Here is a 144,179-nt window from a genome sequence, read left to right as displayed (position 1 = left end):
ACACGTAATGGACTGAGCCACCCAGATGCCCTGGAAGGCACACATTTTTCATTTGCCGAAAGAGGAAAAAACAAACTGTCAGACTAGTATTCTATATTCAGTGAAAATATCTTTCAAGAATGAAGGTGAAATAAAGATATTCTCATATGAAGTAAAACTGGGAGAATTCACAGCCAGCAGACCTGCTGTAACAGAATTGCTAAAGGGAAGGGAAATGATACCAAAAGGAAGCTTGGAACATCAGAATGAAGGAAGAACAACACAAACAGTCAATATAATAGGGTGTTATTCTCCTTTAAGTTCTTGAAAATATTTTTCTTTTGTTGAAGATTCCATTTTTTAAAGATTTTTTATTTTTAAGGAATCTCTATACCCAGTGTGGGGCTTGAACTCACAACCCCAAGATCAAGAGTCGCATGCTCCACCAACTGAGCCAGCCAGGCGCCCCAGTTCTTTAAAATATTTCTGATGGTTAAAAGCAAAAATTACATTTTCTCAGGGGATTTATATGTATGTCTATAAAGGGAACTATAGCATAAAGAAGTTTTCATCAAAGTGGTAAATCTTGGTTCTAGACAGACTGCAAAAAGTTAACTGTGTATTTTGCAATCCCTTCAGAAACCCTTAAAAAACTACATAGAGAGATACAGCGAAAGATCACCATGAGTAAATTAAAATCGAATTCTAGAAGAAGGTTCACTCAACCCAAAAGGAGGCAGGAAAGGGGAAGCAGGAGGAACAAAAAATACAGGGAGAAAGAAGAGAAAACAAATAACAAAATGGTAGATCTAAGTCAAAGCATATTAATAATTACACTAAATACGCTAAATGTAAAGAACCTAAATACATTAATTAAGTTATTGTTAAGACAAATTTTTTAAAAGCCCAGCTATCTGCTGGTTATAAGAAACTCATTTCAGATATAGGGATACAGATCGTGTAAAAGTGAAAGGATGGGAAAAGCTATACCATGCAAATATTGATTAAAATATTAGCTGGAGAGGCTATGTTAACATCAGACAAAATATACTTAGAGCAAAGACAATTATCAGGGATACATAGAGGTCCTACATATCGCGAAAATGGTCAATTCACCAAGGAGACATAGCAATCCTAAATTCGTACGTGCTTACCAACAGAGCTTCAAAATACACAAAGCCAAAATCAGAACTGAAAAGAGAAATAGACAAGTCCATAATTACAGTTGGAGATGTCAGTATCCTTCTCTCAGTAACAGATACAAGTATACAGAAAAATCAGTAAAGAAACAAAACTGAACAGCATCAACCAATCTAAGTGACATTTACCAAACACTCCACTCAACAGTGGCAGAGTACACGTTCTTCTCAAGTGCACCATAGGATAGTCCCTTAGACTTGAGTGTGATCTTGGGGGACAGAGCAGAGTTTGACTGTAATGAAGAAATTGGGAAGCTCATCTAGTATACCAAGTTCCATTTGAAATAAGAATGAGTTAAAGGAAAATGGACAAAAGTTGGGAAGCTTGAATAGCAAGCAGGACAGGGTAAATCCTCCCTCCCAGGGGAGAAGGATTTCACATAGCAGTTTCCGGCTATAGGGCAATTGGGTTTGTTTTACTAATATTCCATGCCCCCCCCCACCCTGTCTGCCTCACAGAAAGATGCCTGGAACATGCATGTGAATTCCGCACTGCTTGGAAAGGGTTCTACCTCAGTGGGAAAGAACATGCCGGAGCCCTGGCTCATATGTCAGTATCTAGTAGTGGACACAGTAGTGGATGTGGTGACACCTTCAGGATTCTTCTTCTTCTTCTTTTTTTAAAAGATTTGTCGGTTAAGTCTTTGACTCTTGCTTTCACCTCAGGTCGTGATCTCAGGGTCATAAGATCAAGTCCTGCCAGGGGCTCGCGCTCAGGGCGGAGCTCCTCTGCCCCTCTGCTCCCCCCTCTCTCTATCTAAAATAAATAAATAAAATCTTTGAAAAAAATAGTAACGATGCAGTAGAGAAAGCTGTGAAGACCTTAACTAGGTGATCCAAACTAACATCACCCATGAGGGACATGGTGTCCAGGCGAGACACCTGGAGAAAGACAGCATGTCACCTCCGCAGTATTCTAGCGACAAATGTACGGCATCAATCTAATCACAAGGAAACATCAGACAAACACAAAAAGAAGAGGAACATGAGGGATGTTCTATTAAAAAGGGGGGGGGGAGTTGTGTGGGACTGTATTCTTCAAACACAGCGGTGTCATAAAAAAACAAGAAAGGTTATGCTTTGTCCCAGACGAAAGAGGTTTAAAGAGACATGTCAACTAAATGGCAATATGTAATCCTAGAATGGGTCCCACACTGGAGGGGGGAAAATGCTGTAAAGGACAGTATTTGGTTCATGGACAAAACTGGAGTACAGATAGGACATCAGTTAAAACCGTAATAATGCTGAACTTCTTTAAGTTGGTAACTGTACTGTGGTCATTTTTCTTGGGAAGAACAGGTCTTTTTTCTTGGAAAATTCCCATAGAAGTATCTTTCAGGGTTAAGACGTGCGATATATGCAACTTGCTTCCAAATGATTCTAGAGAAAAGCATGTTTATATATATAGAGAGCACACAAATAGGACAAAGCGTTGACGATAGGTGGATCTAGGTAAAGGGCAGATGGGTGTTGTTCATACTATTTTTACTTTTCTTTCCCTGTAAATTTGAAATTATTTCCAATTTAAAAATCGCCAGCAACCATGAAACCTCTATTTGAAAGCTCATTTAGGGGCTCCTGGGAAGCTTAGTGGGTTAAGCATCTGCCTTTAGCTCAGGTCATGATCCCAGGGTCCTGGGATCGAGCCCTGCATCGGGCTCTCTGCTCAATGGGGAGCCTGCTTCTCCCTCTCCCTCTGCCTGCTGCTCCCCCTACCTGTGCTCTCTCTCTGTGTCAAGTAAATAAATAAAATCTTTTAAAAAAAGAAAATTTAAAAAGTCTTTAAAATAACAAAAATTTAAAAATTTAAAATAAAGCTCATTTAAACTATAGAAGTACCATGCACATTTTGGTCTCTGCCAGAGACGGAAACTTTTGAAAGGGATATTCTGAAATTTTTCTCATGGGATTTAAAACATTTTTACATTATTTTAAATTTGATTTATTACCTTTAGCAATGAAGTTTTAATAGACTTTATTTATTTTTTTAGTTTTTACATTTCCGTTAAGGAAACGCTACCCCCAGTGTGGGACTTGAACTCACGACCCCAAGATCGAGAGTCACATGCTCTGCCGACTGAGCCAGCCAGGTGCCCCTTGGGATTTTTGTTTTGTTTTGTGAAAAGCTAATCAAGTAATAATAAAGGAAGAACCCAAGACGTATTATGAGTAACATTTTCCCAGGACAGCTGCAAGACTTAGCCCAAGTCCCGCTTTTCTCCCAAGCTCGGTCCACAGGGGCTGGAGCTCAACCACACCTGCGAAGTATCTCCCAGCGGGATCCACCTTCCCATCGTTGAACCTATTGTTCCTCTTGTCTTCATCTACTGAGGCCAGGGCAACTGCTGAGTGATCTTCCCAGTTCAAAGCACAGAACTTTGTCCCAACAGTGGCCACATAGCCTCCTCCCTGGCGAAGGGCCACGGAGCTGACGGGGGCATCTGCAGAAGCAAAAGCAGCAGTCAGAGGGTGGGAAGGGGGCCAGTGGCCGAGCGGCACCCCGCGGGCACCCCGCCACCTGGCATCTCGCTCGGAGCAGATTCTAGCTCTTTTGACAATGCGAGTGCCCTCTCCCTTCTGTAGAAAGCCAAAGGCTCCAGAACCGAGTATATTTGTTGATTAGTATCCTTGGGCAGCAGAGATAGAAACGTGAATGAAACCCAACTCTTCTGGAAGCTTCCAGCATCGCTGCAGCCACCGTACACTGGGGTAGGCGCCACATCAAATTCAAAGGTTGGGGTGGGGGGCGGTCCTTGACTGGGGTGGGGGGGACACGGGCTCCCAGGGTAGCTATCATGGACCAAGGGATGCTTGATTCACCTGTTCTCCAGGAAATTCAGAGACACAAACCAGGCTTAGTTCCACCAACTAAGTTTTGTGACATCTCTCCCTCCCTCTCATTCAGGACTTGTCTTTTTTAAGGGGCCCTATCTTATGTATTAAATTGAAAGTTGTGGGATGCCTGGGAGGCTCAGTTGGTTAAGTGTTTGCCTTCAGCTCAGGTCATGATCCCAGGATTCTGGCACCGAGTCCTACATCAGGCTCCCTGCTCAGCTTCTCCCCCAACCCTGACAAATAAATAAATAAATAAAATCTTTCAAAAAAATAATTTATTTTGAAAACGTTTTTTAAAAAGATTTTATTTATTTATTTAAGAGAGAGTGAGTGGAGGAGGATGAGCAGAGGGAGACTCCCAGGTGAGCGCCAAGTCCAGCTTGGGGCTCGATCCCGGGGCTCTGAGATCCTGACCTGAGCAGGTAGCTTAACGGACTGAGCCACCTAGGCGCCCCTTGGAAACATTTTCTAAGCACCTATTCAGTAAGTTCAAGGTGCTGGGTACTCTGGGAGTGGCTCTTAGCTCTAAGTCCCGTTCAGAAGTTGATTCCCACCAATGAGGGGCCCAGGGAATATGCAAGACAGTGTTGAGAGGATCCCGACCTGCGTCCAGAGACTTCTGCCAGCGCACTTCTGTAAGTTCCTAAGTTAACAGATACCAGAAGCCCCTTCCATGCTTTGGGGGTGGTTCTGGATTGGGGTGGGAATATCCACCTAATGTGTGCACACAGGCAAAGAGAGACTAGGGAAGGCATTGGTCCCCCTCCCTCCACTTCCCCCTCCCGCACCGCCCCTCCTGCCCCTGGGGCTCTGAATCCCCTGGTCCTAGTCACTTTGCCTCTAGTCACACTCACATCCCTGGGTGAATTAAAAAGTTGTTCCCTCTTATTTAAAACAAAAAAAAAGTTTGAGGTCACCAGCTCTGGAATGAGACTGTCCCAAGGTCACAGGATTTCCTGGTATCTCTTCCCATTAACACAAAACCAGAAGCTTCCTTATCTCTAATCAAGCTCCTATGCTTGGGCCATAGAATGAGAAACCCCTCCTCTGGGAATCACGTGGCCCTAACCAGAATCGTGGTCAAATGCCCTTGGAATTTGTCCTGAATCTTATTTTGTACAGTGAACAGATAGTCCTGCTTGATGCTTTCCAAGTCTGAAAGCTTTTCTTTTTACATTCAAAGAAGAGCTCTGCCTGCTCTTTTCTTTTCTTTTTTTCTTTCTTTTGCCCATTAAGGTCTTGGCCCAACCCAAGGCGGACAGCCTTTGCTGGGGTCCCCAAAGTTTAAAGCCTGGATCTGAAGATGTTAAGGAAAGAGCCTACCGTGTCTGTGCCTCGTCAGAAGCACCAAATGGGGACTCTTGCCCCCCACCCACAGCCGAAGAGGAAAGTACTGGCCACCCAAAATTCATTCCTGGGTCCAAGTGGGAGGACACAGCGTGGCTAGAGAGAGCATGGCATTCCAGAAGTTTTAAAGCACATCCAGTAGCTTCAATAAGAAGTTCCCTGGGGAATAACACATCAGGTGACCGCGTGTCCCCAGGGAAATGATGGCTGTCTGGGCAGAGCAGGGTGGGGGCTTGGGGGGGGCCCTTCATCCTTACCCAGGGTCACTTGCTGCACACGCTTGCTGAGCGAATCCCACCGGCAAACCTTTTTTGCAGGAATATCTACAAAGAGCAGGGAACTGGACGCCTCCTCCCACACCGGAGACTCCCCACACCGGCAATTCTCCCGCAAAACACACTCGATCTTAATGGAAGACATTGTCAACGGGGAGCTGTCTGGAAGGCAGCAAGGGAGGACAGAAGATGTAATCGCGTGGAGCAAATTCAGCAAAACACATCTGGCTTAAGGCCCTGGGAAGATCCCAATACAGACCGAGTTTTTCTCAAAACTGGAAAAACACGTTCTCTCAATCAGGACAGAATAGGCACGGTGGCAGAAAGAGACTTACAGGACAGTGAAGAGCGAGCTGATAGTCCATAATGTGAGTTACCTTCTGATCGACTTACCCGGGCGTGTTTTCAAGCTATCTTTTAAAAAGAGGAAAAATCCCACAACACCCCAGCATCCATACCTTGATTGCCGGTGACCCTCAGAGAGCTGGCTGCTCGCTGAAGGGAAGGCCGCCCTTTATGCCTGTGCCCTAGCCCCCGAAGGTGCAGGTGCCTGTGGGGGGGTGGGGGTGGGCAGCTCCCTCATTGGTGGCCCCTCCCCGCCTGCAGGTCACCAGCTCCCGCTGCCCTCCCCCATCCCCTGATGGTGCCGATTCCCTCCCCCTCAGCCCGCTCAAAGGCCAGAACTTTCCTACTCTGCATTTTTCTAAAGTGCCTTTCTAGAAATATGGTCATCAAGGATATACACTAAATTAGACCTAACACCCATTTGTCAGCTTGGCACAATGGAAGGGCTGGAGAAGAGGACCCGGTCTGGGCGCCACTGGAGGTACCGACGGCCCCTTGGCTAGTTCTTGCCGCCCAGGGTAGGCACCGTGCCAGTTTGGCAAGGAGACTTGAACTCCACAGGCAGGAACATTCTATGCTGGGAGTTTAGGCCAGAGTGTGACCAGAGAGCAGGGAGAAGAAAAAGAAAAATGATCGGAGAAGGAAAAAACAAAACAAACAAAACATTACCTAAGAAACCCCGTGGGAGAGGAAAACGAGGCAACTTTTCAGGGTCTCCTCTCTTTCCCAAACTCTGCCCAGATGCTGCCCCAAATCGTCTGCCTCATCACCCTTCTCCCTTTCTGCTTGGGAGTGGGTGGGCTCACCCACGGATGGGCGAATTCATGACGGGGGGGGCGGGGGGCAGGAAAATAATCCCTGGTTTCATATTCCTTTCGAGAAATTAAATTTTTTTTTTTTTTTAAAGAAACGCAACTCAAATCTTAAATCCCGATGCCAGGATTTGGAAGCCCCGCTGGCTGTTAACAATTTGGCACAGGCTCCAAAGGCCTTCATGTTATCGATCTGAGATAAGGCACAGGATCAGATGAGAAGCCGGACTTTTCCCAATAGCGACTTTTAACCCGAGCCAGGGGCCCTGCAGCTGTCCCTCCCTGCTGCTGCTTCGGAGCCCGGCGGCCCGGCAGCGGGGAGCCGGCACGCGGCGGCAGGTGCCCGCGCAGCAGCCGCGGTACCTGTGCGGCGGAGTGGCCTCGGCACAGTTGGGAGGCGCCGCTGCAGCCTCAGGCGACCGCGAGGCCCCGGGAAGCTGAAGGTTGAGCCCGCCTCGTTTCTGGCCGGGCCGAGTGGAGCGCGCGCGGGACCCGGGTTCTCGGGTGGGCAAGGGGGGTAGGGGGCGAGCGGTGTCCTTCCAGCCCGCCCCAGCGACTTTTAATCGTCTGTGGCAAGACCTTTCCTCTCCGGAGAGCGGGCGGAGAGGCCGGTCAGTCCCCGGCACTCACCGGGCGGGTGACTTCCAGGAGGCGCAAAGGTCAGACAGCGGAGCGGAAGGGCTGGGCAGGGGACGAGGCCGCTGGGCAGGTGGGTGGCAGCGGCCTGGAGCGGCGGGCTGGGGACTGCAACCCCCAACGCTGTCCCCCTCCTCCGTGGCTCCCGGAAGAATCCTACAAAGCCTCCAGGGACAGGGGGGCGGGGAAGAGGCTTGGAGCCCGGTGAATCTAAGCCTCGGAGTTTGGACGGAGCGCTAAAGTTTATCTCTTACTTAAACAAGAAAAAATTGTTGAAATGCCTAACAGAGATTGGGGTCGAGGGTCCGGTTAAACACAAGCAGGTCAAAAAGTAAAGAACAAAGCGGTTAAACAAATCCACCCTTTTCCTAGCGGGAGAAAGAAAGACTGCTGGCTGGAGGCCAGCTTTTGTAAAGCGTTTTTTGTTTGTTTGTTTCTTTTTTTGGTTGTGTGTGTGTGTGTTTGGTTTTTTTTTGTTTGTTTGTTTTTGGTGGGGGAAGAGGAAAGGTTTTATTTGATTGGTTTTAAAAAATCAAATGGAATAAATGATCCTAAGCAGCGCTCAGTTTCACATTCTTCTTTGAAAGTGGACCTCGCCATCCAAATTTAAAACATTTCAAAAAATGAAGGGAGGGAGGTAAACAGGAGGGCGTTTGCCGCTGAGGGTTGGGAGCCCTGGGGTAACCATGAAGGGGTTCAGGCAATTTTCTGGGGGTGATGGAGGCTATCTGGATGGACACCTGAGTTGCACAGAAGTATGCACTGTCCAAAGTCATCTGGTGGGACACTTGAGATTTGTGCATTTTTTTGTATGCGTTGAATCCAAGGTCAGTGCTACCTCATCATCATTACCATTTTAATTTTTTACATAGGCTCCATGCCCAGCGTGGGTCTCAGACTCATGACCCTGAGATCAAAAGTTGCCCGCGTTATCGACTGAGTCAGCCAGGGCCCTCGTGCTATCTCATTATTGATCTCTCTCTATGGAGCATGCATTCCTGGCCTTCTGCACAATCCTGAAACCTACACTCAAATCACAATCACTGGCATTCCAGCTCCCTGAAATTCACTAAGGAGGAGTGGCTGCAGATTAAATGCTTCAAAGGCAGGAGGCTCTAAAGCAGGCAGGAGATGTTTGGAGCAATCTCAGCTCAAAGTTTCAGCTTAGTTAACTTAGAGTAATGGGCACTTATGGCCTCAATCATTTTGCTTTCACCCTGGGAGATGTTTAAGACAACTGCTCTCCCATGGCCCCATCCATTTATAGATGGGAAAACATGAGCCTGCAAAGTGAGGAGACTCCCAAAGTCGCGGTCAAGCTGGGAGAAATCTGGCAAATAGACCAAACCTTCAGTAGAGAAGTAAGAGCTTGGGGGGCTCCTGGGTGGTGCACTTGGCTGAGTTTTGACTCTTGGTTTCAGCTCAGGTCACAATATCTGCGTCCTGGGATCGAGCCCCTTGGCAGGTTCCCCACTCAGTGTGGAGTCTGCTTCTCCCTCTTCCTCTGCCTTTCCCTGACCCCACTTGTGCTTTCTTTCTCCCTCTCTCTAAAATAAAATAAAATAAATAAATCAGAACTTGAAGGACACTTTCTTGGGTGGGGCAAAGAGCAGGACTGCGATCTCCGGAGGCTTCTCTGGGGTTCTGTTGGGTCCTCTTCCCATCGCGTGGCTTCTTCTGCCTCCTTAATGCTGACAACCTGCCAGATTGTATCTTGTCCCAGACCTCTCCCCCAAACTGTAGTTCCCCCTGTAGTTCAGATGCTCTAGTCAACCACACCACCGAGCTGTCCCAGAGAGATCACTTTATTCTCCATGAACCTGGAGAGTGAGACCATGGTCCCACCAATATTCTGCCTAAGAAGTCCCCATTTCTTGCCCAGATTGTTGTCAGCTCCCTGGAGGGCTCGTCTCCCCGCTTTGGATCTGCTGCCAAAATGCCCCCCTACATGGTGAGTCCCACAGGACAGGGATGCCTCTCATTCCCTCACTCATGGTGCTGACACATAGAGGCTATTCAACGACATGCTCTTTTTCTTTTCTTTTCTTTTTTTTGGGTGACTCAGTCGTTGGGCGTCTGCCTTTGTCTCAGGTCATGATCCCAGGGTCCTGGGATCGAGCCCCTCATCAGGCGCCCTCTTCAGCGGAAAGCCTGCTTCTACCTCTCACACTCCCCTTGCTTGTGTTCCCTCCCTCGATATCTCTCTGTGTGTGTCAAATGGGTAAATAAAATCTTTTTTAAAAATCCTATAAAGGATTCCTGATTACCCTTTACCTAGATTCCTCCAATGTTAACAGTCTAGTGTTGCTTTGTCTCTCTCACTTACATATAAATGGAAATACATTTTTCCCTTTTTATTTGCTTATTTATTTATTTATTTTTAAAGTAATCGCTACACCCGACATGGGGCTCGAACTCACAGCCCTGAGATCAAGCCTCACACGCCCTACCAGCTGAGCCAGCCAGGCTCTCCAATATATTTATTTTTCTTGAATGGTTTGAGAGTAAGGTGCAGATGTGATGCTCTGTTACATCTGAAGACTTTGGTATGCGTGTCCTAGAAAAAAAAAAAAGGATATTCTCTTCTATAACCACAGCACAATTATCAAGATCAGCGGATTAACACTGATACAATATTACCTAGCTGAATTTCATTGATTGTCCCACAGATGTCCCTTCTAGCAAAAGGAAAAAAAGGATTCCGTTCCTGAATCCAGTCCAGGGTAAAGCTTTGTGGTTAGCTGTGCTTATTCTCCTTTTAATCTGGAACAGCTCCTCAGCCTTTGTGCCATGACATTGACATTTTGGGAGTTCAAAATGTACAATGCTCCTTCATTTGGGATTACTTGGTTTTTCCTCGTGGTTAATTCGGGTTATGCCTTTTTGGCAATACTGCAAAAGTGAAGCTGTATCCTCCGTAGCATCTGGAGGCAAATGATGTCAATTTCTTCAATGTGGTCACAGTATGTGCTTATTGAATCTTGATAAAATATAACTTAATCATACCTGAGAGCCTGTAAATCCCCTCAGACTTGCTAGTAGTACCTTCTTGACTTCAGTGATGGTCTAGCCATGTCCTCTTTCTGCTTCTTGTGTCTGAACTTGCTACTCCTTCTGCCTGGAACACTTTACCCCTCCCACTAACCCAACCCTTACCTCTGCACTGGGCTCACTCCTACTGAAGCCCAGTATCCTGTCCACCGGAAAGCCTTCACTGATCCCTCTGGCTCTCACCTGTCACCCTTACAGCGTCCTGTCTTTATGTTTTATTACGATATTCACCACATTGGCGGAGAACTGTTGGTCTTTCTGTCTCTCCTGCTACATCGTGAACTCTCAGGTTAAGTCTTGGATCTTTTCTTATGATATAAACCCCTTCGTCCAAAGATCACCTTCAGTCCAACAAATCTGGGTTTGTGGATTCCTCGCAAGAAGGGAGAACTCCCACCATGGGGGAATCGTGGGATGTCTTGGTTAGAAGGTGTTAGAAAGAAACTCTTACAGGACTTGGCTTTGTAGTAGGTGACTCTGGGGTGAGTGCAAGCATTGGAGGCTGTCAGGAAGTGGGGGTAGTTCTATGACTGGAGATCTTCATTCTTACGAAGGTGAGGAGAGTGGAGTGACTGCTAAAGAAGCAGCACCCATTCGTATGAGCTACAAGAGGGTGATGTTGAGTCATCTGGGGGACTTGGATGACGTTTCTGTCTTGCTCTGTTATGGACACGGAGTGCTTTTGTCTGTTGTTGGCGATCTGTGAAATTGTTCAACAGGAGAACGCCAAGGTCTTGCTGTGAGTTCCAGGCCAGCTCGTGGATATCGGGGGCTGCATTTCTTTCTCACTCCCGTCTTTCGTCCAAGATCAGTTGAAGTCAGGCCCCAGGGCATGAATCTATATATTCTGATCATCACCGCTGCCGAGATTTTGCTGATCTGGAGGTGGCTTGGAGAAAGCCGGCCATAGTAGGGCTTGGGCTGGTCTGTCCTGTTCCTTTGGCCGCAGGGTGAGTTCTTGAATCCCCTGACATGACAGGGGCTTCACAGTGGCATCTAAGACACAGTATGCATCGGCCAAAGGCTCCACGGGCAGTTACCAGAAACAAGATGATGATTAGTCCTTGTAGTAGACCCTGGAGACAGACCAAACTCAGGCCATGGACACATGTCTCAAAGCCCAGCTGGTCTCTTGAACCAGATGGCTTTTTCTTTAGGCTGATCAGAAAAATTGTTCTACTTGGGGGCGCCTGGCCAGCTCAGTCAGAGGAGCGTGCGACTCTTGATCTTGGGGTGGTGAGTTCAAGCCCCACAGTGGATGTAGAGATTACTTAAATAAAGGAAAGCTTAAAAAACTGGTCTTCTTGACCACCATATTTATATAAGTGTAGCAAGAAGTGTTGGCTGAAACGTAAACTCTCTCTTGGGTAGCCAAAAGGAAATCGAAGGTCATGAGTTTGTTCATGGCAACTCTGGCATAATGAACGTAAACTGGCTTTGGGTGGGGGCAGGTCTTCTGGAGTAGAAACCGTGTCATTTCTGGCATCCAATAAGGTCAGAGTCAGGTTCTGGACCCCCTTTTTGCGACCGTGGGAACTCTGGCTCATAGAGCGTGCACGAAGACTCAGCTCACCCTCCGGGGAGTTATCCACATTCACCCAGGCCTGCCTCTTCTGTTTGGGAAAACAGGGTCCACAGGAGGGGTGGTAGTTTCAAAAGCATGAAAGTTTCTAAGAATTATCCCAAATATACCAGATAAGTTCACGTGTGGCAGGTGCGTATAAGTCTGGTGCTCACATGGGTAATGGAATCGTAATGGGGCATAGACCCTAGGGGGAGTCTAAGTATCATTTGGCATGAGCTGTTTATATGTCCCTTGAAATGTTCCCTCAGATAATCTTAGTTCCTGAGAACAGTGTCTCTGACGAGAACAGACTACCGTAGGCAAGCCACAAGGCCCCATTTTAGTCCCCATTCCCGGGGTGGGGGGGCTAGCTTTTGCTGATCATCACCTCGGCAGAAGCATCCTGCTGATGTCAGGTCACTTGGTAGGTGACCAGAGTTTCGGATGGAAGCCGTGAGGGAAGCTTCAGAACCAGAAGTGACGTCTAAAAGGAAATGAACCTTCTTTAGAGTCCATTTAAAGGAAGAATGATTAAATTTTTGTCAACAGTTAAAATCAGAGTGGTAGCTCTGGTCTTGAGAAAAACCTCTCACAGAGGGTCAAAAGTCACAGGATGAAGAGAAGGGAGAACCTACTGAGAAGCCTGTTAGTTACCGGGAAGTGTTGTTAGAGACACTTTGGGGCTGAAGCTGTCCCCTTCTGTAGCCAGCGGCTTCTGGAAGGTTCCTAGGAATCCCTTTTAGCGTCCCAGTGGAATGGCCATCCGGTAGTCAGGATAAAGTGATGTGTATCTTCTAGGTTGGGAAACATGAACTTGAGAGTCAGGGCCTCAGAGTTTTATTGCTGTGTCAGGTGCTAACAGGGCCTGATAAGGTCTTTTCCACTGAGGCTCAAGGGCAGTTTTGAGACAAAACCAGACCTTCTGCTTGGAGTCACGCAGAGGCTGCTCAGGTGGGTGTTTTGGAAATGCAGCTGGGACCTGTTGGCGATAAAGCTGGAGATGTGTGAGTCCCTTGCGGTAATTAGTCATATCAGCTTGTAATAGGCCAGAGCCTGGGATTGGAAATTCTTTTTTTTTAAGATTTTATTTGTTTATTTGACAGAGAGAGATCACAAGTAGGCAGAGAGGCAGGTGGGGGAGGTGGGAAACAGGCTCCCTTGCTGAGCAGGGAGCCCGATGCAAGGCTCGATCCCAGGACCATGAGACCATGACCTGAGCTGAAGGCAGAGGCTTAAGCCACTGAGCCACCCAGGCACCCCTGAAATACTTTCTAAATGCAGGGAGCAACCCATTATTTACTTGCTAGGAAACAACCTGTGGCTCTCAGAGGGGACAGATCTCGTTGCCATCAAGGGAAACGGCAATACCGCCATACCTCAGAAGTAGTGCGGGTTCGGGTCCGGACCATTGCAACAAAGTGAATTTTGCAACACAGTGAGTCAAATGAATTTTTTCGTGTCCCAATGCACATAAAAGTGATGCTTATTCTATACCGTAGTCTATGAAGTATATGATAGCCTTGTCTCTGAACAAATGTACATGCCTTAATTTAAAAATGCTTTGTGGCTAACACATGCTAATTATCATCTCAGCTTTCAGTGAGTTGTAGTCACTGAGCACAGATCCCTACAGGAAATATAATAGCAATGAAAGAATTTGGAATATTATGAGAATGACCAAAACATGGCTCAGAGATGTGAAGCGAGCGTAATGCTGTTGGAAAAACATACAATGTGGGGTTGCCACAAACCTTCAGTTTGTTTTAAAAAAATGCAAATAAAACAAGGTATGCTTGGGCCCCTGGGTGGCTCAGTCGGTTAAGCGTCTGCCTTTGGATCAGGTCATGATCTCAGGATTCCGGGATCGAGGCCATGCTTTGGGCTACCTGCTTAGCAGGAAATCTGCTTTTCCCTCTCCCTTTACTCCTCTTGTCCCCCAATTGTGGTCTCTCTCTCAAATAAAGAAAGTCTTTAAAAAAAACAAAAACCCAAAACCAAGGTATGCTTGTATGTTGGGCCATGGATGTTTAAGCGGTTTCTGAGAGCTGATAATTTGGGCTTTAGAATTCCATTTGTTGTCTACACTTTTCCTGAATTTATGCATAAGGACAGTGCCGTTCTAGAAAATAAGAGTAAAAAATTATGTTCCATGGCTAGAGTTTTGCATCTGTTTATTACTTAGAAACTGTCCAGGCACCCAAACATAACTAATCATTTAACTTAATTGTTTATCAAACCGATGGTTACCAGAGGGGAGGTGGGTGGGTGGGGGATGGGTGAAGCAGGGGATGGGGATTAAGGAGGGCACATGTTCTGATGAGCACCAGGTGTTGTAGGAAGTGCTCAATCAGTAAATTCTAAACCTGAGACTAATATTATACTGTATGCTAATTGGTATTTACTTATTTTATTTTTTTGAAGATTTATTTATTTATTCGAGAGAGAAAGAGAGACAGAGAGCACAAGTGGGAGGGGCAGAGGGAGAGGGACAGGGAGAGACAATCTTAAGCAGACCCCATGCTGAGCAGGGAGCCTGACTCCAGGCTTGATCTTACCACTCTGAGATCATGACCTGAGCCAAAATCAAGAAGCCAACACTTAGGGTCGCCTGGGTGGCTCAGATGGTTAAGTTCTTTCAATACTTTAAAGACGTTTTTCAAGGGACACACATGTGGTTCAGTCTGTTAAGCGGCTGCCTTTGGCTTGTGGCATGGTCTCTGGGGTCCGGGGATCAAGCCCCCCCTCATCGGCCTCCTGGCTCAGCGGGGAGCCTGCTTCTCCCTCTCCCTCTGCTGCTCGCTCTCTCACTCTCTCTGTCAAATAAATAAATAAAATCTTTTTTAAAAAATCCAACGCTTAACCACCTGCACCGCCCAGGTGCTCCAACAAACCAGAATTTAAATAAAAACTAAAAACTTGGGAAAGAAACCTTTAATCATTTACTCAAGGTCTTAAAAGTTAGGATCCAGAAATTTCAATTTCAGCTAACACGTTAAATCTTTGTGCTTCATAGCAATTTAAAAAGTTAATAAAATTAAACTCTAAAAAATCATTTCATTTTGTTGTTAATATATACATTTCACCCTTGAACAATACAGATTTGAACCGTGCGGGTTCACTTATATGTGACTTTCTTTTTTGGATAAATACAGTACTGTAAATGTATTTTCTCTTCTGATTTTTCTTAATAACATTGTCTTTTCTCCAGCTTTAAGAATTCAGTATGTAATACATAGAACATACAAAATATGTGTTAATCAGTAAGGCTTCTGGTCAATAGTAAGTTCTTAGTAGTTATGGTGTTGGGGAGTCAAAAGTTATATGTGGGTTTTTGTGGGGGGGAGTGGGGGGATGGCCTAACCCCTGCATTGTTCAAGGGTCAACTGTACACACACACACACACTAATGTTAACAATGGTAACTCACTTAACTCATAAAACCAGTGTAGGAATTTTAGAAGGTTAAAATTTTTCACCCTGGCTTTGTCCAAACCAAAGTATTGTGCTGACATTATTTTTAAATGGTAAACTAATTCTTAAAGACTCTCAGTCCCATCAAAAGCCCTTCTTTATCTTGGGATTACGTTCATTTCTTCTTTCCTCACAACTAGGATAACAGAGGCTGTTATGTTAAGATACTTTTCGGGGTCCACAAAAAGACACATCATTCAACAACATTTTTTTATTATTTTATTTTTAAAGATTTTATTTATCTACTTGAGAGAGAGCATGAGAGCACGTGCACACACGCAAGCAGGGGGTGGGGCAGAGGGAGAGGGAGAGAAGCAGACTCCCCAGTGAGCACGGAGCCCATTTCATAACCCCGAGATCATGACCTAAGCCAAAATAAAGAGTCAGATGCTTAACCAACTAAGCCACCCAGGTGCCCCACATTTTCTTTTCTTTTCTTTTTATTTTTTTAAAGATTTTATTTGTTCATTTGTCAGAGAGAGAGAGAGAGAGCACAAGCAGGGGGAGCATCAGAGAGAGAAGCAGGTTCCCCGCTGAGCAGAGAGCCTGATGTGGGATTCAATCCCAGGACCCTGAAATCACGACCTGAGCTGAAGGCTGATGTTTAACCAACTGAGCCACCCAAGAGTCCCATTTTCTTTTTTTAGACTTTTTTGACAGTTTGTCTGGGCTAGGTATTCCTAGAGCGTGCACATAACAACTGAATGTTTTTTTGATCAGTTAATCTCTCACGTTACCCTGGTGTAAAAGAGAGGGAGAGAAACCAAAAAATTAACAGGGAGCCAGCTTCAGACAAATATGAAATTATTGTTGTAAGAGACTAATTATGTTTCTTCTTGAAGGACAGGGAAGACTGAATAGATATAGAAAACCCATTTTGACAAACATGAGAGAGAGATAGAGATAGATATTGGGATTACAGCTGATTTAGACAATAACCAGCCATTGACAATTTTACCAATCTAAATAATTTTTTTAATGTTTTCTTTATTTATTTGAGAGAGAGAGAGTGAGAGAGAGCACAAGAGGGGAGAAGGTCAGAGGGAGAAGCAGACTCCCCATGGAGCTGGGAGCCCGATCAGGACTTGACCCCAGGACTCCGGGATCATGACCTGAGCCAAAGGCAGAGGCTTAACCAACTGAACCACCCAGGCGCCCCCCAATCTAAATAATTTTATAAAGATTATTTTATTTTATTTTTAGGTGATCACTACACCCAATGTGGGGCTCAAACTCATGACCCAGCGATTAAGTTGCATGATCCACTGACTGAGCCAGCCAGGCAGCCCACCAATCTAAATAATTTTAAAGCTATCATCCATTAGTCTTGAAATATGGAAATGAAGCCAACACAATCTCCTGTGTTAAACATAAAAAGAATTTCTGTTTTAGGGGCACTTGGGTGGCTCAGTCAGTTAAGTGTCCAACTCTTGATTTTAGCTCAGGTCATGAACTCAGAGTCATGTGATTGAGCCCCGTGTCGGGCTCCACACTGGACATGGAGCCTGCTTCAGATTCTCTCTCTCCCTCTCCCGTTGCTCTTCTCCCTGCCCTCTCTCTTAAAAAAAAAAAAAAAAAGAATTACTCTTTTATACAGGAAAAATTTCCTTAAGAGGGTTTCTTCCCTTCTTGTTCTAAGGTACCCCTTAAATCAACAGTCTTGTTCATGTCAAAAATTCCCCAATGTGGCCATGGTAATTTGAAATTGACCCTAGAGAAATTATGCCAGGTAGAGAACACAATACTAGGAAAATAATAAAGGAAGCAGGGGGTTCTGAGTTGCAGTTTTGGATCCGGAAGACCCCATGAGAACTTCTGAGGGCCATAAAACTGGTGCTTGTGCAATTTTGTGTCCCTACAGCTGGGCTGAAGGCCAACCATTCACCACTGGAAGCTGCGTAAAATAAAACCTCCTGATTCCAGGCCTATGTAAGTAACAAAGTTCTTAGGGACACAAAGACATCACTGAAGGAGTCCTTTTAACGTCCCCCCACCCAAAGATTTACTTATTTATTTGAGAGAGAGAGAGAGTGGGAGGAGGGCCAGAGGGAGGGAGAGACTCTCAAGCAGACTCAACGCTGAGCCCAGAGCCCAATGTGGGGCTCGATCCCATGACCCTGAGATCATGAGAGCAAAATGGCTGGATCTTATGTAGGTGTATACTTCGCTTCGTAGAAAGCTTCCAAGCTGTTTTCCCAAGTGGTTGTGTCATTAATGCCCACCACCCTTGTATCAGAGTTCCAGTTCCTAGACGTCCTCACATCACTTAGTATGGTGAGTCTTTTAAATTTTAGCCATTCTAATAGGTATATAGCGGTTTCTCATTGTGGTTTTAATTTGTATTTCCCTAATGACTAATGGTGTTGAGCCTCTTCTCATGTAAGTATTTGCCTTTCGTGCATCTTCTCCAAAGAGGTTGTTGTGATTGCTCATTAAAAAAAAAAATATGGGAGGGAGGAGTCAAGGTGGCGGAGAAGTAGCAGGCTGAGACGACATCAGGTAGCAGGAGATCAGCTAGACAGCTTATCAAACCTTTGCAAACACCTACAAATCCAACGGGAGATCGAAGAGAAGAAGAAGAGCAATTCTAGAAACAGAAAATCGACCACTTTCTGAAAGGTAGGGCCGGAGGAGAAGTGAATCCAAAACAACGGAAAGGTAGACCGCAGGGGGAGGGGCCGGCTCCCGGCAAGCGGCGGAGCAACAGAGCACAAAATCAGGACTTTTAAAAGTCTGCTCCACGGAGGGACATCGCTCCAGAGGCTAAACTGGGGGGAAGCCCAGGCGGGGTCAGCATTGCCCCAGGTCCCGCAGGGTCACAGAAGGATCAGGGTGTCTGAGTGTCGCAGAGCTCGCAGTTATTAGAGCGGGGAAGCCGGCTACAGCGACAGAGCCGAGGAGTGAGCTCTCAGCTCGGGGTTACCTTGAACCGGTCACAGCCTGGGTGAGCCCAGAGCACGGCCAGAGGCCAGGGAGATGGGAGTGATTGGGCTCTTTTCTCTGAGGGCGCACTGAGGAGTGGGACCCCGAGCTCTGGGCTCCTCCGGGCTGGAGACTGGGAGACTGCCATTTTCATTCCCGTCCTCCGGAACTCTACGGAAAACGTTCAGGGAACAAAAGCTCCTGAAAGCAAACCCGAGCGGATTACTTAGCCCGGCCCCTGGTAAGGGCGGTGCAATTCCACCTCAGGCAAAGACACTTGAGAATCACTACAGCAGGCCCCTCCCCCAGAAGATCAACAAGAAATCCAGCCAAGACCAAGTTCACCTACCAAGGACAGTAGCAGAATTCCAGAGGGAAGAGAAAGCAAAGCGTGGAACTCATGGCTTTCTCCCCATGATTCTTTAGTCTTGCAGTTAATTTAAATTTTTTTTATTTTAATTTTTTTCTTCTGCTATTTTTTTTTAACTTTTACCCTTTTCTTTTTTAACGTTTTTTAACTAGTTTATCTAATATATATATATATTTTTTCTTTTTTATATTTTTTCTTTTTTATATTTTTTCTTTGTTTTCTTTTTTTAATTTTTTTTTCTGAATTTCTTTTTATCCCCTTTCTCCACCCCCACAATTTGGGGTCTCTTCTGATTTGGTTAAAGTGCGTTTTCCTGGGGTCTTTGCCACCCTTTTAGTATTTTATTTGCTCCTTCATATACTCTTATCTGGACAAAATGACAAGGCAGAAAAACTCACCACAAAAAAAGAACAAGAGGCAGTACCGAAGGCTAGGGACCTAATCAATACAGACATTGGTAATATGTCAGATCTAGAGTTCAGAATGACGATTCTCAAGGTTCTAGCTGGGCTCGAAAAAGGCATGGAAGATATTAGAGAAACCTCTCTGGAGAGATAAAAGTCCTTTCTGGAGAAATAAAAGAACTAAAATCTAACCAAGTTGACATCAAAAAAGCTATTGATGAGGTGCAATAAAAAATGGAGGCTCTTACTGCTAGGATAAATGAGGCAGAAGAAAGAATTAGTGATATAGAAGACCAAATGACAGAGAATAAAGAAGCTGAGCAAAAGAGGGACAAACAGCTACTGGACCACGAGGGGAGAATTCGAGAGATAAGTGACACCATAAGACGAAACAACATTAGAATAATTGGGATTCCAGAAGAAGAAGAAAGAGAGAAGGGAGCAGAAGGTATATTGGAGAGAATTATTGGAGAGAATTTCCCTAATATGGCAAAGTGAACAAGCATCAAAATCCAGGAGGTGCAGAGAACCCCCCTCAAAATCAACAAGAATAGGTCCACACCCTGTCACTTAATAGTAAAATTTACAAGTCTTAGTGACAAAGAGAAAATCCTGAAAGCAGCCTGGGAAAAGAAGTCTGTAACATACAATGGCAAAAATATTAGATTGGCAGCAGACTTATCCACAGAGACCTGGCAGGCCAGAAAGAACTGGCATGAGATATTCAGAGCACTAAACGAGAAAAACATGCAGCCAAGAATACTATATCGGGCTAGGCTATCATTGAAAATAGGAGAGATAAAAAGCTTCCAGGACAAACAAAAGCTGAAAGAATTTGCAAACACCAAACCAGCTCTACAGGAAATATTGAAAGGGGTCCTCTAAGCAAAGAGAGAGCCTAAAAGTAGTAGATCAGAAAGAAACAGAGACAATATACAATAACAGTCACCTTACAGGCAATACAATGGCACTAAATTCATATCTCTCAATAGTTACCCTGAATGTTAATGGGCTAAATGCCCCAATCAAAAGACACAGGGTATCAGAATGGATAAAAAAAAAACCCCATCAATATGTTGCCTATAAGAAACTCATTTTTGACCTGAAGACAACTCCAGATTTAAAGTGAGGGGGTGGAAAACAATTTACCATGCTAATGGACACCAGAAGAAAGCTGGGGTGGCAATCCTTATATCAGATCAATTAGATTTTAAGCCAAAGACTATAATAAGAGATGAGGAAGGACACTATATCATACTCAAAGAGTCTATCCAACAAGAAGATCTAACAATTTTAAATATCTATGCCCCTAACGTGGGAGCAGCCAACTATATAAACCAATTAATAACAAAATCAAAGAAACACATCAAAAATAATACAATAATAGTAGGGGACTTTAACACTCCCCTCACTGAAATGGACAGATCATCCAAGCAAAAGATCAACAAAGAAATAAAGGCCTTAAATGACACACTGGACCAGAAGGACATCATAGATATATTCAGAACATTTCATCCCAAAGCAACAGAATACACATTCGTCTCTAGTGCACATGGAACATTCTCCAGAATAGATCACATCCTGGGTCATAAATCAGGTCTCAACCCATATCAAAAGATTGGGATCATTCCCTGCATATTTTCAGACCACAATGCTCTGAAGCTAGAACTCAATCACAAGAGGAAATTTGGAAAGAACACAAATACATGGAGACTAAACAGCATCCTTCTAAAGAATGAATGGGTCAACCAGGAAATTAAAGAAGAATTGAAAAAAATTCATGGAAACAAATGATAATGAAAACACAACGATTCAAAATCTGTGGGACACAGCAAAGGCAGTCCTGAGAGGAAAATATATAGCCATACAAGCCTTTCTCAAGAAACAAGAAAGGTCTCAAATACACAACCTAACCCTACACCTAAAGGAGCTGGATAAAGAACAACAAAGAAAGCCTAAACCCAGCAGGAGAAGAGAAATAATAAAGATCAGGGCAGAAATCAATGAAATAGAAACCAAAAAAACAATAGAACAAATCAACAAAACTAGGAGCTGGTTCTCTGAAAGAATTAGTAAGATTGATAAACCCCTGGCCAGAATTATCAAAAAGAAAAGAGAAAGGACCCAAATAAATAAAATCATGAATGAAAGAGGAGAGATCACAACACCAAAGAAATACAAACAATTATAAGAACATACTACGAGCAACTCTACGCCAACAAATTTGACAATCTGGAAGAAATGGATGCATTCCTAGAGACATATAAACCACCACAACTGAACCAGGAAGAAATAGAAAACCTGAACAGACCCATAACCAGTAAGGAGATTGAAACAGTCATCAAAAATCTCCAAACAAACAAAAGCCCAGGGCCAGACGGCTTCCCAGGGGAATTCTACCAAACATTTAAAGAAGAACTAATTCCTATTCTCCTGAAACTGTTCCAAAAAATAGAAATGGAAGGAAAACTTCCAAACTCATTTTATGAGGCCAGCATCACCTTGATCCCAAAACCAGACAAGGATCCCATCAAAAAAGGAGAATTACAGACCAATATCCTTGATGAACACAGATGCGAAAATTCTCACCAAAATACTAGCCAATAGGATTCAACAGTACATTAAAAGGATTATTCACCACGACCAAGTGGGGTTTATTCCAGGGCTGCAAGGTTGGTCCAACATCTGCAAATCAATCAATGTGATACAACACATTAATAAGAGAAAGAACAAGAACCATATGATACTCTCAATAGATGCTGAAAAAGCATTTGACAAAGTACAGCATCCCTTCCTGATCAAAACTCTTCAAAGTGTAGGGATAGAGGGCACATACCTCAATATTATCAAAGCCATCTATGAAAAACCCACCGCAAATATCATTCTCAATGGAGAAAAACTGAGAGCTTTTCCGCTAAGGTCAGGAACACGGCAGGGATGTCCATTATCACCACTGCTATTTAACATAGTACTAGAAGTCCTAGCCTCGGCAATCAGACAACAAAAAGAAATTAAAGGCATCCAAATTGGCAAAGAAGAAGTCAAACTATCACTCTTTGCAGATAATATGATACTATATGTGGAAACCCCAAAAGACTCCACTCCAAAACTGCCAGAACTTGTACAGGAATTTAATAAAGTGTCAGGATATAAAATCAATGCACAGAAATCAGTTGCATTTCTCTACACCAACAAGAAGACAGAAGAAAGAGAAATTAAGGAGTCAATCCCATTTACAATTGCACCCAAAACTATAAGATACCTAGGAATAAACCTAACCAAAGAGGCTAAGTATCTATACTCAGAAAACTATAAAGTACTCATGAAAGAAATTGAGGAAGACACAAAGAAATGGAAAAATGTTCCATGCTCCTGGATTGGAAGAACAAATATTGTGAAAATGTCTATGCTACCCAAAGCAATCTACACATTTAATGCAATCCTTATCAAAATCCCATCCATTTTTTTCAAAGAAATGGAACAAATAATCCTAAAATTTATATGGAACCAGAAAAGACCTCGAATAGCCAAAGGAATATTGAAAAAGAAAGCCAAAGTTGGTGGCATCACAATTCCAGACTTCAAGCTCTATTACAAAGCTGTCATCATCAAGACAGCATGGTACTGGCACAAAAACAGACACGTAGATCAATGGAACAGAACAGAGAGCCCAGAAATAGACCTTCAACTCTATGGTCAACTAATTTTCAACAAAGCAGGAAAGAATGTCCAATGGAAAAAAGACAGCCTCTTCAATAAATGGTGTTGGGAGAATTGGACGGCCACATGCAGAAAAATGAAAGTGGACCATTTCCTTACACCACACACAAAAATAGACTCAAAATGGATGAAGGACCTCAATGTGAGAAAGGAATCCATCAAAATCCTTGAGGAGAACACAGGCAGCAACCTCTTCGACCTCAGCCACAGCAACTTTTTCCTAGGAACATCGCCAAAGGCAACGGAAGCAAGGGCAAAAATGAACTATTGGGATTTCATCAAGATCAAAAACTTTTGCACAGCAAAGGAAACAGTTAACAAAACCAAAAGACAACTGACAGAATGGGAGAATATATTTGCAAACGACATATCAGATAAAGGACTAGTGTCCAAAATCTATAAAGAACTTAGCAAACTCAACACCCAAAGAACAAATAATCCAATCAAGAAATGGGCAGAAGACATGAACAGACATTTCTGCAAAGAAGACATCCAGATGGCCAACAGACACATGAAAAAGTGCTCTGCATCACTCGGCATCAGGGAAATACAAATCAAAACCACAATGAGATATCACCTTACACCAGTCAGAATGGCTAAAATTAACAAGTTAGGAAATGACAGATGCTGGCGAGGATGTGGAGAAAGGGGAACCCTCCTACACTGTTGGTGGGAATGCAAGCTGGTGCAACCACTCTGGAAAAAGGCATGGAGGTTCCTCAAAAAGTTGAAAATAGAGCTACCCTATGACCTAGCAATTGCACTACTGGGTATTTACCCTAAAGATACAAACATAGTGATCCGAAGAGGCACGTGCACCCGAATGTTTATAGCAGCAATGTCTACAATAGCCAAACTATGGAAAGAACCTAGATGTCCATCAACAGATGAATGGATAAAGAAGAAGTGGTATATATACACAATGAAATACTATGCAGCCATCAAAAGACATGACATCTTGCCATTTGCGACGACGTGGATGGAACTAGAGGGTATCATGCTTAGTGAAATACGTCAATCGGAGAAAGACTACTATCATATGATCTCCCTGATATGAGGAAGTGGAGATGCAGCATGGGGGGTTAGGGGGGTAGGAGAAGAATAAATGAAACAAGATGGGATCAGGAGGGAGACAAACCGTAAGTGCCTCTTAATCTCACAAAACAAACTGAGTTGCTGGGGGGAGGGGGGTTGGGAAAGGGGGGTGGGGTTATGGACATTGGGGAGGGTATGTGCTATGGTGAGTGCTGTGAAGTGCGTAAACCTGGCGATTCACAGACCTGTACCCCTGGGGATAAAAATACATCATATGTTTATAAAAAAATAATAATAAATTAAAAAATTAATAAAATAAAATAAAATAAAAATATGGGGGCACCTGGGTGGCTCAGTCGTTAAGGGTCTGCCTTCGGCTTGGGTCATGATCCCAGGGTGCTGGGATCGAGCTCCGCATTGGGCTCCCTGCTCAGCAGGAAGCCTGCTTCTCCCTCTCCTAAACCCCCTGCTTATGTTCCCTCTTACTGTCCCTCTCTGTCAAATAAATAAATAAAATCTTAAAAAATATATATGTTAGGGGCACCTGGGTGGCTCAGTTGTTAAGTGTCTGCCTTCAGCTCAGGTCATGGTCCCAGAGTCCTGGGTTTGAGCCCCACATCAGGCTCCCTGCCTCACAGGGAGCCTGCTTCACCCTCTCCCCACTCCCCCTGCTTGTGTTCCCTCTCTCACTGTGTCTTTCCCTGTCAAATAAATAAATAAAAATCTTTTAAAAATTTAGCTTATTTTCTTGTTATTATGTTGTGAAGATTCTTAATGTATTTTGGATACTAATCCTTTAATAGATAAATGATTTGCAAGTCTTTTCTCCCAGTCTGTGACTTGGGTTTTCATCCTATTATCAGTGTCATTCAAAAAGTAGCAGTTCTGGGCGCCTGGGTGGCTCAGTAGGTTGACTCAGGTCTGCCTTTGGCTCAGGTCATGATCCCAGAGTCCTGGAATTGAGCCCCGTATCGGGCTCTCTGTTCAGCAGGGATCTGCTTCTCCCTCTGCCCTTCACCTTGCTTGTGCTCTCTCTTTCTCAAATAAATGAATAAAATCTTTGAAAAAAATTAGTTTTAATTTTAATGAAGTCCAATTTACCAATGTTCTCTTATGGAAAGTGTTCTTGGTGGCATATAGAAGAAATCTTTGCTTAACCAAGATCCTAAAGGTTTTCTGTGTTTTGTCCAGAAGTTTTATGGTTTTAAATTTTAAATTTAGGTCTTTGGCACATTTTTTTAAGAGAAGGAGGGGGAAGGGGTATAGGGAAAGGGAGAGAGAGAATCTACACAGGCTCCATGCCCAGCTCTGCACCAGGGCTTGATCTCACAACCCTGAGATCATGACCTGAGCTGAAATCAAGAGTCAGATGCCTAATTGACTGAGCCAGCCAGGTGCCCTGGTCTTTGACCCATTTTAAAATTAATTTTATATATGTGGGAGGTATGGATTGAAAGTCTTCTCATTTTTACTATATGGATATTCAATTGTTCCAGTACACTTTTTGGGAAGAGGATTGTTGAAGACAATCTTCTTTTTATTGAATTGCTGTGTACTTTTGTTAAAAATCATTTGCACATGTATGGATGGGTCTACTTCTGAATTCATTCCATTCCATTGATCTATATGTCTATCTCTACACAAATACCCCACTTTTTAAATTACCATTTCAAGAATGAAATCAGGTAGTGTCAGTCTTTTAGCTTCATTCATTTTTTTTTAAGATTTCATTTATTTATTTGACAGAGATCACAAGTAGGCAGAGAGGCAGGCAGAGAGAGGAAGGGAAGCAGGCTCCCTGCTGAGCAGAGAGCCCGATGCGGGGCTCGATCCCAGGACCCTGGGATCATGACCTGAGCCGAAGGCAGAGGCTTTAACCCACTGAGCCACCCAGGCGCCCCTAGCTTCATTCTTTTTGTTCTAAGTGTTTTTGTGAACCCTAGGTCCTTTGCACTTTTATATGAATTTTAAATTCAGTTTGTCAATTCCCACCCCAAGAGGTTGGTGTGATTTTGATTAGAATTGCCTTGACCAACTTGGGGATAACTGACATCTTAATACTGAGCCCTCTTACCCATGCACATGGTATATCTCTGCATTTATTTAGGTCTTCCATTTCTCTCAGAAATGTTCTATTGATGCCATTGTACTGGTCTTTCATATCTTCTGACAGATGTATACATACAAATTTCACATTTTTTGGTACTATCATAAATGGTATTACTTTTAAAATTTCAATTTCAGATTGTTCCTTGCTAGTATATAAAATACAGTAGATTTTTGTAAATCAACCTTTTATCCTGTAGCCTTGCTAGACTCACTTACTAGTTCTGATGGCTTTTTTGGTAGATTCCATATCATTTTCTACATAGATATTCATGTCATCTGAAAACAAAGAGAGTTAATATTTCTACCTTTCTAATCAGGATGGCTTTCATGTCTTTTTCTTGCTTTGTTGTACTGGCTAGAAATTCTAGTATAATGTTGAAGAGAAGTAGTAACATTCTTGTTTTATTCCTGATCTTAGGGGGAAAGCATTAAGTCTTTCACCATTAAATACTATGTTAGATTTAGGTTTTTCATGGGTATCATTTATCAGGTTCAGGAAGTTCCCTTCTATTTTTAGCTGGCTAAGCATTATTATCAGGAATAGATACTGGATTTTGTCAAATGCTTTTTGTGTATCTTTGAGATATGACAATTATATTGATTGTTTTTTGAATATTAATTCAACCTTTTCACTTCTGGGATAAATCTCACTTGGTCATTGCTATGGACTGAATGTTTATGTTCCCCCCAATTTCATATGTTGAAGTCTGAGCCCCCAGTGTTGTGGTATTTGGAGGTGGGGACTTTTGGGAGATAATTAGCTTTAGATTAGGCCATGAGGGTACAGACCTCATGATAGGGTTCATGCCCTTAAAAGAGGAAAAGACCTCTCTCTCTCTCTCTCTCTCTGAGTATGCACCAATGAAAGGCCATGTGAGAACACAGTGAGAAGGCAGCTGTCTACAAACCAGGAAGTGGACCTTCACCAGACAGGAGTCTAATGGCACCTTGATCTTGGACTTTCCAGCTTCCAGATTGTAAGAAATAAATTTCCGTTGTTCTAGCCAGCCAGCCTATAGTGTTTTGTTAAAGCAGCCCAAGATAAGATGGTCTTGATGTGTTATCGTTTTGATACATTATTGGATTCAATTTGTTGAAGTTCTAAGAATTTTTGCATCTACTTTTTTTTTTAAAAGATTTTATTTATTAGAGAGAGAGAGATCACAAGTAGGCAGAGAGGCAGGCAGAGAGAGAGGGGGAAGCAGGCTCCCTGCTCTGCAGAGAGCCTGATGCGGGGCTCGATCCCAGGACCCTGAGGCCATGACCTGAGTGGAAGGCAGAGGCTTAACCCACTGAGCCACCCAGGCGCCCCCATGCATCTACTTTTATAAAGGATATTGGTCTATAGTTTTCTTAATATGTCTGTGTGGTTTCAGTATCAGGGTAATGCTGGCCTTCTGGAATGAGTTGAGAACTATTCTCCCCTGTTCAATTTTTGGGAAGTTTGTGTAGATTTGGTATTATTTGTTCCTTAAATGTCTGTCAGAATTTGCCAGTGAAGTCATTTGCGCCTGGAGTTTTCTTCATAAGAAAGCTTTTTTTTTTTTAAGATTTTATTTATTTATTTGACAGAGATCACAAGTAGGCAGAGAGGCAGGCAGAAGTGGGGGAAGGGAAGCAGGCTCCCCGCTGAGCAGAGAGCCTGATGCGGGGCTCAATCCCAGGACCCTGGGACCATGACCTGAGCCGAAGGCAGAGGCTTAACCCACTGAGCCACCCAGAAGCCCCCATAAGAAAGCTTTTAACTCTAATGTATTTAAGAATAAAAAAGGTTGTCAGGTTATCTATCTTTTTCTAGAATGTGCACTATTAGTTTGTGTCTTTGAGAGACTGTGTCCATTTCATCTTGTTGTTGAATTTACTGGCATAAGTTTGTTAATAATATTCCCTTATTATCCTTTTAGTATCTATAGAATCTGTAGCAATGTTATTTTTCTCATTCCTAAAATTGGTCATTGGCTTTTTCTTTTTTCCTGGTCAGTTTGACTAGAGGTTTATCAATTTTGTTTTACTTATGTTCTCAAAGATCCAGTTTTTGGTTTCAATGATTTTCTCTTTCCTGTTTCACTGATTGCAGCTCTAACCTTTATTATTTCCTTTCTCCTCCTTTGGATTTCATTACCTCTTCTTGTTAGTTTTCTTAAGATGAAAGGTACAGTCACTGACCTGCGACCCTTCCTTTTTAAGTAGGCATTTTTGTGCTATACAATGTCCTCAGGGTACTGCTTTAGTGCCATCCCACGAATGACACCTTGTGTTTTCTTTTTAGTTCAGAAAATACTTTTTAATTTCCTATTTCAGCCTTCGCTTTGTGTGTCATTTAGAAGTTTGTTTAGTGTCCAATGATTGCATTTCCCAGAGATGTTTCTGTTACTGATTGCTAATTTCACTCCATTGTGGTCAGAGAACCATACTTTGACTTGAATCTTCTTAAATTTACTAAGACTTGTTTAATGGCCTATCTTGGTAAATGTTTCATTTGCATTTGAAAAGGATGTGTTTTCTGCTCTTGTGGGATGGAGTGGTAAATGTCAATTAAATCCAGATGGTTGATAGTTTTGTTCAAATCTTCTAAGTTCTTTTTAAAAAAAAATTATTTATTTGAGAGAGAGAGCGAGTGAGAGAGTGAGCACAAGGAGGGAGGGGCAGTGGGAGAGGGACAAGTAGGCACCCCGCTGAGCAGGGAGCCCAACCTGGGACTCTATCCCAGGACCCTGAGATCATGACCTGAGCCAAAGGCAGATACTTAACCTACTGAGCCTCTCAAATCTTTAATGTTCTTACTGATTTTCTGTGTACTTGTTCTATTAGTTAGAGACTGTAACTGTTGGTTTATATCGTTTTTTCCTTAACGTATTTTGAAGCTGGTTATTAGGTGTGTAAACACCTAGGATTTTTATGTTCTCTTGATGAATTTGCCCTTGTATGGTATTGATAGAGCCCCTCCAGCTTTCTATTGGTTAGTGTTATAGCATGGTATCTTTTACCATCCTCTTAGTTTCAATCTATTTGTGTCTTTATATTTAGAAGTGGGTTTCTTGGGGCACCTGGGTGGCTTAGTGGGTTAAAGCCTCTGCCTTTGGCTCTGGTCATGGTCCCAGGGTCCTGGGATCGAGCCCCACATCGGGCTCTCTGCTCAGCAGGGAGCCTTCTTCCCTCTCTCTCTGCCTGCCTCTCTGCCTGCTTGTGATCTCTGTCTGTCAAATAAATAAATAAAATCTTTAAAAAATAAAAAAAAAGTGGGTTTCTTATAGGCAGCACAGAGTTGCATTCTTTAATCCCCAAGTTCGAGGACTCTCTAACTCTCCAAGCTGCCCATTTCCTCGTAGGAGGTTCTGATAATTACAGCATCATTCCTCATGATGAGCCCCACCTGCCTTCTTACACCGCCCCACCGGGGTAACACTCAGAGAGTTATTTCCACTTCCTCCCAACAATTTTCAGGCAACAGGGACATCTAAACCTATGGCAACTACTCAGGCAGTGCCAGATCCAGCCATGGTGGGTCCACAAGGCCCATGGAAGATGATCTCAAGGCAACCTGAGAAGTACCAAAGGCTCCCTTGGAAAAAGTATGGGGATGCAGAAAATAGAAAATTAATTTCTACAGGGGAGGATCTTACTGATAGAAAAACAACAACAACAACAACAACAACAACAACAACAACAACACTTCTTTTCCTTTTCCAGAAAGCGTGTTAACCAGGAGAGAAAGCCTGGGTGCAACCCAGAGGGGTCCGCCACAGCCCAGGCGGGCCCTTTGGGCAGGAGGAATTCTCCTCTGAGAGAGTGAGGAGTCCTGCTCTATGCCTAGGGTATTCCCTTCCTATCTCTGCTGCTGCAAATTCCCACACATTTGGTGGCTTAAAGCAACACAGATTTCTTCTCTTATCGTTCTGTTTGTCAGAAGTCTAAAATCATGGTGTAGGCAGGGGTAGGTTCCTTCTGGAGACCTTAGGAGAGAGCTCCTTTCCTTTCCTCTCCCAGTTGCTAGAGGCCATCTGCATCCTTTGGCTCATGGCCTTTCTCAGCATCGCTCCAACCACTTGCTTCCACTGTCACGTCCCCTACTCCTGATCCCACTGCCCATTCCGCTGCTTCCTCTCATAATTAGCCTCGTGTTATGCTGGTCGGTCCTGCCTGGATCATCAAGGATAATCTCCCCACCTCGGGTCCTTCACCTTAATTTTGTCTGCAAAGTCCCTTTCAGCATGCAAGGTAAGAGTGGCAGGTGCTGGGGCTGAGGCAGTGGGTGCCTTCGGGATGGCATTGTTGAGGCCACCACACTGAGTTACAGGGTAGACCAGCTCTGCAGAAGGCAAGTCCACCAGGTCCTCCCTCCACCGTGAGACCTGTCCTGTCCAGATTGGTGTGAGTTATCTTGCTCTTTGGACGTGAGCCTCTGAACTGTGTGCCCTGTGTCAGATGACGAATTCTGGTCCAGTCATCTCTGTCCAGGATGGCAAGGATCAATGAATGGTACAGAGCTCATGGGATTCAACCCTAACTTGGGCGAAGCGGAGCAGGGACAGTTACAGAAGGGGCTTGGGACGTGGAGTCAAGCCAAGTGGCCAAGAATAAGTGTTGTATGTTGTAGAGGTGACCTCACGGGTTCCTGTCCCTGTCCTGCTGCGTTCTAGGAACCTTGAGCAACTGTCTTAACCATCTGGCCTGTTTTTACACGCGTCAGAGCTCGTAGCATCACCTTCATATTGTTGTCACGAGAACTAAATAGATGGCGGTGCATGTGAGAGGCTTAATTAGCAAACGGCCTGACACAGAGCAAGGGCTCAATGAATATTGCTGTTCTTACTATTTGAAGTCTTGACCGGTCCCAGACAAGTTTTGGGGACTGTCCTACCAAGGGTTTTGGTCTCGGTTGGCTTCCCTAAGGGACCTAAGTAGTTGTCTTGAAACTGTCCTTTAGCCTGGTCTTTGCCAGGGTACCTCCCAGCCCATCTTTGCGGGGGGGGGCAAGGACGCTGGCATGAATTCTGCCCCTAAGAGGCAGGCAGCCCCATTTGATCTTGTCCATTGTCATCCCTGTGGAAAGACGGGACTTTCCACAAAGTGGAAGTGGCCACGCTACTGCAGAGCCCACGATGCTGTGACCACCACTATTGGTTTGGGCCCTCTGGCTGCCTGTCAGGGCTGGCGGAGGGAGGGGGCAGAGTTACCCCGAGATCCTATCTTAGAAAGCCAAGAAGGCAGAGTTAGGAGGGACAGAAGCCTGTCACCGGAAGCCTGGTACGTGTGCGGGGCTGATCTGAGGCAGGAGGAAGCATGGAACGCATTTCTCTGCGAAGCAGCTGAAAGATCCGAATCGCTAACTGCCTGATCGGGAGAGTCTTTCTCTCTTGAAGCGGAGGTGATTTAAGTCAACGAGGTTCTAATTTGCAAAACGCCAGCAACTCTTAGCTTCAAGTTTCTTCGTCCTGTGAGAAATGACTATGAAATAAGAAGACCCATGTCCATGTGTGATTTACAGAAGTTGTATTTTGGAAGGTCAAGAGGACTGGAAGAGGCTCCTGCATATGGTGTCCACGTGGGGGGGGGGGACCTGCTGTGAGTGGCACAGCTTCACCCGCCCAGCTCCCCATGGTGGGGGAGGGGAAGGAAACTGAGAGCTTGGGGTGCCCAGGCCTGGATGCTGAAAGCTCACGCGCAAACCCATCTTAACCAGATGAGAAATGCTCGCTGCTCTGACAGTTTCTCTCGACGAGGAACAGATTTAGGGACTGAACCAGACCGGGCCACCAGCCTGGGTCTTCAGCCTCCCCCCAACCGCCTCCACTCACTTCAAGGACAACTAGCCTCGAAGCTTCAGGCCCTATAGTTTTTTCCACAGAAGCCTCCTTGAAACAGTGCTGCGAGTCACAGAGCTCCCTGTGTAGGGGACACAGCCTCAGGGCAGGCCTTTACCAACTGAGAGTTGCTTTGTAACAACAACGACAACGAATCAACATACAGTTGCTGCTTTCCATAAAACTTGAAAAGAGCCGAATTAGTGCTGTGAAAATCTAATGCATGTTTATTATAAATAAGATACATTTTTGGAAACTAGCGCATGAAAGTTACCCAGCGGCAAGGTTTTCCTCCTATCAAGTGTTTTTTCTCAATTCTCAAGGGTCAGCAAACATGTTGAGTATTGTAAAGCCAAGGCCGGGGGTGGGGGTGTGGGCACAAGCACCACCACCACCACCCAGGGCTATGCATCATCTGTTTTAGTCTCTGAATTTAAAAGCTTCTCCAACACAAAGACAAAGCTTTCATCTCCCACTGGCAATACAGACATTGGTATAAACCCAAAGCTTGGGGTGCCTGGGTGGCTCAGTCAGTTAAGCGTCACTGGGCTCCCTGATCATCTGGGAGTCTGCTTCTCCCTCTGCAACACCCCCCACCCCCACTGCTCCTGCTTTCTCTCTCGCAGATAAATAAATAAAATCTTTTATAAAAACCTCCAAAGCTTTTGCTGGGTACAATAGGGTATATTTATAATTTCAGTTCTCCAACATCTTAGCTAACAATGTAGAGTTAGCCATTAATGAGAGAGGGAGGAGGAGAGGGAGAGAGGGAAAAAGGGGGAGAGGGAGGATGGGGAAGGGGGAGGGAGAAAACGGGAGAGAAACAACCTAAGCTATTAACTATCTTCGCTACTGATTTACCCAATGACCTTTGGTAAGTACACTTCTCAAACATAATGAAAATGTTTATAATGCCCTCAGAGTCCCCCCATGACACTACAAAATCTGTACTGCATTAATATACTCACATGACTCCAAACAGAATGAATAATGTAAAAGAGTGTATGTTTAAGTGATGCCTGATCTAAGCCCTTTGGACTTTGCGACTTGAGATAGGATCCATTTCCTTAGTGATTTTAAATGATCCTAAGATTTTGTCTTATTAGCCTGATGAAATCACGATTTTGGCGTAGAGTCCAAGGCCCCGGAGTTCACTTTGGTCCCTGGTATTGACATGAATCATGAATCTGTGCTTCTAAACATTCAGTTCCTCCCCCTCCCCCTCCCGCTCCCGCTCTGTCCTTTCCCCCCACCACCTTGTTGCTTAATGAATAAGATTTTTTAAATATGAAAGGAACATATGTAAGATTTTCTAAAACCCATATGTCAAATTAAGAAATTATCACACTGACAGCAGTTAGCAGTTTTCATAATTTAATGAAAAAGTATTGGTAAAAAGGTGACATTTGAAAAAAGACTGAGTTTATCTTGGAAAACTGGACTATATAAGACAAAATGAAATAAAGATTAACAAAAGAAGGTTAAGAGGTAATACTTCAAACAACAGCAATATGTAGCAAATACATTTTGGGGCAGTTGAAATGTACACAGCTGAAGGCTCCTTCATTTACTTAGGAACATCCTGTAAAAATATCACAACTATATTTCCCTGACTGCAATGATTTTAGTCAATCTTCTCCCCATGGCATTACATACGGAATTTGGCTGAAGCACTTTTTCAAATGTTTGCTTTTCCTCACACTCACTCAGAACCAAAAGGCATGAAAGGACACAGGCTGTGGTACTGGCCTTGAACAGAAGGAGTTTAGAACACAGCTCCGTTATAATGTCATTCCCAGGAAGGCGTCAAATTCATAGCCACCCCAGCAGAACTCAGAGAAAAAGCACAGGAACCCAGTGCATACATACGGGAGACTGTCTTCCTCATTTGGATAACTCACTGCTGTTTCCATCTGAACAGAACACAGGATGCCTATGACACATGCTACGGCGTGTTCACACGCATACACAGGCATAAAGGGAACATTTGCAAGGTGTGGCCAAACAGGAGGCAAAAACGCAGAAGTTTTCCAAAAAGGAGGAACAGAGCAAAAGCCACGGAACCCACGAACAAGGCTGCAGGAACGAAAGCAGGGAGAGGAAAAGGGCTGCGTTTCCCATGTCGGTGGAGAGCGGAGGAGCCCCGGGCTGCCGGGCACCTACTGCAGCGGGGCTGCCTGTTCACCAGCAAGCAACATGAAAATCTAAAAATGGCCTCTTTTGTCTGAAAACTCCCACTATGCTTTCCCAAACTAGAAGAAAGAGAATATTAATTTAAGGCTAAGAAGAAAAGAGAGCAGAGAACTATAGTCAGCTTCACATTTTAAAAACTGTAACATTTCCCCCTTCTTTAAATGGGAAGCGGACATGTTTTATCCCCCCCACAAGTAATTATTCTCTTCCTCCCAGAAATAAATCAAGGCTGATCGTTTGGGAACAGGGTATAAGCAACTTCTGAAAAATGGCTCCAGCCTTTTTGTTTGGGAAACTGCCTCGGATTCAAAGTTGGTAGAAAGCTAAATTATATCCATGTGTTAAACACATGCTTTCAAATTCTGTTTGACAATAAAAATCTGTTTCAAAATTAAAGCAGGTAAGAATACTTAACCTCTGTGCATTTTACTATATTTTAATTATACCTCAATAAAAATTTTATAAACATTAAAGCAGGTATACAAAAACTGTCAGCCAAACTTATTTAAGTCAAACTGATTTGAAAACAGTAACACAAAAACCCTGACCTGGTACAAATCCCCCAGAATTGGTCTCACTTTGGGAAAGGCTCTGGGATCCTTCACAAATGCCTAAGCTGAGAATCAGAGCATTTTCCTTGGAAGTAGTACTTTTTTGTACCTTTGTAAACACTATCCACAAGTTAGCCTTTTATGCTTGTTAGACGGGTGAAGGAGTTACAAGTGCGTCCCCAACAAGCAGGTCTAGGAACAGGCACTGGACACTTAGAAGCATTAGGAGTATTGACTTGGTAAGGTAAGATACTGTGAAAGGAACTCAACCTTGTGCAGAGCAAAGGAAGAGGGTAGTGAGTCTGACAGTATCTGAGATGTTGGTCCCTGGTCTCTGCCCAAAGTGGGTTTCCAGATACCAGTGGAGTTAGAAACTGCCTACAGACAGGAGCTCTGAGAGTCACATGCTGTAGGTTCAAAAGAGAAGTAGTCTTAGTGTCTGATAATCACGGTCTCTTGCAAATCTGTAAAGGACGCAAGGACTCTTAATACGTATGTGCGTCAATGTGTTAATGTGACTGGAGAGCTGTCCCCAAGTATTTACTGAGCAAGTACTCTAGGCCCAGCTGTTCTCAACAGCCTCTGGCAGGAAAATTTCTGGATAATCTGTAAATCTTATAATGTGCTTGTGAAAATTAGACTTGAAACTGTTTCAAAAACTGCAACCCACTTCACTGTGGAGCGTTTTATTCTCACTACAATCCCTCCTAACATATGCGAGAGTCCTTTTGGTGTGGGGGTTCTCCCCAGTGTACGGGGTAAAGGCAAAGATTAAGCTATTCTTGGAGGGTGCTGATCACCTCTGCATTGAACTGTGGGAAAGGGGATGCTTCTTGCTTTTGCCGTGGCAATCCCGTCGAGAGTCGTGGGAAGGATTTTCCCTGTCTGAGCTAACTCTCCTGACCCTGACTTTCTCTTTATTCCCATCACTTTCTGCCTCTGAATCACTCAGCTCCAAATCTGGGCAATACCCATCGTTTTCCTGATAGGGAGCTCTCCCTGCAGACCGCCTGACAAGCTGCTTGCCCCAGAGCTGCTCCTTGGGGTTAATATTCTTGGTTGGCTTTGCACAGCATTGGAGGTCCTCTGTGGTCCTCACCCACCTGTTGGTGGCCTCTTTAAAGGACCTGCTAAAGTGTTCCACGGTGGATTTTCTAAAGGTGCCCTGACTGGCCAAGTGGGAGCCAAGCATGGACTCCTGGTTACAGAACATCTCACTTGAGCTGTCTTTTTGGGTGACATCTCCAGACCAGCTGCCCTCTAGGCCGTTGGATTTGGCAAGCTTGGAGGTAGGCTGACTTTTCCCGTTCCCAATGGAAGACTGCCCATGCAGGGCAGCCTGAAGGACCAGAGGCTTTCCCAGCGACTGCCCGTGATAGAACTCTGGAGATGGAGCTCTCCAAGCAGGACTGGGATCCTTCGCTTCGCTCCTCGGATGGCTGAGACTGGCCAGCAGACGGTTACTCTTGCTCTCTAGCGGATGTCTCGAGTATGACTTCGTTCTCATGTCTAGTGACTCCTGAGGTGCCTGCATGCTCCTTACGCTATGAACAGGGGAGCTGCTGGCAGGAGACAGGGCTCCATGATCAGGCTCTGTGGAGCTGTTTCGGCAGTCTTCTGGAGCTGATTTGGGCATTTTTAACTTTAAGGTAATTCTCGGTGGTGGGTAAAACAACGAGTTTTCTGGTGCATTTGTCAAAGGAAGTCCTGAGAGTGAAAAGAAAGATTCGTTTTAACAACTGACTGAAAGAATGGCGCGCTTGCTCACTGTGGCCCAGAGGCCCCCGTAGCCACCATTCCAGACGTCCGACGAGCCCCGGCTGCCCACAGATTCGCGCCACTGCATAGAAGCTGGAAAACTCAACGATGCCATTGTTCACAGTGAGACTCTCAGCCTCTTCCCCTCTGCTCTCCCTGTCCATAAAGGGATCCCAAAGATGAGTGTGCAGCCTCCTGTAGCCCCAGCCCTGCCCCCTCCATTTCTGAAAAGAATATCACTAGCCATGGTTTAGAACAGGGTCTGCCAATGTGTGTGTGTGTGTGTGCACGTGTGAGTACCGCACAGCACTTAGGATGTGTCTTAGAAAGACATTTCAGACCCTACCCCCAATCTCTCCTGCCCTTCCCAAAGCAAGTCAAATATAAACCCTCAAAGACATAGCAAAGGCTTTGGCGGATGAAGAGTAGGTGAATATGTGTTTTAATCCAGCAATAGCAGAAATGGTAGTGGGTGGTTCCCGTGTATTTTAGGTCTTGAACCTAAAGTAATTTCCTGACTGTGAATGGCCATCATGCAGGTGTGGGGCAGGTTCTGCAGTGGCAAGGCCAGCAGAAAAGAATCACAGCATTCCCGCCCACGGCCTGCTCTGGGCTTGGCTTGGGGAGTACTGGCTGTCAGTTACCTGGTTACGTCATCCTACGGACATATTTAGAACAGATCTTCCTTTCTCTATTACTTTGAATGCTCTAAAATCAAGAAAAGCACTACGGAACAACTCCTCCTTGCACAGGGACTTGACCTTTGCCCACGAGAGGACAACCAGTAGGTGCCCAGGTAACACATGTTCCTTCAGGGTGCATGGTGAATACTGACAGCTCCCATCTCCGCTGGGGGTGGGGGGGCTGCCACCTGCTGGTAGCACAAGCAGTGATGGGACTGGTTCCCACCGATCAGAAGCCACATGGTCTTGCAGCCAATCTCCTTGGCACATAGGGCCCCCACCCCTGCTTTCGTTTTTCTTGTCTGTCCTGGTGACTTTGTGGCCGAGCAGTCCTGCTCCCTCCTGCTATACCATTCTGCTGTGACCCACGGTCCTTACAAATAGCCCAGAGCTGTTGAGGCCTACCTGACATCTCATTTCTGGGTGTCACTCTTACTCTATGGCTGGCCCTTAGCTGGAGCTAGATTCTGTGCACCCTGCGTAGTGACTCCTGGTTGGCCAGGCTCTGCTGCCAACCTCTGTATTAAATGAGGTACCAGGAGGTTACAAATGTCACCGAACATGACTGTCATTGTAGCCAAGCTCCCCATGCTTAAGGCACTGTCCCTCTCAGCAAGTGGGCAGCAAATCCTACAGGCAGGGACTTGGTCTTGCTGACCGCTCTACTCTCTAGCTCAGTTCTTACTTCACAGGGGTAATCCACAAATAATCGTAAATAAGAGACAGAACCCAGATCTCCTAACTACTGGCTAAGGGTTTAACAGACTATCGTTAAGACAAGTAACCTCGGAATTAAATGTTCTCTGGAAACTAGGATTAGATCCTCTCCTAGTGATTTCTAAATGAGTCTGATGGTTATAGAATACTTTCATGGCTTTGACCAGTGGCCCTTGATATCTCCCTCACACCTAGATTATCTGCCCTAGACCTGCAAGTCCCCCAACCCCACCCTGGGATCTCTTGCCTCATAAGTTGACAGTGAAATGGGCCATGTTGTACCAGGGTTGGACTAGAGCAAATGAGGTATTTGACAAGAATTTTAAAACATTTTTAAGTAAAACAGTTGACATAAAATTTTAAATTGTTAAAATAGGATGTAACCAGAGTCTATATTAGGACATCTTTACTATAAGGTTACCTGCAGCAATTTCCTGATTAATAAGCTGGACTTGCAAACCGAAGATCTGTTCCTGTATTTTGTTCTGTGATAGTTTCAGCTTCTCTCGCCTGCTTATCATGTAGCACAGATTTCGGACCTGAAAGCCCAACCCGGAGCAGACAGAGATTTTTGTCATGTTACGTAAAACTGACAATTATAAATTGTTTAGCTAAAATGCAGACAACTAAAATCAAGCGGGGTACGGATGGGGGTGGGTGAGGAGAGAAGACAGAACACAGAAATCTACAGGAATTCACGGAGCACGTCAGTCAGGGGATCACGGGCCCCATATCAATCAGCGGCACAAAGGAGATGCTCCAGAGCGGCCTTCTGAAACCTACTCTCCCTGCGGTGTGATGGGCTCAGTGTTTACTGGCACAGCCAAGCTGGGAAGACCGGGTGAGGATTTAACATTTCAGTCTTCCCTTTGGATCCCCGAATAAAACAATGGCGATGCTGGATCCAGAATTTTCTAGTAAGCGCTGTACTAGCACAGCAGGATAAAGGTCTGCTGGCAAGACTGAAGGTGGCTTTTTTGCTCACACCTCCAGCTTAGCCAAATCTCCACAGTCACGACGGTACAATCCTCACACCCCCCTACTCCCCACCCCACTTAGACAAATCATCCTACCTCCCTTCCTGTGCCCCAGTTTATTCATCTGTAAATAGGGCTAACAATAGTACTTTCTTCACAGGCATCATGTTAGGGTTAAATGAGTTAATATTTATGAAATGCTTAGAACAGTGTTGTCACACAGTAAGTGCTATAGATGTGTGAGTTAAATTTCCCAAAGTGAGCCAGATCTAGTCCCTTCCAAATTCTGGTAGCAGTGAGAAAAACAAGACATCTCTATAATTATACTTGATTATAAAATTCTCTAGGGTAAACACAGGGCCAAACTTATCTTTGAATAAGAGAGTTAAGCTGAATTATCTGGTGTGGAGTATCAACCAGAGGCGATTTTGACCCCCCAAGAGGCATTTGGCAATCTGGAACCATTTTTGGTTGTCACAGCTGGGTATGTTGGGGGCGGGTATCTGCTACTGGGAGGAGGCCAGGGATCCTGCTGAGGACCTTACAGCATCCCCCACGACAAAGGATGGTCTCCCACAACGAGAACCATCCAGCCAGAATGTCAGCAATGCCAAGCTTGAGAAACTGATCTAGTTCTTTCCTTCACAAAATTCATTCTTTCAGCAGCCCATAGTCTCATGTGTCAGTAAAATATAGCTGAGCCAATTTAGGCTCGACAGTGAATAAAAACTAAACCAAATGAGAATTTATTTGATATAAGGTCCATATGTAAATGAGGGCTTTCCAATTCTCCTGAAATTGCCTGTCAAAAATTGAAACAGTCTCATATTTGGGGCCACAGTGCCATCAGAAGATAAGCAAGGACACAGAAGCCTACACTATAAATGAGCTGACCTTTAGAAAACAAGAGACAAACTGGAAGCAGGGCCTCCATTTCTACGCAGACCGAAACCTAAACAGTAACCACAGCTGATCACCTTACCCTCTCTAGGTCTTGCCGTAGGTGCATAAACATTCTCATGCGAGTGTGAATGCTCTCCTCTTTTGGCTGTACCAGGCCATTTTCTTCATCCTGCTTCGGAGGAAATAATGGCTTATTGAAGTTACTTTTCCGCTTCAGTTTCCAGTAGTTGTAGATGAAGTCCACGGCTAGTGTGGGCAGCCCCAGCTCTGAGGCCACATCTTCCACGCTGACCAGGGAATAGAACTCCTCCTCCAGCTCCCGAAGCTTCTGTGCTCGCAGGCTGGTTTTCTCGCTTTTGGTCTGGCTCTGTTCTGCAGACCTGTGTAGCGGGTACTCGGTCTCCCCGAGTTTCTGCCTATTTTGGCTGTGCTTGAGGCAATACGACTTGAACTTCACTTCATCCCCCTCATCTAGGATGGTCTTCATCTCTAGGCTGTGCTCAAAGGCACAGGTGACATGGAAGGCAGTGATGCAGCTTTTCACAGAGCACTGTGGGAAGAAAAGATGTGTTAAGGCAGCAGGGCTGGGTGTAGGGGGAGGGCGACACAATATCCCTGGGCTTCAATTGAGATCTCACAGGAAGCGAAGCAAAGCAAAGGCAGGGAGAAAACTGGTCCTAAATTGACCATGACAGTTGCTTTAAAAGTAACCCAGGAAATCTGCTTGTATAGAAAACAGAAAGAACAGAGGCAAAAAAAAAAAATTCTAACTGCCCTTTAAGATTTCATTCAAGCACTAAGTTTTTCTGAAAGGTCTTCCTTGACCCCTCTCTGAAGAGTCATGCTGTACCTTCTCTGTGCCCCCCACATCCCCTTATTATGTGTTTCTCTAATGGTACTTTTCACACTGTACCTACAGTAGAGTAAAGGTCAAAAATCCCTGACTAGAGCTCTTAAAGACAGAAGCTGTGACATTCATCTTTGCATTGCCATCAACTTTTCAAGAGGCAGGTTCATTTTTAGAAACATTTAGAAATGTTTCTTAAAAAAAGAAAAGAAAAGCTTCTAAATAAACAAAAGAAAAAACAAAAGTCAGTACTATTGCCAGAGCATCTACTGGTTCTAAAAAGGCCAGAGGATCTCCAATACCTACGTAGCCTAACATCTTGAAATTGTTCTTATGGAGGGGTGCTGTCCAACATGGTGGCCAGAGAGCCACAAGTAGCTATTCAAACTTAACTTAAAATGATATACAATTAAAAATTCAATTCTTTAGTCACATGAGCCACATTTCAACCATACTGGACAGCACAGGTTTCCATCACTGCAGAAAGTTCTATGGGAAATTAGGCCTACAGACAATCTGAGATTAAGTTTATAACATTCTGCTGTTCATTGACATAACACCTCTGTTAAGCAGCATGCACTGAGGATTCGTTTGCAGGGCGGCAGAGGAGGAAGAAGCTGGCCTGGGACATACCCCTGAGTTTCAGTTTGTCTTAATTACCATGTGTTCTGATTACAATGCTACAGCTTTCCTTCTAAAGACTTTTAAATGCATGGGTGCATGTATATGCTTACACAGAGGAAGGAGGGAAAGCAGTAGAGGATTTGTTTCTAAAAACAGTGGGAATTCCCATGGTGAAAGCCAATCTCAACTCTTTTGGAAGCCTGTATCTGGGCAGCAGACTGCTCAATTGCCTATATGTTGGTTTTTTGATGACTAAAAATAGGAAATAACCTTGGATACGAATAAAGACTAAAAAAATGCAAACCCTGACAGGTCTCCTTATAATAGATGGAGAAATTCAATACTTAAGATAACACTGGCAACCATCAAAGCTTTAATGGGGACAGATTCCATTTTGGCTAATTTTACAGGACACAGAACTCCAGAGATGAAATATAATTCTAAGATTATCTTATCCAGCCTCACATTTATTACTGCTTGTCCTTCCTTCTAGAGTACCTGCACAGTTCTACCTCTGCTGCCCCGCCCCCCCAACTCCTTCCACTTTTCAAGCAAGTGATAATCTAGCCACTTAAACTGCATTCCTGAGACAGCCCACCCCAGCTTTGGACAGCTCTACTGGAGAAGTCTGTTACCTTATACTGAAATCTGTATCCTTAAAAAGTCTATGTATTTGAAAAACCTCATGAAAATGAGGATAATGAAAGCCAAAACTGCACTTTTATTTGGGCCCCTTTTGTTATCACTTGGCTAAGAAACTAGCCAATCATTTAGAGAACACATAGCAAAAGGCATTCTTTAGCAAAAGATTAAAAGTGTTGGGCATAATGCTCTTTTGCTGTTTAGTAACTGATAAAATATGGGAGGAAAAAGAAAAAGGACTGTTTCCTATTCAAGGGGATGAATGTGTGACATAAAAAACTACTATTGATAGGAAGCTAGGGGCGCCTGGGTGGCTCAGGTGTTAAGCATCTGCCTTCAGCTCAGATCATGATCTCAGGGTCCTGGGATTGAGCCTCACATCCGGCTCCATCGCTCAGTGGTGAGTCTGCTTTTCCCTCTCCCTCTGCCTTCTCCCTCTGCTCATGCTCTCTCTCTCTCTCAAATAAATAAAATCTTTAAAAAACGGAAGCCAAAACCAAACCATCTCAGGTCAAATTTATAGACATATGTAGAGACATAACTATAAGTTACTAAAAATAAAAGTTGTGTACTTAGACGAAAAATGGAATGACCTTAGGAAACTCTGCCATAAAATCCATTCAATTGCAAAAAAAGGTCATTCTATGATATTTATAGCTGAAGGTCTACATATTTTGATGGTAAAGGAGAAATGCCAAGCAAGTTTTGGTGCCAAAAATACCTCTTTACTCTTCTCCAAAAACATATACTTGGAACATTCTAGTAAACAAAATGCCTTTATATACATCTCATTTATTTCTACTGTAACCACTTAAGGTGACAGAGGAGGTATGATGTTGCCCATTAAAATAAGAGGTTTATCGGGGTCCTGGGTGGCTCAGTGGGTTAAGCCTCTTGCCTTCAGCTCAGGTCATGATCTCAGGGTCCTGGGATCGAGCCCCCGCATCAGGCTCTCTGCTCAGCGGGGATCCTGCTTCCCCCCACCTTCTCTGCTTGCCTCTCTGCCTACTTGTGATCTCTGTCTGTCAAATAAATAAATAAAATCTTTAAAAACAATAAGAGGTTTATTGAGATATAGTTCATGTGCCATAAAAGTCACCAATTTTAAGTATACATTTCAACAGTTTTAGTATGTTTACAGAGTTTTGCAACCATCACCAGTACATAATTCCAGTACATTTCATCACCCCAAAAGAGAAATCTCCTGCCTACCTGTAGTCACTTGCTGTTTCCAATCCCAGTGTCAAGCAACCACCAATTTAACTTCTGTGTTTCTGTAGATGTGTCTATTCTGGACATTTCATATAGGAGAAATCATACAACATGTGGCATGTTTGTCTGTTTTTTTTCACTTAGCATGTTCTCAAGGTCCAACCGTGTTGTAGCACGTGTCAGAATTTCATTCTTCTAAAAATGTGCCAAATAACGTTCCATTGTATGGATATACCACATTTGTTTATCCATTCATCACTTGATGGACATTTGAGTTGTTTCCACTTTTTGGCTATTATGAAATAATGCTGCTGTGAGCACTGTGTACAAGTTTTTGTGTGGACATATGTTTTCATTTCTCTTGGGTAAGGGGCATTAAGGGATTAACCTTGCCCAAAGAAAGGTTGGCCCTGTGCCCCCAAGCTCCTAAGAGGTAACCTTTAAGCCTCTGGAATGTCCTGACTGATAAGAGGGTCTTTGTTTATCTGGGGTCCTTGGCCATGTCAGATAGTCTATGCTAAACAATGTGATTTATGGCGGTGGCTTTGGGTCACATGGGATCAGCCTGACCTCTGGAGGGACTGGAAACTACAGTTAGCCATGAGGGTGGTCAACTGTGTCTAAGCCACCAACTCCTGATAAAACTGCTGAATGCTAAGACCCCAGCTGAGCTTCCCTGTTTGGCAATACTCTGTGTATTACCACACATCGTTGGTGGGAGAAATAAACAGTGTCCACAAGACTCTGCTTGGGGAGGACAACTGGAAGCTCCATGCCTGGTGCCTCCTGGACCCTGCCCTATGTGCCTCTCCCCTTTGCTGTTTTTAATCTGCATCCTTTGACTGTAATAAACCGTAACCAGGAGTATAATGGCTTTTCTGAGTTCTGTGAGTCCTAGTGAATTATTGAACCCGAGCGTGGTCCTGGACACCTCGCAAACTGCAGGTGTATACTTTGAAGTGTAGTTGCTGGGCCATATGGTGATTCTACATCTAACCGGTTGATGAACTGTCTACCTGGTTTCTACAGTGCCTGCATGTTTTACATTTCCACCAGCAAAGCACAAGTGTTCTGATTCCTCCACATTCTTGCCAATAATTGTTATTGCCAGCCTTTTTGATAATTATCACCCTAGTGAGTATGAAGTGGTATTTCACTGTGGTTTATTTATTTATTTATTTATTTGGGGGGGGGGGGATAATATTCTATATATTCTTCAGAAATTAGAGAAAAGAAAGGAATTAAGAGATATTCTGTCACCATCCCCCCAAATAGTGTGTCCTCCTCAAAAGGGAATGGCACATGCCTGGAGCAGCGAGGGCCTGGTGCACATGTCCTCAGCAGTTCCTGTCCCACTGCAGGACAGTGTCCATTTGGTTGTCTTTAATCCCAAATAATCTGTAAACAGACAACTGGGTGGTATCATAGCAATTTTCTCAAAACTCTGTCACTGACAGGGGCACCTGGGTGGCTCAGTGGGTTAAAGCCTCTGCCTCCGGCTCAGGTCATGATCCCAGGGTCCTGGGATCGAGCCCCACATCGGGCTCTCTGCTCAGCGGGGAGCCTGCTTCCTCCTCTCTCTCTGCCTGCCTCTCTGCCTACTTGCGATCTCTATCTGTCAAATGAATGGATAAAATCTTAAAAAAAAAAAAAAACTCTGTCACTGACACAATGTCACACATGGTTCAAGCAGCCTACCAAAACCTACTCCAGCCATTGTATACTTAAACTCCTGCACCCACAGTGGCCACCAGCCTTTCTGACCTCTCATCCCTAAGGGTCTGCAAGGTTGGAGGGCAGATGTCACTTCAGTGTTATTTAACTTTTCCCATGTTTATATCCAGCCTCCCTTAATAGACTACAGACTCCTGAAGGCAGGGACCAGAGATGCCTTAGAACCAGAACAATCTGTACTGACAAAATTTGGAATATATGAAAAAATATTAAGCACAGTCACTGGTAGGCATACTTGCATTTTGCCACTTGTTGAAGATTTTCATTTGTTTTTAAAGAAGTTCAATTTCCTCGTCATCAAACTCCTATTAGTCTAACAGTAAACTCATAGCAGCTCACTGATTTACCCTGACATCAATCCACTTGCATGTGACTTCAAATATGCCCACATCCCTCTACTTTCAAAAGGGACACTTATCTACTTCCAAATATTTGATGATTCTACTCAGTTTGGCTGGATGAGTGCTACAGCTTTCCATCAGCAAAGTCCAACAGACTCCAAGGAATAGTAATATGAATGATTTAAAACAAGTACAACTACTATTACCGCTAACATTTACTGAGTATTTACTCAGTGTTAGGCACTGTGCCAAGCCCTTTACCACATTTATTTTTTTTAAGATTTTATTTATTTATTTGACAGATAGAGATCACAAGCAGGCAGAGAGAGGGGGAAGCATGCTCCCCACTGAGTAGAGAGCCCGATGAGGGACTCGATCCCAGGACCCTGGGATCATGACCTGAGCCGAAGGCAGAGGCTTTAACCCACTGAGCCACCCAGGCGCCCCCTTTATCACATTTATTAAGTAGGTACTATTATCATCTCCATTTATAGATATGGAAACAGACACAGATATGGTAAGTAACTTCCTTAAGATGGTATAAAAAGCAAGGAGGTGGAATATTCTTTTTTTTAAAAGACTTTATTTATTTGACAGGCAGAGATCACAAGTAGGCAGAGAGGCAGGCAGAGAGAGAGGGGGGATGCAGGCTCCCTGCGGAGCCTGATGTGGGGCTCGATCCCAGGACCCTGAGATCATGACCTGAGCCAAAGGCAGAGGCTTTAACCCACTGAGCCACCCTTTTTTTTTTTTTAAAAGTAAGTGTATGTGTGTATTTAAGTAAGTGTATGTGTGTATTTATTCAATTAGTCAATCAGTCAATCTCTACATCCGGCGTAGGCTTGAACTCATGACCCTGATAGGAAGAGTCACATGCTTCTCCAACCTAAAGATTTTATTTATTTATTTGACACACAGAGAGAGATCACAAGTAGGCAGAGAGGCAGGCAGAGAGAGAGGGGGAAGCAGGCTCCCTGCTGAACAGAGAGCCCGATGTGGGGCTCAATCCCAGGACTCCGAGATCATGACCTGAGCCGAAGGCAGAGGCCCAACCCACTGAGACACCCAGGTGCCCCCAAAGCTCATATTCTTAACCAGTGTTCTTTCTTTCTTCTCAAGGAAAACCTCTGGACCTAGGTTGAGTGCAGCCTGAACATAAGACATATAAGGACCCTACAGGAATTCTGGAAAGCTGACAGTTAGAGGGACTGTGGCCAAAGTCTAGGCAAAATCCAGAACTGTCTGGGGCATCTCATTTGAACCTTGTCTTTATGATCTAGTTCAGGATTATCGGAAGACTTCATGCTCAGGAGAAAGGTTCTAGCTCCCAGATATGGAAGATGTAGACACTGGCTGTGTTTAGACCCCAAGCCCACCAGCGCTGGATTCTATCTTTCCCCAGCAAATGTTCTCAAATCAAAAGAAGACAGATACAAGTATTCCCACTGCTGGGAAACAGGAAGAATAAACACAATTCACAAATAGTTAAGAGATCCATAAAGACTTAATAAAACAAAATACCCCAAATATGTTACTAACCACAAAGACTTAAAATAAACCCCCAAGAACAATGATGCTAATAAAACTTGACCCCTACTGAATTACTATATTTGTTTACTATGTTTTTGATTCACATAGAGGGAACGAGATGTCAAATTACTAATAAGTTTGGAATTAACTTCCCTTTGTGGTAGTTTAAAAGGAAAAAAAACGTTTGGGTCTGTTTTCCCACAGGAAAACTAGGTATCAACCATGGAAAACAAATGCCACTCTACTAGTATAAGTAGAAGGTAGGTGAGAAAAGAATCACACTTCAGAAGGTCACCTGACGTTCACTCCCCCTTCACCCGAGGCGGAGGGTCTTCAATACAGCCTGGCACTCGCACTGCACCTCCTCAAACCATGAAATGGTCTCACGCCTCTCCTCAGACCTCTGGGCCTCCCTCTCAGCTGATGGTCCTGCTTCCTACCTCACCGAGGAACTGAAAACAATCGAAAGAGCACCTCTGCAGGTCCACACCAGCACGTGTGCCTAACGCTGCACCTGCGCTCTGCCTTCGGGGCTCCTGTCCTGGCCACCGCCTGACCGTGCGCTTCATCCACCCTCTCCCACCTCCTGAAAACCTCACTCCGGCAGTGTTTCCTTTCCACCAGGTCACTCCCTTTCATGCATACTGCGACGTTCTACGTGCTAACAAGTGTACATGCATATTTGGTATTTCCACCATCTTGAAGACAAGACCTCTTTACCTCGCTTTTCTGAACTGTTCTCACTCCCTTCTTCGTCCTGACCACTGGCCATGCAGCTTTTGCCATCACTAGTGCACCTAAACGGTTCCTCCCAATGACCAATAATCACACTGCTCAATTCAGGGCTCAGTCTCTCCTCCTCATCTTCAGCGGCATCTTTACACTACTGATCTTTTCCTTCTCCTTGAAATGCTCTCTTCTCTTGAGTTGTAAGCTGCTACACACTCAGTTTTCCTCCTGGCTTCTTCACGGTCTCCTCTTGCTGCTTCTTCCTATTCTGCTGGACTTCGTTACGCTGCAGTGCTTCCAGGCCTATTGCTCGGTACTGTTCTATCTACGCTCACTCACTCGGTGATCCTACCCAGTCCAGGCTAAAGCCATCTCTAGGCCAGTGGCTCCCAAATGCGTGTCTGCAGTCCAGGGCTTCTCCCAGACTCCAAACTCATACAGATAGCTGCCAGCTTGACATTTCCACTAGGATGTCAAATAGACATCTCAAACTTAAATGTCTAAAACTGAACTCATCAGCTCTTCCCCCAAATCTGTTCTTCTGCAGATTTCTCTATTTGGTTTATGGCACCTTCATCCTTCCCACTATTTTGGGCCCCAAACCTGGAGGCATCCCCAATGCCTATCTTTCTCTCACACCTCATATCTGATTCATAGTCAATCCTGTTGGCTCTACCTTCAAGATTCATCCAGAATCTAATCACTGTTCACTATCTTCAGAGCTACTACTCCAGTCAAAGCCACCACCCTCTCTCAAGGATTACTAGAATAGCCTCCTAGCTGCTTTTCCTATTTCTAAACTCCCCAATCTATTCTAAATACAGCAGCCAAGGCTTATTTTTTATTTTAACCATTTACCATGGAAATTTAAAAACCTATATAACAGGGGCACCTGGGTGGCTCAGTTGATTAAACAGCTACCTTTGGTTAGGGTCATGGTCCCAGGTTCCCGGGATCAGGCCCCATGTTGGGCTCCCTGCTCAGCAGAGAGCCTGATTCTCCCTCTCCCTCTGCCTGCCTCTCTGCCTACTTGTGCTCTCTCTCTCTGTGTCAAATAAATAAATAAAAATCTTTTAAAAAGCAAACCAAAAAACCTATATAACAGCACAGAGAATACTAATCATGACCCCCATATAGCCATCAGCCAGCTTCAATAGTAATTAATGTATGACCAATCTTGTTTCATCTTTAACCCCTATAGTAGCTTGCCCCCAGATGATTTTGAAGCGATTAGACATCATATCATTCTATAGAGTGATTCTCTTACAAACACAAGTCAAATCATGTCACTTCCCTGCTCAAAGCCCGTCAGTGGCTCCCCCTTAAACTGAGAGTAAAAACAAAAGCTCTCATAAGGACGCTGGAAGCCCCACACCAGGGGCTGGCAGACTATGGCCCGCTGAGCAAATGCAGTAGCTGTCTTTGTGTGGCCCAAGAGCTCAGAATGGGGACTAAGGCTCTTTTTACATTTTTAAATGATGTAAAAAATAAAAAGAATACTTCATGACACGTGTACTAACATGAAATCGACATTTTAGAGTCCGTAACGTTTAACTGGAATACAGCCGCATCCATTTGCTTAAGTACTGCCTGTGGCTGTCTCTGTGCTCAAGGCAGAGGTGAGTGGTTGTATCACAGAATGTATGACCTGCAAAGCCTAAAATATTTATTTGCTGGCCGTTTACAGAAAAAAACCTGCCAACCCCTGCCTTAACCAGTCAAGTTCCCATATGATCTCTCTTGATAGTCTCTTCTCACACACTCCATTCTAGCCTCACTTATTGGCCTCTTTCTGTCACTCAAACAGGCCAGACACACTCCTATCTCTGATCATTGGCTGATCCCTCTGCCGGGAATATTTTTTACCCAAAATATATGCATTGTTTTCTCTTACTTTCAAGTCCTTCCTCAAATATCTCCTCTACCGCGGGTCCTACTCTGACCACTCTATTTAAACCTGTAAAGCACACCACCTGACCCACACTCCCCATCTACTGACCTTACTCCACGTTTTTCCTTCCTATAGCACTTCCCATTTTCTCATGCACCATTTAGTATCTATTCCTTATTCTCTATTTCTCCCAACTCAAACTCAAGTTACGTGGCACAAGGTTCTTTGTTGGCTTCCTGATAAATCCCAAGTGTCTAGAACAGTGCCTGGCACACAACCAGGCACTCAAATATTTGTTGAATAAATTTAATTCTTTATAATAAAGCATTTAAGAGTCTTAGTTTGGTAAGATTTTTAAAAATGCAGACTCTATACTCTAAGTAATAAAAGTAAGAACCATTGCCCTGCAGATGAAAAACCTACTCCAGAATGCTTCCTCCAACCATATGTCCGTCCATCCATCAACCTACTATTTACTGTCTGTCCACCATGTCAGGGGTGTGGGGGATCTAAGGATGAAACAATCTGAGCTTACAGTCTACTAAGGAAGATAAATCTCAGATAAATAACTCAGACAGTGTGGCAGAATGTGGTAACATGGGGCTGTAATGCAAACTTGAGTCTGCTAAGGTCAAGGCTAGTGTTTTCTTTCACCACAGTCATGCTGCCATTTATTAACTAATCTAAAAAAATCATCCTTTAAAACAGAAAAGATAGGGAGAAAAATGAAGGTACTAAGATAATGAAAGTAAGTAAATCAAAGGATGTAAGTTCAATGTGCTGTTATAAAATGGCTAATAATGGGGCACCTGGCTGACTCAGCTGGTGGAACATAAGACCCTTGATCTTGGGGTCATGAGTTTGGGCCCTACACTGGGTACAGAGATAACTTAAAACATTTTTTTAAATGGCTAATACTTATAAAAACATGGAAAATATTTCATTTTCTTAGTGGAGAGAATAAATATTATAAACAAATCTATGATACCATTAAATATGGATGTACTTATTTAATAAACACTAATTGAGCACTGAAAATGGGCAGGCATTCCCCTTTGTGGTAGGGGAAATCCAAGGAAAAATGACACAACCTTGGTCCCCAAAAGGCTCACATATGAGGAGCAACCAGGATAGAACTTAGGGAAACCTGTACAGGCAATGTGTTAAGGTAGTAGATCCTGTGGGATTAGTGTTCCCTTAAATTGTTTTCCTTTGTAACTGCTGTGCTTAAATATTATCAGTAGGAAAAAAAAAGTAAAAAAAAAAAAAAGGCAGGACAAAGTATCCAGTTCTGTCAGATGTAAAAAATGAATTTAAAAAATTAAAAGGGTCTTTGGGGTCCAGATTGTGTTCTTTAAGTACCACTTCTCAGCGAAAGAACCATGTTTACTTGGAGGAGTGGCTGATCCCAGGTCTGTAGCAAGAAATCTACAAGAGGAGGCAGACAGCAAGAAACCTCAGGAAACATCCAGAGGTGTCCCTAAGGGATGACATCACATGGCTCCTTTTCTGTGACGAACCTTAGCAGGCAAACCTAACTCTAACCAACCTGTAGGTCCTCCTATGCAGGAGGCCTGGAGAATAGAAGGGTCAACCCTTCTGCCTTTGCCAGAGGTAACTGGCCTCTCCCAGTCTCATCCACCATTCCCCAACTGCTGCCATTGGGTACGCGAGCTACTACTTCCACTTCACGCAGCTGAATTCCTGTACCCAAGATGTCTCAGAAAACTTTACTTGCACTACCATATACAACAAGTGTGTCTGTGAGAATGACTTTCAAATCTACCAGGATTTATACATTTAGCTACATCTTTCCCTACCAAAATGAGCTGTACTTAGTCCAGCAACAGAGTCATTGCTTAAATCATCCTGAAACCTGAGTCCATCCATAGTTGGTGAGCTGCACAGGAACGTGGGCCTGGTTGTTTTAGAGTTATGGCTTGTTTCTACCCAGGATGGTATCATCTAGCTTCAGAACTCACCCAATTCATCAGCAAAGGACAGAGATTAACTACCACTGTGGACGAAAGGCGTATGCTGAAGCATCCAGAGGCAATGTCTAAAAAAATGGCTTCAGGAATGGTCTGTACAATGGCAGAGACCTAGGAATGAGTGGGAGGCCTCCCGAGTAAACTTCCGGTTAAGAGGCAACTAGCACTGGGAGGTCTGCCAATTCAGTGGGAGCCCACTCCACCACTTCTCTTGGTGACTTACCTGAATACAAGCCCCTGTCTTCAACTTGCACAGGTTGCAGACTAAGGCCCATCGACTGGGCGGGATGTGGGAGACCTTTGTGATTGGTTCCATCCTCTCAGGACAAGCAATGCTGACCTACAAATGAAACACCACCATAAGGCAGAGTCACCAAGACATTCCAGAAGTACCATTTGCAAACCAAAAATGATATTACATGAAGCTCAGAACATCAAAACAATGAGGTAAGCCACATTTCTGAAGGTTACTATGGAACCAAAAATAAATAAAACCTGTCTCTAGCCACTGCTCAGACCTTTGATCATTTCCAGTAATATAAATGATTCATATACAGAATGAGAGGGCAGGAGTGGAGATGGAGAATGGATACATTAATGAATCCAAGATATCTACACTTTACTTGGGAACCAAAGAAAGCCACCAAGGCAAGGAATTAACATTCACAAAATCTAGTGCCTATTATATGTTAGAGATGGTGCAACATGCCTTGTTTTGTCCTTTAATCGACTAAGGATAAAAAACAGGCAGTGACAAGCCTTTCAGTTTACAAAGAAGCATGATATTGTTGGAAAGTAACAGCAATCTGGACAATGAAGAGGTTGGAGCACATAAGCAGGAAGGATGAGGATGATAACATTTTCAAACCACAGCCTTTTAAATCATGTATCTGTTATCAGTTTGCTCTACTCTTTCAGCCAAAGTAGCTTCAAAGTGAAATCAAACTTTGGGAGAGAACTGAAAGGAAAGGCAGGCTTTAAAAAAACATGGAAAATGTTTTTGGTTTTTTTTTTTTTCATAGGAAAATAAGGGGTTAGGCAACTTCTGGTAAAAAGTGTCCCCCCACTTACAAATGTGTACAGGAGTTTCTAAGAGAGCCACAACTTAAAGAAAGAAAGACGGCTGAATAAAGCTAGTTAAACTAGTACAAGTTCTACCCACATCAAGAAACCAACAGTAAAAAGATCACAGCAATCTTGAGCAACCCCAAAGGTATTAAAAACCCTAAGACAAAGTCAATAGATAAGAAAGCTTCTTTTATTTCTAAGGAGTCATGTTCTAAACTCATTATGCTGACAGAGACTGCTCTATTAGCTGGGGCATTTGCTGCAGGAAATCACTCTCAGGCCAGAAACCCAAGAGTTCACGTCAGTCTATAAGCTGGACAGTCTTGTACAAAAAAGAAACCATTGCTCAAATTATTTTTATTTTTATTTATTTATTTATAAAGATTTTTATTTATCTATTTGACAGACAGACAGCACAAGTAGGCAGAGAGGCAGGCAGAGAGAGAGGAAGGGAAGCAGGCTCCCTGCTGAGCAGAGAGCCCAACGCAGGGCTCGATCCCAGGACCCTGGGATCATGACCTGAGCTGAAGGCAGAGGCTTTAACCCACTGAGCCACCCAGGCGCCCCTCAAATTATTTTTAAAAACACTTCTCTACCCATAAGAATACAACAGTATTTATTGTGGACAGTTTAACTCTGTGTGCTTGAGCTTGACTCTTAGTAGTTAACTCCCCTGGAACTGCCATTAACAAGAATAAAGCCAGGGAAGTTTTAAAAGGGGGATGAATTACCAATACGGTATCATCAGCTCTCCCATGAACTGAATTCTGAAGTCTCTCTTGCTCTGCAGTTAAACTGCCTAACAAATTTGCTGGCTTAGATAGGGGTTGGGAAAAGAGGATGTGAATGGGATGTTCAAGCCGGTTTAAAGAAAAAAGACAGCCATAAGAAGTAAGGACACGTAATGTTTGGAAGCCCTCTTTAATCAACTGAGTGTGCACAGAGCCCCTTATAAGATAACAGCAACTGAAGGACCAGATTAAATAATGAGCGATGGAATTTTGAATAAAGAGGCTCTTAGACAAACATTGAGTCCAAGCTCTGAAAAGAGCTTCAAAAATCAAAGGGCATATGGTTTTGCTTATTTGTGGAGCATAAGGAATAACACGGAGGATGTGGGGAGATGGATAGGAGAAGTGAGTTGGGGGAAATTGGAGGGGGAGACAAACCATGAGACACTGTGGAATCTGAGAAACAATCTGAGGGTTTTGAAGGGGCGGGGGGTAGGAGGTTAGGTGAGCCTGGTGGTGGGTATTAAGGAGGGCACGTATTGCATGGAGCACTGGGTGTGCTGCATAAACAATGAATACCGGAACACTGAAAAGAAATTAAAAAAATAAAAAAAAATTTAAAAAAAATCAAAGGGCAACCATCACAGTGGGTGAAAGAGCTATTGCTAGCCTAATTTGGAATAGCCTGAAACTGGAAACAACTGAAATGCCCATCAAAGGAGAATGGATAAATAAATCATGGTATATCCATACAACAGCATACTACTCAAAAACAGAAACGAGTGAGTGTTGATACACACTACAACATGGAGTGCTAGGCAGACAGAAAACAGTGCATACTGTATGACTTCATTTATATGAAATTAAAAAGCAGACTAATCTACAGTGATAGCAACTGCAGATAGGGACTGAAAAGTGGGTATGAGGGAACATTTTGGGTTGTTCTGTGTCTACTTTTGGGGTGTTCCAAGTCTTGGTCTGGGTTGTGGTTACAGATAGGTGTAAAAATTCATGAAACCAGACACTCTGTATTTGGTATTTTAAGGTAAGTTTCGCCTTGGGCGCCTGGGTGGCTCAGTCAGTTAAGCATCTGCCTTTAGCTCAGGTCATGATCCCAGGCTCCTAGAAGCGAGTCCTGCGTCGGGCTCCCAGCACAGTGCGGAGCCTGCTTCTCCCTCTGCCTCTCTGCTCCTCCCTCTCTCAAATGAATAAATAAAATCTTAAAAAAAAGAAGGTAAGTTTCACCTTGAAAAAAATCTGCTCACATCCTGGTCTTTTGTGTCTCTCTTCTCATACGAATTTATCCAGTAGCACTGGTCTCCGCACCTATATGTTAATCGGCACGGGCTTACCTGCTCACTTGCATCTGAGAAGGATGTGAGGGAGCTCAAGTGAAAGCACTATCACCTCAGAAACATGGGCAGGCACAAAGCATCTCCATGGAGCCCCAGCAGGTCTGAATGCTGGGGAGAAACAGGGGCCCCTTGGAGCAAATGGGCTCACAGGCCTGGATGAGTTCTTACCTCTGGAATCCACAGGGCACAGCTGACATGAGCCCATTTAGTCCCTGTCCTGGTAGTTTTCATGGCCCCACCTCTCTTTGGACATAACAGACATTGCGGATGAATGCCCAGGACGCAGGAACGACACAGCCAGCTGCCTTCTGGGACCTTGAGGATGCCATAGCAGGCCTGGAGGCACGAGGAGGAGGGGGAAGAATGGTTAGCATCTTCTCACCAAGACTGAAGTCTGCTCTGGTACACAGTGACAGAGTACCCTCCGCTTTTAGGAGAAAGAGGCAAATAAGGCCCAATAAGCTCATATCTAGGATTTAGTAATTTTAAAACACTCAAAAAAAGGTGGCATCTGTTCTAAGATCAGCATGTCTGTTTATGAAAACTGACTTTTTAAGGACAAAAGAATAAGACTAGAAGGAAATATATACAAAGGCTGGCCCAACTGTTATCTGAGTTTGGGGATTACATTCTTTCTTTTTTGACTCTGTTTTCTAAAGTTTCTTCAATGATTATATATTATATTTAGTCAGTCATATACTTTCTGAATAACTTCTACAAGTCATGCACTGTTGTAATCAAGAAAAAAGTGTTAAGAAGAAAACAGAAGGAAACTTCTGAGCAGCAAATGAGCTAACGTTTAAAGAGCCTAACAGAGCCTGGCGCATAAAAAGCACTCAGCAAATCACAGCAATTACTTGCTTGGGTTGAAGAAAAAGGGACTTGTGAATGAATCCTGAATTGAATAGAATACTAGACTAATCACAATACTCCATAATGAGTTCTGGAAGCTGCTTCAAATCCTTTATGGAATGAAGTTGGACAACTAAATGAATTACTGGGGGAAGGGAGATTAGTTTGGGAAACATTCTAGATTTCCTTTTCACTACTTCCAATCTTGCCCAACTTTCTCCTCCTTACTGCTCTACTCTCATCATTAAGGACTAAACCTGGGGACTACCTGGCTCCCCATGTCGCCTGGTATACTTTCCACCACTGACTAATTCATCAAGGCAGCTTCAAAATCTGTGCCTACACCAGGAGGTTCACCCACAGCTTGGATTCATGTTCTAACAGTTACTATCATGTTACCCCTGAACTGGCGTCTTTTCCAAACTATCCAAATCACCATGCTTCCCAGCTTCCAGATCCAAAATTCCCAGCTTCCAGATCCAAAATTCCTGTACTCACATTATCTACTTCCCTTTGTCTATCACCCCTGAAGCATGCTAGTCCTCCCTACAGAGTGGCCCTTGGGCTCTGACCTTCCTCTCCATCCCCACCACCCCTGAGGCATGCTAGTCCTCCCTACAGAGTGGCCCTTGGGCTCTGACCTTCCTCTCCATCCCCACCACACCTGTTCCATCCATCCAAGTCCTTATCGTGTTATGTCTGGATTGATTTATTCCTAAATTCTCTTCCGCCCCTTTCACACCTTCAATCCTCCTTCTATTTGGCTGCCATGTTCTTCTTACTAAAACAAAGATTTTATTCCATTGCACAGCAACAAACCCTCTAGAAATTCCTTCTGTTCTCACCCTCACCCTTGTCTAAACCACAGGCTGGCAAACTACTGCTTGAGGCCTGTTTTGGAAGGCTAACAAGCTAAGAATGGCTTTCATATTTTTAGAGTGATGTTTAAAAAAAAGAATATGTAACAGAGACTGTATGTGGCTCTCAAAGTCTAAAATATTTACTATCTGGCCCTTCAAAGAAAAAGTCTGCTGGCTTCTGATCTAAAGCCTGACACTCCTCACTGCACTTCTCAGCTCACAGAGCCCTGTGTGTCTGCTCCACTTCTTGACCCCTGCCCTCTACTCAGCACGGCTTCCCCCTCACCAGGTACGTGGTTGGCAACATGTACTCTTCTCGACTTTAGCTGTTATGTTTCATCTCCTCAGTGAGACTGTAAGGTCACTGGGGGCAGGTCATTTACTATCAGTTTATCCGGAATGCTTTCTATGCTGAGATCAAATAGGCGGTTTGGTAGAACAGATTAATTTAGGTCAAGAACTGAAGCTGAACTCCAACCAGGCTGCTCTTACAACAGTAGGGCATCATTCTGTAAGGTTCCTGACCTCCAAAGTTTTCTTTCTCTGAGGTCCAGAAAGTTTGCTAGGAAATGAAAGCAAGCCTCCTCCTAAAACAGAACCTCTTTCAGACCAGCAGAAGAAAAAAAAGTGGTTCTAGGAATACCCTTTATCTCCTGGCCCTTCCATGGGGCAGAAAATAATCTGCTGAGCCCTTGTGTAGACTTATTCACGGTCATAGGCTCATAGAAGCTAGTAATTCATAGCAGTGGTTCTCAATTTCTTCTCGACCACAACATGATGAAGGCTGTGGACTCTTGAGAAAATTCCACAAATGCACAGACATATGTTTTATATACAATTCCAGGGGGTTAATAAACTCAGTGCCAAACATATATGACAGATATAAAAAACTATGAGCATGTACCTTCAGACAAATTAATTTAGGCCTCAGTTTGAGTGTTCAATACCTGGGCTAAGAACCAAAAATGGAACCTACAAAGGGATTTGGAATGCTCCCAATTTTCAAATTTTTAATGTTAAAATCTCAAGTATAACGATGTAAACCTCTCTTCTAAAGTACTGAAACAAATGTGTTATAGTCACAGAGGAACAAACATTTGACATAATGTGGCGGCAGTAAGGAAGAAAAGTTATGTTTAATAAATACAGATGTCAGTATGTCCCTGATTCTGTTAAGGGGTAAACCAAATCCTCCAAATCATTTTAAGTCACTTTTCAGTCAACAGAGGGAGCTCTAACCTAAGTATCGCGTTAGAAGTCAAGTGAATGTACTCACTTTGGAAGAATCTCTTTTATATGAAACTTAATGTGGCACCAACATTCAGCCATAATACATACCAGCTTATAGTCTGCAAGGCCTGGTCAGGTGTTATTGTCATCACTTTCTATGTGAGGAAAGCACGTCATTTATAGTCATTACTGGATATGTTTTCAAAACAAATACTCTTTGAGGAGAATTATTAAGCTACATTTCATTTTTTTAGTCAAGGAATCTGAAAAATAATTCCTTAATATTTGATCCCAACTGTGAAGAACAGCTACTGAAAATATATACAGACGACCTTTGTACTATTTTCCCTTCAAGACTACAATCATTTATCTGAAAACCCTAGGATGAGAAACATAAGGAAATTCAGAATTGCTCAGATCTTAGGAAAGTAGTAAATACATATGTGGTATATTACCTAAACCTCAATGGGACCAAGGACAGTACCATATTATCAAATACATTACTATTTCTCTAGCAAACTACATAAGCATTTATACAAAATGGCATAAAGACTATAAAGAGCCTCACATTGGGTGAGTTCTAGTATTGCCCCTAATCAGTTCTGGTGCCAGACTTAAGCAAAACCTCACAGTTTTCAGAGCTTCTGAAATTTTTGGAATTGTAGAGGAAGGACTGTGGACCCATATTATCAAATATTTAAGTTCATACTAACACAAAATTTCCTGTCTTGCTAAAGATGTGACATAAACACCAATAACTGAGAGAATGAAGATAAAATTTTGAAGTTCACTCTTTTAAAGGAAACAAGCAAAACGAAGAAGATCCAATTGGTTACAGAATAATTTTGAGTACCTTTTAATACAGAGGTTTAGGTTAGGTGGCCCAGGTAATTTAAATAAAGTCATAAGCCCTGGTTTTTTTCAATCTCCTGTGTTACCTAATCATTTTATTTATTAAAAAAAATTTTATTTTAAGTAATCTCTAGGCCCAACATGGGGCTCAAATTCATGACCCCAAGATCAAGAGTCACGTGCACCACTGACTGAGCCAGCCCGGTGCTCCACTGCGTTACCTAATCATTTTAGTCATTTTGTGGCCAGAATGATCTTTCTAAAATACAATTCACAGCCTTCAGGGTTGACAGAACAAAGCCGAAGTTCCTTAGTCTGTCAGCGAAGGCCCGTCATCTGCGGCTCCTGTGTCCCTCTCTACCTTCACTGTCCACCCTCCTCTACTCTACCCCACTCCCTTCTGTGGCTCTGAACAGCTCCAGAGTTCCCTCCGATACACTGCACCCGCTCTCACTACCTGCCTGAATGTGTCCTCTTCTCTGCCTGAACACACCCTGCTGCTCTTTGTGGCATTTAGATTCAGCGTGGATGCCACTGAGAAGTTGTCCCTGATTCCCATCCGTCCCATGCACTTTCACAGCAGCATGGACTTCTAGCTACGAAAACACCCAGCATACTGTGCTAACTGGGCAGTATTCTTGTAGCCCCTATACCAGACTCTGATGACCCTGAGGGCAAAGAGCATGTCTGCCTCTTCGTCACTGACTGTGTCTTCAGCATGTGGCACAGTCCTGGCACATGGGATGGTAGATGGTGTTGCATACCTATTTGCTAGATAAATTAATAAGATAAATGAAACACAAAACAGGTTCAGGAGAGTGAAAAATTACTTAGGGGAGTTCAAGAAAAGATTTAAATCAAATCCTGGAAGACCTGTAGATTTTTTTATAGCTGAAGGTGGAAGAAAACATTTTAAATTGGAGTGTGGCCAAAACACGGAGACAGGACAGTGTCAGGAATAGTCATCACTGCCCCCTTAAGTAAACTTATTTTGCTGGAGCATAGGGCTTATGAGGGGAAGAAAAGGAAAGAGCTGAAAAGAACGTTGATATCATCATCATTATCATCATCAATTAAAAAGGCACTATGGTGGAAAGAATGACAAATAACTAGCTGTAAGCGCTTGGGTAAAGACATTTCATCTTTTCTGGTTTTATCTGTAGAACTGGGGAGTGGGATGGTCTTTTACAGCCCTAAAATTATATGCTCTTTAAAAGCATAGTGGACTCTGCTTCCTCGGAGTTATATACGGGTAGGACTGGACAGGGCTGGGATAGAGAGTCTGGACTTCTACCTGGAGGAAGTATGATCTCACCAAGGTTAGGAACCAGGAGTGTAACCTGATGATGTAACAGGGATTCCAAGGCGAAGGAGAGACTCCCAGGCAGGCAACAAGGAGACTCCCCAGGGAATGATAAAAGTCTTGAACAAGGCAAACTCAATGGCATAGGTATGAAGGGATATAATAAAGATCTGGGTTTAGCTTCTGAGTTAAAGTTAGTAAAGTAAGTCACCTTGGGGATCATCAGTATTGTTTCTAAAGGAATTACTGAAGAATAGCCAGGCCAAATCTTTATTTTCACCCTTATTAAATGCAAATTGCTACCCAGATATGGGTGCTGGAGACCATCACTGAACTTCAGAAAGGCTGACCGTGGGGAGGTGGTGATCTCCACTCTCACTAACCTGATGCACACAGATGTTACACTTATCACAGAACACCATATCATTCCCTTCTTCACTGTCTGGAGACCGGCACACATCACAGATCACATCTTCATCATATTCTATGCCTAGCCCTTCCTCTGTCTCAATAGCATGGTTCATATTTTCATGGCAATGGCGTTCCAGGACTTCTACTGTCTTTTCCATAAGATTCTCATCAACTGGCCCACAACCTGCATGGAAATACAAACAATCAATCAACCCGTCAGTCAGCTGTCAATCCCAAATCACCTACTATGAGCCCGGTGCAGGGATGGAGGGATTCTAAAAGATAAAACCATCTCTTCTCTGATCTAAAACAACTGGATTTCAAAGAATCTTTTACTAGAGCTATTCTAATATTTACTTATCATCACATATTAGTGTCTGACACATGAAAGGAGAAGTACATTTTACCACATTTCATGTAAGATGTATTACTGACCCTTTCAATTTTCTGTCTACATCCCAATCAGTCCCCCTCCTACATCTCTGTTTTCTCTTATTCCCACTGAGGGTGAACTTTCACAGCTTTATAATTTTGAACACTTTAATTTATAGAATAAGATAATAAGGATCACATAACTATCTGTACATAAATGGTAATTCATTCTTAGCATAATAGTTCCAATGAGCACATCTAATGAATATATGAAGAAATTTTTATACAAAAAGGTATTAAGTCATAAAAGAAAATTCTAGGTACTGTGTATGTCATTGTACATATGAAATAATTTGTTTTTTAAACATGACTTCTAAAAATATCCAATAATATTTTCCAATGGCAACTGTATATAAGAGAAATCTATTAGCATCCACAAAAGTCTAACTGCAAATTCTGAAATTACTTTTGCCTCTTGATTCCCTTTCCTTCTATACTTTTAATTTTTCTTAGTCTTACAAACTTAATAAACCCAACTAAAAGATTTATATGGTGGATACAGGCAACAACTAAACATTTTTTTTAATGATTCTGTGAGAATAAATATATGTATATATATTTAATAGCTTGTAAACTCAGGAATAATTCTCAAAATGATCCAAAACAAATTCACCCAAATATTCAACTTCATTTGTTATATAAGATACATGAAGAAATTCTGGAATTCCATATAAACCACCGTTTTAGTGTCATATATAGTTATGAAAGCAAAAACTACCCAGGTAGTATGTTTCATTTTTCCAGCCAAGACAAATTATACACTTTTTTTTCTGGAGTGGAGGACAGTGTTTGGTTAGAGCACTTAGATTCAAATTCCAACTTGACCCCATATTGGTTATATAAACCTTGACAAGTTATTTATCCTCTTTAGGGCTTAGTTTCATTATCTATAAAATATGGACCGTAATACAAACTCCCTGATTTCTTGTGAGGATGAGATGAGGTAATATTTGTGCACTGCTTAGTTTAGTGACCAGTATGTAGTAAGCACTCAATTTTTTAAATTCCTTAATCTGAACCAAAAAAATGCTTAATTTAATGTTGTTTTTAGAAGTTTATTTTAAGCTCTTAGAAGCCTTACTATAATATCATTTACTCTAAAGAGTAAAACTTGAAGTAAAGCAATCCTCTTTTTAAACTCTTCTAAGCCTAAATGCAGTGTGGTGTCCTGGATGGCATCCTGGAATAGGAAAAGGTCAAGTACTATGGTCAAGTGAGATGTTATTAACATTAGGGGAAACTGAAACTGTGAGGGGCATATGGCAACTGTATTAAATGTACACTTTTCTGTAAATCTATAACTATTCTAAAATTAAAAAGCTGATTACAAAAAAATCCTTCAAAGGGGATTAACTGCAAAATACCAAAGGGACCTCACCATTAAGGTGGTGTCGCATTGAAGGCAGCCCTGTGATGATCATAATGTACACAGACACCATACGGTTCACAAACACAATGGCACACTGAGCCATCAATCCACTGGATTCTGCTCTCATACTCTGATTTCCCCCCTCTGTCAGTCTTTTATTCTCTTCCCTTTGTGGTTTGTACCCTAAGCTGACATCTCTTCTCTCCTCTTACAAGGCAGAGTAAGAGAAGACATAAAACAGTAAGTTTTAAAAAATAACAAGTACTGGTTATACTAGTACCACTAGTATAAATACCACAATTGCACTAAACTGGATTTAATACAATTTCATGTTTTTATCCACAGGCATTCAGATGCCAACCTCAAAAGAAAGAAAGGGAAAAAAAGGGAGGGAGGGAAGAAAAGTAAAACCACCAATCCTTGTACTAACAATGTACAAATGTGATTCAAACAAAAAGGAAATCAATTGTGTGCTTCTGCAAATCTCATATGGAGACTTAAAAACCACCCACAGTTCCATAGGTCCAACCACTGCTCAGATCGAAGTCTTGTCAAAGAGTGATGTGTAAGAATAAAATGTGTTTCCTTTCAGCCTAGCATCTCCCAGCATCACCGGTATGGTGCTGTAGGGCATATACTTACTTAACAACTGTTACTATGTTTACTTTCAGGATTTTTTTGTTTGCTTGCCTCTGCTTAATTTAAGTCTTTGAGAACTGCATGACAACTTCAGAACGTACTAAAGGTAATGAGGCAGCTAAGAACTGCTCTGGGGATGTTTTGCCCTAAGCCTGCCATTCTTCCGGCAGGAAAATTATAAGTCTCGCATGAAGGCGTGCTGGTCACATCGACCTGTCAGGTGCATGCTGCTGCCTCCTGCTGAAGTTAGAGCTTCTCTCCAGCTGGCAGAGATGGCAGAGGTGCTGCTGTCCCTGGCCCTGCCCACTAATCAGAATGTTTTTTGGAGGCTGAGCCAGGAACCAGCTTCAGAATCCTCATTAACCAGCAGTCCAATCAGCCATAACCACTCTCACAATTGAAACTGGAAAACAATCTTACGAAACCTACATACCACCCCGATCTGTGCTATTCACCATAGACAAGGAAAGAAAAGGTCAGATTTAAATGTTACTGCTCTATTTCAGTATATTTATGCATTTCAAGAAATGCCTCATTAAGGTAAGATCAAAGAGAAAAATAAACAAAAAGGCCAGAAAAGAAGAGGCCACAGGATGAAAGCAAGTTAAATGGTCCTGACACCTTAAAAAATCACGAGGCAAGTCAAGGAACAACTTACTTGTGGGAAAACAACTCACCCATTTCTGCAAGATCTTCATTGAGTTCCTGAAGCCAGAAGATGTCCATGTCGTCTAGGTCATAGCGACACACAGATGCCGCCAGTTCCATGATGTTGATGTAGCCAGGTTCTGTGGTTTCCGAGCTGGAGCAGTGGATGTACTTCCGGGGCCGCATATACAGAACGTCCTTTACCTTCTCGGCTACAACCCTAGAAAAGTGAAAGAAAGATACTGATAAGTCAACAAATGACAGATTGTAGGCACTGACTGGGTGGGACACAGTGGAGCTGAATGCTCTCCTTTTCCTCCACGGGGGGTGGGGGGGAGGTCACTGCTCTGCCAACTGAGAGGTATGGCAGATTCCTTTCTGGAAAGTAAATGGTTCTACAAATTCAGTTTTTTCCTCTGCTGTGAACAGTCCACTGCTAATGTAATGTTTCATTCACCCTCATTGCTGCTGGGTCCTTACTACCATTTATCCTAATAAAATGTTGCACTGTGTGTTCTTGGTGCAATAGTCACCACATTTGGTTAGAATGGGAAACTGAGGAAGAGATGATACCAGTACAAAGCCATGGCCAGATTCCATACCAAAGATATACTTCAGCTAAACCCGTGAGTTTCTGCCACGGAGGCAATACTGGACGGTGGTAAAGAGTACAGGCTATAGACTCACACAAGCCTGTTTTTTCTGCCACTTACTCACATAGTGATCTTGGGGAACTACTTCATTTCTATAAGGTTCAGTTTTCCTAGCTAAAAAGTAAGGACAATAGTCATATATTATTATAAAATAATATCAAACCTATAGGGTTATTACAATTGCACAAAATATATGAAGTGCTTAGCATATAGTAAAAAACAGATGTTCAATGTTATTGTTGTTATGTTTCTTGTTATTGTCACTATTTATGTAGATGAGGTAAAGCCAAGAGGCCGTGGACTTATACAAACTCCAGGCATTTTCCAGCCATACATGATAGCGACCAGAAGTCCGAGCCAGGGTAACATGATGAGATGAAAGATTCCTGTTCTTCCATCAACTTCTCCAGCAGGCCTGAGAAAATTCCTATTTTCCTCCTTCCTCCTGACACTTAGGAGCCCAAGGCAAAGAAACCAAGCAAGGGAAGAACTAGAAGTTTCTCATACCAATAACTGATTTTATAGTCAATGTTTTAGATACTCCACAAAGCATCAGAAAATATAAACAAGAGGAAATATGGATTCTTATTCCTTGGCAATTTAAAAGAATAGAGTGGGCCCTCTAAAAAAAGAGAAATAAATAAAATAATGAAAATTGTTTCTCTGAAAGGCTTCTGGAACTAGTTTCTTTACTCAAGTCACTATAATATGTAGAAGGATTCATAAACATAAATGTATTTATATGAATACATATAAGTATATAGCATAGTCCACCTTGTAAATATATAATAAGTATTTCTTCCTAAGCATTCTTCCAAAAGGTTATGATTCAACATAATATATGTTGAAAAAAGTTAATAACTACATGCATTTGCACATTTTAATTTTTCTACCATATGGAGTTTTTAAAGCCAAAGGCAACAAATATTTGAGTAAAAAAAACAGAACCCTAAAATATTAATCGAAGCTAGAAATTTGGGAACTGCTGACAGAGGCCTGCTTCCAACTGAAATGAACCCAACTGAAAAGGACAAGACATGCATATGAATTCTCCAAAGACAATGAGATTAAATATGCTACGCCTATTTGGTGCATGGCCTATGAGGTAATTATAGAGTATCTAATTTTTTTTCAAGATTCATCTTGTTCTAAAAGGAAGAATATTTTGCTAACTATTCATATCAATTGTCTCAAATCCTCTGTGGAACAAGGTAGACTATAAATGTTCTTGAACTAAACTAATATGTCTATTAAGCTTCTGGAAGAGACCTCAGGATACGCATATATATAATATATATATATATACACACACATATATGTGTATATATATGATATGTGTGTATACACACACAGATATATATATTTATTTAAAGTTTTTTTTTAATTTTAAAGTTTAAGTAATCTCTATACCCAATGTGGGGTTCAAACTCATGACCCCAAGGATCAAAAATCAGGCTCCTCTGAGCCTGCCAGGTGCCTTGAAGGCAAATATATTTTAAAAAAGACAGAAAGGCCGGGACACCTGGGTGGCTCAGTTGGTTAAGCAGCTGCCTTCGGCTCAGGTCATGATCCCAGGGTCCTGGGATCAAGTCCCGCATCGGGCTCCTTGCTCGGCGGGGAGCCTGCTTCTCCCTCTGCCTCTGCCTGCCTCTCTGTCTGCCTGTGCTCACTCTCTCTGACAAATAAATAAATAAAATCTTTAAAAAAAAAAAAGAAGAGAGAAAGGCCAACAGTCATAAAGGAAGAGATTTAAAAACTTCTGTTTGTCACCAATATATAATAAACTCTTACAAATCAATTAGAAAAAGACAGACAATTCAATTAAGTAGTAGGCAAGAAACCTGAATAGACATTTCCTGAATAAGGTTATCCAGATGGCAAGAAAACTTTTTAAAGGTTTTCAACCTCATTAGTTACCACAGAAATGCAAATCGAAATTGTAATTACTATTACCTATCAGAATGGCTAAACTTGGAAAGACTGACCAAAAACTGACATTATCTTCGGTGTTTATAAGGAAGTGGAGCAAACAAACCTCTCCTACGCTGCTGGTGGAAGTGTGAATTGGTCCAACCCCTTTGGCAAACTACTTGGCAGCAGATATCACAGCTGAATATACATATAACCTAGGACCTAGTAAACCCAATCTGGGAAAATATACTTAACAAAAGAGTATACATGTGTAGACTAAAAAATTAAAAATGTCAGGACACCTGGGTGGCTCAGTCAGCTAAGCATCTGCCTTTGGCTCAGGTCATGATCCTAGGGTCCTGAGATCGAGTACTGCATCGGGTTCCCTGCTCAGCTGGGAGCCTGCTTCTCCCTCTGCTTGTGCTGGGTCTGTCTCTCTCTCTCTGACAAATAAATAAAATCTTAAAAAAATTAAAAATGTCTGTGTTAGCTGAAAACGGGAAGCAATCCAAATACCTATCAAGATCAGAATTGATAAATAAAATGTGGTATATTCATACAACGGAATATGACACAGAGATGAAACTCAATGAACTACTAGATGCAACAGTATGGATAAACCTCACCAGCATAATGTTGAACACAACAATCTAATCTCAGTACGAAGTTAAAAGCCGGCAAAACTGCCATCTACGGAGAGGGAGGTCAGTTACTGTATGTGAGCAGAAGGGCTCCTGGGGTGTTGGGTAATGTTCTATTTCTTGATCTGGGTGGCAGTTAAACAAGTGTATTTAATTCATGAAAATTCACAGAGTTATACAGTTAGGCTTTGGTTACTTATCTTTCTTTTAAGATTTTATTTATTTATTTGACAACAAGAGATCACAAGTAGGCAGTGAGGCAGTCAGAGACAGAGAGAGGAGGAAGCAGGCTCCCCACTGAGCAGAGAGCCCGACATGGGGCTTGATCCCAGGACCCTGAGACCATGACCCAAGCCGAAGGCAGAGACCTTAACCCACTGAGCCACCCAGGTGCCCCACTTTTCTGTGTGTATATTATACTCCAACCCAAATTTATAATGATAATGATGACAATGATGTTATGTCACTCATCTTTTCATATTGAATTGAATCTAAGGACTGAATCTAGGACAGTAAAAATATTATAGACTGAAATGGTAATACTAAAGGCAAGGAAATGGATGGGTAAAAGGTGAAGTTAATTCAAATCTCACAAGGAGAAAGTTATAATGTTTATAAAGTTATAATGTTTATAAAGTTTATAGTGATAGAAGGGAGGGTCTATGAGAATTAGTGAAAAATATTACTTTGGCATTTAAAAAAATGCAGCTTTAACATCTTCAAGTACCCATAACACTGCTACAGCTGGGAGAAATTCCGGGATCATCCCTGGCCATTTTCTTCTCTGGCCCCTATATCGTAGGTATACAGACATTCTTTGAATTGTCACCAGACCAAGTGATCAAATCAACAAAAGCTCACAAGCCCAGAGGTATGAGCAACTTTACTAGGATGAAGTTAAGTAAGCACAGTTTTTAATTTGGATGCCTGAATGTAAATGAATATTGCCATAACTTTCTGAGTGACCTACCTTTGATACAAGGACCCACCACTGCACCTGCTTAGCTCCACAGAACAAAAGTCCTATCCACCTGCTCCTTGAGTAGGCCAGCTACTTGTGGCCCACGTAAACATTGCTGTGACCCTGAGGAGGCAGCAAGAGGACGCTGTAACCACTCTAACCTGACATATGGCCTCCTCCTGTATCTTACGCATACCTGAGTCAGCAGTGTGTCTTTGGTTGATCTAAATATCTGGCAGGTAGAGACTATGTTGCATTTCCTAATGAGTGGATTAGGATCCTTTGTGAACAGCACAGAAATTGCCCAAATATCATATCATTACAGATTTTTTAAAGGCTTGAAATAAATATCTTAAAAGCAACCTAAATAGGAAGCCCTTGTAATAGTAGTAGCTTCCCAAGTTTCTCCTTGTTAATCTTGCCACTCGGGCTGACTGCTTCTCTACAAAACTCCGTGCCTCATTTATGAAACACAGGACAATTATAACCTTGGTGACGGCTGCTATTTTCAAAATCTCACATGCTCTTCTACAATGTCATCCTGCTATTCTCCCATCCAGTGGTAAAGTCTATTTCTCCTCTTGAATCAGGGAAGGCTTGTGACTGTTTCCACCAACAGTATAGGGCAGCAGTGATGCTATGAGAAGTGTGAGGCTGGGTCATAAAAGGCAATACAGCTTTCGCTTGTTGGCTAGAACACGTGCATGTGCCCGAGGCCTGCTAAAAGTCTGCTGTGCTGAGACTTTTATGCTGTGAGGAAATCCAAACACATGGTGAAATCACGTACAGTCTACACCAGCCCAGCCCAGATGACAGACATGTTAGTGCATAAGCCTTGGAAGGATTCTAGCCCCCAGCCACTGAGTCACCCCCAAATTCAAAGTCTTGCTGGATGAGGTCCTAGATATCACAGAGCAAAGACAAGCCATCCCCACTCTGCCCCTCAGAATCCATGAGTATGATAACATAAAGGCTTGAAGCTGCTAAGTCTGGGGGCAGTTGTAAATGGGAAAACCACCGAAGGGCTGTTTTAAACTTTCAGTAAGATGTGTGTATGCAAGTGCTCTGTACATTTTGCTTCTTACTGCCTCTCATAATTGAAAGCAAGAATGGAAGGCTGCTGTCACACAGAACAGAACAAGAAAGGAGCTATGGGGACAGTGGGGCAAGGACAGCCGGGAGATGAGGGAGGCATGAGGATGAAATGGAGCAGCGGAGTGGGAGGCAGGCTTGGGCTCCCATTTACCATCAAGGCCCTTCTTCGACTTGCTATGTGGAATCTGAATATCGTTTGAAATTAGGGCCAAGAGGATCTCCTTTAAGACTAATGATGTACTGTATGTTGGCTAATTGAATTTAAATTAAAAAAAGAGAGTGAAGGGGCGCCTGGGTGGCTGAGTGGGTTGAGTCTCTGCCTTCGGCTCGGGTCATGATCTCGGGGTCCTGGGATCGAGCCCCACGTCGGCTCTCTGCTCGGCGGGGGGTCTGCTTCCCCCACTCTCTCTCTGCCTACTTGTGGTCTCTCTCTCTCTCTGTCAAATAAATAAATAAAATCTTTTAAAAAAATTAAAAAAAAAGAGTGAATATGGGGTATGAGGCAATGAAGAATCAAAGATGACTCTAAGAAAGTTGGCCTGAAAGTCTGAAAAGACAGTTACAGCAGGAAGAATGGATCTGCCATCAGTTAAACATGGGACTACAGGTGGGACTAGTTTGGGAAGATAAATAGTTCAGTTTGGGATATCTGAAGTCTAATAAATGTCTACTGGACATCCAAATGGAGATGCTGAATTGGTGGTTATATATTTGAGTCTGGAGTTTAGTGAACAAAGTGTGGCTCTCCATAGTCCAGTTAGTTCAATGTTTACATTCCAAGGAGAAATAGGGGCCTGTCTGAATACCTAATTATTCCCGCTTTCAGTATCATTTGTGATTGATAATATATTAAGTGAAACAAGAAAGTTATAGGACATTCCCACTTATTTCTATATACATAGATATGTGTGTGTATAAGCATATATACTATGCGGTTAATGTTTTATATTCTAATTCATTTTTAGTTTTACAGTAAATCAGTACTTCACCTATAATGTTAAAAACATACACAGACACACAGTAAATATATCAACCACTTGCCTGTCATACAAATTATGAATGGTCCCTTTCAACCAAACATGAACCACTGTTTTCCTTCCACTAGAAACTTTAGCAACAGAAACTAACTTAAAAACACAAATAAAAACCTAAAACAACAACAAAAAACCATCTGAAGCTCGTTTATTATTGACTAGTGTAAAAAAAATTATCCATAGTCTACCTACAAACACATAATGAAGTTAATACCATCTTTATTTGTTGAACTTGTTTTCAAAAAGTTCTTTGTGGTGGTCAACAGACTTACGTAAACAGCTGGAACTTACAGTGCAAGCTGGCTCTGTGATTGTCTGTATCCTCCCCTCAATCACCGCCACCACCCCCCCACCCACGTCGCCGCACACACACCCTACACTATACTACACTGAAGAGACAAGACAACTGCACAAAGGACAATGCAACAAAGGGAAAAATCAAGCTTGAAAGCCGGAACAAAGATTCTGAAAGAATCTGCTTCCCTTACTCCGCTGTATCACTTTCCCTTCTTTTCAGTTGTTACAGCATCCAGGGATCAAGTCAGTTAATTTATATACATCCAAAATTACTTCCGTAATTCCATTAGGAAATAAAATTCTGAAGCATTTTGACAATCTTGTAGATTAGGTAAAAAATAAAAAGCAAGTGTTTGGTTTATTAGTATTTAAGTTTCTCTAGCTGACTGATTAATCTGTAGGTTTTAGGCAAGTAACTGAAATACAATCATTAAAAATATTACCATTGTGATAGATTGAAGATGGTTACACATCTTCTGATCATCCTTCTGTCTACTTCCCTCTCCTTCAGTCTGGGAACTCTGTGACTGCTCTAGTGAGATGTGGTAGAAATAATGCTGTGCTAGTTTCTGAGCCCCGGCCTTAAGACTAGCAGCTTCTACTTGTTATCTTTCGGAATACTCACTCTTGGAGCCCAGAGCTGCTATGTAAGAAGTCAGATTATCCTGTTGAGAGATCGTGTGGAAAGGTCCCAAGACCATAGGCGAATCTGGGCAGTACAGATCATAGATAGCATCGACTACATGGTTACAGTGGTGAATAATATCAGTAAGGTTCCTAAGGCTCCTGTGCTCATGTAGCTTTGCGTTTGTAATGCCTCTATCAAAGAGTAGCAGAGAAATGCTATGTGTTCACCAAACTGTTTCCATCTAGGCACACAGCAAGACTGCATTCCCCAGCCTTACTTTGCAGTTAGGTGGGCCAACTGAGTGAGTTCTGGCTTATGGAACATGGGTGGACAAGCCACTTCAAATCCCAGTGCCCCCCTCCAAATCTACCTCTATACCCCTCCATGCTGTCTTGTCTTTTCTTGCAGACTGGATTTAGAATTGGGGGGTGGGGGGAGAAGGGAGTGGAAATGGGCCTATCCAATAGAGGAGCCTACTCATAAAAAGAGCCTGAGTCCCTGAAGGACTACATGGGGCAGAGGTGACTCACATCCCAACCCACACTGGATGGAGATATGTACTAGAAACAGAATGTTCACTGGGTTAAGATGCTGAGACTTTGGGGGATGTTATACTAAATGGCCTATCTTGTCTAATACAAAGAAGGATTCATAAAGAGTTATTTCCCAATATTGGGAAGTTATTTCCTAATATTTTCACGTATATTTTAACTTAAATAACTATGGCAGTCCCCCTTTATCTGTGGTTTCCCTTTCTGTAGTTTCACTTACCCATGGTCAGCCACAGACTAGAGGCAGATGACCCTCTTTCTGATGTATCACTTGGTCAATAGTAGCCTAATGCTGTGTCACAGTGCCCATGTCACTCACCTCATTTTGTCTCATCACAGAGGCATTTTAACATCCCACATCATTACAAGAAGGATGAGTACAGTACAGTAAAATATTTTGAGAGAGCACATTCACGTAACTAATATTGTTAAAACTGTTGCATGTTATTAGTAGTTATAATTGTTAATCTTTTACTGTACCAAGTTTATAAGTTAAACTTTATCTTAGGTGTGTATGTGGAGGAAAAAACATAGTATACACAGAGGCTGGCACTATCCACAGTTTTGGGCATGCACTCAGGGTCTTAGAACATATCCCCTGTGGAATTGGGGGGGGGAGCCTACTATATTGTATTACATTAGACTTGGTCTTAAATTTCTCTAATAGATTTATGTTTTAGAATATTTTCTCTAGAGAAGTGAGATTTCTACCAGTAAAGAAGAAAGTAACTAACCAATTCAGTTTTAATTTTACCAAAACTAATACGGAAGAGCCAACCCAAACAATGTATTAGAAGACTTTTGTTTTTATATTCAGATATTGTTTATATCCGATTGTGAACTGCTATAAGAGTATTTGTTAAAACTTTAGCCTAGAATTAAGGAATGTCATCATGCTCTTGATGTACACTGATTTATGATTTTTAAAATTTGGAAGGCAGAATTTTTACAATTGAATAATTATTAACATTTCTTCTTTACATGAAAGTAACACATGACCACTAAAGATACTAGTTTTAAATCTAAAAGCAATTACTGTAAGGTCTCTTTATAAAACATTTACATTTGTTTAGATTTGGCAGTTATGTCAGAAGAAAACACTTCTATTTGTGGCTTTTGAGAATAAACCCACTATCTTCTAATTTCAAAAACTGTTTAAATATTCTCTCAGTTGTATAAATAACCAAATTGTTACAAAGCACCTCCCTAACTTCTAGGAGTTTTATATCTATGAAAATAACAACAATGAAGACATACAAAAAGAAACACTAACACAAAAAATTATAAAATTAGCCAATAAAAGAGCAACACAAACAGTATTCTGTCATACAATGTGTGGGGGGGAGAAGGAATACATTTGGACAGAGTGAAGTGTAAGTAGAGAAATCAACATCTCAGTTCAAAGTAGGAAAATATTATTAAAAAGTCACCCTGGTAGATTTGTGAGAGAGAGGATTTAAAAATATAAAACTGAGGGGGCGCCTGGGTGGCTCAGTGGGTTAAAGCCTCTGCCTTCGGCTCAGGTCCTGATCCTAGGGTCCTGGGATCGAGCCCCACATCGGGCTCTCTGCTCAGCAGGGAGCCTGCTTCCACCTCTCTCTCTCTCTGCCTGCCTCTCTGCCTACTTGCGATCTCTGCCTGTCAAATAAATAAATAAAATCTTTAAAAAAATAAATAAAACTGAGATCTCTTAATGATTCAAGAATTATGTTTTCTTCCACAGCTGCCTGGCTTACAAGGCACTCATGGAACCAAGGTGGGTGGTGTTGGGGTTTAGTGTCTATCACTTTCAAAAAAAGGAGATGTTCAACAAATGAGCAGGGACACATGGATATCCTCATGCAAAAGAATGGCGTTGTCCCTAACACCTCACACCACATAAAAAGTTAACTCAAATGGATCAAAGACCCAAATGTAACAGATAAAATTATAACATTCTTGGAAGAAAACAGGTGTAAAAGTCAAGATCTTGGTTTAGGCAGTGATTCCTTAGATATGACACCGAAAGGACAAGCAGCCAAAGAAAAAAATAGATAAATTGGACTTCATCAAAACTAAGAACTTTCGTGCTTCAAAGGACACCACCAAGAAAGTGAAAAGGCAATTCACAAAAGGAGAAAATATTTGTAAATCATATATCTGATAAGAGACTTGTATCCAGAATATGTAAGGAACTTTTAGAACTCAACAATAAAAAACAAATAGCCCAATTTTTAAAATGGAAGAAAGATCTGAATAATTTCTCCAAAGAAAACATATATATAGGGGGTATACTTGGACGCACTACAAAAAAATGGGATATCCCAAAACTGGTCAGGGGACGTTGTTGCCTTGTTCACCAACAGGTCAGATTTGCAGCAGCTGAGGACATCTGTTCCGAAGTGAATGTGATGGAACATAAAGAAGTAAACCGAGATGATTCATTTTGGCTGTTTGAACAGTAGTGTTTCATAGGAAGAGAAAGAAAGTCACGTTACTCTTTGTATTAAAGTAGAAAAGCTCTATTTCAAAAAGAGCTTACAAATGGCTGCTAAGCACATGAAAGATGCTCGACATTTCTGTAGTTTCATCAATATTTGACGAAATATGAAATATTTCACCAAAATTTGATGAAATATTTGATGATTGATAAAAACATCAATATCTACAGATGCTATCACTATGAAGCTGCTATTATGGTGAAAAAATCATCAGGCAAATGATAATTAAACTTACAGTAGATATACTTCGGACTCACTAGGGTGGCTATAATAAAAAAGAGAATAACAAGAGTTGGTGAAGATAGGGAGGAAATGGAACCCTCATACATTGCTGGTAGGAATGTAAAACGATAGATACTCTGGGAAACAGTTTGACAGTTCCTCAAAATGTTAAGATATGGCTACCATATGACTCAGTATATCTACCCCTAGGTATATACCCAAGAGAAATGAAAACATAAATCCACTCAAAAACTTGTACAAGAGGGGCGCCTGGGTGGCTCAGTTGGTTAAGTAGCTGTCTTCAGCTCAGGCCATGATTCTGGAGTCCCGGATCAAGCCCCGCATCAGGCTCCCTGCTCAGAAGGGAGTCTGTTGCTCCCCTTGCCCCTCACCCTACTTGTGTTTTCTCTCTTTCAAATAAATAAACAAAAAAAAAACTTTAAAAAACTTGTACAAGAATGTTTGTAGCAGCATTATTCATAATAGCTCAAACATGGAAACAACCCAAACTTCTATCAATTGATTAACAAAACGTGGTCTTGGGTCACCTGGGTGGCTCAGTGGGTTAAAGCCTCTGCCTTCGGCTCGGGTCATGATCCCAGGGTCCTGGGATCGAGCCCCACATCGGGCTATCTGCTCCGCAGGGAGCCTGCTTCCCTTCCTCACTCTCTGCCTGCTTCTCTGCCTACTTCTCTGCCTACTTGTGATCTCTGTCTGTCAAATAAATAAATAAATAAATAAATAAATAAAATAATAATAAATAAAAATCTTAAAAAAACGTGGTCTTATCCATACAATGGAATATTATTTGGCCATAAAAAGTTAATGAAATACTGATACATACTACAACATAGAAAAACCCTGAAAATATTATGCTGCATAAAAGAAGTTAGACTCAGTGGCCATACATTGTATGATTCAACTTATATAAAATGTCCAGAATAGGCAAATCCAGAGAGAAAGAAAGTAGATTAGTGGTTGTTATAGACTGAATTGCGTTCTCCCAAAATTTTTATGTTGAAGCCCTAACTCCCAGTGTGACTATATTTGAAGATGGGGCCTATACAGAGATAACACAGGTTAAGGGAGGTTATAGAGTGGGGACCTAATCTGATAGGATTGGTGACTTTATAAGAAGAGGAAGAGACACCAGATCTCCATCTCTCTGTCTCTCTCTCTCCCTATGCGCACAGAGGAAAGGACATGAGAACACAGTGAGAAGGTAGCTGCCTACAAGCCTGGAAGAGAGGCTTCACTGAACCCTAACCCTGATGGCAACTTGATCCTGGACTTCTAGCCTTCAGATTGTGAGAAAATAAATTTCAGTTTTTTAAGCCACCCAGTCTGTGGTATTTTGTTATGACAGCCTTAGCAGACTAATACAGTGACTGCCAGGAGCCAGGGGAAGGGGAAAATGAGGAATAACTGCTAACAGATGTGGGGTTTCTTTCTGGGGTAATGAAAATGTTCTGGATTTACATAGTGGTGATAACTGAATAAGTGTGAATATACTAAAAACCACCATGCAGTTTAAAAGGGTTAATTTTATGGTATGTGAATTCAATCTTGATAAAAAAATTGGTATCAATTATATCTCAATTTTTAAAATAGTCAAAAAAAAAAAGCAAGTTGCACATTGATAAAAGTCCTTGCTGGTCATGTGACAAACCTGGAACCTGATTTGACTGACGAGCTTAGTGAAATCCCCCTACCTCCCATTTTCCTGTTTTTTTTTTCTTTTTCTTTTTTTAAGATTTTATTTATTTATTTGACAGAGAGATATTGAGAGAGGGAATACAAGCAGGGGGAGAGGGAGAGGAAGAAGCAGGCTCCCGCTGAGCAGAGAGCCCGATGCGGGGCTCGATCCCAGGACCCCCGGGATCATGACCTGAGCCAAAGGCAGAGGCTTAACCCACTGAGCCACCAGGCGCCCCACCAAGCATTTTATTTCATGCCAGCCTTGGTGCAAAGCACCAGGAACACAAAGACCAGTAAAGAAAAATGGCTTCCAAACCAGTCACCACTCTTGAGGAGCTGAACTTACTACTTCCTCTGACAGAAAAGTCCTTTCCCCTTTTCACAAACCCAAGTTCTACCCTACTTAAGCTTTCTTCTCAAGTTTTTGTAAATGAAGGTTATGTACTTACAATCAATCTGATATTCTAGTCATCCCCTCTCATTTGGGTTTTATGCATTTTACAAACGAAATGTTTTGGCCCTCTATTTACAGATGCTATCACTATGAGACTGCTGTTATATTGAAGCAGCTTCTCATGGGTTTATAATATTAACAGGATTATTACGAGGTTATGTAATCAATGCTCTGTTTCTCTTCAAAGACTAGTAAATGCTACTGACTCTTGAGTCAGACTTGGAAATCCTACTCTCCAAAACCTTACCACAGTTTCAGACTGGACTTCAAATAGTAAATGGGCACATATTCTATCCCTAAACAAATGAGCTTGACTTTAACTACTGACTTACTCTTTCTTGCCTGGTATCATCTACCATGTCTGAGTGAATTGGTGAACACAGTATGTGACTTTGTATTATGAATGTATAATTAGCCAAGCAGTCTCTCCCCCACCAGCACACAGATAACTGTAAGAGCAATCATTCCCTAAGTCAAAGGTACAAGCATGCAAATACCTGAGGGAAGGCTGTGGAACAGTGTCTGGACTGGCTGGTACCTGGACTCCCTTTTCCCATTCTTCCTTCCATGTATCCGCAAAGAGGTAATAGCTGTCTGGATTAATGTGATGAGAATCTGGAATTTTCATGGCACTGATGAGGTCCTTTCGGAACACCTGAGAAGACATTGGACACATCTTGAAAAGACCATCACTACGAAACTAACACCATTTAATGTTCTTTTAAAAAGACTATCCTCACCTACTCTTCAACAAGAGAGATCTCTAACTTCCTAAATGGTCGGATCAACTTCGATTTGGAAAGGGTCTGAAGTACTGACAGGGGAAGCCAGTTTGTTCTGGATTTAACAGAGTAAAGAAATCCTTCTTGAATTATTTTCTAGAGCTCCTTGAATTTAAATCAACAGTACAGGTTACTCTAAAAGTCTGATAAAACAAACCTTAACTTTCTCAAATTAAGCAGTTTTTAAGTATCCTCTGATAACTTCTAATTATTTAGGCATCACTTTATTTTTTATTTACTTAAAAATTATTCTACTATCTTAATTTTTTTTCTTTCTGAGATTTTAATAGGAATTATAGGGGTTTTTTTGGAGGAGGGAGAGGGAGAGAAAGAATCTTAAGCAGGGTCCATGCTAGGATGTGGGGCTGGATCTCACGACCCTGAGATCAACACCTGCACTGAAACCAAGAGTTGGATGCTTAACTGACTGAGCCACCCAGGTGTCCCTACTTAGAAATCAGACATATGGAAAAGTTACAAAAATAGTACAGAGCTCCCATATACCCTTCGTATAGTTTCTTCTAATGTTAATGTCTCACATAACCAGAGTACAATGACCTAAACCAGAAAATCAGCATTGCTACAATACTATTAATTAATCTACAGATTTTATTAAAAATGTTACTAATTTTCTGGTTAATATCCTTCTGTTCCAGAATTCAGTCCAGGATCCCACATTGCAATTAACTGTCATGTCTCCTTAGTATTGTCCAATTTGTGACAGTTTCTTAGTTTTTGTCTTTCAAGACCTTGATACTTTTGAAGAGAACTGGTCATGTATTTTAGAGACTATCCCTACTATTTGGGTTTGTCTGATGTTTTCTTGTGACTAAAGTTACTCATCTTTGGCAAGAATACCACAGAAATGATGCTGTGTCCTTCTCATTCCATTATATCAGGGACATATAATGCCAATGTCCTACCAGTGGTGATGTTAAACTTGATCATTTGGTTAAGGTAGTGTCTTGCTGGTTTTCTCCACGGTTTACTGTATCTCCCTTTGCAATTAATAAACATCTTAGAAGAGATCCTTTAAGATTGTTAACAACACCCTGTTTCTCCTCAAACTGTCATGAGCTTATTTGAGCATCCACTGGTGGATAGCTTGCCTGCAAGAATTATGACTGTGGTATCCTAATGGTGATTTTCTATTTCCCTCAGTTCTTCTACATTAATTAATTGGAATTCCTTTGTAAGAAAGATCTGTCCTTTCTTCCCCCTTGTTTATTTATTCAATTATTTAGTTATATTATAGGCTTGTGGATATCTGTTTTACTCTTTGGGTTATAATCCAGTATTATTATTATTTTTGTTGCTCAAATTGTTCCACCTCTGATCACTAGGAACACTTTTGGTTTGGCTACTGCCTGTGCTCTTTCAACACATCCCATCTTTTTTTGAGTATTTCTTTAATTTCCTACATCACAACACCCAGGCATGTTTATATCTTCTGTTTATAAAAGCTATTGATTTTATATGTTAACTTCATACCCTGCTATCTTACTGAATTCTTTTATTGCCTGAGTTAGTTTTTATCATTGATTTTCCTATGGGTTTCTAGATATATTAACATATCATCCGCAAAGAGAGTTTCACAACTTCTTTACCTAGTCTTTACCTAATTAGTTTCTCTTGTTTAACTGCATTGGTAAATACTGTAGTAATATTTGGAATAGTAATGGGGATAGTTGACAATATCTGCCTTCTTCCTGAAATTGGGGGAAATGACTTTAGTGTTCTTCATCAAGATACTAGATTGAAGACTATGGTGTGTGTATAGATATAGTATCTATGTTAAATTATCTTACAGTTCCTTATTCTTGAATGTTTCTGAATGCTTGGGTATTGAATTTTGTTAAAGGCTTCTTCAGGTATATGAAAATAATTATAGTTATTTTCCTCAGATATATTAATTTGCGGTATGATATTATATTTCTTTTTTTTAAGATTTTATTTATTTATTTGACAGAGAGAGCACAAGCAGGAGGAGCAGCTGGCAGAGGGAGAGAGAGAAGCAGGCTCTGCACTGAGCAGAGAGCCTGACGTGGGGCTCGATCCCAGGAGCCTAAGCCAAAGGCAGACGCTCAACTGACTGAGCCACCCAGGCACCCGATTGATTATACTGTATTTCTTAATACCAAAACAAACTTGCATTTCTGGAATGAATGTCATTTGGTCATGACACACTTCTTAAATATGGTATTGTATTCTGTCTTCTAATATTCTATTTAGTATTTTTGTATCATATTCAATGAGTGATATTTATCTGAAGTTTCCTTTCTTTTTTAAAATTGTCTTTCTTTTCGGTTTACATATCAGTGTTATATATGCTTCATAAAAAGAATTAAAAAAATAAAAGGAATTAGAATATTTTTGTTCTGTTACAATGCTCTGGAATAACCTGGGAATTATTGGGACTATCTGGTCCCTAGGAAACCATCCGGACTTGGTGCTTTCATTGTGGGGTAGTTGCTTAATAATATGCTGTACATATTCTTTAGAAATTGATCCTTTGGGACGCCTGGGTGGCTCAGTTGGTTAAGCGGCTGCCTTCGGCTCAGGTCATGATCCCAGCGTCCTGGGATCGAGTCCCACCTCGGGCTCCTTGCTCTGCAGGGAGCCTGCTTCTCCCTCTGCCACTCTGTCTGCCTGTGTTCACTCCCTCTCTCTCTCTCTCTCTGACAAATAAATAAATAAAATCTTTAAAAAAAAAAAAAAAAGAAATTGATCCTTTAAGCTTTCTACCTCTAATGGATTCAATTTTGGTAATCTGTATTTCCATAGGAAGTTATCTTATCCAGTTTTCAGATTTATTTTTGCAGAGGATTGCACAGTATAGGCAGTTCTACTTTGCACAGAAGTGGGACCTGAGAAATGACAGTGCATGTGGAAACTGTGAAAAGCAATCTTAATTATTAATGGGGAAAATTATGATTTTTCTATGACCTTTAAACATTTTGGTCAAAATATTAGAAACTCTCAGTGCTGGCTGTAAGTATATAAAAAATGAAAAATATAATAATTTAGTATATTGTAAACATCAGAAACATTGAGAATTAAAGTAATTTTTATAAGAAAATTTATCAAGAGTAGGTGGAACAATGCCTCCTTTTTCTTATTGTATAATTTAAGATATGGAGCAAACTGAGACAGAATGCTTTAAACTATCATTTTTAAAAATCTATGATTTCAGTTTGTATTCCTCTTTTCACTCAACAGTTGTTTAATAGAAGGGTTTAAAATTTCCATAGGAAAGGACCTTTCTGTTTTTGTAATTTCTGATTTTGCCACATTGTGACCGGAGTATTGTTTATATCATGTCCATGTAATAACGGAAATCACTGTTTTCCTTGTGACTTAATATTTGCTATATTTTGTGTGTGTACCATAGACATTTGAGAAGGTATATTCTCTATTATCTCTAATATCAAGGTTTCAAGTTTGATATATATTCATCATCTGTACCTTACTAAGCTGCTTAAGTTGTTTATATCTATCTCCTCTCTTATTTTTTTGTTCACTTAATCTGAGAGAGGTGTATGAAAGCCTCCTATGATCAGTGTGTTTCAACCTATATGTCCTTGACTCTTCCATGGCTGTTGCTCCACAAAGGTGGTTGCTGCATTAGTCAGTGTATAAATATTCCTAAGTATCACATTTTCATGGTGAATTGTAGTGTTTAGCACTAAAAAGCCTTCTTTGTTTTGCAGGGCTTGATTTCTAGTTTGTCTGAGATCAGGCTCACTCCGCCTCCTACCATTTTCCTGGTACACCTTTGTCCATCTCTATTTCTAGCCTTTCTGAGTAGAGTAGGTGTTTTAGGTATATTCTTATATACAAAATATACTTGCATCTTGTTTTGTGAGCCATACATTTTTTTCTTTAATAAATGTTAAGCCCATTCATATTTACTGGCATGTCTCAGATATTTGGTCTCAACTCTGTTATATTGAAAATTATGTGGTAATTTCCTTATGCATGTCTCTATCATGTGTATTGTTTGTTCTTTTAATCACTTTTTTTGCATTTAAGAAGGTTTATAGTTGTATTCTATTTGTTACCTTTGTACTTAGATCTTTAAAAATGTTCTTAGTTTCATTTTCTTTTTTAACCTTTTACTATCTGGTTTATCAGTTTTATGGTTCTCAGTGGGTTCCTTAGGGGTGATGAGGATAGGAATGTAATGTCTATTGTGGTAGCCAAGAAGACCCCTGAGTGAGCCTTAACCCTACCCCTGGCAAGGGAGCCCTAGGTGTGTGAAAAGTTCAAAGGTCAGAGGTAGAGGATGATGATATGAGTACAGCTACAACTTGGACTTGGGGAAACAAAGAGATTCCCCATAGTTCACTTTCTGTACTCAAAGCACAATCAGACACAGTACGGGAACCAGGATCCACCTGAAGTCTGATGTACTGTTATCCTCTGGTTGAAGGGGTCCCTGGATAACTAATGGGCACAGAAATATGCTCACCTGCCGGGACACATGACTTAAATGGCTGTGGAAGCCTAAGCTTTGTGATTCTGCCCTTTCCAACAACAGAAAAATAGTATGCTATGAGGTCTTAAGCTAACTGGGAATGATGTCAGTGATGAAGGCCCAGTTGAAGTCTAAGGAATGAGGGAATACACTTTCACACAAAAGTATACATACACTGACACTACATACATACACTCAGAATTAGAAATTAGAAATCAGAAATACTCATTTCTAATTCTGAAAAAATTCAACCATCCACTGGCAGGCTGAAAATAAACATGTCCACATTTCTGGAAGATCAAAGGAAAAAATGCTATCAATCAAACATTTTAGCCCTTAATGTTAATAAAGGTTCTCTGAGGAGAAACACTGTTCAAATTATATGTAACATGAAAGTGCAGGCACAGAGCATGATCCAATAAAACAGTTAATTCTCCATTGGTGCAGTTCTGTTTAAACCGACAACATTTCAGAGTACAGGACTGAACTTTCACATAATCAAATGATGCCATTTAAATGGATAAAGACTCATTCCATTTGCTTCTTTGCAGGGACAACTCTGCAAATGCCTGTTGCTTTCATTTAGGGAAGATTAAGAAATAATATGATCTGAGCAAAGTAGAGAAAGAAACCAACCTTAAACATGTTGGTGGCCAGGTGGCAACAAAATGACCTCCCTACCAAGAATCCTTGCCAATTAAAGTTAATTGGGTACTGTGCAGGGAGAAGGCTGTCTGTAGAAGAAAAAAACCTGGTGGTTTATTATATAATGCTTTGTACAAGGGGGTAAGAGAGGATCACTGTCATATCCATTTAACGTGTTTTGCATAGCGCTCGGTGTTCTGGGTGGTTGGGGGAGAAACTCAATCACCATTTTCCTGAACACTGATCCATTTCTATAAAAGACTAGAGTGCCTTTAATGAGCCAGTGGTTAAGTAGTGGTAGCAATTTGCAATTGTGCTAAATAAACTGTTCTCTTTGGGAAAGAGTGCTATGGGAAATCCTACTTTAGATCTGGAAAGAATACTAGGGCTAAGTATTTTCAACCTCCTAAAATATTTCATTGTTTTCCATGTGATACACTTCACAAAATAAATCAACTGATTGCAAACCATGCTTAGTTAATAATGTCACACCAACTCATCATATAGCTTAAGCCATGTCTTTATACTTGATGTAACTGCTTATGAAAATCTGTTCTGTATAGTTTCCTAAGTAGCCTGGAAACATACTGTAGTGGTTTGAACAGTGGCCCCCAAAAGATATGTCTACATCCTAATTTCTGGAATCTATGAATGTTACCTGATTTGGAAAAGGGAACTTTGCAGATAAAAATAATTTAAGGATTCTGAGATGAAGAGATCATCCTAGAACATCTTGGTGGGCCCTAAATCCAATTGACAAGTATCCTTACAAAAGAAAAGCAGAGAGAGATTTAAGACAGAAGAGGAGGAGGCAGCATGATCATGGATACAGAGATTGGAGTGACTCATTGATCCACAAGTCAGTAAATGCTGACAGTCATCAGAACCTGGAAGAGGCAAAGGATGGAATCTCCCCCACAGTCTCTGAAGGGAGTGCAGCCTGGCCAATTTGGGGCTTCTGGCCTCCAGAACTGTGAGAAAATCATTCCACTTGTTCTAAGCCACCCAGTTTGTGGTAATTTGTTACAGCAGCCCTAGGAAACTAATACACATGTTTACCAAACAGACGAGTAACTTGAAGACTCTAGACAAAGAGATATAAAGGCAGAAGCCAGGGAAATCTGGCCCTTGTCCACGGCTTCAGAAATGCCAAACCTCCAGGGAACAGACATTCTGTGAAGTCTGAGAAACCTCAGACTACAGGAACACCAATCAATTCAGACCTATTTTTCTTAAAATGAAGAATGAAGGCTAGATCTAATGACTATTATTATTTTCTTTCCATCTTTAGAGAAAAGCAGCAGCCTTACATGATAAGCCTGATTTCAATTTTATAAGCTAGCTAGATTAAATAGCATCAGATCCAAGGTTTCTAGAGAAGCATTTTTACTCAAGGCAGAGTACAAGAGTCTGCTTTATCTCGCTGTAGAAACATCCCAAGCATGAGGCAGAACATAAAATGCCGAATAAAGGATAGGAATGTAAGCTCAGTACTCAGGCAGATATCTGCAAAGCGATAGGAAATATATTTACCAAACTGGTCTCATGAATCTGCTTTTGATAAGAAAAGGAATTTGGGGTTTTTAAAAAAATGAATACAGGCAAACAAAATAGCTTCAGTGTATCCTGGGTAGAGAGGTGTGAGTTCTCTATACATATGGAGGCACACACATATGCACAAATTTGTATATATTGTCATAAAGAAACAATAAAAGGATAAAACAAAAGCTTTTTTAAAAAAAATGGCTACCTCTGGGAGGGAGAAAACAAGGAGAGAAAGACAAAAGCTAGATCTCTCTGTATGTGTTTTGTGTCATAGTTAGATGTATGAACCAAGCAAGTATCTTACACAGTCAAATATGAAATTAAAAATCTTTAAAGAAAGGAGTATGGGCCCAGGGACAGACTACTGGTCTACTGGTTTCACCAACCAATTTGGGACAAATTATTTAAATTCTGTGTCTCAGTTTACTCATCTGCAAAATGGGGATAACAAAAACACCTCATAGGGGTTGTTATAAGAATTAAATGGCTCAATTTATGTAAAGGGCTTAGCGTGGTATTAAGCTCATGGTAACTGCTAAATAAATTCTAGCTGTGCTTATTATTTTATCATCATTGTCATAGTCTCAGCTTTACTTCTAAAAGCAGAAAGAAGTATGCAGCTAAGTTTTCCTATCTATCTAGTCCATAAAAGTAATCATTGATGGGGTAAAGGAGATGTGAGTTCATGGCTCAACTAAAACATGCATGGTTCAGCTCCCAAAGATAGGATTTCCAAGCAAGAAGCCCACCAAAAACTCCAGCCAACACTCTATAGGCCACAAGGTAATGCAGAAACTTCACAAAATAAAACATGGCATTTGATGTTAAAGATTATGAATGAAGGATCTAGATGTTGACATTGACCTAGGTAATGAAGTTGAGAAGTTTTACAAGTTCTTAATTGTGTGCCTATTTTATATGCACTGGTAGTTTCCCCCAAAAGTTCCTGAAACAAAAAAGCTTTGTACTTACCAGATATCTGCTCATTTATGGTCAAAGAGGGGATTCACAGACTAACATACAGCCCAAAAGCTATGCCAAGTCCAACAGTGCATGTACATCTTGGCCCCTCAGATGCATGCAGAAACAAAGGAGGCCTCACTATGAATTCAATTAGAATATCAATGCTTATAACCTGCCAGAGCCACAAAATGAAAATGTCCTTCATGGACAGCTCTGGCTTTTACTGCTCTCATTAACATCTCTCAGTGGGCAGTTTCTTAAAGCATAGCTAGTCTGAACATTTCTGTGACATTTTTTAGAGGAAAAGTCAAAACATTTACTTCCTGTATGACACAAAAGGGAAAACTGTCTGGTCCATGTGAATGAAGCAGAGAAACAGATTAGTTCTGATTCACAGTCACTTAAATATGAAACTATACACAAATGACCACAAATAGATGTGTCACCCCAAAAGCATAAAAAAACAGCTGCAAATGTGGTAATTATATTTAATCAAAAGGAACTAACTATAAGTGATTTTTTTTTCTTTCAAGATTTTATTTATTATTTATTTGACAGAGAGAGATCACAAGTAGGCAGAGAGGCAGGCAGAGAGAGAGGAGGAAGCAGGCTCCCTGCTGAGCAGAGAGCCTGATGTGGGGCTCGATCCCACAACCCGGGGATCATGATCTGAGCTGAAGGCAGAGGCTTTAACCCACTGAGCCAACCAGGTGCCCCATAAGTGATTTTCTTAGAATTATACAATCTTCAGATGAAAAAAAAAAAAAAGGCGTTCAGGTAATCTAAAAGAAACAACCACTTAAAGCAGAGAAAACCTAGCGAAGAACAAGTTTGTTCTTACACGATGACATAAGGTACACAGTATTATCAAGCTACTGTGTCCCACTTAATTTTTCCAATGGAGCAAAGCTTATTCAATTTCTAAGTTTGAAACTTTAAAGATCATGTAAATATTTTTTCACAGAAATATTTTTCAAATAGCTTAAAATAATTCTCAGTTTTCTTACAAAGAAAAAACAGGGCATTTTTGATGGCTTTGGGTTGACATCAACTGAAACATCAACTACCATAAACAAATGTACTTTTGGGCAACTTAGGTAGGTTTGATTATTCCCCTTACCCACTACCCAACAGAGGTGGTATGCATCCCAGTGATGGAGGAGAGGGAGTAACTGAGTCTGAGTTTGAGATCTGGGCAATTTTCATGTAAAAGATGACATCTGAGGTTTACTTTGCAAGTTTTTCTCCCATCCCTCACTATCCCTTTTTTGTACAGTAAGTGTGCATTTGCAAGCTTGGTAGTTTTTATCTTCTGTAGGTCAGAAAACCAAATAATCAAGCATGTTAGAAATACAGGCTCTATTTGAGGGTGTGTTTTCTGCCGAGTTAAAATGTATGAGCTTTTCACTCTGCTGCTATGAAAGTCTGCTGCTTTGAAAGTCTTAGACATAATAAATGAGACTATGGAACCACAGATGATATGCCATCAATTCTTTAAGATAGGTTATGTCTTATAGACCAGTCGGATGATATACATGAAAACATTCTGGCTTTTGAGAAAGAATAGAAGACTTTTTAATACATTCAAATTAGTTGTCTAGTACTATGTGCTTTTTCTAGGGCAACTGGCTTTTTAAAAAACATCTTTAAAAAAAGATTTTATTTATTTGTCAGAGAGAGAAAGAACGAACAAGCAGAGGGAGTGGCAGGCAGAGTGGGAAGCAGCCTCCTGGCTGAGCAGGGAGCCCAAAGCGGGACTAGATCCCAGGACCCTGGGATCATGACCTGAACTGAAGGCAGATGTGAGCCACCCAGGCGCCCCTAAAAACATCTTTAAGAGTATGGACCCTTTTGAGAATCAGAAGGCGGCTACTAGCATATGCATACACAACAAAACACTTTAAAAACTTACCCTTGAAAGCCTGTATACAATTTGTAGAAGCTACCAAAGCCCCTGAACAATATGTGCAATTCACACACCCCAAGAACTCTTCTCTAGAGGATAAATCAGGGGTAGGCATAAACAGGAATCCCACTGAAGCACTAAACATCAAAGAAAATATGAATCTATTAATGCAGCTGATTAAGTCCCAGTGAAAACAATCATTTACACTGCATTTCAATGACAAACTCCCATTACAAACAAAAGGTTTCAGTCAGAAAAAGAGAAACTCCCATCCTTACAAGAAGAAAAAAGACAAGACAGGCAGCAAATTAATGATTTTTTCATGAACCCTTTAGAGAAATGAGTCACAGGACAAATGGCCAGCTCAAGGAAGGACAACCGTGCCTGCAGGGAGACACAGGACAGGAGTTTATGCTTACCTGGGGCAGAAGCCACAGGAGGAACGTTTAACCTAGAAATTTAAACAAATTCCTGGGGGCAAAGTGGGGACAACCAAGAGAGAATGAAGTTCCTGGGGGCTATAGTGAGAGGGGGTTCCAAACCTCTTGTAAGCTTTTTCTCTAGAAACCCAACTAGGCTCTCACAGGGAAGACGGTAGAAAATATGGAGAAGGCTCCCCCAGTGGTGCTGGCTGGGTCTCTGCTGCTTTGTGTCCTGGCTCCCTTACTGAAAAAAAAAAGCTTCACCTGCAGGGGAAGGCTATCTGGTGAGGGCACTGGTGTAATTTCACAAGCGCTGGGAAGAAGGGCAAAGTACCCAACCCCAGCCTTAATCAAGAGGCGGGACAGAGACTGGGCAAACCGTAAGATACTGGCTACAGGCAGATGGCGGCGGGGGGCAGGAGGCTGGGACAAAAGAAAAGCTCTAGAGTCCACTTCCTCATCTCAACCCCAGAAACAGGACCACTATACATCTCAAAGACTGAGAGTAATCAGAAGGTTAGTGAACAATGTCATTCTCCAGTGCTCTACCACTATGCTAAAGCCTCCAGTGATAGTAACAGTGGCTTATACTGGGAGAGGTGCAAAAGACAGAATCTCTCCTGAGGACAAGCACAAAGGGAAGATTCTAATCCAAGACAGCAGAGAAAAACAAGGTCACCAGAAGAATTAGAAGGAAGTCTCTGGTGCCCACAGCAGTAACACATTTCAAATATCCTCTTACACTGGGAGTGGGAGTATAAACTGATGAAGCCCTTTTGGAAAACAGCCTGGCATTTCCTCAGATGGTTAACTAGGGTTAGTATATGGCTCAGCAATTCCACACCTAGGTATATACTCAAGACAACTGAAAACATATGTCCACACAGAAACTTGTACATGAATATTCACAGTAGCATTATTCGTATTACTCCAAAGACAGAGACAACCCCAATGTCCATTAATTAATGAATGGATAAATAAAATGTGATATACCCATACAATGGAATATCATTCAGTCATTAAAAGAAATAAACTACTGATACATGCTCTAACATGGATGAACCCTGAAAACATTGTGCCAAGTTTAAGAAGCCAGACACAAAAGGCTGTATATTAGATGATTCCATTTATATGAAATGTCCAGAACAGGCAAATCCGTAGAGACGGAAGTTAGATTAGTGGTTGCCATGGGCTGGCAGTAGGGGAGTTAGAGAGTAACTGCTAATGGGTAAGGGGTTTCTTTCTGGGGTGATGAAAATGTTCTATATTTAGACTGTGGTTATGGTTATACAGTTCTGTGACTAGACTAAAATCTACTGAATTATACATTTTAAAAAGATGAACTGCATGGTATAAGAATTATATTTCATAAAAGATGTATAAAATGTTTTCTTTTTGAAAAGGGCAACTGTTGTGGCATCAGTGGACATCACCTTAGAGGCCCTGACATCCACCCCCACCCAACAATAACAAAGTACCCCTCCTCCTTAATGTGGGATCCGCACAGACTGGGTAGGGAGCCTGGACTGTCACTACCACCCAGCAGTAATGTAGTACCCCTCACCACCTCCACTACCGCTGCTATCAGTAGAGGCAACAGGGTGGGGATTTCCACCCCCACCAAGTAATAGGGAGACACCCCTCTCCTGGTCCCAGAGAGATAACAGAACTATCTTCCTAGAGACTAACAGAAGTAAGATGGGAAGCCTAGGAATTCTGCAACTGGTGGTACAGAGTCAGCACCCCACCTCCCCACTGGCCTGGTTACTACAGAGGCTTATTAGAACAGATTTAAAAAAGACTTACTATCTGATAATATAATACCAAAAAAGTCCAGAATACAACAGAAAATCACTTATTGTACTAAGAACTGGGAATGAGAGGAGACAATCAATAGACACCAACACTGAGATGACACAGATACTGGAATCATCCGACAAGGAGTTTAAAGCAGCCATCATAAAAGTGCTTCAATAAGAGATTAGAAACACTTCTGAAACAAACTGAAAGTTTCAGCAGAGAAATAGAGGGTGTAAAGAATAACCAAATAAAAAATCTGAAATGGAATAATACAATAACTGAAACAACAACTCAAGGGATAGGCTCAATAGAAGAATGGAATTAACACAATAAAAAGAATCTGTGAACAAGAGAAATTGCCCAATCTGATCAAAAGAAAGAATATATACTGAAAAAAAGAGAAGAGTCTGAGGGACCTCTGGGGAAGTAACAAAAGATCTAACATTCATGCAATTGAAGTCCCAAAAGAAGAGGAGAAAGAAGATGGAGCTGAAAAAACGGATGAAGAAATAATGGCTGAAAAATTCCCCAAATTGGCAGAAGATATAAACATAGATTCAAGAAGCTGATCAGACTCCAAACAGGATAAACCAAAAGAAATCCATGCCCATGCACATTATAATCAAACTTCGGGAATAAAGACAAAGAAAAATCTTGAAAGCAACTGGAAAAGAAATGACTGATTACGTGCAGGGGAGCAACTACTTGAATGAGAGCAGATTTCTCACAAGAAACCATGGGGGCCAGAAGAAAGTAGTACATTTTTCAAGTGCAGAAAGAAAAGTACTGTCAAGCCAGAATTCTGTATCAAGTGAAAATATCCTTCAGGAATGAAGGCAAAATTAAGACATTCTCAAAAGAAGAAAAACAAAGAGAATTGATCACCAGCAGACTTACCCTAAAAGAATGGCTAAAGGGAGTTCTTTAAACAGAAAGGAAATGAACAAAAGGAATGTTGGGGCATCAGGAATAAAGGAAGAATCAGAGTAAAAATATGGGTAAATATAATAAACTACCTTCTCTTGAGTTTTATAAATAATGTTTGTTGTTTGAAGCAAAAATTATAACATTGTCTAATACAGTTCTCAAGGTATGTAGAAAGAATATTCAAGACAATTATATTATAAAGGTGGGGATAATAAATGAACCTAGATGATAGTAAGGTTTCTTTGCTTTTCTTTCTTCTTTTTTTCTTTTTAAGTAGATTCCACACCCAACATGAGGCTTGAGCACATGACCCTGAGATCAAGAGTTGCAGGCTCTACTGACTGAGGCAGCCAGGTGTCCCAGTGGTTAAGGTTCCTATATTTCATTTGAAGTGATAAAATGTAGAGAACACATTAAAAAAAGTTCTCCTTTTTAAAGGTTGCATCCCAAGAGCAACCACTAAAAATTTACACAAAGATATACACTCAAAACCATTACAGAAAAGTCAACATGGAATTCAAAAAAATGTTCAAGTAATTCACAGAAAACAAAACAGAGAAACCAAAAAACAGAGAGAACAAATAGAAAACAAACAACAAAATGACAGACATAAACTAAATCATACCAAAAGTTACATTAACTATAAGTGGCTTAAATATTCCAATTAAAAGAGATTGAAAGAGTAGTTTTAAAAATGACCTAACTGGGGGCACCCAGGTGGGTTGAGTATCTGACTCTTGATTAAGGCTCAGGCCATGATCTCAGGGTTGTGGATCAAGCCCTGCATTGGGCTCTGCTCTCAGCAGGAAGTCGGCTTGAGATTCTCTCTCTCCTGCTTCCTCAGCTCCTCCCCCAAATCATGCTCTCTCTTTCTCTCTCAAGTAATGTATCTTTTTTTTTAAAGATTTTATTTATTTATTTGACAGACAGAGATCACAAGTAGGCAGAAAGGCAGGCAGAGAGAGAGAGAAGAGGAAGCAGGCGCCCTGCAGAGCAGATAGCCCGATGTGGGGCTCAATCCCAGGACTCTGGGATCATGACCTGAGCCGAAGGCAGAGGCTTTAACCCACTGAGCCACCCAGGCGCCCCTCAAGTAACATATCTTTTAAAAAAAAAAATGACCCAACTATATATCATCTATAAGAAATTCACTTCAAATATAATCATATATATGTTACAAGTAAAAGAATATTAAAATATACAATGTAAACATGAATCAAAAGAAAGCTACAAACTATATTAATATTAGACAGTGTAGACTCCAGAGCAAACAAAATTATCAAAGACAGAGAGGGACATTAAATGATGCTAAATTCACCCAGATATAGCAGTCCTAAATATGTATGCACTTAACAAAAGAGCTTCAAAATATATAAACCAAACCGACAGAATGGAGAGGAGAAAGACACAAGTCCATAATTACAGTTGGAGACTTCTACAGCCCTCTCTAAACAACTGATAGAACTACTAGGCAGAATATCCATGAGGATACAGAAGAACACTGTCAAGGACCCAACAACAGCATAATACACAGTCTGTAAGTACACATAAAATGAAACATTTACAAAAGAAAAACCATATCCTTAGCTATAAAGCAAACCTTGACAAATGTAAAAATATGTGAAATTGTAGAGATTATGTTCTCCATCAAAACTGGATTCAGACTAGAATCAGTAACAGAAAGAAAGCAGGGAAGTCTTCAAATGCTTGGAAACTAAACAACATACTTCTAAAAAGCCATGGATCAAAGATAAAGTCTTAAGAAAAATAAAAAACACACTGAAGTGGATAAAAATGAAAACAAACACATCAAAATTAATGAGATGCAGCTAAAGAAATGTTTAAAGGGAAATTTATAGGCATGCCTGGGTGGCTCAGTTGGTTAAGCATCTACCTTCAGCTTGGGTCATGATCCCAGGGTCCTGGGATTGAGCCCCACATAAAGTTCCTTGCTCAGCAGGGAGCCTGTTCTCCCTCTCCCTCTGCCCCTCCCTCCTGCTTGTGATCTCTCTCTCTCTCTCTTTCAATAAATAAAACCTTTAAAAAATTAAAGGGAAATTTATAGAACTAAAATTCTTACATTAGAAAAGAGGGAAAAAAAGGAAGAAAAGTCTCAAATAGCCAAAGCGCCCACCCTAAGAATCTAGAAAAAGAACCAAGTAAACCTAGAGCAAGAACAAAGTAAATAATAAAAATAAGAACAGAAATCAGTGGAATTGAAGAGAAAAAAACATGAGATGATTTCATTGATTTATGAAACAATTTGAGCAACACAATAAATTATGTAGTATTGGATTATAGCCCCAAGTATAAAATAAATGTATGTGAGTCCATACTGACATTATTAAAAATTTTTTAAATGAAGGAAGCACCCAAGGAGATTATTATAATTGCTTAATTTTGGGAAACAATCAGATTGTCTACCATAAAGCTCTTGGAACATAAAATTTCAATAAATGGTAGCTATGAGAGGGAGTTATAATAATGTGCATGTTATAATGACAAAATAAATTATTTCAGAGACATGAAATAAGCCGGCAAGGCAAAACATGGAATCATTCTCTTCTAATGCCAAAGCTAGTTTTGTTCTACTATATCAGGTTCTCTCTTTTATAACAGAATGTGAAACATAAAGTTAAAAATTTGCTTCTGGTGGTCAGGTACCCTATCCCTTGCAACAAAAGACTGCTATTCTCACTGAACTGGAGGCATTAGGACTTAAGACCCAAAACTACTGAGTCATTTTATGCTCTGGGGCTGTCTGTCCTAAATGGAAAAGTAGCAAAGTTTCTTTCTCATCATGCTATAGTCAAAGCCTCCTCTGGATAGATGGGAAATTTGTTTTGTTCCTGTTTACATGCATTTTATTCCCTAAGATTTTCTGCATGAAACAGACACAGATAAACACACTCTGATATTTTACTGTGCCCAGAAAGATTTTAAGCAAGAGATGGAAATGAAAAGTGACCTCTGAGAGAGAGACAAATGCTCTCTCTGGATGACACCCTAAAGCATGGCACCCCTGACCTACCTTGTGTGAGGGTAGGTGGAACCTATGACTTGCTTCTAGCCAATAGAATATGTCAAATGTGATGGAATGTCACTTCCTTGATTAGGTTATGTTGTGTGGCAAATGTGATGGGAGGTCATTCCCATGATTATGTTATACTATATAAGACTCAGTCTTAGCAGACTGGAGCAAAAGATTCTCACCTTGTTGACTTTGGAAAAGTAAGCTGCCATGTTTTGAGAGGACGTATGGAGAAGGCCACGTGGCAAAAAGCTATGAGCAGTCTCTACTCTTACACTCTCATATGAGCAGGGGGTAGTCTTCCACCAAAAGCCAGAAAAAACCCGGGATCTCAATCCTCTAGCTGCAAGGAGATGAATTCTGCCAACAATATGAATGAGGGTGTAAGTGAATTCTTCCCTAGTAGAACCTCCAGAACACGGCCCAGTCAGCACACTGATTGCAGCCTTGAAAGACCTGGAACAGAGAACCTAGGGATGCTGTGTCCAGACTTCTGACTCACAGAAACTGAGATAATAAACGTTTGCTGTTTTAAGCCACTAGCTTTGTGATCATTTGTAATGTAGCAATAGTTAACTAATATACTCCCTTTCCTCTGCAGCTAAAGAAGTCTACTCATAGAAGTGAAGACACACAATGTCAGGTTCTCATCATTTAATTATCATAGAGGAAAGTCTGTAGGATCTGCCAAGCCATTCCCAAGTCCAAGTGTACCTCTGGCACTTTGCTGTCCTTGAGGTAGAAGATAACCAGCCTCAGGGCACCTGGGTAGCTTAGTTAGTTAAGTGTCTGCCTTTAGCTCAGGTCATGATCCCAGGGTCCTGGGACTGAGCCCCGAGTTGGACTCTCTGCTTAGCAGGGAGTCTGCTTCTCCTTCTCCCTTTGCCCTTCCCCACTCTCATGTTCCCTCTCATGCTCTCTCTCAAATAAATAAATAAAATCTTAAAAAAAAAAAAACAGGATGACCAGCCTCAAGAGAAGTGATTCATTTTCTTTGGGCTGGCAGTGCTCTGAAGTCTATAAAGCCCATCAAAGCCTATAGCTCAGACGTTTAACCTATCCTTCCCCTCTCCAACCATAACCTTCTCATCAATCCCTACTTGCACTGCCTCCCACCTGCCAACTTAGCTCTTTCCAATCAAGGCCAGATCTTTGGGTCCTTTGCAATTCCCCAAGTCTGGCTCCTTTTGACTTCTTGGCTAGGGGAAGCCTTATATTCTAAAGCCAGGCACTTAAGTGTCATCACCAAAATGAAATCGGTGTGATGATTACTGTTTTCCCAAAGGGAAAAGAAAATGGAATCTTTCTTAAAAACCAGAAACGTTCATAAGAAAACAAGTCTATCCCTTGGCACATAGTTTAATCCTCACATATCTAAGATCTGGCCATTGTAGGTGTGTAGGCAGAAGGCAGCTGTCTATTTTTTTAAGTCTAAAAATTAAATATCTGATCTCACCTCCGCAGGCTTCTTGTGTTCATTTGGAATTCTGGATTTGCTCCTATACATTGAGCCAGAAGTAAAGGAAGTGGAAGGACCTGAAAAAGATAATTAGGCAAAAAATACCGAGACTTGCTAATATTACTAAATGTCACATAACTAAATGTCATCCAAGAGAATATGAAAGGTATCATGGAGAAGAGCACGGTGATCTCATACCACTGAGGAAAACAGTTAAATTGCAATCAAGAAAGACTCATAATGGAGCTTAACAACATTTATAGAAGACCTCCCAGCATGTAAAAGCTTCCACAGTGCTAATGCTGAGGAGGTTTGATTTGGCGTAATCATACTTCACAACATTTTGGAACAACATGATTCATGTTCCACCTAGAGAAAATGTGTCTGTAAAAGCAACCGGAAAAACTAAAAAATGTGAGGCAAATAATCTGTGGATCCTTTGGCCCTCCCCCAAATGCTACAAATGATGATTCATCCAGTCAAACATTTAATACCTAGTTACAGTTGGAATTGTAGGGCCTATAATTTATGCTCTTGTACTTTTTGTTCTTTCTATAGAGAAAAGCACTGCTAAATCATTATTAGATTTGGCTTTTGTTGTTTTGGCAAATGAAAAGTGAAGAACAAATTGCTATATGCCACAAAAAACCAATTTTCCCACCTATCTATTTTTAATGAAATTTAAATGAATAAGAACAATAGTACCCTAAACTTTCCTTCCTAGAAACATTATTTTTTAACCATTGAAAGAAACATGAAATAGCTTGTCCTCAAGTTAAAGAATAAACCCTCAAAGAGTATAGATACAGAGTTACCAACTGTTGGCCGGTTCCACTCACTTTCGTCTGAGCTGTCACTGCTGCTGAGTGTTCTATGGCGTTTCATCCTGGAGCATCCTGGGAAAGAGAACAAAACTGAATAAAACAGTCAAAATACATACACACACACACCCATTTCAAGGGCAGTCGACACTGCCCTACAGATCCCAAGAAGCAGCAGCAGGCAAATCATGCGGATCAAATGATTTCTGTCAAAAATATCCTCAAATGACCTACAGTGATAGGAGAAGGGTACTGTCAAATTCTCCAACACAGAGGGTAACAAAGACTGAAGAGGAGGATGCCCCAGCAGTCCTGGATCAACGGTCCAGAACAGGCTGCCTCAGATGTGGCCACATAACCACAGTCCATCCAAACAAAAGCAGGTAGCCATGCGGCCATCACCAACCAGGGAACCCCAGTAGGTCAGGAGCCGGAAAGGTAAAAAGCATTTGCAAGGCAGAGCTCTCATGGGTCAAGGTCAAAAGGCACAAGATACACTTGGCTAAGAAAGAACAAGTGAGGCATGTCCCACCTTTAAGGACATAACCATACTGCTTTTCTGTCTGTCCTTTCCCCCTTTCTTTCTCCCCGCCCCATCCCTCAAACAACTAGCCTAATTTAAAATTATATCTATATATATGCCACAAGGAATGTTATAAGAAAGCTCCTATAGGAGTGCCTGGGTAGCTCAGTCAGTTAAGCATCTGACTCTTGGTTTCAGCTCAAATCATGACCTCAGGGTCCTGAGATCGAGCCCTGCATAGGGCTCTGCACTCAGGCCACAGTCTGCTTAGGATTCTTTCCCTCTTCTTCTCCCTCCCCCGCTGCCCCTTCCCCTGCTCACGTGTGCTCTCTCTTTCAAATAAATAAATAAAATCTTAAAAAAAGAGTGATCATTACCACTTAAAAAAGAAAGCTCCTAGTACTGTGATAAATGTATAATGGGTTTGACTAAAACTTAAAACTTAAGTGCCCTTCCTTGTGTACGTGTGGCCAACAGCAGATAAAAAAGAGGCACAACTTTTCTGGGAACACGCCAGTGCTAGGGTTTAAGAAAAATGGAAGGCATTGTAAGGTACAAAGCAAGTACTGAAGAAATGAACTAGAAAATACAGTGATACAATCAGTAATTGACATTCTTCTATGTGCCACAGTATACAAAATGCTATTGGAGGCAATCATGATTCCACAAGGAATAAAGGTCAGAGCTACTGCCTTCAAGCCACTCACAATCTACCAAGGAGATAGAAACCCTAGTACAAAGCCATTGTGAGCAATTATGGGTAACATAAACAAAACTATGTTAAAAAGTTAATAGAGAAAGTTCCCCTTCTGGCATGACAACGTGAAGAGCTTCACCAACCCACTCCCCAGTGAAGCTGGTGAAAATTACTTTAAAAAGAAACAAAAAGCTATTCATTTAAAGTCTCTAGAAATGGCTCTAAGGACACAGAGCAAATGAAGAAGCATTTATTAAATAAAACCTACTAAAACTCAGAAAGAATTTGTGGTATTTGATCTAGAACTACTTCCTTTACCCTCTCCCAGCACAGATTTCATATGAGACTGGTGCAACCAAGAACACAGATCCCCCTTTCCCCCAGCTCCCAGGTGTAAGGCTTTCTTCCTGGGAGGAGCAAGATGTCAGCATTTTTCATCCTGCTCCAGCCACCTGTTGTTGAGGTTAAGTTCCAGACAAGAGCAGCTGAGAGGTTGGGCCTTCCTTCTTCCAGATGGCCCGGACTCCTGGGATGGAGGCTAAACCTTGGGTGTGGTGCCACCAAGAATACTGAGGTTCCAATGGCCCTGACTCCAGCTCATCAAGTGGGGGTTCTATAGAGGTTCTATAGAGAGGCAAACCTAGGAGACCTGGGGGGCTGCCACTCACAGGGAAGTACATCATTGTCCCCACACTCTACCCTTGAGCTGTGGCTCAGAGACTTTGCCCAGGGGGAGAAGCAGACCATAGAACAGAGGCCTTGAAATCTCTCCCCATTTGCAACTAAGTGTGGAGAAGTTCGAGCCTAGGCTGGCTAGCATGCTGGAGAACCAGGGAAAGAGACAGCTGGGAGGAACAATCCTGGAGTCAGAAAAAAAAATCTCAAATACTGATCTCAGGAACTATCCCTTCTCGAAGGAGTTCTAGTTTGATTGGATCAGTTTGTAGAACAATTTATGTCCCAGGGTACTATTAAAAATAACAGAGCAATTAGCCATTTCAGCTTAGCAATGTGGTGTGGTGAGGGGAGGTGTGGTGAGGGGAAGTAAAAAAGAACCCTGCCAACCAATGTCATCCCAGGGTGACTGGGGCATACCAAAGAATGCACCCTTAAGAGACAACATTAAGACTTACACTGCAGGGCAAAGGTGGGGAGTGATTAGGGTCACCTGGGAGGCTCGGGAGGTTAAGTGTCCGACTCTTGATTTTGGCTCAGGTCATGATCTCAGGGTAGTGAGACTGAACCCCATGTCAGGGATCTCTGCTGGGCATGGAGCCTGCTTAAGATTTTCTTTCTATTCCTCTACCCCCACCTCCTTCCTCCCTCAAAAAAAAAGGAGGTGGGGAGTAAACAGACTTTAGGAAAATAATCCAGCCAGTCATTAAAGAAATAAATAAGAATTTAACAATAAAGTGCCCTGGGCAGGGGGTGTGTGTGCCAGTACCCAGTGTTGTTACATTATATTATCTACAATGTCCAATTTCAAACAAAAAACTATGAGACATGCAAAGAAACAGGAAAGTATGACCTACACACCAGAAAAAATCTGTGAGAGCAACCAGATAACAGATTCGACAGGTAAAGACTTCAAATTAGCCATACAAATATATTCAAAGAGCTTAAAAAACCCCCCAAAAACCATGATTAAAAAAATAAAGGAAGGGGGTGCCTGGGTGGCTCCATCGGTTAGCGTCTGCCTTTGGCTCAGGTCATGATCTAGGGTCCTGGGATCAAGCCCCGCATTAGGCTCTCTGTTCAGCACTGCCTCTCCCTCTCCCTCTGCCTGCCACTCGCCTTGCTTGTGCTCTCCCTGCCCGCTGTCAAATAAATAAATAAATAAAATCTTAAAAAAAAAGGAATGTAAAAAAAGAAGGAAGGTAAGAATATCAATGAAGAGGTAGAAAGTATAAAAAAGAATTTTTTATAAAGTATAAAAAAGAATTACCAACTGGTAATTCTAGCATTGAAAAGTACAATAACTGAAATGAAAAAATTCACTAAAGGGGCCCAACAGTAAATTTGAACTGTAAAAATAATTAGTGAACTTGAAATAGATCAAAAGAGATTATCCAAGCCAAAGAACAGAAGAGAAAAAAAGATGAAGAAAAATGAACAAGACCTCAGAGAAATATGCGACACCATTAAGTGCACTAACATATATGGGAGTACCAAAAGGAAAGGAGAAAGGAGCAGAAAAAAATATTCAAAAAAATTATGGCTGGGGCACCTGGGTGGCTCAGTCAGTTAAATGTCCAACTCGTGATTTCAGCTCAGGTCATGATCTCAGGGTTGTGAGATCAAGCCTGGCATCAGGCTCTAAGCTCAGCACGGAATCTGCTTGAGATTCTCTCTGTCCCTCTGCACTCCCCACCTCTCCAAAATAAATAAATCTTGGGGTGCCTGGGTGGCTTAGTTAGTTAAGCATCTGCCTTCAGCTCAGGTCATGATCCGAGGGTCCTGGGATAGAGGATGTCAGGCTCTCTGCTCAGGGGGTGACTGCTTCTCCCTCTCCCTCTGCTGCTCCCCCGGCTTGTACATGCACGCTCTCTCTCTCTCTCTCTCTCTCTCTCTCTCACTGTCAAATAAATAAATAAATAAATACTTAAGAAAAAGAATTATACAATATAAGTAAATCTTTAAAAAATGATGGCTGAAAACTCCCCAAATTTACTGAGAAAAAAAAATTAATTTGCATATTCAGGAAGCTCAACAAACTCAAAGTAATTTATACTACCATGACTACCACTACTGTCTGCAAAGAGATCCACAAACAGGTAGATCACAGTAAAATTGCTGAAAGCCAGACAAGGAGAAAATCCTAAAAGTAGCAAGGGAAAACTGACTCATCACTTATAAGGTAACTCCAATAAGATTAACAGTTGACTTTTCATCAGAAACAGTGAAGTCAGAAGGTAGTAAGATAAGATATTCTAAGTGCTCTACAGTGCTGGGTGCATGTATCAGCTAATATTTTAAGAATCATGATGTACATTTTAAATGATTGGATTGTATGGTATGTAAATTATATCTCAATAGGAGCTGTTCTTAAAAAAACTAAAAGGATTAGCACAAGTATCAAAATCATTGATCAAAATTCGATTTGACCTACTGTTAAAGTCAACTGAATATTTTAAAAAATTGAGATATAACTGATATATAACACTAAATTTGTTTCATGTGCACAACATACTGATTCATTGTTTGTATATACTATGAAAGTTAAAGACTATTTTTTATAAGCTTGTTTTATTTCTTTTTAGAGGGAGGGAGGAGAAATGGACAGAAGGAGAGAGAGAATCTTAAGTAGGTTCCATGCCCATGCAGAGCCTGACATAGGGCTTGATCTCCCAACCCTGGGATCATGACCCGAGCTGAAATCAAGAGTTGAACGTTTAACCAACTGAGTTACCCAGGTGTTCTGAAGGCTATTTCTTTAAATAGAATGTTATCCTTCTATCATATAAATTTTGGGGGCCACATCTGACTCCTTAGTGCAAAACTTAAGACATTCAAAGGCTCTTCTAAAGTGCAAACAAAACCAACAACAGTAACAAAATATAAAAGAAGTATTGTGTATAAAATCCATCAAAAAGTAATGTGTAATTTAAAGTCACAATGAATACAGAAATTAAAACAAAATAAAAGTAATATTTTTCTAATTATTTCCTATTGAATGCACTTTTTCCCTATTGAGTAGCACCTCATTTGTCCGATATTACTGGGATGTTCTATATATGTAAACTTTAGAGAGAAATGCTATGCCCAAGCATTTAAAATTCTGATATCAATGGGAGCTTTTCTAAAATACATATTTATTAGTATTTTATTTTTGCAGTAACAAGTTACCACAAACTCAGTGGCTTAAAACAACACAAATTTATTATTGTCTGATACGAGTATCACTGGGCTAAAATCAAGATATCAGCAGGATTGCATTCCTTTCTGAAGGCTAGAGTAGAGAATTCATTTCCTTGCCTTTTCTATCTTCTAGAAGCCACTCACATTCCTTAGATCTTGGCCATCTTCCTCAATCTTTAAAGCCAGTAATACTGTGTGTCTCTGACCCTGCTTCTGACATCACACCTCACTCTCTGACCCTCTCTTCTGCCTCCTTCTTCCACTTTTAACTACCCTTGTGATTACTTCAGATTCACCCAGAAAACCCAGGATAATGTGCCTATTTTATTTTATTAAAGATTTTATTTATTTATTTGACAGAGATCACAAGCAGGCAGAGAGGCAGGCAGAGAGAGGGGAGAAAGCAGGCTCCCTGCTGAGCAGAGAGCCCGATGCAGGGCTCGATCCCAGGACCCTGGGATCATGACCTGAGCTGAAGGCAGAGGCTTTAACCCACTGAGCCAACCAGGCGCCCCAAGGTCCCTATTTTATTAAAGTCATCTGATTAGCAGCCCTAATTCTTCTTTGCCATGTAACCTATCATATTCATAGGTTCCAGGGATTAGGGCATAGACATTCTGCCAACCACAACTTAATATATTTTTGCATTATTAAAAGTAAATATAGTCCACATATATGCCTGACAGATTTCTGATGAAGGTAGAAAAGTAATTCAACAGAGGAAAGACAGCTTTTTCAACAAATGGTACTGGCACGATAGTAAAAAAGACAGACAGACAGAAAGAAAGAAAGGAAAAGAAAAGAAAAAAAAAAGAACCTCAACTCAAGTCTCATACCTTATACAAAAGTTAACTCAAAATGGCTCATGGACTTAAACGTAAAACTATAAAACTTTTAAGAAAAACGCAGGAGAAAATCTTCAGGATCAAGGGCTAAGCAAAGAGTTCTCTGACTTAACACCAAAAGCAAGATCTGTCAAAGAAAACTTCATCTGCATCAAAATGAAAAAAACAAAAATAAAAACAAAAAACAACTAGTTCTGCAAAAGACTATTGAGAAGATACAAAAACAAGCCACAGAACAGGACAAAATCTTTATAAACCACACATTCGACAATGGACTTGTATCTAGAATAAGTAAAGAACTCTCAAAACTCAACAGTCAGGGAACAAATGATTCTGCTAAAAATGAGTGCCTGGGAGGCTCAGTTGGTTAAGCATTTGATTCTTTATTCCAGCTCAGGTCATGATCTCAGGGTCATGAGGTTGAGCCCCACATTGGGCTCCAGGCTCAGTGGGGAGTCTACTTGAGATTCTTTCCCTCTGCTCCTTCTCCTGCTCTCTCTATCTCTCAAATAAATAATAAATCTTTTAAGAAAATGGTTGGAGAATATCTAAATGTCTAAAAGACTTGAACAGATATTTCATCAAAAAGCAGTATGAATGGTAAATAAGCACATGAAAAGATACTCGGTATCATGAGCCATTAGGGAAATGCAAATCAAAACCACAATTGCTGCACTAAAAAAATAGTGATAATTCAAATGGTGAAGATGTGAAGAAACTATATCACTCATACATTGGTGGTGGGAATGTAAAATAGTACAGCTAATCTAAAAAACAATTTGGCTATTTCTTTAAAAATTAAACATGCCACTACCATAGGACCTAGGAATTGTATTCGTGGGCATTTAGCCCAGAGAAATGAAAACTTACATTCACACAAAATCCTGTACACAAATGTTTATAGCAGCTTTATTCATAATGGCCCCAAACTGGAAACAACTCAGATGTCTTCTAACAGGTGAATGGTTAAACAATCTGTGGTACATCCATACCATGGAATACTACTCAGCAGTAAAAAGGAATAAACTATTAATACATGCTATAACATGAAAAACATACATAAAACATAAAAAACTTAGCAAAACATGCTCAGTGAAAGAAGTCATAAACACAAGATCACTTATTGTGTAATTCCATTTATACAAAATGTCTAGAACAGTGGTTGCCTAGGATTGGGAATGGGAATGCGGACTGACTACAAATGAGCACGAAGCTTTTTGAGGGGGGGGAGAGTGACAGAAATGTTCTAAAATTGGACAGTAGTGATGGTAAATACAATGATGTAAATACACTAAAACTCAGTGAATTGTATAAATGAATTTTATAGTATGTAAATTATACCTTAATAAAGCTTAAAAAGACCTTTAAAAGTTATTGTAACAACCCATGAGAATTTGGGGGCAGAGTCAAGAAGAGTTAGCAATAGAAAAATTCTGTGTCTTCTGAACATTACCTCATACTGGGATTGAAGACAGCATAAAAGAAATTGGTATATCTTCCAAAAACTCTCAGTGAGGAAAGCCAACTGAGCATGGACCTTATCCTCTCTCCTCACTTCCCTGAGTTTCAGGAGACCCACGACTTCTTATGAGATAGATATTCCTCTCATCTGAAGTTCTGGTCTTAGGAACTTTGGCTAAAACAGTATCCTCATTTTCTTTACATTAATTAATTAGTTGATTGATTGTTTTTATTTATGTTTTTATTTTAATTCCAGTTAACATACAATGATATATTAGTCTCAGGTGTACAATAAAGTAATTTCCATTGTCTATAATATTCTGTTCTTTAGAAGTTGGTTATCAAACTGTTCATGATCAAGGGAGGCACACATTTTTAAGAAGCTGCAAAATTTTGTGTTTTTTAAAAACTATTACAGTAACAATCACTTTTTATGAATGATGGAAACAAACAACTCTTGCATTATCAGTAAAGAGTCTCAGAAACAGATTAACTAACACCAGTAACACCAGTCCTGGGAAATAAGAATGGATTGTTAATGATTTCGAAAAGGAAAACAAAGCAAGCAAAATTTTTGGGTTTGGGCTGTTACAGTGCATTGATCTGTCTGTCCATTTCTGTGATAGCACTGCTGTTTTAATCACTGTATGAAAATTACAAAGAACAGTAAATGCAGCACAATAAGAGTACATCTTTAGATCTGTCTTTATTATTTCTAATTACAAAAGTCCTATAAATATCACCATCATCCATCAGCCATTTTACAGATAAGAAAATTGGGGTTCAGAAATATTTAAGGGACATCCTTGGAGCCACATGGCCACCAGAGGGCAGAGCTGGCAGGTATATCTGGAAGGGGTACTCCAATTTGACCCTGAGAACTTAGGCAGGCTGGGTGGATGACAGCAGGAATGCTGCCCCTTCTAAGACCAGCCTTCTCAGCGTGACCTTCCAATCTGTCAGGCCACATCAACTGCTGTTCCCCTACCTCCAGCACATACTAGGCCCAGTGAGATTCCATGAACACCTCTTACTTCATACTTGGTGGCCTTCATCAGGAGCTCTTCCCTCTGTCTACAGTTCCTTCTTTGTTAACCCTGGTCAGCCTGTTTTCCCCTAACCTGGTCCTACCTATTTGTTAGATCCCCTCAATGAAACTCTCCAGGTATCCCTCTCTCACAATCACTCACTCTGCTTTCTGAGTCTCTGTGCATGCTTTCCTCGGTGTAAAAAACCCCTCGCTTACACTGCAAATATTCTTTACATGGTCAGCCTTGCCACTATACCACAAACATCTTAAAAGCTGGGACAACGTCACATTCATCTTTTACTCCCAAGTCTTAGCAGTGTCCTGCACAAAGTAAACATTCTAAAGAGTAATAGACGCTACGGTTGTACCTAGCTTTACCTAGCTAACATGCCCACCTCCCAGCTACTGCTGGTTCGCTGCTAATGGTTCACAGCTGTCCCTCTCACTAAGCACAGGGGTCCTTGTCAGGGAGCTTATACTCCCCCAGTCTCCCTCCCGGTGGGGGCCAGCAACTAGTTCTACATTCTCCCCCTACTCTCCTCAAAACATGGTAAGGCTAGACTTTTTAAAATTAATTAATTAATTAATGTTTTTATTGTGTTATGTTAAATAAAATAAACCATTACTTTTTGATGCAGTGTTCCAAGATTACTCAGCCATCAGAAAGGATGAATACCCAACTTTTGCATCAACATGGATGGGACGTGAGGCTAGACTTTTCTAAGACCACATCCTTACTTTAGCTCCTTCTTCCCTACACTCTTGTCCTCACTCCCTTATCAGTTTCTCCTGAGAGCATTCCTTCAATAAATCACATACGTTCAAATACTGTCTCGGGTTCTGCTTCTAGGAACCCATACTACTCAAGGCAATACGTAAATCTTCACTAAGTCATATACTTTTCAAAGTACTTCAGAATAAAATTTTTTGTTAAGCAAAACCATAAGTAAGTACAGTGTAATCTTGGAGTAACTTCATGATGTACCTTATATTTGGATATATTATTCAGCTGTTTATTTTCTAATCCTCTGTTCAGAGCAGAGACTTTATAAAGGCATCCTTTTCTTCCTTACCTCCCACACTGAGTATTCCTTTGTTTTGGCAGAAATGAAATGTGCACCAGCCCTCACCTTGCACCCTTGGGAACAGTAATTTGAGGGCAGTTTTCAGATCTTATTCCTGCCATAATCTCAACCAAAATGATTAACAGCATGCTGATTTATTTTAACAGTGACTGTAAGCCAGGCAAAATACAAATGTATAAAGTAAATGCCTTCCTTGGGTAAAACTCCCTGTTAAAGGAGCACTGTCTGGAAGTTAACCCAACTGGGATTATTTGGGACTGGAATCTAAGTCTGTGGTTTGGTGGGTACTTGACTCCCCATTAATATTCCCACAGAAGAGCAGGGAGGCAAGGAAAAGTGATTAACTTAAACACCGCCCTTTCCTTCTATATGCCCAAGAGACAGACTTTTGAAATGTATGGTCAGTGCAAGGAGCTCCTTTTCACTGCCCTCTGTGGGGCCATGCAGCAGTTTAAAACACAATCTAAGGCTCTGCTTTAAACATAGTCACACCCTTTGACCCAGGAATTCTCCTTCCAACATTCATCTTTGAAAAATGATCCAAAACACAGAAAATAATTATGGACAAAATTGTCCACTAAAACTCCATAATAAAAATAATAACTGAAACCTGGCTATGAAACAAAAGAGGAATAATTAAAGCACATTAATGTCATATTTCATTTAATCACTTAAACGTGGTATAAGGGGAAAATTTTATGTTAACATGTTAAGTGGAAAAAACAGCCTAAAATTGGTTTTACAGTGAGATTACATGAAATAAAATATATAGAAAACAGATGAAGGCCATAAGCCAATTTACTAATATTAGTTACATTAATAACATTAAAGTGATGGATTTTGGGGTGATAAAAACCATTCTTCCCAAATTTTTCCATTGTCCACATTTCTCCAGTACACAAATAGGGCACTTATAATTAGAAAAAAATACTTCTAAGTTTTCAAGGTATTTGTCCCTCATGCCACCCGCAAATGATGCAGCTGACCTGAAACACTGAAGCTATAAAAATAGCTGTCACTGCCATTCAACATGGGCATTAACCAGAGCTGGGGAAAAAATCCAGAAAAGCACGATACAATCAACTGGATAGAGAAGACTCCATATCATAAAGGTAGTCAAAAAGCACAAAACTTTGCAGTTTGGGAAAGACAAATATCTACAGCAGTGGTTCTCAACTGAAGGCAATTTCACCCTCCAAGGGACACGTGGTGATATCGAGAGACATTTTTGGTTGTCATGACTGGGAAGGAGAGTGTTACTGGTATCTACCGGGTTAGAGGATAGAAAGGCTGCTAACCATTTCTACAGCCCACAGGATAGTCCCTTACAATGCACTCATGTATCAGGTCCAAACTGTCAATATTGCCAAGGTTGAGAAATCTTGCTCAACAAGGATGAAGCTGAAATAAGACTCAAAAAGAGTGTAGAAATGATTGACTTTAGTTTATTCACCTACTCACAGAGTAAAAGTAACAAAGGGGCACTCCCTGAAACCTAAAGGCAATTTTATCAAAAAGAAAGCAGGACTTTGAGCAATGCTTAGGGAACTTAGAGAACTCATCAGCTCAAGAAGTGGAACAGAATGAAAATGTAAACAGGTTCAAGAAGGACTGAGATAAAATCAGGGTGGATAAATTCATGATGGTATTTGGAAGTAATCCTTAAGTAAAGAAACATCTGTAAGTCCAGCTCCCTTAGGCTTTCAGGAAAATATCCTCCAGAGCCCTGAACAGAGACAGACATTTGAGTTAGGTCACTAGTCAGACCAGAGCAGAATTCTTCTTATATCCTTAAGGGTCAAGTCCTGCCCATGGGGGCAAAGAACCTCCTAAAGTCTTCCTTCAACAGAAATCATGAATGCTATAAATATGTTTCTTGAGCTGATTAGCTCTGCTTTGGGGAAAACAATACTAAACTCCACATTGAAGCCATTTGAGTCTACTGCCTATGGTTTAACTCTCTACAAAATTTATCCATCACACTGCTTCGATGCAATGTTGTGGAAACAAAACTTCCCTTCAAGTCTGTTCACCTCGCATATCTTTCTTTACCACATTTCAGTACTCCAGTGACTAAAGCCATAAATATCTATCTAGGAACTGAGTAAACAAAAAAATAAGAAAAAGAACATAGCCTACATATTTTACTGCTTCTCCTCATCCCCAACAAATCTTTGTCTTGAAAAAAGAGATACCAGAGGTGCCTGGGTGGCTCAGTTGTTAAGCATCTGCCTTCGGCTCAGGTCATGATCCCAGGGTGCTGGGATGGAGTCTGCTTTGGGTTCCCTGCTCAGCTTCTCCTTCTCCCACTCTCCCTACTTGTGTTCCCTCTCTCCCTGTCTCTCTCTCGCTGTCAAATAAATAAAATTCTTTTTTTTTTTAAGATTTTATTTATTTATTTGACAGACAGAGATCACAAGTAGGCAGAGAGACAGGCAGAGAGAGAGGAGAAAGCAGGCTCTCCATGGAGAAGAGAGCCCGATGTGGGGCCCGATCCCAGGACCCCGGGATCATGACCTGAGCCAAAGGCAGAGGCCTTAACCCACTGAGCCACCCAGGCGCCCCAAATAAATAAACTTCTTAAAGAGAGAGAGAGAGAGAGATACCAGAAGTTGGAGTAGATGAACTTTTATGTACTTTCTAAAAGACAACTACCTCCATCTCAGTGATTGTGTGTGTATGCATGTGTCATTTCAAAGCTTGTTTTTAAAAAGAAAGACATGTCATGTGACTCATGAGATCCCTGTGACCAGATGAGGAATCTGGAGGTCAACTCTTTTCCAAAGCCCTCAAAATGCATTAAAGAAAAAAGAAGAAAATACAGATTTATCTGGGTAGGCTCCTGCCACTCAGAGAAGTATTTCTATGTCAACCACAGTTACCTCTATTGCCAGGAAGCAGGCTTACCCTCTTCAATATATAGACTTGTTAACAAATTATTTGGGGATATCAAACCTCCTGAGTAGGAATCATCTTGCATAGAAAGGCCAGGCTGGGAAGGAAGTTTAAATCAGGGTTCAGTAAACTTTTTCTGGAAAGGACCAGCTAGCAAATATTTTTGGCTTTATGAACCATATGGTTTCTGTTGCAACTACTCAAATCTGCCATTGTAGCATGAAAGCAGTCACAGACAGTACATAAACAAATGAGGATGGCTCCACTCCAATAAAACTTTATTATACTGAAATTTGAATTTTGTATAATTTTCATATCATGAAATATTATTCTTCATTTTTTAACCATTTAAAAATGTAAAAACCATTCCTAGCTCACAGGCCACGCAGAAACAGGTAGCAGGCTAGATCTGACTTGCAGGCCACAGCTTGTCAACCTCTGGTCCAAACTACAAGAAATATTTATTATTTATAATATTTATAAATATTGTAATATAAAACACATATGTAAATATTTATTTATTTAAATTTTAATTCTTTTAAAGTAGGCTCCACGCCCAGCAGGAAGCCCAATGCAGGGCTTGAACTCATGACCCTGAGATCAAGAGTCAGACGCTCACAGACTGAGCCACCCAGGCACCCCAAGAAACATTTTAATGAAAAAAAGAATATTGAAAATCAGAAGTCTACAACTGAATTATCACTCTCCTAACATCACCCCCACCTTAATCTCTCAGCCCACTGTTTGTCTGATACAGACCTCACTGGAAGGTTTCAGCCTGGGTGGTCTATTCTGTGATATTATCTTGACAGATTTTAATGGTCGTAGTCCTTCCTAAATTAAAATGTTTTATGCCTTTTAAGGGAAAAAAGCCCCAGTTCCAGTAAGTTTTTTTTTTTAAAAATTAGCAGTACATGTTCTTTTTAATTTATGTACATATATTCAACAATTTCAACTACCCAAATAAGCAGGCTTGGCATTTTAAGAATAAAAAGAGATATATGTACAAAACATGAATCTTTTTAAGATAAAATATCATTTGCAAATAAGACTTCTTAAGAATAAAGTAAATCAATAAGAATAGCTTTTACTATGAAATACACAATTCTCCAGATAGAAACACAAACAATTTTTAAAAATAGCAGTTTCCAATATGTCTCATCTGCTGTGAGTTGCTTCCACATTGAGATTTTTGCTCACATGTACCCCTAGTACATTTATAACATCTACCCAATTTAAAGTGATCGTCAGAGTTTATTAGGAGGAAAAATAACCTTTATCCCAGGTTTTCGTTACAATAAAAGGCATGTAAGCCTTACATATAAGGTCAGAAAAACAGAAACAATCCCAAACTTACTGAGCAAGTTCAAATCCACTGCACACCAACTGTTAATACTGTGCTACTAGAGGGCTGGCACTGCACTGGCCACCAGAACTGAGAAACCAAGTCCTTTGGCTTCCTCAGGACCAGGGTCACAGGACCAGGTGCACTAGACACACTGTCACAATGGCTTGGGTGATCACAGCCCGTAACTGGTAACCAGTGATGTGTGACAAACCAATCAGGGAGGGTTTTCAGTGTTAATCCCAAAATCAATCAAATCGGTTGGGGGTGAAGTAGGGGGGGATTGAGGTTAAACCCTCACCTCCGGTTAGAGCAATGCCTATAGCAAAGGAGCAGTCAGACATGCAAATTGACATATAAGTCAGTACTGACTTTGAGGGCAACAAAAAGTGAGGGAAAATGAAATAGCTACAAATCTTCCTCAGAAGAAAAGGACTGGGCCACAGATGCCAACACAAGTTAAGCCCCAAGAAAACGTATCTAGCCTCCTTAGCAGAGGTTCTCAATCCCCATTTCCCACTGGAATCATCTGGGGAGCTTATAAAAACCCCAATGCCCAAACTGCACCCATTATCAATTAAGTCAGAATCTCTCTTTTCAAAGAACCAGCTTTCGGATTCATTGTTTCTCTCTACTGTTTTTGTTTTCAACTACATGAACTTCTCTTTTCTTTATTGTCTCCTTCCTCCACCGCTGGTTCTGAGTTTATTTTCCTCTCCCCCTCCCCATTATCTTGAGGTTGACGCCTTGATTATTTGAGATCTTTCACCCATTCCTCATATAAGTAAGCATTTAGTGTCATAAATTTCCCACTTAGTACTTATTTAGCTACATCCTACAAATTGTTTTTTGAAGATTTTATTTATTTGAGAGAGAGAGAGAGAGGGAGAGGGAGATGAGAGAGAGCAGAGAGGGAGAAGCAGGCTTTCCACTGAGCATCAGGCTCTCTAGCCTGATGCAGGCTCGATTCCAGGACCGAGATCATGACGTGAGCCGAAGAGAGAGGCTCAATCCGCTGAGCCATCCAGGCGACCCCATCCTACAAATTTTGATATGCTGTGTTTTCATTTTCATTCAGGGAAATGTATCCTTTTTTTTCAATTTCCCTAGAGACTTCCTCCTTTACCCATGGATTAATGAGAAGTATGTTATTTAGTTTCCAAGTGTTTGAAAACTTTCCGTAGCCGCCTTCTTTCTGATTTCTAGTTTGATTGCATTATGGTCAGTGAATATACTCTGCATGATTTCAACTCTTATATTTGTTGAGGTTTATTTTATGGATTGAGCTACAGTCTATTTTGGTGAATGTTAGTTACACATGTACTTGAAAAATAAGTATATTATGCCGTTGTGGAGCATTCTATGTCAATTAGATCTGGCTGACCGGTAGTGTATTTCTCTTATAACCTTGCTGATTTTCTTCTGTCTGGTGGTTCTATCGGTTACTGAAAGGGGCACTGAAGTTCTCAACTCTATGAATTTGTGTTTCTCAAATCAGTTATGCTGAGTTTTGCCTCATGTATTTTGAAGCTCTGTTATTTGGTGGATACACATTTAAGACTGCTGTGTCTTCTGGATGGATTCTCCCTTTCAATCATTATGTAGCGTTCCTCTTGTCCCTGGTGATTTTCTTTGCGCTGATGTCTATCTATCCACAATTAGTATAGCCACTCCAGCTTTCTTTTGAATAGTGTTTGCATGGTATACCTTTTTTGTATCCACTTACTTGTAAACTACCTGTATATTATATTTAAGTGGAATAGAATAAAATGTGTCTATTCCATCTTGTCTGGAACAGCAAGGTTGCTCGTTCTACTATTTTTCCAACTCCTCTCTAAATTTAGATAAATTATCTCAAAATCTCTTATTTTAAAAAATTATCTCTAAATAAAAAATTATTAAAAAAGGAAATACATGATAAAAAGGCCATCTTACTCATGTTCCTACTATATCTGGAGAATATTAAGTTAATACTTAATATTATTTAATAAAGGAAAAGAATCAACTTGAGGACTTGTGAGATTTTCACTTACTGCACTCTCCCAGAAGGAAAGAAAGGGCTAAGAAATAGGTAAATTTCACAGGCCTGAACATCACTGGAGAGTGAATCCCTCTTTGCGGGCCAGCTGGTAACAAGGAAAATCAGTTGGTAACAATGATGTAACTATTTTTCCTTAAGAGATAAAAATATTCACCATACCTGGTGCTCCTGGTTTTTCTTAGGCATAGGAACTCTTCTTCCAGTGTTTGCATTTTCTAGTTTCCCTGTCTGGATTTTAATTATTTTTACTACTTACTGGCATTTTCAAAAGGTTAACAGAGAGAATTTAAAATGTATAACTTGAGAAGGAATAAAATTCTAATTAATTAGTTCTACCACTTGTTAGTTCTGTAAAAGAAATGATGAGTGAGAAAGCTGGAAAGTACTGACTAAAATGTGGCTTTCTGAGAATTAGTTGCGTTCAGTCATTTATGCCGTTCATGCTTCAGTGCCCCAGGAAGCCAGATTTGGATACAGGTAAGTAGTCATTTGAGACAAAACTGCAAAAGGTTACCCCTGAACTGTTTTAAATGCTAACCAAAGGGATCACTAAACGATCTAAGATAAGGACTAGAGAGCAGGGATGGAAACTATTTATCTCCTCTTGGCCCTAGGAAACCAAACTTCATGTAAATTAAAAGCATTCATATAGGAATATGAATCACAGTAAAAAAAGAAACAGGTTTTTCCTCTCTAGCCATTTCTCCTATCATCTCAGTGCTATTTTGATCATTCCGAGTAACAGTGTTTGAAAAAAATGATGGACAGATAAAATATTAAACTCTCAAAAACTTGAAATAAAACTCATTGTTGCTGCATATGGAAAGGGACTACCCTTGTCAAAATTATCTATTATGTCCAGGCCGTGGTTGATTGTCATAGTGATGAAACTTTCCTGGACACTAAGCCTCAATATTTTGTTATCTGAGAATCTGCGGTTTAATTTCATCCTTCAAGATCAAAGGCACATAAATTAACTTGGCACATTGATCTGACGAGTCTATGGAAAGCTGCCAGGCAAGACAAGTCCCAAGATTAACTCATTAGTTTATAATGCTTAAAACAACTTTGGGAAAACTGTTGAGAATTGAACAGAGGCTAAAAATCCCAAAGGCATTCACCAATATATCTTTCAATAGAGTTCACCAAAAACCATCTTAGGTCCTTAGACCTTTCTTGACCACTCAGCGAGGGAGCACACTATTTAACAAGGCAATCCATTTCAATTTTTAGACTGCTCTAAATGAAGAAATAACTTTCTATGAACAGAAAAAATCTGCCTTTTAGCTTCCTAATTCTGCCTTTATAGATTTACCAGGTTCAGATATCTCCCTACCTTTATCCCCAAACTCTCTCTTGACCCCATACCATTTTTCTCTATGTAATACCTAATTTCTTTCTTTCCCTTCTCTTGCAAACTCCTCAAAAAAGAGGAGTTCTTGAAAAAGTCACCAGTTTGGGCATTTTCCCGAACCCTCATCTCTAAGTACCTTCTACATCTGACATGCTGATTTCTCCCTCCTTCCTTCCCACCACTGCTCTTGAAACAACTGCCTTGGTTTCCAAAGGTTTTTTTTTCTGCGTTCCCTGTGTTGCTCCCTAATATCCTTTTCTTCCTCTAACCATCTCATAAGGGATGGTGTTTCCCCAAAATGTCACACATAGTTATGGCTCTAAGGAAGGAAACAAAGGAAAGAAAGAGGGAGGGGAAGAGGGAGAAAAAAAAAAAAAGAACAAATCCCAAACCCCTGCCAACCATACATATGGACCTAGAAGGTGATTAACACCAAGGCCACTGGCTCTTCTTCCCTTCCAGTCGTCTCCATTGGCACCCTCCTTTGTGCCTTCACAAAACCCAGAAAAATCTCTAAATTCTTTCTCTTCTCTCACTCTGGATCAGTCATCAAATCCTACTAAGTTAACCTCTGAAATTCTATATCAATGTTCCCATTTTAACCTTCATTTTCTTAGTTTGGGACCTAACCATGTCCTAAAGCAGGACTATGATAGCAGTTTCCTAACCAACTGGTCTTAGGACTCCTGATCTTGTTGTCCTCAAATTTACCTTCCACCCAGCTGCCAGAGACTTATCTGAAACACAAATTGGACTATGTCCCTTCACTTCTGAGAGACTTCAATGGCTTCCCTTTGTTCTTAGACCTTTATTAAGGTCCTCACAAAAGCCAACAAGGTCCTCCACAATCAAGCTGCACCTCATTCTGCAGCTTTCTCTCTCACCACACTGCCCTGCTTTTATGCTCTAGCAACACAACCTCTAGAGTTCCCATCCCCATGCGGCTTTTCACCCATATGCTTTCTATGATCATACCATCTCTTCTGCCTGGAAGGTCCTCTTCTTACTTCCTCACTTAAGAACTTATAAACTCATCCTTACAAGGCTTAGAAACCATGTCACCTCTCTAAAAAGCCTCCCCTGACTCAGCCATACCCTGACGATCCCAACAGCAGTATGCCCTAGGAATGGCCTAGGTAGAGGACCATCACTAACTTAGACTGTTCTGTAACCAACTATATATATAGATAACTATATATATATATATATTTTTTTTAAATCTCCAACTAGAATATGAGTTCCTACCAGGCATGGGCTAGATTTTTTGATGTAATGGATGTTATTTTTCCTTCATCTCTTTGAAAATCCTAAACTTTAAAGTCATTCTAAAATGATTCTCATTGGGAGTGGGAGTAAAATGACTCTCATTTTGCTGGTTGCTAATTTGGACAACTGTCCTTACTCTGAAATTTTAGTTTGCAGGCTAACCTTGGAGACAGTTCATTTCCCTCCTTCATTCACCCTCTCCATTGAGAGGTGCTTCCTCCCAGGATTCTCAGTCCCACCCTATCAAGAGGGAGAAAGGTACAGATTTAGACAGTAAGCTGATAATACATTTGTCTCTGGCCCTGAGTCTCTCTCTGCTCTCTTGCCTGTCACTCTGAATAGAAGTAACATCTTTTTCTCTCTGTTCATGGGCAATCCTTGACATCACAGCCAGGGATCATTTCCTCCATTCACTGAAAGTTTTGATCCCCCTACAGAAATACCATCTCCAGACATCTCTCTGCCTTTTCTGGGATCTAGAGTCCAGCACATCAGAAACTAGACGCCCATGACTAACAGCCTCCACTGACTGTTTGATCTGTTTCTGGTCCAGAGATTTACTTTTCTTGATCACAGATACGTCTTTCTAATTTTCATTTTATTTATTATCACTTTGTTTAGAAAGGAGATAGGAGTTTGGAGTATGAAAATCAGAGCCAACTTGACCAGAAGCCCTTAGGTTTAAATTTTACAAGCGCTACCTAATCTTTTAGATCAGCGTTCAGCAAGCTACAGCCCCTAGGCCAAATCTAGTTCACTGCTTGTTTATATATCTTTATCTGCTTGTTTTCGGTATAGCCCATAAGCTAAGAATGCCATTTGTATTTTTAAATGGTTGAAAAAATCAAAAGAATAATATTTCATGACATGTAAAAATTATGTAAAATTCTTATTTCAGTGTCCATAAATAAAGTTTTATTGGAATACAGTCATACCCATTCATTTATGCTATTCTAGTTATCAGCTGCTGTGTAACAAACCACTGCAAAACAGAGTGGCATAAAGCAACCCCCATTTTATCATCTCACAAATTCTGTGGGTCAGGAATTCAGATAAGGCATGGCAGGAATAGCTTTTTTTCTACTCTAAGATGTCTGGAATCTCAGCTGGGAAGACAAACAGCTGGAATCATCTGGAGGCTTCTTCACTTATCTGGCACCTTTGAGAGGAATGACTTGGCTTAGCAGACACCATCTCCAGCACGCCCACATAAGACCTCTCCACCAGACATGGCTTCAGGGTAGTCAGACTACTTACATGGCAGTTCAGGAGTTCCAGCATGAATATTCTAGTGAACAAGGCAGAAGTTGCATTGCGTTTTATGACTAAGCCTCAGAAGTCCTATACTCTACTAGATTGGATGAAGCAGTCACAAGTCAACGCAGATCTCACTGGAAGGGCACACAGGCCCTGTTTCCAGATGAAAGTAGTGTCAAAAAATCTGCAGTTGTGTTTTAAACCTGCATTTATGGACTTCACATCATTTAGTACCAAGGATCCAGAATTAATGACTCTGACTTAAAATGTAAGGCACATTCAGGTATGAGAGCATCCAAGTTTCAAAAAAATATCAGTTTCACAAAAGGACTATCATCAAGGCCCTGACTTGTAAGCAATTTTAATACTTTCCTATTTGTTCCTGAGCAGCCTTTAAATCTGAACATACAGAACATATGAGTTTTTAAATGTTACAGAATTAACTGAAGCCTTTAAGAAGAGTAATCTATATTTGTGTGATAAATAGCGAAAATGGCCCCAATTCTCTACCTTTTTCTTTATTTATGCCCTTTCAAGGTGACTTTGAAGCTTCTTTCCACTCCTTGAATCTAGACTGGCTTTGTGACTTCCTTAGGGCAACAGAGTACAGCAGAGGTGAAGGTGTGCCAATTCCGAGCCTGGCCTCAAGAGGTTTTGCTGCTTCTACTCAGTTTTAGAAATCTGCCCAGGTACCACAAAAACAAGCCTGGGCTAACCTGCTGCAGGAGAAGAGAGGAAAAGCCCAGTGCTCCTACCCCTACCATTTCCTCAGCTGATCAGCCAACCTCAAAAGCAGAAGCTCCCTGCTGACCTGTAGTTGACACAGCCATAAGGGAGACCAGCTAAGAACAGCAGAACCACGCAACCTGAACCCAGTCCAAATAGCTAACTCTTAGAATAATGAACTGAAGAATTACTATTTTGAGCCACTGACTTTTGAAAAGGTTAGATATACAGCAATAGTTAACTGACAGAATTTAGAAGGCAGTTTTTAATGATAAACTGTAGAATGGAAATTTCATCACACACTTCAGACCTACTACACTGAATCACTTCAGACACTGAATGATTCTCCAAAGCAGGAACTATTGCTAGGCTTTATTGAGAACGGCACTCAAGCTAATGCCACGATCACAGAGGGGTCAAATACCTGACCCAAAAGAAGAAATCTGCAATAGCACCCATACAAATAACAAGCATCACTCCATGCGCAAGTGTCTCATCTTACCTGATGCCAAGACAGCCATAAAGTACATCCTCAGGCTAGAGGTAAGTGGCACTTACAATCAGCAGTGAACCAGTTAACTAGAAAGAGCAACACAACCCACATCCCTAATGTGAGAATTTACTGCTACTAGAATGCCTATTCTTTTTAGCTATAATCCCCACCTTCTTTTTAAAAAATATTTACTTATTTGAGAGACAGAGAAAGCACAAGCATGGGGAGGGGCAGAGGGAGAGGAAGACAAGCAGACTCCCTGCTGACCAGGACCCTAAGATCATGACCTGGGACAAAATCAAGAGCTAGACACTTAACTGGCTGAGCCACTCACGTGTCCCTATCCCCAACCTCTTTATTTGCCTTTGGTGCACTTCAGTAAAGGCATGGCAGATACCAATTCAAAAAATTAATTACACACATGTAACTACATACAGACCACCCCCACCCGAATTCACACATCCAATTATAGGCTGACTTCCAGGAGACCCTCTGAGACAGCAAATGTTTGTTCCAACAGTGCAATTTCTCAAAATACTTAGGACATTTTTTGCTTGGATTTGCTTTCTGTTCCTTTGGCATCCTACTCCTTTGAATAAGGTCAACGGAAGCAAAATTTTTCCTTTGAGAATGAATTTAATTTTTGGAAACAATCAAATGTCATTCAAAGTCCATTCAAGTGAATATGCAATCGAGGTGTGTAAAACCAGTTTTAGTCAGTCACAAGCTGGGAAAAGAAATTGCAAGGCTGATTTATAATTCCAATTCTACAGCTATTAGCTGGCAGGTTAAAACTTTAAAAGCATAAAACCTTCAATGGCTCCCTACTGCTCACAGCACAGATTTCAAACTCCTAGGCCTAGTATTCAAGGCACTCCACAATGTGGCCAGAACTCAACTTTCCAGTCTTATTTTCCTTGCATGGTTTCTCCTCTAGGGAAGCTAAGTCCCTCACTTCTCCCCTCTCACATGTCCTGGTGCTTTCTTGCACCCCTGCCTGCATCTGTTCATAATCCCCCCCTGGACTGCCCCCCATGTTGATGTCATCTATCTCTATACCTGATACATTGCCCACCACTGTATGTGACTCAAATAAATATTCACTGAATGAATCAATTCCTTAGGTGACTTATGAAATGGCTCTGAAGATAATTCCAAAAAGGACAGCTCCAAAAACATTCTAAGCAAGGGAAGAAATAGCTAGCCTTCAACATGCATTTTTGAGGATAAAGTCAGGAAACACTGGAATAGCAACTGATTTGTAGTCATGCTTACTGACTGCCTATGAAGTCCCAGTCAATCAGGTACTGAGCCAGAAACAAACTAAAATTGCAGGCTACTCTAGTCTACCCAGACCTACTCTAGTCTACCTAGACACTGTGTCACTGAAGTTAAGACAGCAGGCCTTGGGGATTCTAGACTTCTCTGGGTTTCTCTCTCAAAATATCCAAGTTACAAACGAGTAATTCTTCTAGATATATACTTAGAAGTGACATTGCTGGATCATTTAGTAGTTCTATTTATTTTTTTATGATCTCCATACTGTTTTCCATAGTGGCTGCAACGTTTTACATTCCTACCAACAGTGTACAAGGTTCTAATTTCTCCACATTCTCACCAACACTTATCTTTTAAAAATATATATAATAGCTATCCTAACAGGTGTGAGGTGATAGCCCGTTATGGTTTTGATTTTCATTCCCCTGATGATTAGTGATGTTGAGCACTTTTTCATATACTTGCTGGTCATAAATACCCAAGATAACCGAAGTTCGGATCTTGAAGAGAGATCTGCACACCCATGCAGCATTATGTGTAAGAGTCAAGATATGGGAACAACCCAAATGTCCATCGACAGATGAATGGATACAGAAAATGTGGCATATACATACAATGGAATATTATTCAACCTTTAAAAAGAAGGGAATCCTACCATTCACAACAACAAGGATGACCCTGGAGGACATCATGCTAAGTGAAATAAACCAGTCACAGAAGGACAAATACTGCACAATTCCACTTACACGGGGCTATCTACAGTAGTCCAACTCATGGAAACAGAGAATACAGGGGCTGTGGGGAAGAGGAAATGGGGAATTACTGTTCAATGAACATAAAGTTTGTTATATAAGATGAATAAATTCTAGAGATCTGCTGTACAACATAGTGCCTATGAACAATACTATATTGTACATGTAAAAAGTTAACAGGATAGATCTCATTTTAAGTGTTGTAACACAAAAGAAGAGAACAAGGAAACTTTTGGAGGTGATGGATAGGTCTATTACCTTGATTGTGGTGATGGTTTCACAGGTATACGTATATATCCAAACTCATCAAGTTGTACACACTGAATATATGCAGTTTTTGTGTATCAATTATATCTTCGTAGAACTGCTAAAAGAAACGCTAGTCTGATCGGTGATGGATATGTCACAAGTTATTATAAACTATAAAGACTAAGAATTTATGAGATCCTTGCCCCTCTGATGAAGTTAAGACTACTACAGTAGTAGACTAGAAATATTTTCAAAGCATTTGTGTGGTGAAATTAGTTAATATTTGGTCAAACCGCATGAAACTGTCATTGTTGTAGGTCAAAAGGTTTTGAGTATCAGCAATTTTATATCATTCAACCTAATACTTCAGAATTTTGCTCATGAACAAAAAGAAATGAAAAAAGAGAAGAAACCTTCCTTTGGCCTCAAAGCCCTCACACACTCTGGACAATCTCAATTCTTACAAACTTTTGAGGACTTATAATAAACAAAGAAAAGAAATACACAAAGCCTTGCCTGTACATATACATAATTTCTTTGTTCAAAACACCTAGTTTCCTTTAGGAGTTGTATTCCACTTACCAGACTCAAGGTAATTGGCCTGTGAGTCCCCAGTGGGGTATTAGGTCTCTCCAGCTACATCTCAAATTTCTAGGTCAGATCTGAGCACCCTCTTCCCATGTTCCATTTGCACACTGCAAATAGGCCATCACACCCAGGATTACTGAATGTTGTTTAATGTAAGGGAAGGCTGTTGATGAAAAGGCATCTAATCATTATTATTACATGTGGGGGGGGGGCTTGATTTTATCCTCATTTCTTCTGCTTTTCCTGCCCCAGAGTTGCAGACAGCTGGCTAGACTCTCTGGGTCTCTTTTTGGTCAGAGCAGGAGAAGCCTCATAAGCAGGATTCCTAACCCTGTGTGTGTGGCTGGAGTGGTGAGGCAATTACCCTCCATCTTCCTGGGCAGCCGCAACAGGACCCTATGAGGAGGCGCAGGTGCTGCGACTAACTGGCACACTCCCAGGCTACAGTCAACACCACGTGCTCAGAACAGAGGCTCAATTTTAATCCTTCTGAGACACCATTTCAGGAATCAGCCAATACACAGACATGTAATCAATGTAATGCTTTTGTGTGCTTGTGTGGGTCTTGAGCTGGTGAATTTTCCACGTTAAAATTTTTAGAATTTTCTGCATAGAAATTTTTAAAGAATTACCCAAGACAAGTATAAATGCAATCTTCTTTTAATGGTAAATGTTATTTCATGAGAAACACTGAATACATAATTTCAGCTCCAATGGTCAGAAGATCCTGTGCTTTCAAGTTTACTGTTAGAAATGCAAAACAGGGACAGCAAAACTCCATCATCCCACCTCTGTTCCCTCAGTACAGGATGTTTTCCTCTTTCAAAAGTCTTTTTTTTTATAAGATCTTTCATCCAGTGTGTTTTAAATAACTGATTTTCTCTAGTTCCCCAAGCAGATTATTGCATGGTCTAATTAAGTCGTCCCTTAGGAAACATCATCCCTGACATGCAAAGAGAGACAAAACAATGGTGGCAGATTGTGGAAACAGGAATATTTCATTTCCACCAACTGAAAAACTATAACAATCAAAAGTGCCAAAATTGCTCCTAAGCTACTCATATGCAGTGATTTGAAATATCAGTAATTCACAGGAGACTGGTAAAATGTTCTTAATTTACTGTTTTGCCCAGGTTCTGAATTCAGAACCCCACATTCCTACTTTGACAGTTGACAGCATTACAATCACCTAAAAACAGGTTCAGAAGGTTCTGTTGCGGACAGTGAAGTGATGCTCATTTTTGCCTGGACCTGTCTCAGAAGTAAAGCTGAGAGGGAACTGAGTTTCACATGTTCACTCTTACAGGATTTATCAAATAACTCAATAAAGATCTGATGAAAGACCTTGAGCTGGAATTTGGGAAACCTGCGTGTTAGCTCAAATTTCTAGTTCATTACCACACTATTTTTATTATAGTGGCTTTGTAGTAAATTTTGATCTGGTAGAACAAACTCTCCTCACAACATTTCCTGATGATTCTTGGGCATTTATTCTTTCCAAAATGCAAATCTGATTGTGATAGTCCTTAGTGTAAAACCCTTCCACTGCTCCAATTTTGTAAGTGGAAGTACAAGTTTAGGGCCAAAGCCGACTGCTCAAAAGGAGTCAGTGATACCACCAGAGAGCGCCTTTCTCTGCCCTGGTTCTTCACCAGGCTCAGCCTCTCCTTTTAATAAGTATTGAACAAATATTTAACAATGGTTTGCAAGGGTGCTTAGTCGGGGTCCCCAAGACCACCTCCAACTTCTGTGATTCACTAGGAAGACCCACAGAACTCAGCATATAATCATACTCTTGGCTACGACTTACTATAGTGAAAGGATACAAAGCAAAATCAGCAAAGGGAAAAATGCACACTACATGAAATACAAGGGAGATCAGGCACAAGCTTCCCAGAGTCCTCTCCCAGTGGAGTTACACAAGGATGCACTTAATCTCCCTAGCAACGAGTTGTGACAACACATGTGAAACGCTGTCTACTAGGGGAAGCTCATTAGGGACTCAGTGCCCAGGTTTTGATTGGAGGCTGGTTACACAGGCACCCTCTGACTGGCAAATACCCAAATTCCAGACTCCCAAGAAGGAAAGCAGGTGTTCAGCAGAAACCACATTGTTTGTATAAACAGTTCAGGCACAATGAGCCACCTTTATCAATCAGTTCTGGGAATGGTGGGAACCCTCTTGAAAATCAAGTTCCCATATGCCCACCAAGGGACAACCTTGTAAGCAGGCCTTTCAAAGTCAGGTCCACTATGATACTTTTTTGCACAGATGCCAATCATTAGCCTAGGCAGGCACCAACAAATCCTGTCCAGACGTGGATGGGGGAAACAAAATCATGAGAGTTCTCTGAGCAAGATACTAAGGGGAACAGGAATGGAGAAACACCTACCCCCTCCCAGTGGCAAAAAGGAAGGGGCAATGAGGACTGCTTCTTGGGAGAGGCAATGCCTGAGCCAGGTCTGGACACATGACAGATGTTGTGGTATGTCTAGATTTAAATCCCAACCAGGTGGGTGATCTTGGCTAGTTAATTAACTAGACTAAGCTGTATCTCAGGAAATGGGTTACCAACACAGACCAGGGTTATTAATCACTTTGATTCCCTGCTTAAACTTTGCATGGCTTCCAAACATCTTGCAAGCCACGTGGCCTTGCTAGAAGAGGTGCCAACCTAATTCTCTGGCCCACCTATGTCTCTCTGCCCCCTCACTCTCTGTGATCCAGCCATTCTGACCTTATTTCAGTACCTGGAATATGCTTCCTCCTTCTATTTCCAAGGCTCTGTACATACTATTCATCCCTTTACCCACCCATTGTTTACCCTCACCCTACCTACTTCACCATCTAACTCCTACTCAGGTCAGATTTCAATCCAAACAACATCTCCACAGGGCAACCTTTGCTCACCTGCCCCAGAGTATATCAGAACCCCTGTCATTTGCTTTCCAGGACCAGTAACTTCTCCTCTATTGCTGTCAGCACATTAAAGTCCACTTTTTTACACTTACACACTTCAAGAAGGCAGAGACTATGCCTGTGTTATTCACAGCGTTAACTGCTGAGTCTAACATGGTACCTATCACATAGTGGGCACTCAGTAAATGTATGAAAGAGGAATGAGTGAGGGTTCACTCTCAGTCCATGTGGTCTGGGTGAGGGCAACTCTGTCCCTCCCTCCCTAACAAATATACACCTTCTGGGTCTAAGGCACAGGACCCAGGCTCTATCAACGGGTCATCCCAGGGTTTTGACAGAAGTACTGGGAAAGAAGCACTGCATCTGCTGCAGACAGCCTGTCTGGGAGTGAAATTACCTCAGAGGAAAGCAAAGCTGAGAGAAGGAGATCCAGGACTGCGGTGAGGATATAGCCATACCTACAAGCAGCAGTCCAGGGACTAGTCATTTACCAGTAGACTTTCTTTTTATTTCTTGCTGAGTTGGGATTCTGACACATATAACTAAGAATTCTAATACAAAAATAATAACTGGAATTAGACATGTAGTTAGTCCCAAAGAACAAGAGAAAAGCCATTAGCAAGCCTAACTTCTAATGACCAGAGGTACAGGCCTAGGGAATCCTCATCGTTCCTCAAACTATGAACAGATTTGGTTCTGGTGGTGCAGGGAGAAGACGACACCTAGCTGGAGAACAGAACACAGGCATCCTGGCTAGTCATAACCCTAAAAACCACCTTGTTCCTCTCCATAGGGCTAACAAACTATTTGCAGTTATGACAGCAGAATCACTTCCTCTCATCTATGAAAACTCACAGAAACCAGACCTCCCAACAGACTGGAGAGAGACAAAAATCCCCCTTATTTTCCAAGGCATGGAATATAATCGTTACAAATAAAAAGTATGAATCGCACTCCAAACTCAATTCTAGACCAGATTAATAAAGCATTGGCTGGATAAGCATTTGAAAAAGAAAAAGAAATAGTCACTAGCAGCTAGCACGGGTTTTTCAAAATCATGACACACTCAAGTTACCCTAGACTCCTTTCCAGCCACTTGATTAACTTATTGAGATAAATGTTTGTAAGTATAGTATATGTGGAGGTAGCTGACAAAGGCCATCAGCATTTTCCCCTTGATAAGATGAAAAATTGAGGCTGCAGACAGGTAAGCCTGAAAGGTGTCTTGTTGGGGGGACACAGAGCTACACCCTTGGCCCTGTGCTGATCCTGATCATAACTCTGATCAGTAACGTAGATGAACCTACTAGGTTACTGACCAAGGAGGGGTCTGACCTCTGATGAATGTTATTCCTCCTAAGTTAGTTATCAGTGATAAGGAGAGAATTCAAAAGCTAGTATGATAAGAAAAAAAACAGGATGAAATTCAACTAGAATGTATGTAGAATCACTGCAATTTTAAAACCTCTTATTTCCTGAATGCAGGATGACAGCAGTTCAGGTTTTGATGCCAGCAAAGACCACCCAAGGTGACGCAGCTACTCAACTTGGGCTGAATTCAGAACATACCATCTACCTCAGTTGGAACAACCAAGTTCCAGTCTGGATATTACAGAGAAACAAAGACGAACAAAAGAGAATCCAGACACAGGAACCAAGATTACAAAGATTTGGGAATCAAGTCATACAAATGACAGCTGGAAGAGTGAGAATGTAAACTGGTTATGGCCATTTTGGGTAGCAAAATGATATAAAACTGAAAACATCCATACCTTGTGACCCAGAAATCTTATTTCTAGATACATCTCTTGGAGAAACTCTCACAAACTTACATAATTACCAATACAGAATTTTTTATAAAAGCAAAATTTAGGAAATACTTAGGCTTTTGTCAATAAGAGAGTGGCTAGATAGAATAAGGTCAATTCACACACTGGGATACTTTACAGCCACTAAAAACACTGATGTACAGGGTGCCTGGGTGGTTCAGTGGGTTAAAGCCTCTGCCTTCGGCTCAGGTCATGATCCCAGGGTCCTGGGATCGAGCCCCACATCGGGCTCTCTGCTCAGCAGGGAGCCTGCTTCCCCCCTTCTCTCTGCCTACTTGTGATCTGTCTGTCAAATAAATAAAAACACTGATGTAGGTCTACTTACCAATCAGGATGGGCTAAGTTTGCCAAAGCAACAAAAGGAACCTAAAATCTGAGCTTAACACAATCAAAGTCTATTTATTCCTTATGCTACATGTTTAAAGTGAGCTGGCAAAAAGCTAAATGTAGTTATTCTCAGACCCAGGCTGACAGAGGACCCATCTCTATTTGCCAGGGACATGAAAGGCAGTAAATTTCATATTGGCTCTTAAAATTTCCATCTGGAAGTGTATCCATTATATTGTTGACATTTCATTGACCAAAGCAAGTCACATGGCCACACCTAACTTTCAAAGGGGAGGGAACTACCATCCTACCATATGCCTAGAAGGCAGAGAGCCAAAAATATTATATTATATATAATGACTAATACGATATACAGTATGGAAAGATTAATACAAAATATATGAAAAGGTCTAAGACATTTTGCTGTCTGGACAAAACACACAGACACATTCATAATACTACCATTTATGTAAGTTAAAAGGGAGATCTAAAACAAATCTGTATGTTGTTTATATATACCTATATATGCATGAAACTGAGGAGGGAGGAGGATGACATTGGAAGAAGTGATCAAAGGGAAATAATCATTTCTGTAATGTTTCAATTTCTTTAAGAAATAACATGACAAAATCTTAATTGATAATTCTGGCTGGTAGAGAATTGAGTGGTCATTATATTAATGTATGAATTTTTGAATTGTGTTAAAATCCCTATAATAAGCAGCTGTTGAAAGAACCAGGAATTTTTTAGCCTAAGAAGACCAGAGGTGGGAGAAAGGGGAATGGCAAGTAGGAAAATAGATGACTAACTGTTTTGGACAAAGGAGTTCTGCTCTGTGTGGTAATGAAGGGGAGAGCTGGGCACAATGGTGAGAGTTCCCAGAGGCAGATCTTGGCTTGGGAATAAAGAACAACCTATCATGGAAAGATGAGTGAGTAGCTTCAAGAATGTGTGGGGGAAAAATATGTATTATTTGGGGGGAAAAAAGTGATCAAGAGTCAGACAACTGCCTGTCTGACAGAATACTGTGAAGAGGACTGCTACACTGGGAAGATATCTGGATTTGGTGATGTCCAAGGTCCTTCCAGTTCTCAGATTCCAACAGCCTTGGACCAGAACCTCTCAATTTAGAGCTCAGAGGCTCTAAGAAGTGTAGCACAATTATCCCAAGACAAGCTTTAAAAAATAATGCAATAATCTGAATTCAGTAAAGCCTTTAATGGTGCTACCCGGGAATATTTCACAATCAGTAAGGAATAATTCATTTAATTGGGCCTGAAAATTAATATAGGCAGGGGGTTACAAAAATTATTCTGGCCTTAAATAAAGCTAGCTTTAAATCTCATGCCTGGTCAACCTTATGCACATAATTAAATCAGTACTATTTGTAGAACTGTAGCCTATTTAATCACTGCTTCTGTGGCTTATCAGTTGTTCTCCCAGTACCAAAGTCAAACTGCTCCCACAGCTAAAGAGATCTCCACAGAAACATCCCACTGAAATGAGTATTACTTGGTAAAATCAAAGTGTAAGAATAATGAGTGTGTTTTCTTTTTAACTAGTTGCTTTGGCTACTGCCAAAAGAAAAAAAAAGCCTTAGCAGTAGAAAATGAGTATCCTTGACCTGTCCTTGTGTGAGCTGGGTCAGTCTGGCATAGAAACAGTGGGGTCAGAACTCGGGCAGCTCCCTGTGGCTACCCTGCTTCAAGGCCAAGAAGATAAGAAATTTCAGTGGTAGTAAATGAAACATGCTGTACCTGAGGATTTTCTGTCCAAAAGGTACTGTATCTTTTGTACCAGCAAGTTTTTATCTGTATGTAGTAAATGTATGCCCAGAAGGTTATGAGTTGAGCAGGCTTTACATGCCTGGAAACTGATGGATCTGAATAGACACCTGAGAAGCCCACTGTGGTTTTTAAGGAACGTGTTTCCACCATAAAAATATTAAAAGCATGCTGCAACTTAAAAACATGTGCTTTTTGTCCATGTATTTTTGCCTATTTAGGATTTCCTACCTGCAGTTATTCTGTACCATATAACTAACAAGGGGAAATACTTGCATAAATGTAACTGTTATTTAGTAGTTTCTCCCTATTAAATTTCAAGATTAACAACAAATTAAACAAAACAAAACCAAAACACAGTTCAAAAGGCTCTGGTATATTCCCAGATTCCTGAGGTTAGTGAGATTTGAATACTACCTTCTTTCTAGACCCATTTTCCTGGCTGTGCTGGAGCTTCATGTAGCCTAGCCCCACAATCCCTGGAAATACTATAAAGAAAAATCTCTAATATGCTGGGAAAGCAGCTGGCTAGACCACCACAATGCCTTGCAGAGACACAGGTCTGGCCCTAATCTATGAGCAAAAGCTGATTACTCACCTCCCCCCCGCCCCAACTCCCCAGCCTAGCTTCTCCATCCGTCAAGTGCAAGCACTTACATCCTAAGATGTCACAGGGAAGTGTATCTATCCTTGGAAGACAGTGTCTAGTGATAAAATACAAGACTGCAGCATTAGGAAGTAGTGTGGGGGACACCAGAGACTAGCAGGGGAGGAAGGAGGAGAAAGGGCTTGATGAATGAAGTCCTGGGGGCAAAGGTTACTGGAAAACAGCAGGACAGAAGTTAAGAGAATGTGACAGAGAGGCAGGGCCAAGGAAAACAAGGAGGTCAATGATATGATGCATGAGGACAAAGAACTGTGCTTCCGGGTGAGATTACCACATATGCCTTCAGAAAAGTGGCTTTGTTTTTCAGGAGGTCCTTATGTATTCTTCCCAATGATGCAGTTCTTCTGCTTACCCTTAGAAACTTGCCACTTAACTACACCAAAAGTTGCATCTCTAAAACTATTATTTCAGAGATATATAAATATTTGGGGAAGAAGGGAACTAATCCCAAACATCACTTAAAATATCAGTTAAGACTTCTGGTTTCAGGTAAGATGGAATAAACATACCCAATCTTCTATCTACTGAATGCAACTATAAAATTTTTACAGAATGTGGCAGCTATTAGAGAACTCTTTGAAGTACCTATCAGCAGGTAGATCACAGAAGAATATCAGAATGCCAAGTACAACTGAACTGGTGATGACTTTACCACTTTTTTTTTTTTTAACCTCCAGTATTCTCTGGCCTGAACCCAGCACAACAAAACCTGAAAGTGAGTGAACACTGTGGTTAGAGAGCACATGTTCTGGCTCAGGTGCTTTTTTTGGAAACAGGAACTACTATAACTCAGAAAAACTAGAGGGAAATCCCCTGGGTTTTTCTCTCCTTTCCCTCCCTTCTCCATGCCCAGAAAATCCCATGGTGGAAGGTGCAGCAATGAAATTAACTAGCAAAAGACAACTATAGGACTTAAAACTCTCCAGGGAAAGGAAACTTACATGCCGTTTGGTGGAGATATAGCTCCAAAAGGGCAAAAACAAATCGCATTGTTTTTTCTTTCTTTCTTTCTTTCTCTGTCTCCCTGCCCCTTGTGCTCCAGAGATAGTGCATCATGAAAGCAGGTGGTTTCTGCTGGAGGACCAAAAAGAAAAACTCTAGGAAGCCAGAAAGCACCATGAAAATAACAAAAAGAGAAGAGCTCAGGAAAAAAAACCCATCAAGCTGCTTATGAACAACTCGGATCACCCCCACCCACACATATGGGCTTGATCCTAATTATCATTTCAAAGATTTTGAGAACTGAGCTAGGAACACTCAGGCCCCACATTGACCAGTGGGTGTCATGCATGGGACAGATCTGACTAGCACTGCAAAGAACCTGAATACTAACATTGGAGCTATGGAGTTGAAACTTGCACTCTGAACCTAACCAGGTCAACTGACGGCTAAAACAAATATATTAACATTCTCCATTGGGCTGGAATAATATCCATAATCTATTAACATAATATGCGAAACATCCAGGGTAAAACCCCAAATTACTGGCTATAGGAAGAACCACAAAAATGCCAATTCATACAGGAAGACAATCAACAGATGCCAACGATGAGATGACACAAATGTTGAAATTATCTAACAAGTATGTTAAGGCAGCTATTATAAAAGAAAATGTTTAAATAACAAATCGCCAAACTTGAACACTCTTGAAAGAAAGTTAAAATACAAAACACTGGCAAAGTAAAGAGAAGATATAAAGGATAACTGAAAAGAAACTTTAGAATTGAAACATAAAATAACCAAAATAAAAAAGTCACTGGGAGAACACAACAGAATGGAGGAGGCAGAGAACTTGAAATAGGTAAACAAACTAGTCAATCTAAATAATAGAAAAAAAAAAGATGGTGGTGGGGAGAAACAAAGCCTCAGGGACTTGTAGGATAACAATAAAGGATCTAACATTTGTATAATTGGAATCCAACATAGAGGAGAAAAAGAGTGTAATGCTAAAAAAATATTTGAAGAAAAAATAGCTGAGAATTGCCAAGAAACTGAGAGCACTAAACATAACAAATACAAAGAAATCCACATGCAGACACATCCTAATCAAACTGCTGAAAACTAAAGACAAAGTACTGAGGAAACAGATAATTCAAGCCTAACAGAGTTCAACACGCACTCTGGATAACAGAACAACTAGAAAGAAAATCAGTAAGAATATAGAAAACTTACAAAATACTATGAAAATATTGAGCTAAGTTAGCATTTACAAAACATTCCTATCAAGCCGAACAACATACACATGCTTTTTCGGTGTATATGGAATATTCTCCAGGAACTGCTGGTGGGACTATAAAATGGTTCAGCTAGCTACCTTGGAAAATAGTCAGACAGTTTCTTCAAAAAGTTAAGCAGAAATTTACCATACAACCTAGCAATTCTACTCCTAGGAATCTACCCAAGATAAATGAAAATATGTCTAACGCAAGGACACATACATGAATGTTCACAGCAGCATTATTCGTGAGAACCCCAAACTAGAAACACCCTAGATGTCTATCCACAGTGAACAGATAATCATAACATGGTGTATATATATAATGTAATACCCAACAATAAGAAGGAATGGATTACTGATATATGGCACAACATGGATGAACCTCAAAAACATGTTACCTGAACACCAGACACAAAAGACCATAGAGCGTATGATTTTATTTATACGAAGTATGGACGAAAGCAAATCTATAGAGACAAAAAGTGCATTAGTGGTTGCCTAAGGCTGGGGGGCAGCGGGTGAAGTGATGGCAAAGAGGCACAAAGAATTTTACTGGACTGACGGAAACTCTAAAACTGGATTATGGAGATGGTTACAGAACTTGGTAAATTTACTAAAAAGCACTGAATTGTATATTTAAACATGTGAATTCTGTGGTATGTGAATTATACATCAATAAGGTTGTCACTCTAAGAATGTTATATAAATGAAATCATACAGTATATATACTTTTGAGACTGGCTTTTTAAAATTCAGCATGATGCTCCTGAGATCCATCCAAGTTGTTCCATGTATCAGTATTTCATTCTTTTTGTTCCATTATATGCATGTACCACAGTATGTTTAACCATTCACCCACTGAAAGACATCTGGGTTGTTTTCAGCTTGGGGTTATTACAAATAAAGCTGCTATGAACATTCCTGTACAGGTTTTTATGTCTAAAGGATACTCTGAAGAGAGTGAAAAGACTCTCTCAGACTAGAATGAATTCATACCTTGTATAAAGAACTCTGATAAATTATTCAGAAGACAGACAACAGGAAAATGGCAGAAGTCTTGAACAGGCTCTTTACAAGAGGATATTCAAATAGAAATAAACATGAAAAGATGTTCAACAGTATTAGTTATCACGGGAAATGCAAATTAAAACCAAAATAAGACTTTCAAAAAACCCTGAAATGTCCATCAACAGAACAGATAAATTCTTATAATGAAATACTCAGCAATAAAACAGGATGGACTACTGATAGATAAGACATCATGGCTGAATCTCAAAAACATTATGTTAAACAAAAGATAGCCAAAAACAATCCAGACACAAGATCCTAGATCTTCACTGGGGTGTAGGTTACATAGGTATATACATTTGTCAAAACTCAAACTGTACTCTTAAAATCTTTTCATTTTACTGTATGTAAATTATACTTCAATAAACAAGAAATAAGAAAGTCACGATAAGGTATCACAATAAAATATCACTAGTATCCATTAGAATGGCTAAAATTCAAAACCTCAACAATGCAAGTGTTGACAAAGACGCGGCCAAATAGCACCTCCTGTATACTGCTGGTGAGACTGTAAATTAGTTTAAATGCTTTGGAAAACTGTTTGACAACATCTACTGAGGCTCAACATATGCATACTTTATGACTCAGTTCTTAGTTATATATATAACAGAAATGTAAACATTTGTTCCTCAAAAGATGTGCAAGAACATTCAGATGAGTACTATACGTAGTAGCCCCAAACTGGAAACAACCCTGATATGTTCATCACAGTATAATAGAATTTTTTAAACTGTGAGATATATGTATGTGTGTGTATAAATGCATATGTGTATATATATATACATACACATATGTGTATGTATATATATATACACATATATTCTTCACCTATGCAAAGTATCAAAGTAGATTAATCTATAGAGATGGAATTAAGGATAATGGTAAATTGGTAACCTCTAGGGTATAAGGAAGGGGTAGTCATTGCCAGGAAGCAGGAAATGGACCTCTGCGGTGCGGTTATGTTCTTTTGCTTGACCTGGGCACTGGTTAAATGGGTATGTTCCCTTTGAAATTATCAATAGAGTTGTACACTCCTGACTTGTTCACTTTTTCTTCAGGTACATTATACTTCCACGTGTATTTTAGATTCTGTCCCTTATGCTATATGCATGCATACTTAAGTTTTCCTCTCTCTGTTCACTACCACCTCCACTACCCCCTTTATCCTTCCTTAGCATGTGCACTTCCCTTACTCTCTGCATTCCTGTCTGCTGAACTATCAATAATACTTGGTACTTAACCCGAATCTTCAGTGCCAGTGATGGGATCACGTAAAGTCAAAAGTGCAATGAAAAAAAGGGAGCCCACAAAATAGCTACAGGGAGAACACAGGCATCCTTTCTTTACACAGGCAGGACTTTATGAGTCAGCATCAAAGAAGCTGGACCTTGTCTATCCACAGAGGGGAAACCATCCTTTAAACAGAAGGATTAGTTCATTTGCCCACATAATTCCAGGACAAAGCTACAGACCCAGAGTGACATTCCTTTAGGTGCTCCTTCCTATATAGGAAATCTTTCCAAAGGCATTTTGAGATACTTTAGCAATTATCAGAGCTGCAAAATATTACAAAGGGGGAAAAAAGGCTGTCTAGGAATTGATTCTTAACCCACAGTGTAAAATGTGGACTTCAGGATGTTAATCTTAAAAACTCCCACAGGCTAACTGAACTTTTATCATTAATCTCACAGAATGTTACTAGTTAATTTTTATGCACTGCAAATTTATATACAGGATACTACAGGCTGATAACACACTGGGAACTGTAGATACAGGGACAGGGACCTGCAAGGTCTGTAGTTCTGAGATATCTGGGGGCCCAGGTGGATGGAGAAGGAGGAGAGGAAAACAAATCACCACAACCCAGGGTGACAAGTTTTATAAGAGAAGAAGGGAAGGCTCCACATTTCCTAAGGGCATGGAAGGATTGCGACTAAATCTGTCCAGAGAGGGCATGGCAGCTTCATGTCACAAGCAATACATTATCAGGATGTGTACCAATCAAACAGTATGGTACTTCCTGAAATCTTAGAGATGGGCAAAACGTATGTGTTTGCTCTGAGGAAAAAAAAAAAAACAAGTAGCTAAAACCCACATTTGGAAGTGACTGGACACCCACAGGCACAAACTCTGATACTGCCTGTACAGAAGACCAAAAAAGCTCATCAACACCCAAAACTCCAAACACTCTAATCTGGGAGTTGCATGCATGCAAAGAAGTGGCTTTGACTTTATTTTGGGGAACCAGGGCTGGAATATGATTATAATTGAGTAAAAACAATTTTATTTGATATTCTACTTAGGATGGACTGTGAGAATAAAAGGTGGATCAGTCTGAAGGATGGAAAAAAGGAGAGTCCCACAATCAGAAGTTCCTATCTAAGCATGGCCCAGAGGGAGATGGAGCTCATGTCCAAGTACCCACCCCTCCTGGCTGAGGGGCAGGAATACCAGAGTTTTCAGAAAAGGACCAAAAGGGGCTCGCATGCTGATGACATCAAATATGAGAATCACATCACTAAAGTCCCTGGTCCAAGTCCACACTTGAGAAGATGACTTGGCCTCCCACACAACTCATTCAAAGAGACAAAGACAGCATCAGTGGTGTAGTGATAAATGTTTAATGTCAGGCTGGGGGGTAGGTGCTGTGATTTGTAGTTTACTGATTTCTGTGATGTAGATATTCCCACCATAGTCAATTTCAAGCTTTTAAGGTGATGTCACTCATCACGAAGTTTGAGAGTGATATATACAACCAGCTCTTGCAATCTGGTGTGAGGCAGCTACATCACCCGAAAATGCAATCAGTTGAATTTTCACTATATACCAATAAGTTGCTATCTTGGCCTATATAGATCAGATCTCAAGAGCTAGGTGATAGAGTCCTTCCTTAAGGAGAGGTCCAACCTCAGTACAAACAAGATTGGGTTTTGGAGTACACCAAGTTGAAGGTCAACCCTGGACTAAGGTAAATTCTTCAAGATGAAAGGCACAACACACATGATGGCATGGAAAAGCACAACATACCTAAAACAAAATAGAACGAACCAACAGACAAAAATTCCTGCGAGCAATTCTGTATATTAGATTACAGAGTGGTATGAAAGACTGGTGAGCAGTGAGTTTGGGGAGCCAAGCTAGGAAAAGACTAAAAACAGAAGCATGGGGAACTATATTCATGGGTGCACACTTTGCTGTGGTAGGTGCTTCACATACTTTAATTCATTTAGTCATACCTATTCACATATTATCCATTTATACAAAAAAAGCCTCAGTGAGAGATCGGGGAGTTGATACTTGAACCCATGGACTGATTCCCATAGCATACTGCCCCACTACATCATGCTACTTCTATGGGAGGGCTGGATAATGATGTAAGAACACCCCCTCCCCAATCCTACCCACTACCCCTTGAGTCCTCTCCATTTACCTGAACCCCCCAAAAGGGAGACTATGGAATTTTTCTTTCAGGCCCAGCTAGAAAATTCTATTATATTCTTTTGGGATCCATTTCAACAACTGCTAGAAACACTTCCTTCTTTTTCTAAACCCATCACACAAATAGTCCTTATATTATTTTTACCACTCATAATTATAACTACCACCACCAAATTTTGTTTAAAATGTCCTAAGTACTGAAGGGGCGCCCTCTTCATCTTCTCTTTTGCAGGGTTAGGGATCATAACATTTACCTGCCATTCTTAAGTCTTTGCTTTCCAACTCTATCATTCTTCATGTTTTCCCAAGCCAGGCACTCTTCTAAGAGGCCTGGCCACTGGTGAATACCATGAGGTTACCCAGTAGCTCTTGTATTCCATACATCCATGTATCTATCCAATTATTAGAAGAACTATAGACAATGGGGGAAAAAAAGTTCTCAAAAAGAGAGTACGAATTATTAAGATGGTTAAAAAACTTTTAAAAATTTATTTAATCCTTGGCTTGAGGAAGAAAGAAACAAATATAAAACCTACTGCCATGTAAAAGACACCATTAAGGCGAATACAGGAACTAGAAATGTAACAGAAATCAAGTGTAAATTTCATTGTTTTTTTTTTTAAGATTTTATTTGTCAGGGAGGGAGAGAGAGCGAGAGAGCGCGAGAACATGCAAGCAGGGGGAGCAGCAGGCAGAGGGAGAAGCAGGATCCCCACTGAGGAGGGAGCCCGGATGCAGGACTCAATTCCAGAACCCTGGGATCATGACCTGAGCCAAATACAGATGCTTAACCGACTGAGCCACCCAGGCATCCCGTAATAGTCTTTTTTTTTTTTAAAGATTTTATTTATTTATTTGACAGACAGAGATCGCAAGCAGGCAAGAAAGGCAGGCAGAGAGAGAGGGGGGAAGCAGGCTCACCGCCAGGCAGAGAGCCCAATGCGGGGCTCCATCCTAGGACCCTGGGATCATGACCTGAGCTGAAGGCAGAGGCTTTAACCCACTGAGCCACCCAGGCGCCCTCCCTAATAGTCTTTTGAAGCCTATGACTGATTCTGCCCCCTTCACTACTGCCTACCCTAAGCATCTGCTACATAAATGATATGCACAGGAGAAAGGGGACTATAACTGATACTGACTTATGAAGACATGTGAGATACCCCATGATGATTTACGGACTTAACTATGAACAATTTGCTGGAGGCTGAAAAGTCGAGCAGGAGCCAATGAAACCAAGAACCATGCAACTTCGATATCAATAAGCCCATAGGATAACAAGGCCTGAGGACATCTAAATTACACAATATTAAATAAGTGTGTCTGGAGTGGCAGCTGGATTTTTGTCTTGATTGGATTGCCAATCTCCCCTTAAACACAGGGAAACCAAAATGCAGAAATGTTCAAAATTTTCTTCCTCTGCTCGCTTTTACCTGGTTGATCTCTACTGGTCATACCCATCACCTCTTACTTATCAGAAGCCTTACTTACCATTCCCTGCTACTCCCAAGCTGTTTAAAATGCCCCTACTAACCTCTACCATAATATTTACCCCTTGTAATTACCTGATTATCCGTACATGTCTCCCATGGAAGGAAAGGAGTGTATCAGGTCTTCTCTTTGTATGTCCAGTACCTAGCCCAGTATTTGATGCCCAACAGCTCAGTGAACATTTTTTAATGGAACTGGGTAGTATCATTTGCCCAAAGTCACAGAATTGCTATACAGCAAAAGAAGGTTAGGCCTTAGGTCATCTTACTCTTCACCTAGTAAGCTTTACATTATATAATGTACTCGAAGAATCACTCATGAATGAGGCAGACACAATTCCAGAAAATATATTCTATAGACAGACATTTTATTGACCTCTGAAGGACCAGCAAATATAAATGGTTTAAATAAACCAATCAAAGGGCAGAGATTGGCAGAGTGGGTTAAAGAAAATGATCCATTTATATGCTGTCTACCACAACTCACTTCAAATATAAGGAATTTAGCAGTTTGGAAGTAAAAAAAAAGTGGAGAAAAAATAAGATGCAAACAGTACTCAAAAGAAAGCAGGAGTGGTTATATTAGTATCAATAAAAAGGAAATTTCCACAGATGGAGAACATTAAATAATGACAGGCCAATCTACCAAGAAATAGCAATCATAAATGTGTATGCACCAAAAAACAAAGAAGCAAAGCAAAACATCAGCTGCAAAAGATGCGAAGCAAAAATTGATTGAACTGAAAGGAAAAACAGACAAATCCACAGTTGTAGTTGGAGACTTCAACGTTCTTTTCTCAACAATTGATAGAACCAATAGACAAAATAAGCAAGGATAAGGAACTCAATAAATACAATCAACCAACAGGATTTAATTCACACTTGTAGAACATTGCATCCAACAGCAGACTACATTATTTTCCAGCACCCACAGAAAATACACAAAAACAGACTAGCTTGGGCCACAAAACCAACTTAAGTTTAATAGGACTGATATCGTACAGAGTGCATCCTCTAACCACAATGGAATCAAAGCAGATATCAATAGAAGATAATAGGAAAATTCCATACATTTAGAAACTAAGTTATGTATTTCTGAATAAGCCATGGGTCAAAGAGGAGGCCTCAAGGAAAATTTTTAAACTACACTGAACTGAATGAAAATGAAGATATCACGGCATACCCAAATTTGTGAGGCAGAGCTAAAGCAGTACTGAGAGGGATATTTATAGCAATAAACGCTTATGTTAGAAGAGTATCAAATCAATAAACTAAGCTTGTACCACCTCAAGAAACTAGAAAAAGGAGGATAACAATCCTTGGTATAGGATACAAAAGTAGATGACAGTTTGGGAAGAATGAAAATCAACGTGTATAAAGTAGTAACATTGGGTAGGTAGGTCAACCACTTAGGTCTGAAATGGGCAGAGTATCTGGGCAGGAAGACAACGAAACTAATGGCTTAGTTTAGGTAAAGGTAGAAATTAAGCTCTGGGCTTCCGACAGCAGCTGACCAGCTTAACAAACCTCAATGAGACAGGAACAGAAAATGTACGCACCATAGGACACATATTATCAACACATAAACATAATCCCACAGAGTGTCCCATTTGAGCAGGTGATTAACATACCAGTGGGATTCTTACCTGTCAGTGCATGCCTAGGAGCAGCCTATCTTACCAGGAATCTAGGTTCCTTTTTTTTTTAAGATTTTATTTATTTATTTGAGAGAGAGAGAGAGAGTAAGAGAGAACACGAGAGGCGTGAAGGTCAGAAGGAGAAGCAGACTCCCTGCGGAGCTGGGAGCCCAAAGCGGGACTCAATCCCAGGACTCTGAGGCTCAGAGCCGAAGGCAGTGGCTTAACCAACTCAGCCACCCAGGTGCCCCATGAATCTAGGTTCTTGAGGGAACATGGCATCTTCTGGTAAAGAGGGTGGTCCTAAGAGAAGACAAAAGCTCACCAACACGATCTCGTGGTCCTCTAAGGTCTGAGGGAATAAGGATTCAGAAAATGGGTGTGAAGCACGTTATTCAGGTTTATCTAAAAGCTGAACTTTTAAGGACTTGATTCAGAATTCCAGTCAGAGAGGGGCCTTCCACAGAAATCTAAACAAGCTGACATACAGTTCCTACAGCCCCAGGAGCTCCAGTTATAACAGGAGGATGAAAGAATCAAGAGCCTCAGCACAGACATCAGTGCTCTTGACTCATCCAGTGGGTACTGGGTAAGTGGGTCACCCACATGGGCAGAGTCAGGGATGTCAGTGGCATTAGCAACACTGGGGGCTGTGCAAACACAGAACAGCCTCAATGGGCTGAAAGCACTAGCAGCCTAGCAAGGATTCTGCCTGAGAGGCCACGAAAAGTGCTAGAAGGAAAGAGAAGAGGAGGTAGATGACATTTGGAGCTCTTGAATACCTAGTCAGGAAAACACAGCAGATACCTCCAGGATAAACTGGCTGTATCTGAAGAGCGCCCTAGAAGCTAAAAAACCGTAACAGAGCTAGCAGAAGTCTATGGAGTGACTGTTATCCAGACTCTAGTTTCACCTCCAGGATGATACAGCCCACAGTATTTAGGACAGCTGAATTTCATGGTAGTAACAGATGCAAGCGTGAATACAGTTATAGAACACACACACACACACACACGGAAAATACATAGTAAAAAGAGATAATTATTTCCCTGTCACCTAAAACATAAATTTCCAAATCAAGAGAATAATATTTTTACCCTAAAAATTAATGTGTAGGGGCACCTGGGTGGCTCAGTCAGTTAAGCATCTGCCTTCGGCTCAGGTCATGATCCCGGGGTCCTGGGATCCAGCCCCTCATCAGTGTCCCTGCTCAAGGGGAGTCCGCTTCTCCCTTTCCCTCTGCCATTACCTCTGCATGTGCGCGTGCACGCTCGTGCTTTTTCTCTCTCTCGTGCGTGTGCATGCTCACATGTTCTCTGTCAAATAAATAAAATCTTTAAAAATAATGTGTAATATACATTTAAAATTGGCTGTTTCTAGGAACTTTATGATAGGTGTCTCACTTGAGAAGCTTCAATTTCAATGGGTAACAGAAGTTAACTTGGGCCTAAAAACATCCTTAAGTATATACATAGTACAGATGTGGCTCATTTGGTCCTTGAGATGGAAGGAAGCAGTTGGGACAAACAGCCTAAGGACATCTCAATAGATTTCTGATGCCAGGTCCGGAGGCAGGAGGAAAGGCAACTATAGGGGCAGGGGTGAGGGGCAATGTCAGGGTTCCTGGTTAGAGTTGGGATTTCTCTTCATTTAAAAGTGACCAGCCATTTCCTCTCACTAGTCTCAGAGAAACAGCCTTACAAAAGAAGTCTACAGAAAGTCAACTAGGTAATTAGACTTGTAAAAAGCCCAACTCAGAAGCAGGAAAACAGAATTTAAATAGCGGCCTTTATTTCTTCTAGCCAAGAAAACCTCCCTAAGCGCCCCCCACCCCCCACAATTGCCTGTCAAGTGACTCCAAATAAAAATCTTCAAATGACTAGATAGAAATAGTTCTGGCATTTCTTCCAATCAATTTCTCCTGATTTAAAGGGCTAATTTGATTGACTGATTGATTGTCCTTTATTTTTTCCCTCAGCTTTGCTGAGGTACAACTGACAAATAACATTGTAATATAAAGTATACAATGTGATGATTTTAGATACATATACATTGTGAAAAGATTCCCACCAAATTAACACATCAATTATCTCACACAGATTTTTTTTCTTTTTTGTGGTAAAAACACTTAAGTTCTACTCTCTTAGCAGCTTTAAGTATGTAATGCAGTATTGTTTTCTTTTTTTTATGATTTTATTTATTTATTTGATGGAGAGAGAGACACCAAGAGAGGGAACACAAGCAGAGGGAGTGGGAGAGGGAGAAGCAGGCTTCCCACTGAGCACGGAGCCTGATGTGGGGCTGGATCCCAGGACCCCAGGGATCACATCCGGAGATGAAGGCAGACGCTTAACCACTGAGCCACCCAGGAGCCCCTGTAATGCAGTATTGTTAGTTATAATCATCATACCCTATATTAGATCCCCAGAGCTTCTTCATCTTATAACTAAAAGTTTATATCTTTTTACCACCTCTGCCCATTTCCCCTACTCCTCAGTCCCTGGCAACCACTATTCTACTGTTTCTGTTAAGTTCAACTTTAAAAAAAAATCACATATATTATAAGTGATATACCATGCAGTATTTGTCTTTTTCTGTCTGGTTTATTTCAGTTAGCATAATACCCTCCAGGTTCATCTATGTTGTCGCAAATGGCAGCATTTCCTGAAGAGCTAACTTTAAAAGTACAATAACAATGTGAAATATTGTTCTAGAAATGAAAACATTTAATATATGCTAATAGACTTCTACTGTAATCAGGTAATAACCTATACCTAAGACACTCATTCAAAGAGCAGTTTGATTTCTACATAACCTTTTCACATAACTCAGATCACGGAACACTCCAACTCAACTCACTAAACATTATCCTAAACCAGGAATTAACAAACTTTTTCTGTAAAGTGCCAGAGAGTAAACATGTTTTTGCTTTGCAGGCCATTTGGTCTCTGTCTTAATTATTCAACCCTGTCACTGCAGCATGAAAGAAACCATAAACAATATGTTAAAAAATGGACAGGCTGTGTTCTGATTAAACTTCACTTATGGATACTGAAATTTGAACTTCATATAATTTCACATATCATGAAATATTCTTCTTTCAATTTTTTCCAACCATTTAAAAACAGAAAAATCCATTTTAAGCTTGTGGGCTGTATGAAGATAGGTAGCAGGCCAGATCTGGCTGGCAGGCTATAGTGTACCAATCCCTACTCAAACCAAGACTTGATGCCTCTCAGAAGGGATTTAAAATTTCAGACTTCTCCTGATTAAAAAAAAAAAGAAAGAAAGAAATGGGGTGCCTGGGTGGCTCAGTCGGTTAAGTGTCTGCCTTCAGCTTGGGTCATGATCCCAGGGTCCTGGGATCGACCCCCACGTTGGGCTCCCTGCTCACTGGGGACCCAGCTTCTCCCTCTCCCTGCTGCTCATGCTCTCTCACTATCTCTCTCTCCCTAATAAATAAAATCTTTAAAAAACAAATAAATAAAAATAAATGTAAAAAGTAGACATTTCAAACCAACATTTCACTATAAATTTTGTTGTTAAAGTTTCAACTTGAGAAGTGGGGGCAGACTCTTTAAGTGTATAGCAACATATTATAGTGGAAAAACTAGAAAACTAACTTACTAGACCTAAACTAGAAACTAAACTAGAAACCAAACTAGAAAACTAACTTACAGACCTGCAATTTACTAGGTATGTAAAGCTACAAAATGTACTCATTCTTTCAGGAGTTCAATTCCCCCCAAACCTAGTCCATTTGCAACAATCTTCCACATTGCATAGTTACAACTATAATTTACTAAACTCATGTTAATTTCCGTCTGGAATTTATAGCAAATATTTCTATTTCTATTGTGTGCACATCCCTATGAAGCAAAGACACTTTCAAAACAAGTCTTTTATCATAATTATTCTAGTCTATTCTGGAATCTAGAGCCTATTTATGATACCCTGAATAGTCTGAGCCATGAAAAAACCCAAACAGGATAAACCTGAAAAAATCCATGTCCAGACATATCCAAATCAAACTGCTAAACGAAAATACAAAGAAAAAATCTTGAAAGCAGCCAGACAAAAACTTTACATTACAGGAGTATCTATTACCTTTTATAGGGGTACATTATTTGACATTACAGTGGATTTTTAAAAATCAGAAACCATGAAGGTCAGAAGAAAATGGCACAACATGTTTTAAGTGTGGGGAAAAAAGAACTGTCAATACATAATTCTATATCCAGCAAAAATATCCTCCAGAAATGAGAATTTATAGCCAGCAAACTGCTCTAAAAGAATTACTATAGAAAGTTCTTCAGACAGTTGGAAAATTAGAGCAGACAGAAATTTAGTACCTTAGGGACAAATGAACAGCAACATAAATGGAAAATATTTGGGTAAATATAATAAACTATTCTTCTCTTCAGCTCTTTAAAATATGTTTGACAACTGACAGCAAAAATGATAATGTGTGAAGGGATTTTCAATAGGTATAGATGTAACATAAGAACATTCTAACATAAAGGGTAGGAGGTAAAGGGTAAGGTTTCTGCATTCCTCTTGAAGTGATAAAGTATTAATACTAAGCAGACTGTACAAAGTTAAATATGTGTATTATAATTCCTAGTGTAACCACAAAAATATGCAGAGATAAACTCAAATATCAGAGTAGATAAGTTAAAATGGAGCACTAAACATGCTGAAATAACCCAAAAGAAGGCAGGGAAGTGGAAAAAAGGGAAATATAAAGAGGTTAACACAAAGAAGTAATTAAATGGTAGGCCTAAACCAAGCACATCAATAGTTACATTAAGTGTAATGGCCTAAACATACAATTAAAAGATAAAGAATGTCAGAATAGATTTTTAAAATATGAGTGAACTATACACTGTCTGTAAGAAAATCACTTCAAATATAATGATACAGGTAGGTGAAAAGGGAAAGGATGAAAAAAGATACATAATGCAAACAATGATCAAAAGAAAGAATTCAGAGCAAACAAAACGACAAGGATAAAGTGGGATATAGAGAGATATGACATAATGCTAAAAGGTTATTAACTCACTCAAATGACTTAACAATCCTTAATGTGTACACACCTAAAAACAGTGCTTCAAAATATGTGAAGCAAAAACTGTCAGACCTAAAATTAGAAGCAGAAAAATCCACAGTTATAGTTGGAGGCTTCAATACTCCTCTCTAAAACATAGAATGAGTAGACAGAAAATCAGCAAGAATTTATGAGAACTGAACATCATTATCAACAAATGGCATTAGCTGACATAATAAAGAACATTCTACCTGACAACAGCAGAATATATATTATTTCAACAACACAGACCATATCCTAGGTCATAATACAAGCCTCACATATAAAAGAATTGAAATGATAAAGAATATGTTGCTCCATGACCATAAGGATATTAAAATAGAAATCAACAACACAGAGATAGGAGGAAAAGTTCCAAACACTTAGATATTAGATGGCATACATCTAAATAATCCATGAATCAAAGAGAAACTTTCAAGAGAAATTAGAAAAATATTCTGAATTTTAAAAAAATGAAAAGACAACATAACCCAATTTGTGGGTTACAGCTGAAGCAGTGTTTATAGGGAAACTAATAGCATTAAATTCTCTTTTAGGGAAAAAAAAGGTCTCAAATAAACAATCTACACTTCTACCTTAGGGAACTAGAAAAAGAAGAGCAAAATAAATCCAGAGTAAGCTGAACAAGGAAATAATCTAGATAAAGCAGAAATCAATGAACCTGAAAACAATAGAGAAACAGAAAAACAGACAAAAATCAATGAAAACAAAAGCTGGTTCTTTGAAAAGATCAATAAAATTGATAAACCTCTAGCAAGACTGACAGAGAAAAGAAAAGAGAACACTCAAAATAGTCATATCAAGAATGAAAGAGGGGATTATCACTATAAACCCTGCAAACACTGAAAGGATAATAAGGGGATATGATGAATAACTCTATGCACATAAATTAGAGGACAAAAATGGGACAGACTGCTCAAAAACCACAAACTCCCAAAATTCACTGAAGATGAAATAGACAACCCAAATAATGCCATATCTACTAGGGAAATTAAATTCATAACTAAGGGGTGCCTGGGTGGCTCAGTCAGTTAAGCATCTGCCTCCGGCTCAGGTCATGATCTCAGGGTCCTAAGACTGAGCCCCATGTTGGGCTCCCTACTCAGCAGGGAGACTGCTTTTCCCTTTGTTTCTCTCCCCGCCCCCCCCTTCATGCTCTGTCTCTCTCAAATAACAAAAATGTTTAAAAAATAATAATAAAAAGTAAAAGCATCAGGTAATATTTTTTTTTAATTCATAGCTAAAAATCTTTTTTAAAAAAATACCCAGGCCCAGATGGTTTCACTGGCAAATTTCAAAATACATTTAAAGAAAAAACAACACCAATTCTGCAAGATCTCTTCCAGGAAACAGGAGAGGAGGCAATCCTTCCCAACTCATTTTATTAAGCCCTGATACCAAATCCAGACAAATGCAGTAAACTCTAGACCAACACCCCTCATGAAAATAGAACTAAACACCTCCAACAAAATATTAGTAAATCTAATAGCAATATATAAAACACTACAAACAAGTGGGGTTTACTCCAGGAATGCAAGGCAGGTTCAATGTCCAAAAACCAAGCAATGTAATCAACCATATTATGTCTAAAATTCATCATGCACTCATGATAGAAACTCTCAGCAAACTAGGAATACAGGGGAACTTCTTCAACCAGATAAATCAACTTCAAGATGAAAGACTTGAAGATGGGGGTGCGTGGGTGGCTCAGTCAGTTAAGTGTCTGCCTTCAGCTCAGGTCATGATCCCAGGGTCTTGGGATGGAGCCTTGAATTGGGGTCCCTGCTTAGTGGGGAGCCTGCTTCTCCCTCTCCCTCTGCCTGCAGCTCCCCTTGCTTGTGCTCTCTGTCAAATAAATAAATAAAATATTTTTTAAAAAAAGGACTTGAAGATGAAACAGGAAAATGATGTCCTTTTTCACTACTCCTTCTTTAAAAATTTTTTTTGAGTATAGTTGACACACAGTGTTATCCCACCACTCCTATTAAACATCATACTGGAAGTCCTGGTCTGTGCAGTAAGGGATAGGTGGATGCATGGCTAGATGGACAGATGGACAAGCAGACAGATAAATGGCATACAGGAGCATCTGGCCAGTTCACTGAGTGGAGCATATGACTCTTGATCTTGGGATCAAGATCAAGTGGGGCGTTGTAAGTTGAACCCCACTTTGGGTGTAGAGATTATTAAAAATAAAACCTTAAAAAAAAAGGCAGGACAGTTGAGTGGCTCAGTTGGTTAAGCATCAGCCTTCGGCTCAGGCCATGATCCCAGGGTCCTGGGATAGCGACCTGCATCAGGCTCCCTGCTCAGCAGGGAGCCTGCTTCTCTCTCTCCCTCTGCCACTCCTCTTGCTTATGTTCTCTTGCTTACTCTCTGTCAAATAAATAAATACATAAAATCTTAAAAAAATAAATCAGTGGCACTATCCCTGCCCCTAAACATGACTGTTTGCTTAGAATATATCAAGGAATCTAATTTCTTAAAGTCCTATAACAACCAGTTAGCTTAACAAGGGAGCAGGATATAAGGTCAATACCAAAATAAATCATATTTCTATGTGGTGGCAATAAACAATTAGAAAATGATTATTTTTATCTGGGTGGTTCAGTTGTTAAGTGACTGCCTTTGGTTCAGGTCATAATCCCAGGGTCCTGGGATCAAGCCCTGCATTGGGCTCCTTGCTCAGCATGAATCCTGCTTCTCCCTCTCCCACATCCTCTGCCTGTGTTCCCTCTCTTGCTCTCTCTCTCTCTGTCAAATAAATAAATAAAATCTTAAAAAAAGAAAACTAATATTTAAAAAATATATTATTTACAATAGCTCCAAAGAAATAAAATATTTAGGTATAAATCTAACAAAACATGGACAGGATCTATATGCTGAAAACTACAAAACACTGACAGAAGAAAAAAAGAAAATCTAAATAAATGGTAAAATATACTATATTCATGTCATGGAATGTTCAGCATATTAAAGATGTCAATTATCCACATTCATCAGATTCATCATTGGCTTTAATCTAATTCCAGTAACAATCCTAGCAGCTTTTTGTAAATATAGACAAGTTGATTCTAAAATTTATAAAGAACAGCAAAAGATCCAGAATAGCTAAAACAAATTTTTACAAAGAATAGTTACAGAAACCACACTGATTTTAAGGCTTACAGTAAAGCTATAGTAATCAAGATAGTGGTATTGGTGGAGGGATAAAAACTGATCAATGGAACAACAGTTCAGATAGCAACCCACATAAATGTAGCCAACTGATGTTTGACAAAAGTACAAAAAACAATCTAAAGGAAGAAGGAGAGTCTTTTGGACAAATGGTTCTCTAACAATAAGATATCTACATGTAAAAACCAGACCTTTACCTAAACTTTACATCATATACAAAGATTAACTGGAAATGGGCATAAACCTAAATGTAAAACATGTAACTTTAGAAGTTTTAAGGGTCCTTTTTTTTTTTTTTAAAGATTTTATTTATTTATTTGACAGAGAGAGAGATCACAAGTAGTCAGAGATGCAGGCAGAGAGAGAGGAGGAAGCAGGCTCCCCGCCAAGGAGGGAGCCTGATGCGGGGCTTGATCCCAGGACC

At 40.9% G+C, this 144,179-nt stretch overlaps 2 protein-coding genes across 5 annotated transcripts in view; both read right to left on the bottom strand.

Annotated features, from left to right (window-relative positions):
* RGN (regucalcin) overlaps positions 1-7,634 on the bottom strand; it is a 14,152-nt gene extending 6,518 nt beyond the window's left edge. The window contains exons 1-3 of one of the 4 annotated variants that reach the window (XM_080794787.1): positions 7,423-7,634; positions 5,618-5,797; positions 3,437-3,619 (exon numbers count right to left, since the gene is read on the bottom strand). In XM_080794787.1, coding sequence (XP_080650913.1) covers positions 3,437-3,619; positions 5,618-5,780 — 346 coding nt within the window. In that variant the 5' untranslated portion in view covers positions 5,781-5,797; positions 7,423-7,634. Of the gene's footprint in view, positions 1-3,436; positions 3,620-5,617; positions 5,798-6,093; positions 6,482-7,422 lie in introns of those variants that run through there. The other 3 variants (XM_080794785.1, XM_080794784.1, XM_080794786.1) reach the window with 3 other exon arrangements.
* Positions 7,635-35,417: 27,783 nt separating this feature from the next.
* JADE3 (jade family PHD finger 3) lies at positions 35,418-94,423 on the bottom strand (the record flags this gene model as incomplete). The annotated part of the gene is made up of 10 exons (XM_080795887.1): positions 94,372-94,423; positions 93,530-93,609; positions 76,073-76,230; positions 62,980-63,170; positions 59,835-60,046; positions 54,523-54,690; positions 51,424-51,540; positions 39,739-40,209; positions 38,201-38,318; positions 35,418-36,328 (listed from the first exon to the last, which is right to left on the bottom strand). Exons 1-10 carry the CDS (start codon positions 94,415-94,417, stop codon positions 35,418-35,420), a joined length of 2,472 nt encoding a protein of 823 aa, XP_080652013.1. The 5' UTR covers positions 94,418-94,423.
* Positions 94,424-144,179: the final 49,756 nt, after the last annotated feature.

This window comes from Martes martes (genome assembly GCF_963455335.1).
Source record: "Martes martes genome assembly, chromosome: X".
NCBI lineage: Eukaryota > Metazoa > Chordata > Mammalia > Carnivora > Mustelidae > Martes > Martes martes.
The sequence above is the reverse complement of the archived record's forward strand: the minus strand, read 5'-3'. Positions and strand labels throughout refer to the sequence as shown.